The 144,179-nt window shown below is 41.0% G+C and overlaps 5 protein-coding genes across 10 annotated transcripts; 3 read left to right on the forward strand and 2 right to left on the reverse strand.

Moving 5' to 3' along the window:
* The first annotated feature begins 18,000 nt into the window (after positions 1-18,000).
* rhoq.S (ras homolog family member Q S homeolog) lies at positions 18,001-35,704 on the forward strand. The gene is made up of 5 exons (XM_018265038.2): positions 18,001-18,850; positions 23,556-23,614; positions 30,724-30,888; positions 31,588-31,683; positions 34,698-35,704. The coding sequence occupies exons 1-5, from the start codon at positions 18,709-18,711 to the stop codon at positions 34,851-34,853; spliced, it is 618 nt and encodes a 205-aa protein (XP_018120527.1). The 5' UTR covers positions 18,001-18,708; the 3' UTR covers positions 34,854-35,704.
* Positions 34,926-59,823, reverse strand: pigf.S (phosphatidylinositol glycan anchor biosynthesis class F S homeolog). Of its 4 annotated transcripts, none has more exons than XM_041564051.1 (7): positions 59,800-59,823; positions 58,054-58,124; positions 56,914-57,161; positions 55,692-55,783; positions 54,360-54,476; positions 47,397-47,505; positions 34,926-35,269 (listed from the first exon to the last, which is right to left on the reverse strand). In XM_041564051.1, the coding sequence occupies exons 3-7, from the start codon at positions 57,139-57,141 to the stop codon at positions 35,156-35,158; spliced, it is 660 nt and encodes a 219-aa protein (XP_041419985.1). In that variant the 5' UTR covers positions 57,142-57,161; positions 58,054-58,124; positions 59,800-59,823; the 3' UTR covers positions 34,926-35,155.
* A 142-nt stretch (positions 59,824-59,965) lies between these two features.
* Positions 59,966-65,609, forward strand: cript.S (CXXC repeat containing interactor of PDZ3 domain S homeolog). The gene is given in 5 exon segments (NM_001091268.1): positions 59,966-60,004; positions 60,405-60,470; positions 62,459-62,513; positions 64,044-64,147; positions 65,260-65,609. Coding segments are annotated over 5 exon segments (306 nt in total). The 5' UTR covers positions 59,966-59,988; the 3' UTR covers positions 65,325-65,609.
* A 1,262-nt stretch (positions 65,610-66,871) lies between these two features.
* Positions 66,872-74,999, reverse strand: LOC108717536 (GTP cyclohydrolase 1). The gene is made up of 6 exons (XM_018264766.2): positions 74,560-74,999; positions 73,918-74,027; positions 72,680-72,735; positions 72,539-72,570; positions 69,590-69,674; positions 66,872-67,139 (listed from the first exon to the last, which is right to left on the reverse strand). The coding sequence occupies exons 1-6, from the start codon at positions 74,843-74,845 to the stop codon at positions 67,013-67,015; spliced, it is 696 nt and encodes a 231-aa protein (XP_018120255.1). The 5' UTR covers positions 74,846-74,999; the 3' UTR covers positions 66,872-67,012.
* A 39,223-nt stretch (positions 75,000-114,222) lies between these two features.
* On the forward strand, positions 114,223-132,385 carry socs5.S (suppressor of cytokine signaling 5 S homeolog). Of its 3 annotated transcripts, XM_018265040.2 has the most exons (4): positions 114,223-114,558; positions 123,838-124,072; positions 128,473-128,702; positions 129,389-132,385. In XM_018265040.2, exon 4 carries the CDS (start codon positions 129,401-129,403, stop codon positions 131,012-131,014), a length of 1,614 nt encoding a protein of 537 aa, XP_018120529.1. In that variant the 5' UTR covers positions 114,223-114,558; positions 123,838-124,072; positions 128,473-128,702; positions 129,389-129,400; the 3' UTR covers positions 131,015-132,385. The 3 variants fall into 3 exon arrangements, with proteins under 3 accessions (XP_018120529.1, XP_018120528.1, XP_041420218.1); XM_018265039.2 differs by lacking the exon at positions 128,473-128,702 and having other exon boundaries at positions 114,225-114,558; XM_041564284.1 differs by lacking the exons at positions 114,223-114,558; positions 128,473-128,702 and adding an exon at positions 119,148-119,239.
* Positions 132,386-144,179: the final 11,794 nt, after the last annotated feature.

Raw genomic sequence — 144,179 nt, forward strand, 5'->3', positions numbered from 1 at the left:
TGGGATGATATGGTGGTGGAATTGGTCCATGAGATGAGATGAGCTTTATACACGGCTGGTTCTAGAGATGATATACTAATACACCCAGTTCCTGGAATGTAAATGTAATGCACCCAGTTCCTGGCACAAGTTAATACATTCCTAGTTCTGTGATGATAAGGTAATGCACCTGGCTCACGAGCAGGGCCAGAAGTAGGGACAGGCAAAAAAGGCAGCAGCCTAGAATGCAACAAGGAGGGGGACAAATCAGGCAGGGTGCCATTGAGCAACTGATCAGTATGGGATGAGGTAAGCCAGAGATTGGTGGTGGTGTCAAAAAGGTGTGCAAGTGAACTATGACTTGGTTCATGGGATGATCAGGTAACCCTCCCAGTTTCTGAGATGATTTAGTAATACCACCTGAGAAAGGATAGTTAGGAATTTGGTTCTTGAGATGGGATGGTTAGACATTTGACTGGTGGGAAGATATAGACACTACTGGATAGACACTTGGTTCCTGAGATGATATGGATAAACACTTGGCTCCTGAGTAGTGATGGGCGAATCTATGCCATTTCGCTTCGCTGAAAAATGTACAAAATTCATGAAACAGCGAAAAATTTGCAAAACGCAATGGGTGTCAAAATTAATTTGTTGTGCAACAATTTTGACATGAGCGACAGTTTTTCGACACGTGACTCTTTTGTCCAAATGCATTAAAGTCAATGGGCGTCCGAACAATTTTGACGCATGTCCATTTTTATGCGCGTGGCAATTTTTACACGTGCGACTCTTTTGTTCAAATGCATTAAAGTCCATGGGCGTCTGAATAATTTTGACGTGCAACAATTTAGACAAGCCACAATTTTTTTTGTTGTAGCAAATTTTTGCGGCAGTTTAGCGAAAACATTTGCGAAATCTGAGAGAAAAAAAGTACAAAAGGAGTCAGTAGGCAGGGCTGCTTTACTAAATTGGTAATAGGGACTTTTACTCAGAGGTGGGGGCACCACTACACGCTACTGTTTGCATATAGCTCTAAGCAGGGAAAAATCACAAGACATTCCTTTTCTCAGAAAATTAATTTTCTGCTGACTTTAGCTACAGGCAGCTGACATGACCAACAGATGGGACTATTGTTCCGAATTCATTATATTAACCATTTAAAAATGGCTAATATCCTAAAAAAAAAAAAAATAAGAAAAAGAAATATTGTAAATTCAAAAAGTGCAGAGAGGAGCACTCTGAGCAATTTTACATACTTTGGGCACCACAAATACAGCAGAAGAACTGGCTCCTGAGATGCTGTGGCTCTCTTATCTCTGAAACGGCTCAGGGTTGATGTTGGAAGCACCAATAGCCCTCTGGCACCAAAAAGCCATGCATCCAAACTTGTCCCATAAAAGTCCATATTTCAGGGATTATTGAGAGGGGGACACAGTAATAAGGGCAAGGTTTGCTCAAGGTGAATAAAGGTCAGCACTTGTCCATGATGCACCAAATCCTTAGTAGAACATTGTGAAACAGTGATTATAATCAGGGTCGTAACTGCAGACCCTCGGGCTGCGAGGGGATCTCAGGAGGTATAGGGGGCCCCATGAGGCCTTAATTAATGAGCAATGTAACATTGCCTCTGTATATGTGTGTGTGGCCCTAAAATTAATTTGTTGTGGGGCTTAGTTACCCCAGTGATTATAATGATAATCTTTAATAGTCTGGGCATTTGTCATTCCATTCCTTGCATTAAACTGTGTAACACTCTATTGCCATCTACTGGCAGCCGCACGTCAGCACATCTGTCACTAAAATATTAAAGGGCATGTAAAGTCTAAAATAGAATAAGGCTAGAACTGCTGTATTTTGTATACTAAATATAAACATGAACTTACTGCACCACAAGCCTAATCAAACAAATAATTTATGCTTTCAAAGTTGGCTACAGGGGGTCACCATCTTGTAACTTTGTTAAACATCTTTGCAAGACTAAGACTGTGCACATGCTCAGTGTGGTCTGGGCTGCTTAGGGATCGTCATAAACAAAGCTGCTTGAGTTTTGCATGGCTGGGAAGTAAGGCGGGGGCTCCCCCTGCTGTTCATAAGTATGATTGTTTCCCTGCTCTGCAGTTAGCGACCATCTGACAATTCCTATCCACAGCAGTAAATAAAGGGGGAATTTCACTGCATACAGTCAGGTTTCTTATAAAAATGGTACACATTTTTTAATTAAAGTATATTGGAGATAGGTTTCTTTTTCATTAAAAAAAGTATAAATGGTATTTTATTTTTTTGCCTTTACATGCCCTTTAATTGAATTTAGTTGCTGCCAATGAAATGCAATCGTCCCTGCATCTTTCCCAGGGCCGCCATTAGAAATCACAGGGCCCCATTATGGTTACCAACTTTTCATTTTTACCAACCACGCTGGTAAAATACCAGTCAGGTGGCAACCCTAAGCCCCATACAACAAAATTTTTGCCCACCATAGACCCCAAGCCCCACCCCAGATCCCACACCAAAGTTAATAGACCATACAGACATCAGCACTAAAAACGTTAAACCCCCGCCCCCACAAGATATAAATGCCATTGATGGTCAGGGCCCCCTTATAAGTTAAAAAAAAAATGTGGTGCCAGGGCTCCAATAAAAGTTTTTTTAAACATTTTTCAAGAATTGTTGGTCAGGGCCAGGGTTAATGCCAGGGCCCCCCATAAAAAAACAAAACATTGGGCCAGGGCCCCCCTTACAAGGCCCCGGAGAATATTTTTTTTAAAAAAACATTGGTGGCAGGAGCCCATAGAGTTTTAATAATACATTGGTGGCCAGGGGTTTAATAAAATAAAAAAAATACACATTGGTGTTCAATAGAACTTAACTCGTGGCTTCAAGACTTCAAGTTCAGCTCCTTTCATGACTTTGGGTCTTTTCGTGGCTTCGGGACTTCACGTTCGGCTGCTTTCATGACTTTGGGTCTTTTCGTGGCTTCGGGACTTCAAGTTCGGCTCCTTTCATGACTTCGGGTCTTTTTGTGGCTTCGGGACTTCAAATTCGGGACTACGGCTCTTCGGGACTACGGCAGATACAGCAGATGCGGCATGGCTTTGACGATGTCAGGGGCCAGGCTGTTTCAAAAAGTGCAGCACAGCTGGGCCCCCCTTTAGGCCCTGGGCCCAGTGCAGCAGTACCCCCGCCTGATGGCGGCCCTGATCTTTCCACAGGAAGAAGAGTGGGGCACTGTTAGAGCAGCGTTTAAAATAAGGACCTGAGTTCAGTCAAGTGATCCTGACTCTATAGGCCAGCCTGTTATCTCATAGCAACAGGATGCCCCCTAGTGCAACAATCACAAGTGCCACTTTCACCAATTATATGACGTTACATCCAACCTGCAAACCTCTTCAGCGCCAGTGTTGTAGTTTCCCACTGGGGCTGACAAGAGAGAGTGGGTGGGCAGCAAAAAAATCCCAAGCTTTCATATTATGTTCCCAAATAATTCAATTTCTATTAACCCACTAGATGGAGCATGTTTACCAGAAATGGACAGTGCACTGAATACATCTCTTCATTAGAAACAGACTCTCTATATATCAGTATCAATACATGTCAGTTAATTCAGCATCAGACTGCCACTCTGCAAACCCCCAGGAAACCTTCATCTGAGGGTCCTTATTCTCTATTTACCCTTCCACGCTGCATGCTGGGACATTTTAGGGAACGACTAGGGCAGTAATGTTCCTATAAAAAAATACATATATATATATATTTACACATATGCCAGGCCATTTAGATACAGTGCCCAAAAACCGAAATAATATAATGTGGGCACAGTTGGCAGGTTGGTTTATAAGTACAAGCACCATGTTACCTTCCTTATAGGATTAGTAAACCTTTCAAATAAGTGAATGTAAAGTTGATGAGAGTGCTATGCTAAGAACTTTTGCAATTTACATTCATTATTTATTTTCTTTTTTCCCAAGATATTAAGGGATACATGTACTGTTAATATGAATTAATTTTGTTACAACAGCACCACCTGCTGGTCAGTTTCCCACCAGTCTGACCACCAAGTAGTCAAGGAAGTTGTCAGGAGAAAGAAAGAGGCTGCTCTGATGTTCTTCTGCTTAGGAAAGATTTGAGAACGGTTTCTAATTTTTTCCTAAGCAGAAGAAAATCATATCAGCCTCTTTCTTTCTCCTGACAACTTCCTTGACTACTTGGTGGTCAGACTGGTGGGAAACTGACCAGCAGGTGGTGCTGTTGTAACAAAATTCATTCATATTATCAGTACATATTTCCCTTAATATCTTGGGAAAAAAGAAATAAATAATGAATGTAAATTACAAAAGTTCTTAGAACAGCACTCTCATCAATTTCACATTCACTTATTTTAAAGGTTTACTTATCCTATTAATGTAAATTAAGATAAAGGGAATCAACTAAAACTAAAACTCTATTTTATTTATGTATTAATTGCATGTGAGAAATCACAGAATATCCTGGGTCTAACAAGCTGATTCCATATCTGAAATATATGAATGTTAAACAGAACTGAGCAATGGGGGTCATTTGTGCAACAGAATTACAGGACATTCACTGTTGCCTGGCTCTATGTTTATAGCTAAAACATCTAGATATTATTATTATTATTATTATTATTATGTCCATAATGCAACACCCTGTTTCCCCTTGCTGTAGGACAACTGTGCGGCACATACAACAAAACAAAGTACAGACTAATATACATTGAAAATAGAAAAATAGAAGAAAGTCATCACCAAGGGAGTGAGAGGAGAGCCAGTGGCAGCAAGAAATCTCGGACTACGGGTAGGCAGAAGACTTTTCAAGTGATACCTGCCCAGTGCCCCCAGTCATTGTGCCCTAGGCAGGTGCCTCTTCTGCATGCCGCTAGTTCCAGCACATCACGTATAGGCGTGCGTGCTCAGAGTCCGGCATACCTCCCAACTGTCCCGTTTTTTGCAAGACAGTCTCGATTTTGACAGCTCAGCCCACAGTCCCGGATTGGTATTAAAACGTCGCGACTTTCTCTTTGTTCTCCTGCACTGAACAGCCAGAAAAAGATAACAATGTTTCTAAAACTTAATTGGCTTTTGGCAGAGAGCCCAGAATACGTGGCAGGTACTTTTGTAACAATTTAAGATAAGCAAAGAAACCATTATAACAATTTAAGATAAGCAGGTCTCTTAGGGAAACTGCGACTTGCAACTTAAAGGGCATGCACTTCATTCCCTGTGAGTTCAAAGCACATTAAAAACAACACGGTGGCCTAAGATTTCATTGTTGTTGATTGCTTTTTTTCATAAATAAAGGAGAAATAAACCCTAAAAATTAACATGGCTAAAAATGGCTTATTTTATATACTGAACTTATTGCACCAGCCTAAAGTTTCAGCTTGTCAATAGCAACAATGATCCAGGACTTCAAACTTGTCACAGGGGGTCACCATCTTGGAAAGTGTCTGTCACATGCTCAGTGGGCTCTGAGCAGCTGTTGAGAAGCTAAGCTTAGGGGTCGTCACTAATTATCCAGCAGAAAATTAGGTTGGTCTGTAATATAAGCTGATGCTACAGGGCTGATTATTAAATTCTGATGCTAATTGCATTGGTTTCTGAGCTGCCATGTAGTAATTATCTGTATTAATTACTAATCAGCCTTATATTGTGACATTTGTATTCTATGTGTACTGTATATTGTGAGTGGGTCCCTAAGCTCAGTAAGTGACAGCAGCACAGAGCATGTGCAGTGAATCAGCAGAAAAGAAGATGGGGAGCTACTGGGGCATCTTTGGAGACACAGATCGTTGGTGGAAATGCAAGCTTGAAAGAAGATTACAAGTTAATAATGATAATACTGCTATCTGCAGGTGCAGAAGGGCACACTTCTCCTTTAATTCAGTCTCCCATTCAGAAGCTATTCGCAGAGATAAATAATGGATTCATCTAATGGGCCGGGACCAAGAGGCTGGAAATTTTTTTTTAAGCCAAGTCTTTGATTAAGGTTCATTATTTTTTAATTTGTTGAAAGCATTTTCTCATGTGCATGAATAAGACATTGGCTCTATGACTGTGCCGGCACATCAAGGAAAGTAGAACATGTGAGAACACGTAGAATATGAGTTTATTTTATCTATGCGCCCCAGCCTGGAACTATCCTAGAACCCCTAAAACTGTGCAAGGCCACCCCAAGAAAGGGAAGCTCCAAGCACCTTTATAGGCCTAAAAATTCACTAACTGCTGCACCTTCTGGGTTGTAGGGTGCACCCTGGCCTCTAGGTGCTCCACATTTCTACCCTAATTCATTTCCAGACTTTGATTACCCTTTAAGCCTTAAATCCAGGGCCCCGTCTGAAAAATGTATTTGGGGAAAATAAGGGGTGTATTTGGGAGCAAGAGGGTGAGGTCAGGGTGTAGCTACGCTGGTGCATGGAGGCATCCTTGGCAATGACAGCAAATATTAACAATTCTTTTATACCAATAGGTTTCCGGATAGATTGTTAATTGTTATTGTCATCACATAAGAAACATCTCTGGTTTGTTTTACTTAGGGGTGTATCATCCCGCCTTGTTATGAAGTTATTTATCTGCAGGGTAAACAGAGCCTACTTGCCACCACCACAAATATGGAGGCTCCTTCATGTTCATAGAGAAGAAAAGAAGAAGGAAAACAACAATGGATGCCCAAGACCTCAAGATAGAGTCCTGCGCGGGTCCATTTTTTTGGAACCCGTACCCGACCCGTACCCGCATTCTTACCCGCTTGGACCCGACCCACAAGTACCTTATCCGCAACCCGGACCCGCTGACCATCAAGAATCGGGAGGTGCTTTGTAAACAGAAATCATTGTAAACCGGAAGTGACATCATCGGAAGTAGGCGTGATCAGGGGGGAAAGGAGTAAAACAGGAAGGGCTGTTGTTGTTAACCGGAAGTGACATCACCGGAAGTAGGTGTGCTCAGAAACAATTAGTAAAAATTGGTATGAAGAAGACCCACGACCCGCAAACCCGAAGAACCGCCGACCCGCGTCTATACCCGCACCCGGAACTTCTACCCGCAGGTTTTTTGCGGGTAACCCGCTGGGTACCCACGAGTACCCAACCCGCTGCAGGACTCTACCTCAAGACCTTTTGTTTACAAAGTAGGGATGCACCGAATCCACTTTTTGGGATTCGGCCAAATCCCAGAATCCTTGTGAAAGATTCGACTGAATATGGAACCGAATCCTAATTTGCATAAGCAAATTAGGTGCGGGAAAGGAAAAGGGGGGGAATGTGTTTTACTTCCTTGTTTTGTGACAAAAAGTCACGTGATTTCCCTTCCCATACCTAATTTACATATGCAAATTCAGATTCGGTTCAAACATGCACAAGGATTCAACCGAATCTGAATCCTGCTGAAAAAGGCAGAATCCTGGCCGAATCCCAAACTTAGCATTAGCATTGTAAGGGCTGTGCTTTAAGCCAGTGGATTTAGGACTTTGCCATTCAAAAACCCCTTAGGTCAAACCTTAGATCAAGTTGTCCTGATAACAAGGTTACATTCAATATCTTGGAGAGCATGTAAATGATCATCACAAACCTCATTCTAAGTGACCATTAGCCAGGGATTCTTGGAATATTTAGGAGAAGCATTCTCCCCATAGATGACCCAAACTGGGCCCCTACCAAGTCATAGATTCTCCTTCCCATCAAGTTTACACACTGTCAAGTGAACCCTGTTATATTAAAGTGCAAGGTGAGGATAGAGGACACGTATAATCTAAGAGTATTTATTAGGGAGATTATATTATAATATATTACAGGTATAAGACCTGTTATCCAGAATGCTCGGGACGTGGGGCTTTCTGGATAGCGGATCTTTCCATAATTTGGATAATTCATACATTGTCTACTAGAAAATCAAGTAAACATTAAATATACCCAAGTAGGCTGGTTCTGATTACAATAAGGATTAATTATATCTTAGTTTGGGTCATGAACAAGGTACTGTTTTAATATTATACAGCAAAAGGAAATAGTTTTTAAAAATTTGGATTATTTGGATAAAATGGAGTCATTGTTTGATGGCCATTCAGTAATTTGGAGCTTTCTGGATAACAGGTTTCCAGACAACGGATCCCATACCTGTAGCTATACCCCATGTCCAGGATCTGGGCTTTGCTGACTTTTGGTGTTTTTGTGGGATTCCGGTCGATGTGTTGTGCTGAACCAAATGTATACCCTTGAAGTCACATGACATTAAAGCAACGGACAATTGTAAGGAATTATTTTTACTTTTATTTACACTTTAATGCTTGGGAAATTATGACAGTTTCTTATTTTAAGAACAAGAAATGTTCAGAGTTAAGAAAATGAGCAAAGAGACAGGAATACCCCAGAGATCGGCCCCTGCTGATGCCAATATATATGAAATGAGGATGTTTCTGCCTTAGAAATAATTCTATGGAAATTCTGCTCGAGAAGGAGGCAGTTGACTTGCAAATGAAGCAGGTACATCAGAGCCGTATCAGTGGGACGCAGACAAATATGTAAAAATGTGATCTCTCACATTACATTATCTTATAGCAGATTAACATGGAAGTTGCTGGGAGAATAAACAGCAGTCATGGTTTATTTATAAGGCAGGTGGAGGGGAGCTTGGCTAGAACAACTGGGCAGTCCTTCCACTGATATAGATTTAACTGAAAGACACTCCTAACTGTTTCTCCATAAAGAATGAAGGACAGAAGAATGATATTTTCATGTAACAGGCCAGTTATTCATATCCGCTACTTGTCACTTGCAGACCTGTTAGATAATACTTATTCATGGGCAAAATCTCAGCAATAGCAAAGCAAATATGTAAGTATCCAGAGCTCCTCCCTGCAGGAGATTACACTGCACGTACAGGTACGGAATCCGTTATCTGGAACCCATTATCCAGAAAGCTCCGAATTACCGAAAGGCCATAAACTCTTCATTTTATCCAAATATTTAAAAATGATAACCTTTTTCTCTGTAGTAATAAAACAGTAGCTTGTACTTGATCCCAACTAAGTTATAATTAATCCTTATTGGAGACAAACCCAGCCTATTGGGTTTATTTCATGTTTACATGACTTTATAGAAGACTTAAGGTATGAGGATCCAAGTTATGGAAAGATCCATCATCCAGAATACCCCAGGTCCAAAGCATTCTGGATAACAGGTCCCATACCTGTATTATGTATAGTAAGAATCTCCAAACACTTCGGGTATGACTTGTTGACTCAAAGTTTGGATGAACCTGTTGAGAGCAGTTACCCCAGAGAGAGATGTGATGAAGGGGGTTGTTCACCTCTGAGTTAACTGTTAGTATGATGTAGAGATTGATATTCAGAGACAATCTGCAACTGGTTTTAATTTTTTATTATTTGTGGTTAGGGATACACCGAATCCAGGATTTGGTTCAGGATTCGGCCGAATCCTTCTGCCCGGTCAAATGGAATCCGAATCCAAATTTGTATATGTTAATTGGGGTGGGAGGGAAATTTCGTGACTTTTTTGTCACAAAACAAGGAAAGAATAAATGTGTTCCCCTTCCCACCACTAATTTGCATATGCAAATTAGGATTTGGTTCGGTATTCGGCCAAATCTTTCGCAGAGGATTCGGGAGTTCAGCTGAATCCAAAATAGTGGATTCGGTGCATCCCTATTTGTGGTGTTATTTAGCTTTTTATTCAACAGCTCTCCAGTTTGCACGTTCAGCCATCTGGTTGCTATAGTCCAAATTACCTTAACAACCATGAATTGATTTGAATAAAGACTGGAATATGAATAGCAGAGGGACTAAATAGAAAGATGAGTAAGAAAAAGTAACAATAACAATACATTTGTAGCCTTACAGAGCATTTATTTTTAGAAGCAGGGTCATTGGCCCCCCATTTGAAAGTCAGAAGAAAAAGGCAAATAATTTAAAAAAAACTATAACATATAAATAATAAAGAGAAATTGAAAAGTTGCTTAGAATTGTCCATTTTATAACAAATTAAAAGTTAACTCAACCCATTATCAATATATTTAAGACATTGAGACATTTTGTGCCTTAAGCTACTAAAAAATTGTCTTACCCAGAGATTGTTTGTCCATACATCGCAATATATTTAAGCTGGCCAACTATGTCAAAGTCATCCCTGGGCTGGCCAGTCCTACACTTAGGGGCATATTTATCAAGGGTCAAATTTCGAATTAAAAAAACTTCGAAATTCAAATTCAAAAAGACCAACTTGACAATTAAGTCAAAGTTTTTTTTTTTTTGGTTGAATAGGTCTGTTTTCCATCGAATAGGTCAGTAATAGATCCATAATCGTACAAATCGAAGAAATAGCGCATTCAAACGAACTCCAAACTCCAAATAGGTTCTAGGAGGTCCCTCATAGGCTAAAACAGGCGAATGGTCGAAGTCGAATTTTTAAGGGGTACATGATAGATTTCAAATTATGGACGATTCCCTAGTCGAAGTACACAAAAAATAGCTCAAAATTCGATTTTTTTTTTTCATTCGAAAATTCATCTCGACCTTTGATAAATCTGCCCCCTTTTTTGGAAAAAAATACTGGCCTTCCTATATATTTGGATTTTTCCCTATTAATAACATTGAGGTCAAGCATCATTTTAACCGGTCAGGTCAGTAAAATACTGGCCAGGTGGCAACCCTACCTACACTCAACTTTCATCCGATTCATAAAGAATTCTATTGCTTCATTATACATTTTACACAGAGACTAAGTTTTACTTGCAACTTACTTGCTGCTTTCAAAGTAAAACTCCCGAACTTGGCTGCCCTTTAATTAGCCACCAGTGGGATCACCTGACTATAGCTGGGTAGGGTGGGAGCTACAACATGGAGCTGGTCACTGCTCCTGTATAACTATAACACACAAGGGAAAGCATCACTAATTTTTAAAACCATTAAGAGCCGGAACAGGCTGGAATGGCAGTTGGTATATGTTATAGGTATTCCATGGGCTGGTGAGTGTGGACCTTCCTTGGCCAAGGCTCCAATCATGGGGACAAGAGCCCTCCCCAAACTGTTGTTACAAAGTAGGGGGCACACAATTAGTCAAAAATGTCAGTGTATGATGAAGCCTTAAGGTTTGCTTCCACTGGACCCCAGGGCCCTAGCCCAAATCATCATTCCACTGCCATTACAGTTGGAATTACACTACAGTTGGAATTATGTATTAAGGCAGGTAGAGTTCTCCTGGCCTAGACCTCTCCATCATACTGGCAGATGTGCCAGTTATCCCTCGTACATTGACACTGATACAGAAACATGACAGTTGTCACTTAATATTATCCGTCAAGGGGTTAATGTTATTTTTATTTTAATGGTTCTTCACTTCCGGGCTCTAATGGCCAGGGAGACATGATGTCATAACAGGCAGATAAGGCGAATAGCTGTGCTTTTTTATTGTTGGTGAATTATTTAGTGGTTATTCTATCAGCTCTCGCTGATCAGTTTATGACAGTCCGACATTAAGTGGAATTTGAATGATCACATAATAGTCTAATAATAACATTGCAATGACAATTTTTTTTATTATTTGTCTTTAAAGTAACAGTGGGAAACGTATGCACCAAGTCAGGGTTGGGTTCATTGTAACCTCTTCCCAAGCAAATAAATGCCCAGAAAGAACATGACTTCTCCGCCACTGTCTCTTTAAAAGAGAAGAGCGTCTGTGTCATCCCTTCAGTCTCTCCATTCACGGATCTGCATCCATGATCTCATTCTCCCCTGTGACAGTACAAAAGGGCCCTGCATTCCTACTTGGGAAGGGCCCATAACGGCAGGAGTTTAACATAAAGCATATTGAGCTTTGCGGGGTTTATTTACACATGGCTCTGCTGCTTTAGTATGATCAAAGCTTTGTTGTGTTCTATATATTTGTGCATAGAGCCATGAATGGCATTGCTAGAATTCAATGGGGGTAACATGATAACCTTTATCTGGTCTAGTAACCCATAGCAACGAATCAGCTATTTGCTTTCAAACAGGTGACCAATAAATGGTACCTGCTAGGAGTCCCTATGAACACCAGGCCCTCTGAATATTTTTTTCTGCAGGGGGGCCGAGCGCACAGTTGTTAAACTGGCCATAGACACACAGATCCTATCGATCGAATCGAGGATTTGTACGATTTTCAGATCGTGTGTGGGGAGTGCCGACATCTTTCGTTCGGCGGAGATCAGTCGTTTGGTCGATCGGTCAGGTTTGATTTTGACCCGACCGATCCCGCCGGAGCCCATTGCACATCGTAATCGGATCGTTCAGATTACCCCCGATATAGCTATGCTTGTTAATGGCATATCGGGGAAAGCGTCTATGGCCACCTTTACTCCCCTGATTACATTACCCATATCTGTTTTCTCCCTATAGCCCTATTAATCCTAGAATTGCTCCCCCCCCCTGCTGGTACTATACTGAACTTTCTAAGGACAAAGGCACACGGGATGCATTGCTTTGCTTCAAGCACCATGTTTTTCAGTAGCCTGAACCTGCAGTGCTAAAAATGTGCTTGAAGTTGTCCAGTGTATCATTAACGTGAAGCAAATATATAGGTTTTACATCATGTCTAAATTAACTAAAAGTCTTTCTGTTTTCTGGTGTTACTGCCCCTTTAACTCAGTTACACCTATATGACTATACATGGCCCAGCCTCCTACAGGATCTAAACAGAGGCCATTTATTGAACTTCTTATCCTTTTAAGCTATGCCACTCGGCCCCTCAGCTTTGGATCAGTCTGGGCATCAATGGATTCCTGATGTATCACGACCCCCCCAGTTCTCACCTGTACATGCAATCTCTGGCCATTAAAGGAGAATTCAACCCTGAACTTAAAAAACCCCTACCCTACATAGACCCCCCTTCCTCCTCCCCCAGCCTAAATGTTACCCCGGGCAAATGCCCCTAACGTTTTACTTCCCCCTTGGTGCAGATTTAGGCATCAGCGTTCACGGGGTGAGTTTCTGCGCAAGTGAAAATTGGGCATGTGCCGACATGCCGGTCTCATTCCAAAGATTTCTAAAGAGAATAAAATGGCGCCCATGAACTCCGATGCCTGAATCTGCACTGAGGGTTAAGTAAAATGTTAGGGGCATTTGCTCAGGGAACACTTAGGCTGGGGGGAGTAGGGGGGCTCTATGGGTAGGGGGGTAGGGGTTTTTAAGTTTACGGTTGAATTCTCCTTTAAAAGGCATGTAAAGTCTAAAATAGAATAAGGCTAGAAATGCTGTATTTTGTATACTAAATATAAACATGAACTTACTGCACCACAAGCCTAATCAAACAAATAATTTATGCTTTCAAAGTTGGCTACATATTTGCAAGACTAAGACTGTGCACATGCTCAGTGTGGTCTGGGCTGCTTAGGGATCATCATAAACAAAGTTGCTTGAATTCTGCATGGCTGGGAAGTAAGGCAGGGGCTCCCCCTGCTGTTCATAAGTATGATTGTTTCCCTGCTCTGCAGTTAGGGACCATCTGACAATTCCTATCCACAGCAGTAAATGAAGGGAGAATTCCACTGCATACAGTCAGGTTTCTTATAAAAATGGTACACATTTTTTTAATTAAAGTGCATTGGAGATAGGTTTCTTTTTCATTAAAGAAAGTAACATTTTTTTTGCCTTTACATGCCCTTTAAGTGGCCATTAAAATGCTGCTCTGCATTCCACTCCTTTACAGCAGTGCTGCTTCCATTGTTTGGCTACTCCAATAAAGCTCCCACACACACTGTCCTTATACTTACTTTTTCCATGGTCGACGTAGGAAGGGTGTTGGGGGGACCAACAGAGGAGGGCAGATGTGGATCAGGCCTTGGCCAGCAAGACCCACAAGGGTCAGGGTCACCGGGCCTAGTCTCACCCTGTTTCTGGGCAGCCAATGTAAAGTAACAAGGTGAGGTATGTAACCAGGGCACACTAAGGCCTATATAAGATATGTAAGATATATATATATTTGCCTTGAATACAGTCAAATCAATTTGGAAGTGCCAGAATCCAAAATAAAATACTTGGTTAAAGGAGCCAACCCGGTGTATTAAAGGGGTTGTTCACCTTTAAAGGAGAAGCAAACTCAAAAGTTAAAAAACCCTTTCCCCCCTACCCTACATAGACCCCCTCCCTCCTCGCCCAGCCTTAGTTTTACCCCGGGCAAAAAGCCTTTACTTACCCCTCCGTGCAGATTCTGTCCAGCGAATCTGGCGCCATCTTCTTCTCTTTGGTAATCTTCGAAATGAGACTGGCGTGGCAGTGCATGTATAGTTGGAGCAATTTTTTGATCCATGACAACTGCGCATGCGCCAAAACTCATGAAAATTGCGAAGCGCTGGTCCAATTCAGAAGATTACCAAAGCAGCTGAACATGGTGCCCGTGAACTCCGATGCCTGAATCTGCAACGAGGGGTAAGTAAAAAGTTAGGGCCATTTGCCTGGGGTAACACTTAGGCTGGGGGGAGGAGGGGCTATGTAGGGTAGGGGTAGGGTTTTTTAACTTTTAGGTTTGCTTCTCCTTTGAGTTAACTTGTAGTATGACGTAGAGAGGGATATTCTGAGACTATTTGCAATTGTTTTTCATTATTTATTATTTGTGGTTTCGGAGTTATTTAGCTTTTTATTCAGAAGCTCTCCAGTTTGCAATATCAGCCAAATTCCCCTAGCAACCATGCACTGATTTGAATAAGAGACTGGAATATGAATAGGAGAGGCCTAAAGAGAAAGACAAGTAATAAAAAGTTACAATAACAATATATTTGTAGCCTTACAGAGCATTTGTTTTTAGGTGGGGTCAGTGACCCCCATTTGAAAGCTGGAAAGAGTCAGAAGAAGAAGAAGGCAAATAGCTCAAAAGCTATAAAAAAGAAATAATAGGGATGCACCAAATCCACTATTTGGGATTCAGCCAAGTCCCTGAATCCTTGGTGAAAAATCCAGCCGAATACCAAACCGAATCCGAATCCTAATTTGCATATGTAAATTAGGGGAAGTAAAGAAAAAGTGGAAAAAAATTCTTCTTTTGTGATGAAAAGTCACGTGATTTCCCTACCCACCCCTAATTTACAAATTAGGATTCGGTTCGGCCAGGCACAAGGATTCGGGTGAATCCAAATCCTGGCTGAATCCCAAACCGAATGCTGGATTCGGTGCATCCCTAATACATAATGAAGACCAATGGAAAAACTGCTTAGAATTGGCCATTCTATAACATACTAAAGTTAACTTAAAGGTTAACCACCCCTTTAATGCACTGGAGGTGCAACCAACTGGATTTGTGCCAAAGCTGCTAAGTTAGACTGAGTTGCCAGTGAAATAAATACCCACTAGTGACCTTGCCAAGTACATTCCTGCCCATCGCCCTGCGTAGGGACTGATTAACTCTCTGCCTCCTGCAGTGTCTCCTCTTCCTCCCCCAGAAATAGCAGATCTGACCATATACGCAGGTGGGAAATCCAAAAAGTCCTAATCAGAAGTAATTAAAGGCAATATAAACCCCAAAATAACCTTGTACCTAATGAAAGAGATTGTTATTCTAAGCAACTTTCCAATATACATTTGAGGCAAAACTTTCATTTTGGGTTTTTAATTCTCATTTAACCGCTGCTAGAGCGCCACCTAGAGATCACTAGGAAACCATGAACCATAAGCACAATAATAATTCATGCGTGGCAATATCTGCCCGTTGGACACCCTATTAATCTCTGATTGTGACCTTTATCTCTGCGCAATGTAATTACATCTAACGACCATGTTAAACTGTTTAAATACACCATCCACTGCATGCATTTTTAATGGCAAGTAGTTATCGGCCCTCTATAAATAATACATAGAATTCGTTTTTCAATGTATTCTTCAGTTTCCCCTGCCAATGTGGCTTTTCCAATCGACGTCAGTGAGAGCCTCCCATCCTAAATTTTACAGTTGGCAAAAAATATGGATTTCTTTTGTGAGCCGGTGATTTGTTTCATGCCTTGATTTAGTGCTGCCACGCTGGTTCCACAGGACGGGCTGATTATAAGATAAACCACATATTTGTTGGCTGAGTATAATAAAATGATGATATCATACAGACACATGGTTGGAACCCTAGAGCAGGATGGGAGCCAGGGGCGTAACTACAGAGAAAGACCCACAAAATTACCAAAATAATGAGTAATTTTAACATCGATTGGTAGAACAGGACAACCTCTGGATATGTATGGGGCCCTAAAATGAATTTGCTGTGGGACCCAGTAACATCTAGTTACGCCACTGATGGAAGCCATCAAGCTCAATAGTGGGGTCAGCATGAGGGGTAAGCGTAAAAATTAATTAAAGGGATACTGTCATGGGAAATTTTTTTCCAAAATTAATCAGTTAATAGTGCTGCTCCAGCAGAATTCTGCACTGAAATTCATTTCTCAAAAGAGCAAACAGATTTTTTTATATTCAATTTTGAAATCTGACATGGGGCTAGACATTTTGTCAATTTCCCAGCTGCCCTTGGTCATGTGACTTGTGCCTGCACTTTAGGAGAGAAATGCTTTTTGGTAGGCTGCTGTTTTTCCTTCTCAATGTAACTGAATGTGTCTCAGTGGGACATGGGTTTTTACTATTGAGTGCTGTTCTTAGATCTACCAGGCAGCTTTTATCTTGTGTTAGGGAGCTGCTATCTGGTTACCTTCCCATTGTTCTTTTGTTTGGCTGCTAGGGGGAAAAAGTGAGGGGGTGATATCACTCTAACTTGCAGTACAGCAGTAAAGAGTGATTGAAGTTCATCAGAGCACAAGTCACATGACTTGGGGCAGCTGGGAAATTGACAATATGTCTAGCCCCATGTCAGATTTCAAAATTGAATATAAAAAAATCTGTTTGCCCTTTTGAGAGAAGAATTCAGTGCAGAATTCTGCTGGAGCAGCACTATTAACTGATTCATTTTGAAAAAATGTTTTTTTCCCATGACAGTATCCCTTTAAGCATGTCCAACTTTCAGCCCTCCAGCTGTCATTGCAACTACTTAGAGGCCAGTTAGTGTGGGCATCCCTGATAAATGTGCTCAACTGGACTATATATAGAGGGCGCTAGAGAACCTGACATTAAAGGGGTTGTCCACCACTTTTAGTACGATGTGGAGAGTGATATTCTGAGATAATTTGCAATTGGTTTTCATTTCTCACAATTTGTGGTTTTTGAGTTATTCGGCTTTATATTCAGCAGTTTGTAATGTCAGCAATCTGGCCATAATTACCCTTGCAGCCATTTATTGATTTGAATAAGAGACTGGAATATGAATAGGAGAGGGACTAAATAAAAATTGCTACATAAAAATATATGAAATAAGATAACAGTAAATGTGTAGCCTTACAGAGCATTGTGTTTTTTTTAGATCGGGTCAGTGACCCCTCTCCCCCCCATTTGAAAGCTGGAAAGAGTCAGAAGAAAACAAATAATTCAAAAAACATAAAAAAGAAAAACTGAAGGCCAATTGAAAAGTTGCTTAGAATTAGCCAAGCTAAATGTTAATGTTAAACACACTGGGTGGTTCGGGGAGATTTAGTCGCCTGGTGACTAATCGTCTCGTCTTTTCGGCGACCAATCTCCCAGAAAGCCTTCCCTCTGTCTTGCGCCGGCTATAATGAAAATTCGCCTGCGCTAAAGCACATGTGGCGCTTCGTATTCCGAAGTTGCCCGAAGTTTCCTCCCCAAATTGCCCAGTGAGCCCTTACCCTAAGGTCCCCCTCACACAGCAACTAGTTTCACATAGAAAGTATTAGATGATATAGATGATTCATTTTTAATGTAAATATTTATTTTTCATTGCAGCCACTGTGTTTTCTCTGCCTTAGTAGAAAGAGGTTCTGTGCTGAGTGCAAGGGAGGTGACAGGCAAGGTTCTTATAAGACGGTTCCTTGTGTTTATCAGCCGGCTCTTTGGAGACGCTCCCTTAGCAGCTCCATCATTAGCAGCCTCTCTCATCCCTACCCCCCATGCCAAGCTAGGCTGAGGCTGCAGAGCCGGAAAGTGGTGTGCCCTCTGAAGTTGGGGGGAGGGCAGAACTTCACAGTTTTCAAATCTGTACATTTTTAAGAGGAAATCAGATGTCATTGCGGCCATCAGCAGCTTCCCTGGAATAGTGACTGGCAGTCAGCAGGGCTGTAACCGCCAGCTTCCTCTTTCCACTTCCATGAAACATTGTATCACTGCTGGAGCAGCTACTTTGCTACATTGTATCACTGCTGGAGGGATCTCTTCCATAGTACTAGTGCTGGAGGGGTCTCTTCTGTAGCATCACCCCTCCTCCAGGAGTCACTACATTGTATCACTGCTGAAGTGGTCTCTTCTGTAGCATCACTGCTGGAGCGGTCTCTTCTGTAGCATCACTGCTGGAGCGGTCTCTTCTGTAGCATCACTGCTGGAGGGGTCTCTTCTGTAGCATCACTGCTGGAGGAGTCGAGTATATTGTATCACTGCGCTACTTTGATACATTGTATCACTGTTGGGGGAAGTCCCTTGGAGACGTTGCATCACTGCCGGAGGAGTCACTTTGTTACATTGTATCACTTGCAGCCTCAGAGGACTCAGACAGATCGTATCCCTCCCAGGCTCGGCCGAGTCACTCGCTCACTGACTGTGGGAGAAGGAGGGGGAGATGCACCGCGGTGGTGCCAAGGCCCCCCCATCAGTCTGCCGCCCACAGCGTGCCAGGAAGATGAGCCTCCTGTTATCATGGCGAATGGGACGGGGAATAGCATGCTGAAATGTGTGGTGGTGGGAGACGGGGCAGTGGGGAAAACTTGCCTCCTGATGAGCTATGCCAATGATGCCTTCCCAGAGGAGTATGTGCCCACTGTGTTTGACCACTATGCAGGTAAGTTACACTTTCTTATGTACAATGGAGCATATTCACATCACTGTGGTGATTACATAGAGTTAAAGCAACCCAGCTGCTGCTGCACCTCTTTGTGCTGACGTCTTCCCAGCAGCAGTCACCTTCTTGATTGCACCTGTCTCTGTGTTGGAGAAGTGACCTCAAGGCTGCCTGCGGAGGAGGGGTGCATGCCCCTAGATGACTGACAAGTTCCTTATTGCCATGGTTTCGGTGCCAGGGAACTGTGTGGTTGGTTTCCTAGCAATGAGCAGCTGACACTACTATCCCCTGTCGGTGCCACTCACATCCACTGGGACAATATATCCGTTGTCTTCCCATGAGCAGCACCACATTCCCTGAAAAGCTAATCCTAGGCACACTATTAACCCCTTAGCCATTGCCATTGGTTTCTGTAGAGACAGAAGGTGAAGACTGTGCCCTGCCCTGGGTGCAGTTGGTGCCAGGTCACTAATTGTTCATTATGAATGTAGGTTGGTTGTACCAAGTCCTGCTCTAATAGAAAGGCATGAAGCTAAATATAGGTCAGAGTAAGCAGCTGCTATGGGATAGTTGCACAAGTGCATGAAACTCTGCCAGCACCCACTTTTCACTGGGGGCTCATCTGGACACCTTAAGGGCTGAGAATCACTATTTTACTTAAGGTTTTAAAGTTATATAATATATAAGTTATATTTTTCTTGCATGGGGAGAATGGGCTTAGAGGACAGTTGTTAGGTCTGCCTCATGCATAAGTCATAGGGGTGCTCCCAATCAGAGCAGAATAGCACCTCCACCTGCACTTCCATGCATCAAAGGGGGCCACATGAGTCAGTGCTGGGGCTACAGTCATACCCCCAGCCTTACTATACTTTCTATCCCACACTTACAGCCACTAGCACCACATTCCCCTATTATACACACTAAGCTACAGTTAGAGCTCTTCCCAGCAAAGGCCAGGTACTTGCCAGCCTGCAAGTCTGACCTACATGTGTAACCTTACAGAGCCTTTGCTATGGATATGAGAAGGGGAACATTGAGCCCTAGTGACCGAATGAAATCAATCCTTATACACATATAAATCTTATATTTATTTCTCTAATCCAGACTAAACAGTGCAAGCTGTGCATGAATCTAATTCCCAGCTGGGGAAGCAGTGCCTGATACCCATTGGGCAGAAAAACCTCATTTGTACCAACATTAATTGATAATGTACCAAAATTAATAGATGGGTTTTTTTGGGGGCAGGGAGAAGAGCAGAGATAGTAAGTAGTACTAAGGACTTAATTTCCTATATATTCATTAGTGATGTTTAGCCCACCCAACCCAACTGATGCTGAACTGCATGTCTCCAACTAGAGGCCTGCAGGCCAGATGTGGCCCTACAAAAGAATTTTTATGGTCTCCACTGCTACTTCAATAGACTTTTCTGGTATGACATAATCTGTTTATATAATTGGATAATCGTTTCATTATTTGGAAACTGGCTTGACCTTGCTGCTGTCACTATTTACCATCTCTGAAAACAGATATCAGTCCTACAGATGCTTTCTAAACTGAAGCAACTTCTCAAATGGTTTGCTGTCCACTGAAATCTACTTGTAATCGACTTCCCATTTAGTTTATGGACATTTTCTATTATTTTATATGTTCACTTTTCAGAAAATGATGTGCCAAGCTCAGGCAAGAGTGACAAGAATGAGTTTGCTTTGCCTTGACTAGCCGTAATTTGGCCAATTTTGTCCACCACCAGCACAGCCAACCCTGACTGTGTTGATGGCTTCAACCTCTTTATGGAGCCAAAACTACAGTCTCTCCCAAATGATCTAAACGGGAAGGCTGAAAAATACCTTTGGGTCAGTTCAGCCCATCCAGATCAAACTGGTATTTTTTGACCTCTATATGGGCCTCCCCAACCCACATCTATCTGTAAACTGGCCAGACATCAATAGATCATGTTAGAAAATCCTATAGATAAGGGCCAAACTATTGGATTATAATTCAGGCATGCAGGTGCAGGACTATGACAAAAGGCACTGACCATTTTCAAACATGCCCCATTGACTAGATCGGCCCAATTTGGTAGGATCTTTAACTTTACACCAATGTTAATCTCCTACTATGATGCTTGGACCAAAGATTGAATCCATTCAATTTGTCCTACCACTTGGGTACTTGTTCTTGCTTAGGGCCCCATCAATTCTAAAGGACCCCCAGAGTTAGGAGACCAAATTACAGCAGCATAAAAAGCTTACTCCTGCAGTACTGGGGGTGCAGCTCCCACAAAACAACCAAAGGCAGTTGGAGGATTCTGGAAGTTGTCCAAAAACAGCTGAAGGACATCCATGAATTGCCCACTTATTTTTTATGGTAACTGAAACTCCCTGCACTCCCACAACAGCTAAAGGTAAAATTTACCCTACTGATAATGGCCCTTTAAGATCCACTCCAGAACTTCCCCTTCAAAGAAGTCACAAAAATCAAAAAATACTTGTTAAAAACACACCCACCGCAGTTAAAGCCACAAAGCCCAACCAAAAGCTAAATCCATCCTTTGCTAGGAAACTCCCATCTGCTTCTAAGAGTTTTCACTTTCATTCTCCTATAACAGGTCAATATATTAAATCAGACAATAATACAATTATAATACAGGTATGGGATCTGTTATCCGGAAATCTGTTATCCAGAAAGCTCAGAATTATGGAAAGGCCATCTCCCATAGACTCCATTATAATTAAATAGTTCACATTTTTAGAAATGATTACCTTTTTCTCTGTAATAATAAAACAGTAGCTTGTACTTGATCCCAACTAAGATATAATTAATCCTTAATGGAAGCAAAGCCAATCTATTGTGTTTATTTAATGTTTATATAATTTTCAGTAGACTTCAGGTATGAAGATCCTAATTATTGAAAAACATTAGCCAGAAAAACACAGGTCCTGAGCATTTTGGATAACAGGTCAAATACCTGTACAATACAAATATCAATTTTCATGTTGATTTGACCACAAGAGGCCACTGTTTCATTGGTAAAATGAGTACCATCGATGAGTACATTATGGCAGCACCCCATCATCTGAATAAACAAGAAAATGTAGAAGAGACTGAGGCAAACATAATAACAGAACTGTTATAGGAGAATGAAAGTGAAAACTCTTAGAAGCAGATGGGAGTTTCCTAGCAAAGGATGGATTTAGCTTTTGGTTGGGCTTTGTGGCTTTAACTGCGGTGGGTGTGTTTTTAACAAGTATTTTTTGATTTTTGTGACTTCTTTGAAGGGGAAGTTCTGGAGTGGATCTTAAAGGGCCATTATCATCCCCCTTCATTTATTTATGTACTGTCTGGAAACCAGATTTATTGTAATAAAATGAGCAAAGTTTGCCCAGGTTTAGTAACCCATAACAACCAATTAGAATTTCCCTTTCAAACAGCAGACCAGTAAAATATACGGGTATGGGATCTGTTATCCAGAATGCTCTGGACCTGGGGTTTTCCAGATAAGTAATCTTTCTGTAATGTGGATCAACATACCTTAGATCTACTAAAAAATTATTTAAACATGAATTTAACCCATTAGGCTGGTTTTTCTTCCAATGAGGATTAATTATATCTTAGTTGGGATCAAGTACAAGCAACTTTTTTATTATTACAAAGAAAAAGGAACTCGTTTTTAAAAATTTGGATTATTAGATTAAAATGGAGTCTAGGGACATGGCCTGCACTTAATTCGGAGCTTTCTGGATAATGGATCGCATACCTGTACCAGCTCATTGGTTGCTATTGGTCACTAGACCTGTACAAAACATTGCCCCTTTTTATACTCCCTTATGTAATAAAAAACACAATGTTAGTGACCAATACAACGCCTGTGATTGGTTGTTGATAAGACCGGTACCAAACTTTGCACCATTGATTCCATGAGTCTAAAAAGTAATTTCCATGTTCTCCAGAAATGTGCAAAGGAAGGATTTCCATTTAAAGAGACAAAAGCAGGGATGGGCGAATTTTTTCGCCTTGTTTAGTCGAAAAAACAACGCCCATAGACTTGTATGGCGTTGTGCATCAAAATAAAAAGACATGCATCAAAAAAATTTCGCCGTGCGCCAAAATTTTTTAGACACCCATAGACTTTAATGGGCGTCTGCGACATTTCGCCGGCGGCGAATTTTTGGCGAAACATAACGGGTCAAATTCGCCCATCAATAGACACAAGGTGGGGCCTTGAAACTGAATGCAACTCAATCTCCATCAATCTCAGGCAGGGGTGTAACTACAGAGAAAGCAGACCCTGCAGCTGCAGGGGGGCCCAGGCAGGCCCGGACTGGCAATCTGTGGGTTCTGGCAGATGCCAGAAGGGCTGCTATAAGGTCCCATAGAAAGTCAGTATTTAGTGGACTGGTGGGGGCTGATTGGGCCTCTGTGTAACTGAAATGCCAGGGCCTATTTTAATTTTCAGTCCGGACCTGGGCCCAGGAGCTGTAGGGGGGCCCATGAGGCCCAAATAAAGAGCAATTTTAACATATACTGGTAAAACAGGACAATGTCTGTATATGTTGGAAGCCCTAAAGTTAATTTGCTGTGGGGCCATCTAATATCTAGTTATGGGTAGGCAGGAGTCCTGCAGTACGGAGTGGAGCTAGTGATGTAGTTGTACTGGATGATGGGGGTGTGTGTAGCTTAATGTGCTCCTGTTTTCTCCTCTCAGTCAGTGTTACGGTCGGCGGCAAGCAGTACCTTCTGGGACTATATGATACTGCTGGACAGGTGAGTAATCTGTGTCTTATACCCCCTTTACCTGTGTCTTATACCCCCTTTATGTGTGTCTTATACCTCCTTTATGTTTGTCTTATACCCCCTTTACCTGTGTCTTATACCCCCTTTATCTGTTTCTTATACCCCCTTTACCTGTGTATTATACCCCCTTTATCTGCTAATAATGGACCCGTCACACCCTGACTCCCCTACTCCTTAGGCAGGGCTGGGCCAAGCCATTTGGGCACGCTAGGTAACCCGGACGGCCACCTCTCTTCACTCGACCACAGACATGCATAAGCCTTAGCAGAGGGGAGAGTGAGAGAGGGCAGAAAACACAGACTAGGGGTAGGCAGAAGACACTTTAACAGGTACCTGCCCAGCACCCCCTATTGTTGCACCCTGGGAAGGTGCCTCTTCTGCCTCCCCCTGGTTCCAGCCCTGACCCCCAGGTTACATAATATTCTTAGTGACATTGCTGTGAGATCCGTCACACAGCAACAAAGCAGAAAGTTTGTAATTTCAGTAATCTGGTTGCTAGGGTCCAAATTACCCCAGCAACCATGCATTGATTTCAATAAGAGACTGGAAGCTGGAAAGAGTCAAAAGGAAAAGGCAAATAGCTCAAATAATGAAAGCCAGTTGAAAAGCTGCTTAGAATTAGCTATTCTATAACATACTAAAAATTATCTTAATAAAGGGAAACTTGAAGGGAATCTGACATGGGGCTAGACATATTGTCAGTTTCCAGCTGCCCCCAGTCATGTGACTTGTGCTCTGATAAACTTCAGTCACTTTTACTGCTGTACTGCAAGTTGGAATGATATCACCCCCCCCTCCAGCAGCCTAACAACAGAACAATGAGAAGGTAACCAGATAGCAGCTCCCTAACACAAGATAACAGCTGCCTGGTAGTCCCACTGAGACTGATTCAGTTACATTAAAGGGATACTGTCGCGGGAAAACATGTTTTTTTTACAAAATGCATCAGTTAATAGTGCTACTCCAGCAGAATCCTGCATTGAAATACGTTTTTCAAAAGAGCAAACTGATTTTTTTATATTTAATTTTGAAATTTGCTATGGGGCTAGACATTTTGACATTTTCCCAGCAGCCCCAAGTCATGTGACTTGTGCTCTGATAAACTTCAGGCACAGAAAGTAATTCCATCCTAAAGTGCAGGCACAAGTCACATGACCAGGGGAAGCTGGAAATTGACAAAATGTCTAGCCCCATGTCAGATTTCAAAATTGAATATATAAAAATCTGTTTGCTCTTTTGAAAAATGGATTTCAGTGCAGAATTCTGCTGGAGCAGCACTATTAACTGATTCATTTTGAAAAAAACATGTTTTCCCATGATAATATCCCTTTAAAGGTGAACCACGCCTTTAAGTAAATGCTTCTTTCGATAGCAATTGTTTTTACTAATAACTTTCAAAGGACTGATTTTTTTCTTTAAATGTGTAGTGGATAGTTGCTTAGAATTAGGTTTTCTTTTATTAGGCACGTTTTTATTTTGGAGTTGACTTGCCCTTTAAATAGGCAGTTGAGGGTTAACCAGCATCTGCATGTCTGTGCCGTTGTAGCGCTATAATTAATATACCGGAAACAATTGTCCTTGATAGCCAGGTAAACAAATATAACATAAACCATCTGATGTCAGACATAAAGTAAAACGGGACAGACACCGTCTCCATAGTGCCATATTGTTGCAGACAAGCGTCGGTGCCGGTTATTAGGCAGACAGAGTGTGTTTCTCTGTGTCACTTTATTCTGTCTGTAGAATAAGCTCAACAGCATTAGGGGGGTCTTCTCTGGTCCTTCCTCTAGGGGCAATGGCACCCAAAGCTCAGTTGCCCCCCTGTACACTTGACCTAGAATCTCCAGAAGGCAATATACCTGCAATCAGCATGGCAGCTCCCCCTTTAATTACAAGGCATGAAAACAGCTATCCAGCCTGGGTGAATCAGTAACTCTGGACGAAAGCTGCATTTCCATATCACTAATAAGATATAGATCTTGCAGGGATTCAGCCAGATACTAATAGAATGCTGCCGCCGTTTATTGGAGTCAGCAGCCCCCCCCCCCCCGGAAGCGCAGGCAACAGGCATGTCGATATTATAAGGGCAGATGAGATTAGCTCTTCCTATTCTCCTCAATTAACTGGCGCAGACAAAGAGCAGATGGGATGGCACATACCCGCAGCTATATGGTTCTCTCTGTAGCTGTTCTGTGTTATATCAGTGTGTGGCAAGTGCATTGTTATAAGAGATGTGGGGAAAGATGAAATTTGTTTAGGTGCAGTGGATACGGGTGGATACAAGGATACAGGCAGCAGTGATTAGATCAACCGGCATTGAGAAAAATCAGGAAAGTCCAACCTGAATCCCTCCTGCAGTTGCTGAACTGGAAGGCGGCAGGATGAACATCACTGCAGGATATAAGTAACGAGTTAAGGTGGCCATACACAATAAGATCCGCTCATTTGGTGAGGTTGCCAAACAGGAGCATCTTAACCAGACATGGCCACCAAAGGCAGGAACGATATCGGGTTAATCCGATCGTTCGGCCCCAGGGCCAAATGATCAGATTATAACGAAGGAAATGGGCGCAGACCGGTCGCAGGACCACATTAACTAGCCAATGTGGTCCTCGATCGCAGGAAAAATCTGCCCAATTGATATCTGGCTGATTTCTGGCCTGACATCGATTGGAGAGACTCATCGGAAGCACTCACACATGGCAGATAAGATGCCGAATTGGTCTAAAAGACCAATATTGACAGCTTTAATCTGCCCATGTATAGCCACTTATAATGCAATGTACTGTAATTCACCCTTTTTGCTTTTATAGGCATATCTCCCCACATAAAGGGCCCCATGCCTCATAAACTATGAAATTGAAAAGTTAGGATCAGTTCGACCACTCTCCCAAAGGCCACCCACTTTCTGCTGAACACCATACCTTTTGGGGATTGACCCACCTAAAACATTCTCTACCCAAATAGAATGGGGCTCCATATATACATATAAACATGATCACACCCTCAATCCACCCAGACCATGCCCCATGCACTCCATGACCCACAACACCTTTCCTCTGCACACCCTATCCCATTTTTTGGCCCACAAATGAAACCTTTGCTTCTGTCCAGGCCCCCTCTTGCCACGCCCACCTATTTCTCACTTTGGTGGGCTCCTTTCTAAACAATCGCCCCCTTCTGTTTATGGAGATGCCACTGAACCAGTATCTGCTCCTTTCTTGGTTGTTGCCATGGCAATGCCAGCATTTAAACTTTGCAACCCACACGCTTCTGATCAGAAAGAAGGGCTGTATGAGATCAGTGTGTGCCTCTCTCCCTTACATTACCCATGCACATGGAATTATGAAGTGAGAAGCAATAGTAACACTCACGGCTGACACCTTGGGAGTAAATATATCTATAGTGCTACAGTACTGCAATTGTGTGGCTGCCATTCTCTACTACTCTCCTTTTTCTATGCAAGAACCACATACATTTTAGTCCGTACATTCATGGGGCAATTAACTGCTATTTGATATGTTTATTTATATGCAAAGTCCCCTCGCTCCTGGCCCTCCCACTGATCACCCCCTTGATCCAACCCAATGAACTCAGCCCACTTCCACTCAAGCTTCTAGGGTCTGAGCTGATCCCCACCATCCCTTTTTATCACCATCCTAAACCTTTTATGTCCTGGAGAGCAAACCTACACTCACACTAGTCCCTGCCCCAGTAGAGCTTACAATCTATGGTCCCTCTCACATTCACAGAAGACGCTGGGCTATCTGGAGCAGAGTATCCCTTTTTAAGGTCTCTACACATTAAAGGACACTTCTATTAAAAAGATAGCTAAGGTCTTCTCCTTGAAGCTAAACTGCTATTTTGAGAAAGGATGGACTTTGCTTCCCTATTTTCCAAAATGTAAGTAAATATTTGATCATCGTCAATCTCCATGGAACCAAATTTTGGTGATTTTTGGCCATGTGGTTGGCACCCCAATAATGCCTTCTTAATTACTAACCACACCCCTTGCTCCTTTGCTGGTCTTGGTGTAAATACGGAGGACTCCCTAAATTTTCTACCTACAAAACTGTAGCAGGTACTGGATTAGCAGGGAGTCCATAGTCCGTAGCGGGCACTGGGTTAGCAGGGAGTCCATAGTCAGTTAGCAGGGAGTCCATAGTCAGTGGCAGGCACCATGCATCTGCAGAGAACACTAAAACCTCTAATTTCCCTTGTCAGTGCTGGAACAGATCAGCATTTCTAGTGAAGTCATTGCATTGTATTGTTTCAGGCAACAGTTAGCAAGTGCGTGTCATTTTGTGGCTGTAGAAGGAATATTGCAGTGTTTTTAATGTTTTCAATTTCCTGCAAGGCTGGAGTGAGAGAACAGGGGGTCCTTGGCACCATAGAATCCATGGGCCCAGTCATTGGCTGTCTGTAGGATGCCGGGAGTTCAGAAAAATCTGGAAGGCCACAGAGGATATTTGCATTTGCTGGCTATTATAAAATGCAATAATATGTCATTTACACAGTTTTCCATGGTCTTTTAAAATAGACTCTTTGGGGGCACAGAGGCAATGCCCATTTTTTTTATACAAACCCATCCTTATTCTCTAAAGATGGCCATAGACTCTGCTGATTTAGTGATGCCCAGTGCATGGGGGGTAAATCAGGTTGTTCCAGTCATTGGGCAAATATTTAATGATGGCTCATAAGCTGTTGCCTATCTCCGAATGGGTTGTCAGGCTGTGTATGGCCAATTTAGCCCTCCTGCTGACCCCCTATATATCCTGCTAAATACTCCCCATTTAATTGCATCCACCCGCTCCTTAATCCATTGTTCTTCTGCCTTTCCATATCAATCTTGGAATTTGTTCATTCCATTTCTGTCCCTGGTAACCAGAGAGGCAGAATATAAAAGGGAATGAATAACCACAAAGAAGGAAGAGCAACTTCTTCTTTAATGAATCAGACGGAATAAGAGCCCCAGGTCAGGCCCCGTGGCTGGGTAAGGCAGCTTGTACTGAAATAACCTTAATATAATACGGTCGGGTATCAGGCTGGTTACACACAATACAGGTCTTGCACTTTCAGCAACAGATCCAGTTGTCCTTTCATGGTCAAATATTGGATTTCTGCCCAGCGTTTATTTTTGGCTGCCATAGAGCCTGTCCTGGGGGGGGGGAGTATGTAGATGTGGATTTCTGCTTGACACCATGGCTGCACAGATGGTCATGGATTGAAAGATCCCAAATGAAGATCTGCCAGCTCGGCACTGCCTTTTGCTCCTCTCTTTAGCTGGGGCTCTGGGAGCATCATGGGGTGACAGTTGGGAGCACAGGGCAATACAAGTAACTCCCTTGAGGAACCTTTACAGAGACAGTGTGGGAGTTAAAAGGGGACCACTGACAATGAAGGGAGCTGAGGCTACATATGACTAGAGGGGCAAATAGATTTTTTTTACATCCCCCACCCTTTTTAAAAGAGACTGAAATGGAACCATGATAATCTGTGTGTTTTCTGGGACCAGTTTCTCAAACCCCTTAGGCTAGCAGTGTAACACAATGCCTTCCTCTCCTTGATGGATTATGGGATTTAAAGTTCCCCTGCTTTCTATACTTTTGAGGGTCTGTACCAGCCCAACATCCCCCCAGGCAGCTTTCACTTACCTGAACTTAAAGGGACACTGTCATGATTTTATGGTTTAGTTTTTATTTCTAAATTACACTGTTTACACTGCTAATAATTCACGCTACCATGTAAAATGTAATTCCTAACCCAACAAGTGTATTTTTTAGTTGTAATATTGGTGTGTAGGCGAATCTCAGGTCATTTTGCCTGGTCATGTGCTTTCAGAAAGAGCCAGTGCTGCACTATGGAACTGCTTTCTGGCAGGCTATTGTTTCTCCTACACAATGTAAACTGAATGTGTCACAGTGGGACCTGGATTGTTACTATTAAGTGCTGTTCTTATATCTACCAGGGAGCTGTTATCTGGTTACCTTCCCATTGTTCTGCTGATAGGCTGCTGGGGGGAGGGAGGGGTATATCCAGTGAAGCAGTAAAGAGTGACTTAAGTTCATCAGAGCACAAGTTTACTTAAATATATATATATCAGTTTGGTAAAATACTTTAATAGGTGACTTAATATGATATAAACTATCTGTTGCTTAAATATTCATTTTGGGGGTAAAGTTTTCCTTTAATTCCGAATGAAATTCTAAGTGGGTGTTTGCAATCCAACCATTGTGCCGTTGTGTTTCTTACCTGAGGATTTCCAAAAGAACTGCATGGCTGCGTGTGTGGCCCCTTAAACAATCAATTTGGCCAATGAAACGCTCATGTTATCAACAGATTTAAAAAAAATCCAGGATAATCCATGACCTGATATGACACATGAATTGGGTCTTCAGATGACCTAAAAATGCACATTCCATGCTTCCCTGCCCATCAGGCAAGTAAACAGAAGACCACATCGGTATAGGAGTAATGTAATAAAAGCTGTAACGTTTGTTCCAAGTCTAGTATCCCATAGCAACCAATCATAGATTTGCTTTAAACCTCAGACCAGCAAATGCTACCTGCTGATTGGGAGCTCTTTGTGACCAGATTATTTCCACTTGATATTATATTACCCTTATCTAGCACAATTAAGCAAAGAACTATTTCAGGGCTTGTCCTTGTGGGCGACGACTCCCTGCAAACGCCCTGCCCTGCTCCCATGAGTGGCACATGCAATATCCTCAGATGGGGTGGGCAGCACTTTGTACTATATGTGATCAGCACCAAAGTGAATGATAATCCATATAATAAACATTAAAAGCTTATTCAGGCAGACATGTAGCACAAATAAGTGAAGCCCCCAGCAACAAGAAGCAAATATTCTGATCTATATCAGTAGATACTGAAATCTCTCACAGGAAATTACTCAGAGCCATGCGGCCGCAGCCTCTTCATAAGTCACTTTTCATAGGTTTTTAATTTTACCACTGATTCAGTGACAGATAAAGTAGAAAGCAATCTCCCCAATCTGTACTGAAAGCCTGTTTATCATATCGTAATTCGGCCTTAATCATTCTTCTCCCTCATCTCAGGAGGATTACGATCGCTTGAGGCCATTGTCGTATCCCATGACTGATGTTTTCCTCATCTGTTTCTCCGTTGTGAACCCGGCTTCATTCCAAAATGTGAAAGAGGAATGGGTCCCGGAGCTGAAGGAATATGCCCCTAATGTGCCCTTTCTTTTAGTAGGGACACAGGTAGGTACCTACCATAGTACCTACATCAGCACCTAGTTTGGGTATACTGTAGATCTTATTCTTTATATAGTGCCAACAACATCACCAATGGAGCTTACAACTGAAGTCCCTATTACATTCTGCCAATTGGCGGTCTCTCAGTTGGAGTTTCTCCCTGAATAATCAAAATATAATAGCTATCTGTCCAATTGGGAGTTTGCATAACAAACTAGAAGAGGCCCCCAGTCATAGAACATACACCTCTGTGCATTTGAGTCTAGAAGCATACAGAATGCACCCACATTTAAGGGGCCGATTCACTAACTTCGAGTGAAGGATTCGAAGGTAAAAAACTTCGAATTTCGAAGTTTTTTTTGGGCTACTTCGACCATCGAATGGGCTACTTCGACCTTCGACTACGACTTTGAAAAAGTCCCCATAGGCTTGGCTAACTTTTTTTGATCGCAGGATATTCCTTCGATCGTTGGATTAAAATCCTTTGCATTGTTCTTTTATCGTTCGATCGAAGGAATAATCCTTCGATCGTTCGCTCGTACTATCTGCGCTAAATCCTTCGACTTCAATATTCGAAGTCAAAGGATTTTAATTTCTAGTCGAATATCGAGGGTTAATTAACCCTCGATATTCGACCCATAGTGAATCGGCCCCTAAATGTTGAACAACAAACCTACATCTGTGTAACTTTTATATGATTTGCAGATCGACCTAAGAGATGATCCCAAAACCCTAGCAAAGCTGAACGATGTCAAGGAAAAGCCCATCAATGTAGAGCAAGGGCACAAATTAGCCAAAGAGGTAAAAGTCTTATTTCAACCAACTGCTTTCCTTCTCTGATTCTTTTACTTTCTTGTTATTGGATTTATTCAGAATGAGTGGTAACCCCCAGTGCATCGACGTTTGGGTGGGGGACAGTCTAAATAAGGTTTTCCACCTCAATCTCACATCGGAATATGTTCAACTGCTCTGAGCAGTCAAACTGCATTACATGATATGGTGTTTTACAGTTCAGCAGCAGTGCTGAGCTCTAACACCTTATTGACTCTTCAGGTTCCAGAAATCAACAAGCATTGCAAGTCACACTAGGCTTAAATGTGCCCCAGATTTATACCTACAATGTCATAACTTTGTCTTTTGAGTTAAAGGGGACCCGTCACCCAAAAAAAAAATTCCAAATCCTATTTTATCACATTAGTCAAGCAAAATGAACTTCAATTACACTATATAAATTATTTAAATCTTGTTTCCTTTAGTCTGGGAATTCATAATTATAACAAGCAGGAAGCAGCCATTTTGTGGACAGTGTTATTAAGGCAAGCCTTGCATCATCTCAGAATCTTGTTTGTGCACCAGAATGGGGGACCTGATGCCCATTCCCATGCCCTGGCTACACAATTAAACGGTAAAGAGAACGGGGGAATGTGTGGAGAGCAGTGACATGAAGGAAGTGCTGAATGGAAAGTGAAAGTAATTGTCTGCCCCGCCTCTATGCCACATAGAGGAGGGGCAGACAATATTTGATTGACAGCTGAGATTTTTAAATGAGCTTACAACAGCTATGAATGCTTTAATAAAAAATAGAAATTGGATTTCATGTTTAATTTGAAAAGGACTTTTATTATACAGATTTTTGTGTCTGGATGACAGGTCCACTTTAAGGTGGCCAAAGACGTAACAATTTCTTTCCATGAAAGATCGTTCGTTTCAATACACAAATATACAGGTAGATATACAGGTAAAAACAATAGAATTCTACCTGTATCTGACGATTCAGCACTAACAATGGCCGATGTTTGGGTGCCTTCAAAGGCACCCAATCAAAATTTTCCGTCCAGCCCGATCAACGAGCCGACTGATATCCAAGTCTTCTGCCGATATCGTTTAGCTCGTTTCCCATCATTCACACACTGAATATCATACGAAAATTAGTTTAGTACAATATTATATGTGCGTCTATGGCCACCTTTAGTCTCTTTTTTTATACATGATTAAAGGAAATGTAAACCCCTAAGTAAAACGCTTCAAAGCATTTTTTTTTTTTTACATTAATTTTTTTTCTAGTTTTCAGGATATTGGTCCTTTTTACACTGGTAATATTATTACTTTGGAACAACAGCGCCACCTGCTGTATTTCAAACGATTGGCTGCAGTTGGGAAAAAATGCGGTTAGTGAGAAAAGGAAAGATGGTTTAGCATAATCAAGTTCTATAACAATGGGCAATCTAACTGGCCTCTACAGGCACATCAATAGTACAATGAGGCCTCAGTACTTCCAACTGGCCCATATTTAGCCAGAATTATTTAACATTTTTTCTTGTGCTGCCCAGGGGCTTTAGTTACCCTCACCCTACAGTATCTTATAAGTTTGATGCTTTTACACCTACATTTATATTTTCTGTTATGCAGAGCTGCCTTTTTTTATGAACTCTCCTCTTTTGGTTAAATAGAGGAGCCTTTCTTATCTCAAGGACAAAGTCTCCCTCGCAGGCTTTTCCAGACAATTTACGTTTTATAGTAATTCCTTTCTGCAGTCACAAACACCGCTTTGCCCTATCCATAGCCATTTTCTTGTTCTTCACATCATCTACACACAATTGCTTTTCCATTTTAGCGGCACAGCAATCGCTGCAGAATAGACAAATGAACTGGCATTCCCTTGAAACACAGCACAGACATGCCAGCAACTAATAATCTTTAAGTAATGTTCGGGCAAGGGGTACCATGCCCATTTGGGTATATATTTGGGTTTTTTAATACTCACCTGCAAGAAAAGGCAAGCAATTACATTTTCTGTGTGCATGCATATAATTAAGAAAATGTGTTTGTTTGGCCTGTAGTCTCAATCCCAATGGATCAGTCAGCTGAATGACTAATATACAGTACGTGCTTAATTGCCAAGTTTAAATCAGTTAGCAACTCATTTTGTTCAATCTACAATCAGGCTAGGGCCACACTAGCTGAAATACGCTGGCTGATTTCCGTCCTGACAGAGGCAGTAGCCTCCTCTCTTTTCTGCATATAGAAGCTTTGGCATGAACAGACTTTGGCAGATTTCGGCTCATAATGCAGAGACTTGTGGTCCGCCGAGCTGGTTCGCACTGAAGCACTACTGAATGGTGGAACATAGCACCTAATTTTCTGCAATACTAACGTGGTAACATCATCAGCTCTTGTAGGTTATGCTTTCCAACGGGCTTTCATTTATATTGGTCTGCAGAGCCAAAACTAGGGGTAGACAGCAGAGGCAAAAGGGTGCACTTTACAAGCACTAAACTTATGCAAACGGTGGTAGAGAAATAGAGAAGAAAGTGGTTGTGATGAAAACAGTGAGCAAGGGGCACTAGCACAAGTAACGTGGTCTTGGGAGCAACTATTGGCTCCAGCTCTAGAGTTCAGTTGTGCTACTCAGACCTACAGATACTGCCACTCTGCTGAGCCCCCTAACCAATAAAAATGATTCTTTTGGGCTCTCAGCAAAGAAGGTATAGTTGCAGATAAGTTTTCTTCAGTAGCTTCCAATAAGAAGTTCCTCTATGGTAAACAATCACCAGACATAAAACATGTTGGATCATTAAGGATCTGAAAATAATATTAAGCGCAGAGGACATCTGCCTTTGGCTTCCTAGTGGAAAAGCATAGACTAAATCACATTAGGACTATAGGGTACCCACTTCCAAAAAAAAGGGTGATCAAGAGGTCTGAATCCATTCATTGACACACCTGTGCTCAGGTAGAATAAAAGAAAAAAAGAGTAATTCTTGCAAAACTATGATCGTAAAATATCTCCTTCTTCCTTCTCCTCCTCCTAACAGATCGGGGCATGCTGTTATGTCGAATGTTCTGCTTTGACACAAAAGGGACTAAAAGTGGTTTTTGATGAGTCCATTATTGCCATTCTGACACCAAAGAAGACAGCCATGAAAAAAAGGCTGGGATCGAGGTGTATAAACTGCTGTCTGATCACGTGAAACAAAATCCTACTTGACCTAGTCAACTGTGAGAGCACATGGTAAATGGTCCATTGCATTATACGCTTGTAACACCACAACAAAAAGCTTTTTATTGACCTACTTTTCAAACACAATGGGTTCCAACGTGGAAGGGAATGCAGACCAGTCCTCTGGTGAAGAAAACTTACAATTTCTCAGGGTTAAGTCTATTGAAGCAGGAACTGTGCCAGCCAGTAACACCACATGGATAAGCTGTAACATAGAACGAAGACTCTGAACCCTGGCTCACAGTCCTTTAAATAGGATGTATTGAGTTCTTGCTATCTGCTTTTGTAGGTGAGCCGCTTTCTATTCCAGTAGATCCACAGAGGAGCTATGAGAAGACCAACCACATACCCAATGGTAGCACCAAGTGAGCAGGAGATGGGCCACACCTGGGGGAAAAAAGGAAATAAAATGGAAAAGGCCCGACTTGCACAGACTTAGCTTTAATCCAATCGTTTTTTTGTTGTTTTTTTGCTGTAGATACAAATCTAATATCAGTAACAGCAGAAGCAAAGCAGGAATAAAAAACACACAATTAATGGTTGGAGAGTGGGCACAGAGAACTGAATGAAACCTATCGCTGAGTTTGGATGGATGGAACGATGGTTCTCGGGTGCCAAAGAGACATTTGCTGTCTAGGAAAGTTATGTTTTTATTTAGCAAGAGGCTTCCTGGAATGTGCACATGCCTTCTCTTTTATTGTGTGCCAAGCAGACCAGCAACCTAACTGGCACATTCCCTCCCAGAGATGATTGGAGAGAAAGGTTACGTTCATTTTAATATTTATTCAGGCATTTATTATAAAAAAAAAAAGGTTAACATTCTATTTGTAATATATTTTTATGGTTCACTTCAGTGTTACCAGCAGTCCTTGATTGCCCGGAGCATGCTGGGAAGTTTGGGTTCCTAAATTGGACACAAATGGATCCAAATGGATAACCTCTGGCAGGGATCTCCGGCTAACTGCCGTTGAACAACAATTCACAGTAGAATGGTAGATGTGTAACCCCCGCTAGATTTGTGTTTTAACTGTCCTTTTGTCTGCAAACGATCATTTTTGCGCCGGCAGGTTCACGCGATCGCATTTAGATGTTTCAAATCGGAAAGCCATGGCAGTGGTACAATTATAGCTCTAACAAGTGCAGCTTAAACCTGGACACTGTAGCAATGCACCAAAAATGAAAGCTTGTGCTTTTCTGCTGCAAACGTTACACTTGTTTCAAATAGAAAGAAAAGCTTTAAATTCGAAGAGGCCCATTTAGCAAAGGTCGAATTTCGAATTGATGGGAATTTTTTTTTTTAATTCAAATATGCCCACCATTAGGGATGCACCAAATCCAGGATTCGGTTCGGGATTTGGCCTTTTTCAGCAGGATTCGGATTCGGCCGAATCCTTCTGCCCGGCCGAACCAAATCCTAATTTGCATATGCAAATTATGAGCGTAGAGGGAAATCGCGTGACTTTTTGTCACAAAACAAGGAAGTAAAAATTGTTTTCCCCTTCCCACCCCTAATTTGCATATGCAAATTAGGACTCGGTTCTTTATTCGGCCGAAGCCTTTGTGAAGGATTCTGGGGTTCGGCCAAATCCAAAATAGTGGATTCGGTGCATAAGATAAGATTAGAATGTCTAATATTCAATCTAATGAGTCCGACCCAAAAATTTGAATAGTATTCGATTCGTATGAATCAAATTTTTCACCCGAAAAAAAACTTGGATGTCAAGAAGGCTATTAACATCTCCAAGGGCTCAACGGACCTCCATTGACTTGTACATTAACTCGGCAGGTTTTAAGCGGAGAATATTCAAAGTAGGACGGTTTCCGTGGTCAAATTTAAATTCAAATAGAGAGATTAAAATTCAAATGTGTAAATTTTGAAACTCGAATTTACTATTCGACCCTTGATAAATCTGCCCCTAAATAATATGCAAACAAGTACACCTGCCTTTGAATTAGTGTACATTGGAACCAGGCAAGTATCAAATCAGTAAAAGCTCCAGTGTGGTTACTGCATGAGCCAAGCATGCAGCCCAGTGATATCCATGGTCCAGTGCCAGTAGGGTAGCGGACTGAGCAGCCAGTGCAACAAAATGCACAAGCAGCACAATGTCTCCATGCAGCAGTTGCATGTTCTCTCTTTAGTTGCTAATAATTGAGAGGATGCTTATAAATGACATTGGGTTATTATCATCCAACATTAAATCAAGGCAGGGAAACAGAATACTATACTGATAACAACTTTGGGGCCTATGGGCTACACTAAAGCCGCTGAGGTGGCAGAACCCAGCAGCTGAAACGCAGGCAAATGCTGAGACGTATCAAATATTGCTTAGCCCTTCCTTTAAAAAAAATATAATAATGAAAGGAAAAAAGTAAATAGGCCCAGAGAATGCTCTGACATATTATGCGATAGAAATGAAATGACGGGAAATACAACACAAAGCAAATGGAACAAATATTTGTAGGTGAGGGATAAGCTTAAACAGGTCATTTATTCCTGTTTTCAACAAGATGGGCAAACAGAAAGTTTTGCTCATGTCCCATTGGAAAAGGACCACATTAACAAGTGGCTGATTAATTTGTCTGATCAGCTTGGGATGGCCCCATACATTACCCAATAAGTTTCCAACAGTTTATTTTGGCCTGTGTATGGCTAAAATATTTTTTAATTAAGAAAGCTCCCTGTATAATGAATTCCTCCTTATCTGTAAACCTAAAACACAGGCACATAGGAGGGAGCTTAAAGGAAAACTAAACCATAAAAATTTATATGGCTAAAAATGCAATATTTTCTATCCTTAACTTATTGCACCAGCCTAAAGTTTCAGCTTGTCAATAGCAGCAATGATCCTGGACTTCAAACTGGTCACAGGGGGCCACCTAAGCTCAGTGACAGCAGCACAGAGCATGTGCAGTGAATCAGTAGAAAAGAAGATGGGGAGCTACTGGGGCATCTTTTGAGACACAGATCTTTACTGCTAAAGGGCTGCGGTTGCCTTGGGCTGGTACAGAAGCACAAAACATAATGTACAACATTTCTAGCTACTTCTTTAGTTAAGCTTTAGTTCTCCTTTAATAGCTCTATTTAAACAACCTTCCTCTATGATCTTGATAGTAATAAAATGTTTTATTAGAAAAATAGTTTTTATTTAAATGTGTATATTTCAATTTTAAGGCAGTCATACAAGGGCCTGCTAGTATCTAATCCCACAGCCTGTTGAATAATTGGAGATTGTCTGATTTTACCATCTGTTTGGAAGGCTAAATAACATGGATCTGTATGTTTGGATGTAGCCTGAACCACCTTGTAGGAATGGAAATGAGAAAAATGAGAAAGCCCAATCCACCCTACAGAATGAGACGATGGAAGCCCAAATTGCCTGACCAAATCTGGGCAGTCATAGGCAGCTTAAGATCCAATAAGATAAAGTGGCCAGACAATGTGGTACATACACACGTTTTATCAAGGAGATGGCTTGGTGGGGCCCACTGGATGGCTGACCATGTACACGAGTGCTGGATCAAATCCTGCTGCTTATGTGCCGACTCTCGCTTCTATATTTAGTATAATTGCTATTTTCATATCTTTACACTATGCTTTAGAGCTTTTTATAATGCAACAGTTTTAAATAACACGAACAAGGAAGGGGGGGCTCGGGAAACTACCAGTTCTTCAGATGTGAAGTACAACTCCCAACATATGCCAACTAGATATATACTAAGGGCTCTTACAGATGAGCGGTTTTACCTGCGCTCGGGTTTCATGCGTTCAGCCGCAGGGGAGCGCAGGAGTAGATGAACTGATTCTTTTCAATGTGGCTGTACTCACACCGACACATGTAAGCGCCGAACGCAGGTTGGGACGCAGCATGTTGCATTTTACCTGCGTTCGGCGCGTACATGCGTCTGTGTGAGTACAGCCACATTGAAAAGAATCAGTGAATCTACTCCTGCGCTCCCATACGGCGGAACACAGGTTAAAAACGCTCATCTGTAAGAGCCTAAGGGTGTCTATCCTGCACCCATTCTCACCCACCTGGGCCTGATTTAGAGGAGAGGAACCCTGGAAACACGGAGGTTCTCATCTCAGGTGAGATACATAAAGCAAAGAGGCCCAGCCTGCAATTCCACCAGCTGCTGTGGTTTATTGGGTGAACGTCTCCTTTAAACCCTGTATGCTAGTGTCTATATTTAACATTTTCACATGTGTTAATGCCAACATGAAGAAGCCACTGAGCTGTGTTGGTTATATCTTGCAAGTTCCAGCTGGTTTGTAAGTCAGTTCAGCGAATGTAAGGTAAAAGGTACAGCTCCCCCATGGGAACAGATCTATAGTGTAGACTGGAGAATGTTACATTTATATGGAATTTCTTTATATATATATATATATATATATATATATATATATATATATATATATATATATATATATATATATATATATATATATATATATATATATATATATATATATGCATAGAATGGACCAGCACACCGTTTTCTTCAATCAAACGTGTTTATTCAATACACACTGTGCATCCTTGATTGAATAAACACGTTTGATTGAAGAAAACGGTGTGCTGGTCCATTCTATGCATGTATAAAGACTTTGACCGAGCACTCGGCCTGGAGAAAAAAGTGGACAGAGTGCAGGTGTTTGTACTATAATATATATATATATATATATATATATATATATATATATATATATATATATATATATATATATATATATATATATATATATATATATATATATATATTATATATATATATATATATATATATATATATATATATATATATATATATACCTTCCCCCAACTGGCTTTTTTTGCATTTTCGCACGCCTGCATGTTCTCACTATTACTAGGTTTTCCAAGTAGACAGAGGAAGAACGTAGCTTGTGCTCAAACGACTTTAAAAAACATTATTGCATTTTTAAAATTGCTTTTTGGGGTTCTTTTTTTTTTAGAGGGTGCTCTCTAACATATCTCAGTGTCAACACTTGTGAAAGAGTGAACCATGTTGGTTCATCATGTAAACACAATAATTCTGCTCAGCAGATTAGCAGGAGATGCCATAGAGCTTGTCCTGTAAATTCACATCTAGCTCTGCTTATAAAGGCAAACAGGAATACTATGTGGTGTATAGAAGCAGAGAAGCAATGTTCAGAGCACTCCAGAAGCTAAATTCCCCCTAGAAAATGGGATCTAAATGCTCTACAGAGCACTTTAACTTAAAAGGGAAGTTTTATATAAGCTTCAACATACTGAAATAATACGTTTTCTAAATATAATCAATTAAAAATTGTGTAACGTTTGTGAAATAAACAAGTTCTCTTCATGCAGGAGTTGGGTGTCAGATAGTCACTGACAGTTAGATCCAATATATCTTATAGGGGGGCTCCTTTTGCCTGGAAAATGTATTAGAGCTCACTCTATTCAAATCACCAGACATCATGTCTCTCTACATGCAGAATTTGTGAAAAAGGCAGTTATTTTGTTAGATTTTGTTTATACTGGAATCAGTTATTTAAATGAGCTCTAATACATCTGCAAGGAAAGGGAGCCCCCCCCCTTTAAGATATTGGATCTAATTGTCAATGAATATGACTCCCAACTCCTGCATGAAGAGAGAATGAAGAGAGGGATAGTGAAGATAAACTTGATTATTTCAGAAACAGTGCAGAACATTTAATTGATTGTATTTAGTAAGTTTCTTATTTCAGTATGATGAAGCTTATATTACATTTTAATTTTCCCTGATATTTCCCCTTTAAAGAAAAATGCCTTTTCCGTTCATGTACCTAGAACTGGGAAGGGTTAAACCTCTTCCTTTCAGCATAGAACATATTAACCGACCTAAGCCTGCTCTCCTGCTGTCAGTTATCTGACATGACCCCGTTCTTTCCCTAGATTTCACAATCAATCCATAGTACAAGGGGAAAAGTAGGTCATGTCATACCACAAAGTGCACAATTCCAGGGGTGCCTGACTGGGTTTGTTCCATAACATGCCTAAATAAGCCTTGCTAGCAGAGTAAAGGGTTTTAATAAAGATTGGCAATTAAAAATATAAGTCACTTGTTTTAACAGACGAGGGCCACACATGGCACCTGCCTAGTAGCAGCACATTAAGGGGCAGGTTTATTAAGGGTACAATTGAAAATTCGAATTTTCTAATTTTTTATGGTCAAAACTCTCAAATTCGACTAGGGAATTATCCAAACTCGAATTGACTTTTTTTTTTTTTTTTTTTAAAAAAAACTCTAATTTGATTTTCTAGATTTATCATACTCTGAGAAGAATTCAATTTGACTACCAGTATTTGCCAAATTACTGTATATGTCAATGGGAGAGGTCCAGGGATCAATTTGGAGTTGTTTGTAGCCTTTCTGAGAAAAAAATTGTATCGAGTTTTTGATTCCAGTTTTCAAGTCAGTAAAATTTTCTGAGTTTTACATATTCGATCTTAAAGGGGGAACCAAAATTTGATAAAGAGGCCCCACATAACACAGAAACTCCTAATATACCAGTCACAGTTACATGTTTCTTCCAAAAGCATTAATAAATGCCATTTTCTATGCTGAAATCCAGCTGTTTAACAGTTCTTCTCTTTCTACATCATTTGAAATCCTGGCAGGGAAGGAGGGACTAAAACACTGATGTTACAAATTGTAACAACTTCTCCACAGCTTACAGACAGCATGCAGGAACTACATAGCCCACAATGCATTGCACTGTGATGTTCCATTCCTTATTGAAATCACATGTGCAGGGAATTGTGGGGTTTGGAGGAAGCAGGCTGACAGATGGCTGCTGATACAAAGTAACAGTAGTCAGTCAGCTCAGCAAAGTAGTCAGACAGATCAGCAGGAGAGCAGGGGGCAAGGCTTAGGGAACTGTTCCAAAGCATTAAAAATCATGAAAAGTCTGCATATTTTTTAATTGATGTATACTGCAAAGTTGCTTGAAATTATGTTTACTTTTTAAGTTATGTTTTTGTGGAGTTTCCCTTTAATAATAACTAGTCGAATATTCTAATTTCGAGTCAAATCCAATTCACGCGAGTTAAAAAAAATCTCACATGAATTTGAAATTCGACCCTTGAAAAATGTGGCTTTAAGAATGCCACAGCCCTGGCGTGTGTTTCACCAGTTTTGCACCGGAGAGATGTTTGTGGAATGAGGTTATTTGGGCAAGGTTACAGCTTTTCCCTTAGCCCGTATCAATGCTTTAATTAATGTATTCATGTTTTGTGCTGACTCTTCAACCTTGGGCAGTGCCTCTGCACAACACTTATCATGCCAATGTGCCTCAAACTTTTTCTGGAGTGGCTGCATCTTATAATGGGCATTTATTTGCGATGCCTCATAAATCTGTTGTGTTGCTCTTGCCCTTTGGAATGTCCTCTGGAATGCTGAACACCAGTCATTAAAAATATTGCCAGATGCCATAAGCGCATCGCCAGAAGTCAAAATTTGCTGTGTCTTTTCTTTATCAATCTTCTTCCGCACTTCAAGGGGACAAGTCTAATCAGGTTATTACAGTTGGACATACACACAGGCTACTAAAAGCTGCTCTCTCGGCCCCTCCATACCAAGGCAACAGCTTATTAGCCCTTGTATGAGCTCCGGGCTGCTCAACCATTATCTATTGTGCAGGTTTAAAATTGCATTGGGTTTAAGATTGATTGTAATGTTGATGTGGTCCTCATTAGAATCTGATAGGTCCAAGCAGGATTAACAATAGAAGTGTGGGTCGACTAGTGTCTAGCAGTAAACTGTGGAGATTTTTTTTAATGTGTTATATGGACACTCAAGGGACTCCTTAAAGTGACCTTAGACATGGGTCTTTAGGTACCTATACGGAAATGAGGTTCATGTCTACCGCCACCTTTAGATTTCTTTCAAATGACATAAAAATGGTGCAAAAATAACATTTTAAACACCACTTTCCCCCAACATTTTAAAAATGGAGAAAAGCTCAGTATAACTATCTAATTTAAGTAATCCTAAAACAACTGGACTTTCACTACTCATCCGAGCAGCTTCTTCAGTTCAACTCTTCCCCACTCATCCGAGTAGCTTCTTCAGTTCAACTCTTCCCCATGCTCAGTATAAAGCTCCCCATAGACGCAACGATTTTTCTTGCCGAACGACCGATTTTAGGGAAGCCCCGACCGATCCTTCGAAATTATCGTGCGGTTAGTGGGATTCGCAACGATCGTACATCTTACGAATTTTTCGGCCGACATCTGTCAGGAAATTGATCGGCCAGGTCGAAAAATCTTTGTCGGTCCCAGTGCAATCTATCTATGTTTGCAGGGCCAAGCAGGCAGCTCCCCTTTGTTTACCTGGCAAATTGGTCTTTTTAGTTGATGGTAAATTCGTACGATCGTTCTGAGAAGATCGTGGTCTCACCATCAGGATCTGATCTTTTAAAAATCTCAACATCTATGGCCATTTTAACTCTTCCCGATGTGTCGGAACAATTCTGAAATAATCTGTTTTGCTTTGGTTCACTCAATCTTCATTTCACACCTCCTGTAGGTGTCCCATTGGTTATAAATTAGCATATCAATAGGGATTAGCATCTAATAGTCAAGGCGCAAGTTTCTGTCTAACCCTATAGGCGTAAAGGCCTCATTAACAAAAAAGTCAGCAATATAAAGTCCAACAATAAACAAAATATCTTATTTCAGCCTTAGCCATCAGTAACCCACCAGTAACCCACAAGATTAACCAGGCTTGGTCTCTGGGGAAAAAAAAACACCGGCAATTTATCCAACTGGTTATCAGGCCCCCAGGTCTCTATAAATTCAGCTGGTGAAACAATACAGGGCAGCTCTCCTGTGCAGCTAGGGTTGCCACCTGGCCTGTATTTCACCGGCCTGGCCGGTAAATTTGATGTTTGATGCCAATGTTATTAATAGAAAAAACAAAAGAATATAGGAAGGCCGGTATTTTTTTTTCCAGAAAAAGTGGCAACCTAATGTGCAGCTCCTACTCACTCTCTGCACACTTGCTGCTCAGTCCCTTGGCTGCCCAGCCCACACCTCTGGCTGGTTAACCCTCTGGTGTTTCTTAAAGGGATCACTCTTCACTGGACGACTCAGAACCTAAAGACAGGGAGCACATATCTGCCATACACGATATATCCCCTCCGGCTTGTACAGCCCTTATATCTTGTTACAGAAGTGGAATAACACAAACATGTAGGTAGATTTAGAAAGCCCAGGAAAAATTATATATAATTTTCCTATGTAAAATAACCCCTTCCCCCTGAAATTCCAATTTGATATCGGACGGACAGGTTTAGTAAGCGTTAAAGACAAATTCAGAAGAAATGTCTTTAAAATGTTGTGTGAAAGACAAAATCTGAAAACGGTCTGTTTAAAAGATAAGTTCACAAAAGTGGAGATAGAGGTTTGTGAATTTGGTGGGAAATCCAACATTTCTATGAATTCCCCCCAATATGGCTTTCTAAGCGTTTCCTTTTCTGTATGCCCCTCTTGTCCTATATCCACCCACTGCTCCTTCCCTAAATTCTGCACCCTCTCTACTTCTTCCTTGCTTAACAAAAAGGGCAGTTATTGCTAGCTTACAGGAAGAACTAGGTTACTAGTGATGGGTGCAGCAGAAAATGTTCAATCTCCACTTTCTTGCTTGCCAAGCTCAATAATTCCCCAAAGTTTTTCTCCATGATATTACCTTTTAATTTAATTGCAACATACTGTAAACAGTGATGGTTTATTTAAATACTGGAAATAATCTTGTTCCTTTTCTCTTATCCTGCACCCAGATCTACCCAATGTGAGCGTGCACTCTCTCTCTCTCATAGATAGAAGGATATAAATCTTGTTTATCTTTTGCTGTTGCTACAACAGTGACATTTTTTTTTATTCATGCAAATAAGAGAAAAGGGAAGCAAAACTGTTGCTCTGAAATACAGAAGGGATGACAAACCTTGACTATTTGTAGAGTTTCTATTTAATTTAATACAGTAAAGCATGGATTGCATATCAAATTCCTATACATCTAATTTGGAACTACCATGGTGCCGGTAGCAGTATCTATTTGTGGCAGTTACAGATATGCTTCCAATTTCAATATAAATTAAAGGAATGCTCTGTGCATATACAAAGATTCACCCTTTACACTTACAACTGGGACTACTAATTTGAGGATGGTAAACAAGCTGGAACGGTTAGTTTACCTCTTGATAAACTTTCAGTATGCTAAGCAGTTTTCTTAGCAACTTTTCAATTGGTCTTAATAGTTTTTGCCACATTTTGGATTTCCCATGTGCCATTGGGTTGACATGAGCACGAAAAAAAACAAAACATGTAGTTTTCGTTTCCACGCCAAAAGTGTGACATGTCGCTAGAAGTAAAGGTGGCCATAGACGTTAAGACTTTTCTCTCCTTAACGACCGATTTTAGTGCAATCTGACAAATCAGTCAAATTATCATGAGTGGGCACCGAACGATCAGTCAGAAAATCGATTGGTCAGGTTAGAAGATTTTCATTGTTCACAGTGAAATGTATCCATTGACCAATTGTCAATGTTTTCCTTGCTTCAACTAGACAATATCGCTTGAAATAGTCTTTTTTGTTGATGGACAAATCGTACAATTAAAACGATCGTTTTAAGATAAGCTTGGTTACCATAACAAAAAGATCTTTTAAAAATGTTAAGCTCCCCATAGGCGCGACGATTCTTCTTGCCGAACAACCGATTTTAGAGAAGCCCGACCAATCCTTCGAAATTATCGTGCGGTTAGTGGTATTCAAACGATCGTACATCTTACGATTTTTCGGCCGACATCTGTCCAGAAATTGATCGGCCAGGTCAAAAAATCTTTGTCGGTGCAATCTATCTATGTTTGCAGGGCCAAGCAGGCAGCTTTCCTGGCAAATTGGTCTTTTTATTTGATGGTAAATTCGTACGATCGTTCTGAGAAGATCGTGGTCTCACGATCAGGATCTGATCTTTTAAAAATCTCAACATCTATGGCCAGCTTTAAGGTCTATGGCCACCTTAAGACAACCACCATAATCCAATTACAATGGTTCCATAGAAGTGTTTCAGGCGGGTGTTACTGAGCAAGGTTAGTTGCTTTAGTTTAGACGCATCACTACTATAGATCATGAGCTCGATGAATAAAAACCTTCACTGACAACAAGCATTTTATAGAGAGGAAGTTAAAAAACAGTGTTCAGTAGAGTGTCCTCTCTTTGTATTCTGTGTAAGTACAACTGTTCCATAAAAAGCATACACCTACAAAATATGTCAGTGCAAAAGAACAGCATGTTCTACTTACTGCATTTACTGAGCTACCTTTCTCTGTTCCCTGTTGGCATCTTAATATAAGTCCATAGTGGTGAATAAAACCTATTTTCAGCACAGCCATGAACCGAAGGTTAAAATAAATCAAGGGGTTGTAGCAGAATAAGACTACCCAGAAACACTTAAGTAGTAAATGTGTTCTTAGCAATATCCATACTAGTTAATTACACCTGAGATCTGTCCAACCTGCTACTCAGTAACTGCTGGAGGATAGTACAGTATAAGAGGTATAAAAACATCCTTTTTACCCAGATTATGGGTAAATAAGAAGCAGGCCACACACATAGCACTGTGATTGGCCAATTCTATTGTTTTCTACAAACCTTAAAATGTGAGTTGACCAGTCATTTTAAACAATCAATATCAGTTGCATTCAATAAAGGGAAAATTAGCTGGCCAGTGATCCCAGTCTGTGAGAATTCATTAATTAAAAACCAATTTGAAATCGGCCAATCAATTTGGGTGATTTTACTTACTTTATGTGTAAGTAAAATGCTAGCAGTGTGGTCAAGTCTGCAAATAATTATATTGCTTAACAATTGGCCTGTGTCTGGGGGCAGCTGTTTAAGTTTTGTGTGGATCAACCTTTCACGCATTACCTGATTTGTCATGAAGATAAGCAGATATCACAGTCATTTAAGGTTAAAGGCAGAGACGAACGGTCAGATTCGGGGAGATTAGTCGGCCAGCGACAAAACTCTTTTTCGGGGCTACTAATCTCCCCGAACTGCCTTCCCGCCGGCTAGAATGAAAATCTCTGGCGGGAGGGCAATTTGGGCGCTTCGTTTTCTGAAGTCGCCCAAAATTGCCTCACGAGGAAACTTTGGAAAATTAAGTGCTCCCAGTGCCATGGCAGGTTCTATGTTCATTCCAGAGTATTGGAACAAGCAGAAAACAATTGTTTGTGTGGTGTGTGTGAATCCTTTCCCCAAAGGGCAGAGATTAGATTTGGAGGAGGAGATTTGTTGCTGGCCGACTAATCTCCCCGAATCTCACCGCGTGTCTCTGCCCTTACAGCGGGGAAAGGATTCACACACACCACACAAACAATTGTTTTCTGCTTGTTCCATGTGTTACTATGTGCTGATCTGTTCGAATACTCTGGAATGAACATAGAACCTGCCAGCTAGTCTGGTAGAGAACAGACTTCATTGAACTAACCTGCCATGGCCTGTCCCAGTCTAACGGTATAGGGAATGCACCAAGCCAAGCGCCCACCACACTGCATACAGTAGTTATTTGGAGGCTGTGATCCCACACAGAAAATGCCCTGTAAAGAAAAAGAAAAACAGTTGTTTACCATATTAAAGCAACAACTTAGTTCCTAAAATTCTTCCAAACTTTATTTTTAATGAATAATGGATTCAACTCCAGTAGAAGACTAAGGAATACAGAATAAAGTACAATCTGATGACAGCATAGTAAATCAGTTGTGATAAAATCTGCTGCAACTGTAGCGGCCATTCATCTTCAGAATTCTTTTTATATCAAGAGACCACTGCAAATGCTTGCAGAGTTTAGAAGACAATTAGAGAGATGCAGCTTGAATATGAGACAGATGAAGCTGAACATGCTGTTTATTTTCAGTTTGTCAAGGGTTCCCTAGAGCTTGGCTGGATAATGCCTCCTGCAGTGGCTACAGGAACAGCTAAAGAAAATATAAAAGAAACAATCTTTATGTATTTCCTTTCTGTCCAATAACAGCTATTTTGTTTTGCCTTATGGCAGGGATTATGATCTCACAAGATACTTTGTAGGATCATATTCTCTCTCTTTTTAAAAGGCTAAGGGTAAGGACACACTGGACGATTTGTCGCCAACGTTTTTAAAAAGCAAATCGTGGCGACATATCGCTCGTTTTGTCTCTGAACAAAACCAAATGAAAGACGCCAGCTCCTGTGCCCACAGCGCGTTTGTGAATCGCCTGTAGCTCCAAAACGCACTGAGACCCTTTTCCGAGCGATTTATCAGAAATAGCATGTACTTAGAAAAGCACTGAAATCTCCTAGACACGCACACACATACAGATAAGTAGCAGCAATAGTATTCAAATTACAATGCGAACGCAATGACGCAAGCACGTAAAGACGCCAGGTTACAGCGGGAAGCACAAACCGTTTCCGGTTTGGGTGGAGCACGTACCGCACAGAGTAATGGGATACAAATCGCTCTGTGCCAATAGTCGCTGTGAATCGTCTGTTCAAAAAAGACGATCGTCTTGTCGCTACGATTTACTTTTTTAAAACTAGGCGACAAATCGTTCAGTGTGTCCTTACCCTAAAGCTGGCCATAGATGTTGAAATGTTTAAAAGATCCGATCGTCATTGTGAGACCACGATTATCTCGGAACGATCGTACGATCATACGAATTGTCCATCAACTAAAAAGACCAATTTGCCAGGAAAACAAAGGGGAGCTGCCTGCTTGGCCCTGCAAACATAAATAGATTGCACTGGGACCGACAAAGATTTTTTAACCTGGCAGATTAATTTCCTGACCGATCTCAGCCGAAAAATCGTAAGATGTTCGATCGTTCGAATCCCACTAACCGCACGATAATTTCAGATTGGTCGGACTTTGCTAAAAATCGGTCGTTCGGCAAGAGAAATCTTTGCGTCTATGGGGACCTTTACAATGTGCATGCAAAATTCCTTTGTGCCAAATTCACTATAAAAAGGAGAACTAAAGCGTAACTAAAGAAGTAGCTAGAAATGTATTACATTAGGTTTTGTGCTTCTGTACCAGCCCAAGGCAACCACAGCCCTTTCACGCAGAGACACGCGCTCAGATTCAGAGAGATTTAGTTACCCGGCGATAAATCGGCTCTTCTTTGGGGCGACTAATCTCCCGAACTGCCTCCCGCCGGCTAGAATATAAATCGCAGACGGTATGACTCTCAGATCGCTTTGTTTTCCGAAGTCGCCCGAAGTTTCCTCATGAGGCAGCTTCGGAAAACAAAGGGCACTGATTGCCATCCCGCCGGCAATTTACATTCTAGCCAACGTCACCCGAAGAAGAGAAGATTTGTCTCAACTAATCTCCCCAAATCTGAGCATGTGTCTCTGCCCTTAGTCGCCCGGTGATAAATCGCCTCTTCTTCTTCCCTGAACTGCCTCCCGCCGACTAGAAACTAAATCACCGGTGGGATGGCACTCGGATTGCTACGTTTTCCGAAGTAGCCCGAAGTTTCTTTATGAGTCAACGTCGTAAAAACAAAGTGTACCGATTGCCATCCCACTGCCGATTTACATTCTATCGGGTTCTAGCGGGTTGGAGGCAGTTTGGGGAGATTAGTAGCTCCGAAGAAGAGGAGGATGGGTGACTAATCTCCCTGAATCTGAGTGTGTGTCTCTGCCCTTAGCAGGGAAGATCTGTGTCTCCAAAGATGCCCCAGTAGCTCCCCATCTTTCTTTTCTGCTGATTCACTGCACATGCTCTGTGCTGCTGTCACTTACTGAGCTTAGGGACCCATTCACAATATACAGTACACATAGAATAGAAATGTCACAGTATAAGCCTGATTAGTAATTAAAACAGATAATTACCCAGGGCAGAACAGAAACCAGTGCAATTAGCATCAGAATTTAATAATCAGCCCTGTAGCATCAGCTTATATTACAGGCCAACCTCATTTTCTGCTTGATAATTAGTGAAGACCCCTAAGCTTAGCTTCTCAACAGCTCTTCAGAGCCAACTGAGCATGTGAGTATCACAGACACTTTCCAAGATGGTGACCCCCTGTGACAAGTTTAAAGTCCTGGATCATTGCTGCTATTGACAAGCTGAAACTTTAGGCTGGTGCAATAAGTTCAGTATATAAAATATGACATTTTTAGCCAAATTCATTATTAGAGTTTAGTTCTCCTTTAAATTTAGTTTGAGCTGTAGAATACATTTATACGGACTAGTCCCCGGCCCCTGGCAATCATATAAAGGTTTAAATATCAAGCACAAGGTCTGCAGAACATGAATAATAAACATAAATAATTCAAGAACCACAATAAATACAAAATGAAGACCAGCTTTGAATTCTGTGGACTATACCACACTAAATGATCATTTTAGAGGTAAACATCCCCTTTAATATATGCTGCAAATTTGTACCAGGTCTAGTAACATACAGCAACCAACGAGATGCCTTCTTAATGTGGCTATAGACGCAGTGATAATCATAGGAAACTCATTTTCATACAATATTCAGTGAGTGAATGGTGGGAGATAAGCTGCCAATATTGGCAGGAGACTTGCATATCGGTCAGCTCGTAGATCGGTAGGTAGGGTTGCCACCTCACCCCTTTAAAACCGAACACATATGGAATCCACAGCCTGCATGGGTAATTAGCAATTCATTTATATGCATGTTGCAGACTGAACTGATTTATGTACAACCATGCATCATGCATGTAAATGAATTGCTAATTAGCCCTGCAGGCTGTGGATTCCATATGTGTTCGGTTTTAAAGGGGTGAGGTGGCTACCCTATGGATTGGGCTGGACGGAAAATTTTGATCATCGCCCATTGTTAGTGCTGAATCGCCAGATACAGGTAAAATTCTATTGATTCTACCTGTAAATCAGCTCTGCACATGTATTGAAATGAACGATCTTTCCTGGAAACATCTTTTCCAAGAAAGATTGCAATTGTTACGTCTATGGCCACTTTAAAAAAACAGTAACATCAAATCTTTTTTTTTTTTTTAAATTCGTTAGTATACAACGAAAAAAAAAAAATGACAAATCAAACTTTGAAATCGCTAAGTCTTTATTAAGAAATAACTTGCCGAATCTCCGCTTGTGCTCCTCTTCAGAAAAGGCGACAGGGCGACAATCCATTGTTTGGCGCTCAATCCTCCCTGGCTATCTCCTATAAGGAAGGCAGGGAGGAGAAATCGAGCGGCACACGATGGATCACTGGATCACCTTTTCTGAAGAGGAGTGCAAGCGAAGTTTCGGCAAGTTATTTCTTAATAAAGATTTAGCGATTTCAAAGTTTGATTTGTCATTGTGTTTTTTTTCCATTGTATACTAATGAATTGATGTTACTGGTCCTTTAAAAAGCAGGCAACCAGTAAGTGTTACTTGCTAATCTAAAATGGCCCTTTCCTGTTTTCACGCAGCTGTTATTATTGACTATAGAGTTAGACATGAAATATTTATAGACTGTCACCTGCTGGTAGAAAGGGATACTGAAGCAGATGATAGTTTGGTTTATTTTTGCCATTTTTCTGTCTGCTGTTTGTAGGGACAAAACTTTTTCAATGATGATATTTGATCAATTCTACCCAGAAGTGAGGAATATATGCGTTTACATATTTTGACTTGTTCAATGCCTTTCTATGGGATTTTTAAGAATATTTATCAATGGGTGAAAGTTCACAATTTGATAAATAAGCCTTTTTAAAATCCCATAGAAATGAATGGAGAGTGTCAGAATTTCACTCTAGCAGACTGTGGCCATCTCTAACTTTACTCTTTGATAAATATACTCCAAGGAGAGACTAATAGCAGCTACTTGTCACGGCTACAAAAAACAGATAATGCTGATAATTTACTGAGAACGGTCTCTACCTGTGTTTGTTGGTAATTTGCTTACCAGAACCTTATTATTAAACAAGACTCCAAGACAAGATTTAAAAGTTTTATTAGACAAAACATTGGAATCTTGGGAAGTTCTCAGTGTCATACTTGCTAAGTGTGACATTGTAAAAAGCTTCCCAAGATTCCAATGGTTTGTCTAATAAACTCTTAGCAGAGGCAATTCTCAGCATTGTCTATGGTAGGGTATTTTCTGGCATTTTGGAACAGTGACAAGTAGCTGCTACTAGTAGCTCTGTGTATCCTCACCCAAACAGGCAAAGTTAATAGGGTGATATAAGTCTGTGAGAAACCCTCCCAGCTGCTTGGCCAAGGACCGTATCAGTATGTTGACAAAGTCCTCTGGCTAAGGGTCAACCCAGCCCCCATTATGATAGATTGTTCCCCTGGGGCCAAATCATAAGATCATCCAAATTTGGCCTAGCATGTTGGTAGTCAAACTGGCTAAAGATCTGCTTGTACAGAGGCCTCGTCAAACAAATGTAGTCTTAAAGGGACACTTTTAGGGGAAAGTTTCTGTTAATAGTGCTGCTCCAGCAGAAATGTGTACTGAAATTAAGGATGCACGAATCCCCTTTTTTGGATTCGGCCGAACCCCCGAATCCTTTGTAATGCATATGCAAATTAGGGGTGGGAAGGGGAAAACTTTTTTGTGGGGGAAAAAAAACATGTGATTTCCATCCCGGACCCTAATTTACATTTGCAAATTAGGATTTGGTTCGGCCGAATCAGAATCCTGCTTAAAAAGACCAAATCCCGAACCCAATCTTGGATTCGGCGCATCCCTAACTGAAATCCATTTCTCAAAAGAGCAAACAGATTTTTTTTATATTTAATTTTGAAATTGGACATGGGGCTAGACATATTGTCAGTTTCCGAGGTGCCCCTAGTCATGTGATTTGTGCTCTGATAAACTTCAGTCACTCTTTACTGCTGCACTGCAAGTTGGAGTGATATCACCCCCCAGCAGCTCATCAGCAGAACAATGGGAGTGCCTTTATTCACCACCACGACATGTTTCAAGCTGCAAGGCTCTTTTTCAAGTGTAACCTTGCAGCTCAAAACATGTCGTAATGGTGAATAAAGGCACTTTTGCAGCAGTTTCCAGCGCCTTATGGTATCAAAACCTTCACACATTTTCTTCTGATTATATTCTCTGGATGGGAGCAAGGGACAATACCGGATTGTTGATTTACCAAAGGGCTTCATTACACCAGTTAAGACATTGTTTATTACAAGGTAACCAGATAATAGCTCCCTGGTGGATACAAGAACAGCACTCAATAGTAAAATCCAGGTCCCACTGTGACACATTCAGTTACATTGAATAGGAGAAACAACAGCCTGCCAGAAAGCAGTTCCATCTTAAAGTGCTGACTCTTTCTGAAAGCACATGACCAGACAAAATGACCTGAGATGGCTGCCTACACATAAATTACAACTAAAAAAAATATATACTTGCTGCTTAAGTAATACAATTTAACATGGTAGAGTGAATTATCTGCAGAGTAAACAGTGTAATTTAGAAATAAAAACTACACCATAAAAATCATGACAGAATCCCTTTAAAGTGTATGTCCAGCATTAGTCAAAGGGATAAAAGCAAGCAGAATTTGCAAGGGTAACTTTTTGACCCTGTCAGCTGTTAAGGGTGAACCACAGGGCCTACAAATACACACCCTGAAGTTACATAGTTAAATCGGGTTGAAAAAAGACAAAGTCTATCAAGTTCAACCCCTCCAAATGAAAACCCAGCATCCATACACACACCCCTCCCTACTTTTACATAAATTCTATATACCCATACCTATACTAACTATAGAGCTTAGTATCACAATAGCCTTTGATATTATGTCTGTCCAAGAAATCATCCAAGCCATTCTTAAAGGCATTAACAGAATCAGCATCACAACATCACCCGGCAGTGCATTCCACAACCTCACTGTCCGGACTGTGAAGAACCCCCTACGTTGCTTCAAATGAAAGTTCTTTTCTTCTAGTCTGAAGGGGTGGCCTCTGGTACGGTGATCCTCTTCATGGGTAAAAAGGTCCCCTGCTATTTATCTATAATGTCCTCTAATGTACTTGTAAAGTGTAATCATGTCCCCTCGCAAGCACCTTTTTTTCAGAGAAAACAACCCCAACCTTGACAGTCTACCCTCATAATTTAACTATTCCATCCCTCTAACCAATTTAGTTGCACTTAGTCTCTGCACTCTCTCCAGCTCATTTATATCCCTCTTAAGGACTGGAGTCCAAAACTGCACTGCATACTTCAGATGAGGCCTCACCAGGGACCTATAAAGAGGCAGAATTATGTTTTCATCCCTTGAGTTAATGCCCTTTTTTATGCAAGACAGAACTTTATTTGCTTTAGTAGCCACTGAAACTGCCCAGAAAAAGTAGACCTGCAGACAGTATACCAAAATCCTGTGTAAGCATACTTGTCAATGTTTTCCTTACAAAAATAATTCTTGCTCATTATGGGAAAGGATACTAAAGGAAACAACACAAATAGTTGTTACATACCCATCTTTACTGAAAACTCGGACCCAGGCAGGAAAGTTTGGTCCTAGTAGACACAGGCAACGTGAAGTAGTGAAAGATGATAAGAGAACAGCAAACAGAAAGGTCTCTGCCACACTCCTACAAAGGAAATATTTAAAATGAATATGGTTATAAATGATGCCAACATTCTGCAAGCAAAATGTTTGTGGTATTGGAAGCGCCTTGTAAGATCAAAACAAAAAAGTTTTCACATTCTACCACTGAAATGGGATGTAAAACCAAATATAACTTTATGAAAAAAAACTGTAATCTTGAGCAACTTCCCATTACACATAAAACTTACATTCCCTGTGCTTTTAAAGTCATTTGTAAATCTGTAAATTGGTATTGAAGGCAGTATTTTTTATTCTGCCCTGGTGATTGTGACTACTGAAACAATGTAGCACAACCATAAACCAGCAGACCTGTGAAAAAATGTGCAAGGATGCATTCTACTACATTGCTCTAACCAACAGATCCCAGCAGTGCAGCAAAGGACAGACTAAAGAGCAGTGCTTGCACTGTATAGATTACTTAGAATAAAAGGGGTGGTTCACTTTTAAAGTGATACTGAAACTATTAAAATATTAATCTACATTAAAAGTTACTTATAGGTCATGTTGACCGTTTTTTACTGATAGTTCTGCTTTTGTAAGTAATTGTTTTTTGAAGTTCCTAAACCTGACTATTATTCCAACCTGACAGTCCCTTCTTAACCGGTCAGTTAGAGTTTTTAATGCTAATATTAGCTAATGCTAACAGACTACTGCTGCACAAATATGGCAGCCCCCTCATAGAGGAACATACTATACTAGACATTAAGCCCGTTAAATTAACGGGCGCTAGGTCGGCGAACGGTAACGTATTTACGTTTTTCAGACTATCACCCACAATGGTAAAACACGCCACAGCGTAAGGGTGCGAAGTTGCGCATCTATCTACTTCGCTAGCGTAAATTCGCCAGAGACGGTCCGTGGGGCACATGCGCAGTAGCACAATCCCACGGACACAGGGACTGGAGGCAGAGACACTTCAACTTTATTATATAGGATATAGGATACAGAAATATATATAGCATTCAAAGTCAATGTTATGATAGATATAAAAAATGTTATTTTCTGGTGTCAGTATCTCTTTAAAGGAGAAACAAACCCTTAATAAAAAAAATGCCCCTATCTCTTTACTTACCCCTCCGTGCAGATTCTGTCCAGCAGAGTTCACGGGTGATGTGCTCATCAGTGCTAACAGTACAGCCTCAAACCACAACAGACAATAAAGTGTAAGAGCAGGTTATTTAGGGGTCTCGGTACTCACTCAACAAGTGGCGCTCCATACAAGACTATAATTCCATGAAAGAGGAAGCAGGAAATCAGAAAGTAGATGCAGGACTTTGTAAGCTTGTTGAACTATAAAACAAGAAAAAAATAACAACGTGTTAAAAACTCTTCCACCAACAGCAATAACACTATAGCCCTTGACACACACAACTCCCAGTAAATAAATCAACACATTCACAAACAAATTTGTAATGTCAGTGGTTTAAAAAAGATATATTGGGTTTATATATATATATATATATATATATATATATATATATATATATATATATATATATATATATATATATACACACAAATACACATATATACAAGCCATACACAACAGTCTCTCACAGAATCATAAAAGGCCTATATTTCAGCCCATATGCAACCCTTCCGAGGCTATCTGCAAAAGGTAACCAATTACTTTGCAACAGCTCAGGTCCCATTTGTTGGCAAGACACATATTCACAGGATGGGCCGCACCAGTGTATGGGCCGCAAGCAGCAGTGTATGACCGCACCAGTGTATGGACACAGAATGGATACAAATGATACAGTCAGAGAGGATAACTAACAACCTTTAAAGAAGTATTTTGGAATGATTAGATTCGGCAATTCATTTTCCATCGCTGACAGCTGAATGTTTAAAGGAACAGTTCAGTGTAAAAATAAAAACTGGGTAAATAATAGGTTGTGCAAAATAAAAAAAAATTATAATATAGTTAGCTATCCAAAAATGTTATGTATAAAGGCCGGAGTGACTGGATGTGTAACATAATAGCCAGAACACTACTTCCTGCTTTTCAGCTCTCTAACTCTGAATTAGTCAGCAACTTGAAGGGGGACTACATGGGACATGATTGTTCAGTGAGTTTGCAATTGATCCTCAGCATTCAGCTCAGATTCAAAAGCAAGATTCAAAAGCAACAGATATGACCCATGTGCCCCCCTTAAGTCACCGATTGGTTACTGCCTGGTAACCAATCAGTGGAAAACAAGAAAACTGCAAAGCAGGAAGCAGTGTTTTGGCTATTATGTTAGACATCCAGTCACTCCAGCCTTTATACATTACATTTTTGGCCAACTATATTAGAAACGTTTTTTATTTTGCACAGCCTATCTACTTACCTAGTTTTTATATATACACTGAACAATTCCTTTAAGGAAATAAAGGGTGTATTACTTTTATAGCACTTTAGTTTTAGCATTACTAACCTTGTTTGCAAGGGAACTCTTTTTGGAGGAAGCATTTGGTTTCAGTGTTAGAAGAAAGAGGATATGGACTATTATGACACACAAGGAACAGATACACAGCCAGCTGAGATGTGTTCCCAGGAAGGAAAAGTCATCCAAAAACAGAGTTGGAATATAAATGGACAGAACTACAGCAATCACACAGAAGACATGTCCAGTAGACATTCTTCTCAGCTCTGTCTCATCCATGGTTCCCCCTTCAGAAGGTCCTGGTGAAAACAATAAATACAGAAAATGGGGATAAAGCTGCAGGCATTACAATTATCCAAAAAACTATCTGAGCCTTTGGTTATTGAACTACACGTCCCAGTACCCCAATAGCAGCAAGTTGCCCATTCTTGATATATACCATCCATTTTATTATATTAAAGGAGAACTAAAGCTCAACTAAAGAAGTAGCTAGAAATGACGTGCATTATGTTTTGTGATTCTGTACCAGCCCAAGGCAACCACAGCACTTTAGCAGGGAAGATCTGTGTCTCCAAAGATGCCCCAGTAGCTCCCCATCTTATTTTCTGCTGATTCACTGCACATGCTCTGTGCTGCTGTCACTTACTGAGCTTAGGGACCCACTCACAATATACAGTACACATAGAATAGAAATGTCACAGTATAAGGCTGATTCGTAATTAATACAATTACTACATGGCAGCACAGAAACCAGTGCAATTAGCATCAGAATTGAATAATCAGCCATGTAGCATCAGCTTATATTACAAACCTTATTTTCTGATGGATAATTTGCAACAACCCCTAAGCTTAGCTTCTCCACAGCTGCTCCGAGCCCACTGAGCATGTGAGTGACTTTCCAAGATGGTGACCCCCTGTGACAAGTGTAAAGTCCTGGATTATTGCTGCTATTGAAAAGCTGAAACTTTAGGCTGGTGCAATAAGTTCAGTATATAAAATATGGCCTTTTTAGCCATATTCAGGGTTTAGTTCTCCTTTAAACAATGTGAAATAAACAAGGTGGTGTTAATACATCCATCATTAAGCAGTTCTACATTGCTGTGATTAGACAAAACCCTGCTTTTAAGCATGTCTCTTTGGATTTGAAACAATACCTGCAATGAAAGGAACATTTATGTCACGTATACTTACAGGAGAGCAATAAAGATGCGGTTACTGGTGTGCGCTGAACAGTTCTTCTTTCTTCCCGTTGCTCCTGGCACCTGTAATATAGAAAAGTAAATGGCAGTCTTATTATTAAGCCAAATAATATATTGTACAGGGAATATTATAAAGGTAGGACCAACTGCATTAGAAGGAGTATAATGATTTATAAGGAGGCTTGGAAACAAAGTTAATGTACGGCCTGTCTCAAGCGAGATGGCAGAAGATGGGGCAACAGGGAAATTTTTTTTTTAATGCGTGACCTGCCCTATTGTAGGGATTTGTATAGACAACAGGTTCTGAGATTGGTGTAAAACCCAAGTTGCCGTATGCAGAGAGACTAGAGCAGATAATGAGAGGAGTCTGGAATCACAGAATTTGCAGATTTAGGAGAGAAGTTTATGCTTGCGAGTGAGAGTGAATGCACGTGAGTGAATGTGCATTCGAGAGAGTGTGAGAGTGAATGTGAGAGTAAGTGAATGTGCATGAGTGTGCACATTCAAGTGAAAGAGAGAGAATCACTCAATAAAACATAACATTTAATAATTCATTTAAAATCAAAAGAGGGAATTAATGAAATATAAAAACACTTTGATACATTATGATGTATCCCGATCTGGTTTCACAGTTGGAAGGATTGCAGTGTATCTGAGTAATGAAAATACTGGTCCCACCTAGATCATTACATCAGCCTATATGCCATCTAATAGTAGTATGAGTTGGGGTGGGGAGCAGGAGGGTGTCTATAGTAAAAGAAATTAGGTGGCTCCCATTGTAGGAAAAACAACGGATAAACCAACACCTTGTACGCTGGACCTTGAAGTATCGCACAAGTGTTAATTCCAAAATGGAAGTAAACTGACACTTTGTCCTCTCAGAGGCACCTAAGTAGTTATGGCCCATTCCCTATGTCTTGTGTTAAAGCAACACCAAAAGTTTAGACATGACCACAATAGGTTAAATAACCAAAGGTAGTGCATACAAACAGAGGACAGACCCAGTGTGCTGTACCTTCCAGTATTATACAGATATATATGTTTCCAATACGTGTCCAAAATAGCACCAGTTACTCTATGCACACCGTATTGGAAATTTTTTAAGGCAATAATTATTCCTTTCATGGTTTCCACGTTACACACACAATCTAATTATTTGTGCGACCTCGTTAGCTCTTCTTTGCAGTTCCTTTCTTTTTGGTACAAATTCATGTTAATTTTTAAGAGCCGTCGGCACGTCTAAGATTAAAGGACTTCTAGACAGTGGTGATCTGATGGGTGGTTAGAAGGTGCAGAAAAAACAAGAAACCCAAATTATATTGGCAGTAAATTCCAAAGCCACCTCATATATCGCCCCAACGGATCTCCGAGCTGGCCTCTATTTAGGGGAGCAAATGGTCAGTGTCCCCAAACTTTCCCTGAAGCTGAAACTCTCTGTTTGGTAACCACAAGCCTTATCTGAACTACAACTCCCATCACCCCCCTAGAGCACCACGGCACCAAAACACGGCCCTACCTGTCAGTGCAGGACGTATGGGGTTAAGTTCTCCTCTCTGGAGGCAGGACAAACAATGATTAAATCTTTAGACTCCTCCTCTTCCTGTGTCTCCACTAGCCCCAGTTTTTTTGTTTGTCCTGCTCGGAGGTGGACAACCCCTCAGTGTTCCATCACTCACCTGTGCTGACCCTGGACCACTCCCCCCTTCCTATTCCGTCACCTCCCTTCCTATTCCCTCACCTGAAAGGGAACTGAGGCTTAACTTTGAAAGACAGCCATTCGAGCCAATCAGCGATCGGCTAACTACCGACATTTCCTGGGTTTGTGCCATTGGTTGAGGCGTTATCCGGAAGTGACGTTGCTAAAGGAACTCTGTTGACAAGAGCTTCCTTGTTGTTGTGCGTAGAGTTGACGGAGTGAGTGAGGGACATGGTGTGCGATAAGTGTAAGTAATAAGCTACAGCCTCGATTTGGGGCTTCACCGGGACCCTGGAGGCCGCTGTACAGCCGTGTATATAGTTTAAATTGTCAGCGGGCACATTGGCACCCAGTCGCAGCTCGGCTTGAGTTCTGCAGCAGATTAATTTATACCCCAGTCCCTGTTCAGTACCTTATTGACACATTAGCTTCTAAATAACTTCTGTGGGAAAAGAGAAGTAAAAACTCCAGCAAACTGAAGCTGCCCCGATACATAAAGCGTCTGCTTGATAAAGTCACTGTAAATGGGGCCAATGGGCCACAGATGATCCATCAATGACATAGGAATGTATTTGTGTGTTTGACTCACTTGATATAGAAGCGGCCTTGTGAGGAATCTATAACCAATTGCTTGTGTTTAATGGCAGGTGAGAAGAAACTGGGAACCGTTATCACTCCAGACACATGGAAGTCTGGCGCCAGGAATACTACTGGTGAGTCTTGTATTGTTACACCAAGGGTGACCCGCATGTCCTGGTTATAAGCAATTTCTATCCATGAATGTGATCCTTTATAGGAGAACCAAATCTCCCCAGTAACAAAAGCCCCCCTTTAACTGCCTGCCATCGCCCCCTTTAACTGCCTGCCATCGCCCCCCCCCTTAACCGCCTGCCATCGCCCCCTTTAACTGCCTGCCATCGCCCCCCCCTTAACCGCCTGCCATCGCCCCCCCTTTAACTGCCTGCCATCGCCCCCCCTTTAACTGCCTGCCATCGCCCCCCCTTTAACTGCCTGCCATCGCCCCCCCTTTAACTGCCTGCCATCGCCCCCCTTTAACTGCCTGCCATCGCCCCCCTTTAACTGCCTGCCATCGCCCCCCTTTAACTGCCTGCCATCGCCCCCCCCCTTAACCGCCTGCCATCGCCCCCCCCCCCTTAACCGCCTGCCATCGCCCCCCCCCACTTAGCCGCCTGCCATCGCCCCCTTTAACCGCCTGCCATCGCCCCCCCCTTAACCGCCTGCCATGGCCCCCCCCCCTTTAACTGCCTGCCATCGACTCCTCTCCCTCCCTGCACTGTGTATTTTTTAAAAAGCACCTGACCCTCACTAGGGTTGCCAAGCATTCTCTCACTACACTTCAGGTCCTTGTTGTTGTGATCTCACAATAGGACAGTAGAAGGCAGTTTGGATCTGGTTAGCGTGATCCTAGAAACAAGGACCTGAAGTGGCACAAGACCATGTTGCCAACACTGCGGCACTACTTTACTTTTTATACCATGTACAGCAACGGGGGTGTAGTGGGGGGTCCCTGGTGATGGAATTCAGGAGGGAGCTTTTGTTCTTCTTTAAAAAAAAAAAAAAAGACGCCATATTGTAATGATGCTTAGAGTGACGCCAGCTGCTCGACATGCAAACAGTCAAAGGCGCTCTGAGTTCTGCACAGTGGGAAATAATCATTTGTGTGTGATTCTTGCTCGAAGCTTGAGACAGAGAAGCATAATGCTGTACTGCTGTCTGATAATCAGAGCTCCTGTGATTGTTTGTCAATATCTGCCAGTACAGTCATACGAGCAGTGATCCAAGTCATATGGGAGAGGAGTAAATGGAGATAACGTGTATTAAAGTATATTTGACAAAGGCTTATTTTCATCTGGGGAAACGGAACTGTCCCCTTAAAAGGGGTTGTTCACATTTGAGTTAACTGTTTTTATGTTGTAAAGAGTGATATTCTGAGACAATTTGCAATTGGTTTTAATTTTTTATTATTTGTGGTTTTTGAGTTATTTAGCTTTTTATTCAGCAGCCCTCCAGTTTGCAGTTTAAGCTATCTGGTTGCTAGGGTCCACATTACCCTAGCAACCATGCATTGATTTTAATGAGACGCTGGAAAATGAATAGGAGAGGTCTGCATAGAAAGATGAGTAATTAAAAGGAGCAATAACAATACATGTGTAGCCTTACAGAGCGTTTGTTTTTCAGATGGGGTCACTGACCCCCATTTGAAAGCTGGAAAGAGTCAGAAGGAAAAGGCAAACCGCTCATAAGCTATAAAAAATGAAGGCCAATTGAAAAGATGCTTAGCATAGCCATTCTACAACATACTAAAAGTTAACTTAAAGGTAAACCACCCCTATGTCTGTCTGTCTGTGTCTCTCTCTCTCTCTCTCTCTCTCTCTCTCTCTCTCTCTCTCTCTCTCTCTCTCTCTCTCTCTCTCTCTCTCTCTCTCTCTCTCTCTCTCTCTCTCTCTCTCTCTCTCTCTCTCTCTCTCTCTCTCTCTCTCTCTCTCTCTCTCTCTCTCTCTCTTATTAGACAATATGTTTTCTCTTTCCTTGTTTGATCACAGCAGTTCCTCTCAAAATATTTGTTTGTAAATTGGAGCTATATGGTATTTTTTCTAGCTTTTTATTAACAAAACATATCAGGCTTCTGGTGGAAAGGTACAGTTACAAATGTTCTCATTGTACGTCTCTCTTTACACAGAAAGTGGAGGCAGAAAATTGAATGAGAACAAGGCACTGACATCAAAAACTGCAAGGTGAGTGCTATTCACACAGTGTCTCTTAAAGGGGCAGAATACATAATTTTCCACGTGAGTTCAGAAAACAGGGGTTTGGGCTGAGCAAACTTTTTATCTAGTGTTTCAATTACACAAAAAAAATCAATGGTTTTTGTATTTTTTGGACTAAACTGAAGTTACTCCATGTTTGGTGCTTACAAGGTAGACAATAAGAATACCAGAGTTTAACTAATCAGCCTTCACAATGGTCATCTGTTTAGCTGCACTTGTATTATAATTGTCTTCCTCACAAAGGACCAAACATGCAGTAGCTTAAGTTTCCCTGCTTTGCTCCAGAAATAACTGGTTTCAATATGTGTATGTACTGTAAGTATATGTTCTTATTCTGAATTATTCACATAGGAATCCATGCAGTAGGCATCATAGTTAATTCATAATCATCCTTGCATTATCAGCTGCTGTAACTCACTTTCTACCAGTATTTTGATGATTTGTGACAATCCTGCAAACTAAAGGGTAACTAAAGAAGTAGCTAGAAATGTTGTACATGATATTTTGTGCTTCTGTACCAGCCCAAGGCAACCACAGCCCTTTAGCAGTAAAGATCTGTGTCTCAAAGATGCCCCAGTAGCTCCTCATCTTCTTTTCTGCTGATTCACTGCACATGCTCTGTGCTGCTGTCACTTACTGAGTTTAGGGACCCACTCACAATATACAGTACACATAGAATAGAAATGTCACAATATAAGGCTGATTAGTAATTAATACAGATAATTACTACATGGCAGCACAGAAACCAGTGCAATTAGCATCATAATTTAATAATCAGACCTGTAGCATCAGCTTATATTACTGACCAACCTAATTTTCTGCTTGAAAATTAGTGACGACCCCTAAGCTTAGCTTCTCAACAGCTGCTCAGAGCCCACTGAGCATGTGAGTGTCACAGACACTTTCCAAGATGGTGACCCCCTGTGACAAGTTTGAAGTCCTGGATCATTGCTGCTATTGACAAGCTGAAACTTTAAGCTGGTGCAATAAGTTCAGTATATAAAAGATGGCATTTTTAGCCACATTCATTTTTAGGGTTTAGTTTTCCTTTAAGCTGAACTGCAGCTCAGAGCACACTAAGCGTATACAGTGTCACCGACACCAGAAACATTGCCGAACAAGATCAGAATGTCGGCAGCTGTTGTGCAAAGCTTCCCCATCACTGTGCTAGGGCTGCAAATCTCTGTGCTGATACAGAAAGTTCAATACAAAAAGACAGCATTTCTAGCCTTAGTCAGGATTTAGTTCCCATTGAAGTGTATATAAAAAATAGTTCTTTATTCTATAAATGTATTTTATAGTTGCGAATATTTAGTGAATGTACATGGTATGAATACATTCCATTTTGTAGGCCTCCAGCTGCATTTACTGGCCATATACTGTGCCGAGAAATACTTTCACTTATATTGACCTTACATGTATTTGAAACTTTCATACAGGTTTCAAAAATATGTCTATCATTTTATATTTCCACTATTTCTTTTTATTTGGTTCTAGATTTAACCCTTACGGGAAAAACAAGTTTGCAATATGTCGTATCTGTAAAAGCTCCGTTCATCAGCCTGGTTCTCACTACTGTCAAGGCTGTGCCTATAAGAAGGGTAAGAGGTTTCATGCATTTCTTATATTAATGTATTGGGGCAGTGACTGATTACTGAAATGTAAATGTTGCCATTATTACTGGGTTATTCAGGCTAGTGGGTTACTTTGCTGAAAGATTGCTTCTGTGTAATTTGTGCTGTTTGCAGGTAAAATCAGCCACAGATTCAGATATTTTGAAGCGAGATAGATAGATGGAGAGAGAGATAGATATATTAGAGAGAGAGAGATATAGTGAATAAAGTACCCCCTCTTGTAAAATATAAGGATATTATAATTTACCGAGGAGTTTCATGACCATATAAAAACACGAGGCCGAAGGCCGAGTGTTTTTATACAGGTCATGGAACTCCGAGGTACCTTCTAATATCCTTATATTTTACAACTGGGGGTACTTTATTTATTATAATACACAAATTTAAGTGAGTCATGTGACAGAAATGACATCAGAACTCACCGTTTATAACTGATGACATCAGAACTCACCGTTTATAAGGATATAATTTACAAGATATTCATGGCTTTTGTGTATTATAGAGAGATATTGGATAGAGATAGATATATTGGATAGAGAGAGAGATAGATATATTGGATAGAGAGATAGATGGAGAGAGAGAGAGCGATAGAGAGAGATAAAGCGATAGATAGAGGGAGAGAGAGAGAGAGAGAGCGATAGATATATTGGATAGAGAGAGAGAGATAGATATTGGATAGAGAGATATATAGATATATTGGATAGAGAAACAGAGAGAGAGAAGGATATATTGTATATATATTGGATAGAGAGAAGAGAGAGAGATAGACAGATAATTTGATAGATAGATGACAGACAGATAAAGAGATGACAGAATGAGAAATACATGGAGAGATGGATGGATGGATAGATACAGTATTAGATAGATAGATAGATAGATAGATACATAGATAGATAGATACATAGATAGATAGATACATAGATAGATAGATAGATAGATACATAGATAGATAGATACATAGATAGATAGATACATAGATAGATAGATAGATAGATACATAGATAGATAGATACATAGATAGATAGATACATAGATAGATACATAGATAGATATAATATAAATATCCTTTTATTTTCCAGGTATCTGTGCCATGTGTGGAAAGAAGGTTCTGGAGACAAAGAATTACAAGCAAACATCAGTTTAGCCGCACAGAATTCCTGTAAAAAATATCATCACTATGTCCGTATGATGCGCCTGAGTGTGTGGACCGTTTGGAGTATTTGAGTTCTGAAATCGTATGAAAGTTCATTGTTTGGATGAAGAAAAAAATGTAAATAAATGTATTGCAGTGTTTTTAATTGTGTTTTATTTTCATGCTGAAGTATCGACTAGTCACAATGCCCGATGTCTGAGTACAGTTACCACAAACTTTTGTCAAACACAGTGAAACGGTTGTAGCTGATTGCCTAATAAAGATTTTCTCACTCTATTACATACTTTAATAGTCTTATTTATATAGTCTCTCCCCCACTATACATTATCTCCTCTAATGATACTGTCTGATTTTAATCCGCCAACCCTTTCATTTTACTCTTATCTATAATTAGTACATACTAAGCTCAGAACTAGTTTAAGGTTGGCATAATCCATGGCAGGGCTATCGTTAAAGGTGGTGTTTGCCTTTAAATGAGCTTTTAGTATGATGTAGAGAGCGATATTCTGAGATATTTTGCTATTGTTTTCTATTGTTTTATTGTTTGTGTAAGTTATTTAGCTTTTTATTCAGCAGCTCTCCAGTTTGCAGTTTTAGCATTCTGGTTGCAAGGGTCCAAATCCCCCTAGCAACCATGCATTGATTTGAATAAGGGATTGGAATATGAATAGGAAAGGCCTGGATAGAAAGATGAGGAATAAAAAGTAGCAATAACAATAATTTGTAGCCTTACAGAGCATTTGTTTTTTAAGATGGGGTCACTGACCCCCATTTTGAAATCTGGAAAGAGTCAGAAGAAGACCAGTTTGAAATAACTAATGAAAAAATGAAGGCCAATTGAAAAGTTTCTTAGAATTAGCCACTCTATAACATACTAAGGGGATTATTGCTAAACTCGGAATGCAAAAATCATGAAAAATTTGTGATTTTTTTTTTTTATATATATATATATAAAATCGGACTTTTTTAAAAAAAAAAAAAAAATTACAAATTTTTCGGAATTTATTAAACCCAGAGGATGGAAAAGTCTGAATCTGAAAATCCGGAATCTCAGACCTGTCGAGGTTGCATATAAGTCAATGGGAGAAGTCCCAATGATTTTTGATGTGCGCTTTCTGGTGAAAATTCTGAAAAAGTCATGAAAATCGGATGAAAAAATCGTGAAAATCTGTTTTGTTTTTTTTTTGTTGGTTTTTTTACGTAAAGCAAATTTTCAGGAAAATGTAATAATAAATAAGCCTAAAAAACCTGAGCAGATTTGATCGGAGATTGTAGCAGAAAATAGTGAGATAAATTCGGACTTTGATAAATAACCCCCTAAAAGTTAACTTAAAGGTGAACCACCCCTTTAGTTTGAGGGGCCCCATTGTACAGCATCTGTGCTGCTTTTCCACTTCTAAATTCTATTTTAATTTCTAAACCCGGCACTGGATGTTTAATAACCCTTTAGAGGCAACTTGAAGAACATGGGCCTGCGCTGGTGAGGAACACAGATGTTCTTGTACGACTAGAGAAACACACTCATGTGTATTCAGCAATGTTTTCCAAAAAAACCTTTTAATGGTTTCCTTTATAATCATGTACATTGAAACACGTGATGATTGTCAGCACCAATATGTGAAACGATTTAACCCTGCAGGATCATTGAAATAAATGGCAAATCCCGAGCTAGTTCTGTGTTACTTCTTAATGAGAGAGAGGAATTCTTCCCTGGTCTTGGGATCTTCCAGGAATACTCCATGCATCGTGCTGGTTATGGTGCGGCTGTTTATCTTCTGCACTCCTCTCATAACCATGCACATGTGTCTGGAGAACAAACATATATCTCTAATTAGATGGTTAAAATAAATATGATGTCAAAGTTGCCAAGCTCCCTTTTCATTAAAGTGAGAGCAGCCAATGAGGCTTTGGGCAATTTATTTTAATAATAATAATAATAATAATAATAATGACCTTGATAAGCTGATGCCAAAAGAGACAAAACCTATATGGCTTTATAGAACCTTTATTTTGGGCAACTTGTTTATTAACGTAGGCATGCAAAACATGCAGGTGAAAACCCATACACTTAGGGGCATATTTATCAAGGGTCGAATTTAAAAAACTTTGAAATTCGAATTCAAAAAGACCAACCGCAATTAAGTCAAAGGTTTTTTTTTGTGCGACTAGGTCCCTATTCGGCCACATTCGAATCGTACAATAGAGTCCCTTGCGGGTCTGTTTATTGGAACCCGTACCCGCAAATACCTTATCCGCAACCCGGACCCGCTGACCATCAAGAATCAGGAAGTGCAGTCATTTTAAACCGGAAGTGACATCATCGGAAGTAGGCGTGATCACAAAAAAAATCACTATTGAGAAGACCCGCGGCCCGACCCGCAGAACCGCCTACCAGCGTCTATACCCACACCCCGATCTTCTACCTGCAACCCGCAGGGTACCACAGGTTTTTGCAGGTAACCCGTGGGTACACGACCCGCTGCAGGACTCTTATCGTACGAATCAAAGTAATAGCACATTCGATCAATTCGAATCAAAGTTTTTCCCAAAAATATTTTCGAAGTCCACCAATTTACTCCAACTGAGTTCTAGGAGTCCCCCCCCATAGGCTAAAACAGCAATTTGGCAGGTTTTAGATGGCAAATGGTTGAAGTCGAATTTTTAAAGAGCCCGTACATGATAAATTTCTGTATTTGAATTTTTTTCAAACCCGAATAGAATTTGGACTATTGCCTAGTCAAATTACACAAAAAATAGCTTGAAATTCAAATTTTTTGAATTCGAAAATTCACCTCGACCTTTGATAAATCTGCCCCTTCGTGATTCTATGTCTAACACAGGGGAGGCCCATTTATCAAAGGTCGAATTTCGAATTCATGTGAATTTTTTTTTTTAATTCGAATATACTCACAATTCGACTGGGAGATTATTTAAGAAAAAATTAGAATAGCTAATATTCGTTCGAATGGTTCCGACCCGAAAATTCAAACCATATTTGATTTGTACGAATCTAGTTTTTCTCAAAAAATTGAACATCTCCAAATGGCTTAGCAGACTTCTGCCATTGACTTGTACATTAACTCGGCAGGTTTTAGTTGGACAATATTTGAAGTAGGACTGTTTCCATAGTCAAATTTACATTTGAATAGGGGGATTGTGTTAATTTTCAAAACTCAAAAATTTGAATTCGAATTTACTATTTGACCCGTGATAAATCTGCCCTGAAATTGCATAAAGTGAGCCTTGAGGAAGCCTTTGTATGGTGCCACCCAACAGGCTTGTCCAACCTATATCTGCCTGAAAATGGGACAGGTATCGATTGGGTAGGTTTTAGTTTTGCATAAGATTGAAGACTACATATTTGTGTTTATGCACATCCTGATGGTCTGCGTGGGCATATGTCAGGCTCTGCTTGAATTCAAGCTAGGGACCTTTGGGTTTCTGACTCTGTGCCTTAACCTTTGGGCCAGGTGAGCAGCAACAGCCTGATTAGTGGGTTGGGGTCAGCCAATCAGGGCTGACCCTGCCCTATATAAGGCCAGCCCTCCTCACCCTCAATGCCTGAGCATTGGCCTTCCTTAGCACTGTGGCATTGTCCCTAGCTTGGTTCCTACTCTAACCTTTACCATGCCTTGTTCCTTGCCTTGTCTTCCTTACCTTGTACATTTCCTGGCCCTGTTTGACCCTTGCCCTGTACCTCGTTCCCATCCTTGACTTGTCCTGAGCCATCCATCCTTGCCTTGCCAGATCTTGTTCCTGCTCCAGTCCTTGATCCTGCTCCAGTCCTTGTTCCTGTTTCAGTCCTTGATCCTGTTCTATGCCTGCTCTGTCCTGTCGGTTCCTGCTACGCCCTCTCTGTTCTGTTCTGACTTATCGCCCTCTTCACCCTGTTACTGCCCTTTTTGTTCCCGTATGCACATACAGCTCCTGACTCATGGACTCACCCTTCCCTCATTTGCATCCACAGCACCCCCTAACCTCACCCGTGACAGCATATTGGTGAACAATCCTCTTGTTTGGGGGTCACTGACAGATACAGGGCTCCATTTGTGTAATATAGAACTATATTACTCCCATTCTGTTGCAAGTGCAGCCGAGTGCATTTTACTAACCACTGCAAAATGTGCCCATTGAAGGCTCTTCTTCACTACATTGTTATTCCCTTTTGCTGCCGAGGGATAGTGATCGCTACTGCTGTGTGTGTGTGTCTGTAGCAATAGAATTTACAAGCTGAGCGGCTTAAAAAGAACACTTACGAAGCTTCCATGACAACAGCTACTCCCACGGGCTGCAGAGCCTCAATAATAGCGAAGGCAATCTGTTTAGTGAGCCTCTCCTGAACTGCAAATATACAACATTCAGTCTGATTCAATAGACATATGATTAGGGTTACCACCAGGAGCAGTAACAATAAAAACTAGGGGCAGCCATTCAAGGTGATACCATTGCAAATAACAGATAAACCCTGTTCTTTGACAAGGAGTCAAATGCCATTATTTGCTCTTATATCTCATATCTTAGAATTTGTTTTACCTATTGCAGCTGGAATGTGAATAGTCAAACACTGTGATAATAGGACCTCTAAAGTCCCCCCCCCCAAGTTAAAAGGGGAACAATCACGAAAATGTAATATAAGCTTCATCATACTGAAATAAGAAGTTTTTCTAAATATAATCAATGAAATATTCTGCATCGTTTCTGAAATAATCAAGTTTATATTCACTATTCCTCTCTCAGCATCTGTTTCTCTTCATTCTCTCTTCATGCAGCAGTTGGGTGTCAGATATTTATTGACAGTTACATCCAATATATCTTATAGGGGGGCTCCTTTTGCCTAGAAGATCTCACTCTATTAAAATCACCCGAAATCGTGTCTCTCTACATGCAGGCAGTTATTATGTTAGATATTTTTTGTACTGGAATCAGTTATTTGAGTGAGTTCTAATTCATTGCTAGGAAAGGAAGCCCCCCCCCCTATAAGATATATTGGATCATTCATCTGACACCCAACTGCTGCATGAAGACAGAATGAAGAGAGGGATAGTGAATATAAACTTGATTATTTCAGAAACTTTTCAGAATATTTAATTGATTGTATTTAGAAAGTTTCTTACTTCAGTATGATGAAGCTTATATTAAATTTTCATTTTCCCCAGTAGTTCCCCTTTAATAACAACAGGCACTATTTATAATGTACACAGTAGAACTGTGAGTGGGGGCCACATGCCCTGATCCACACAGCAAGCACCCCAGATCTTTGGGGGGAGTCAGTAATGTATGTGCACTTATATACAGCACAGTAAAATAAATCAAAATATAATTGCAGCTCCATTTCTGTATTAACAGTTATTGTTCAGTAGTTTTGAGTGCTACAGATTCTACTCCCTTACATCAATGCAAGTTACAGCTGAGGCTGCAAGTGATGTCACAATTGACTGCTATCAATGCCTGGTTTGGCAGCCACCTTCTTTCCAAAGGCAAATATTTAAAAAAAATGGGAAGTTTGAGGCACTGCTTTCAATATGTATTTACCATATACTTGTATACAGGTATGGGACCTGTTATCCAGAATGCTCAGGACCTGGTGTTTTCCAGATAACAGATCTTTCCGTAATTTGGATCTTCATACCTTAAGTCTACTAGAAAATCATGTAAACATGAAATAAACCCAATAGGCTGGTTTTGCTTCCAATAAGGATTAATGATAACTTAGTTGGGATCAAGTACAATCTACTGTTTTATTATTACAGAGAAAAAAGTAAATCATTTTTAAAAATTTGGATAAAATTGAGTCTATGGGAGACGGCCTTTTCGTAATTCAGGGATTTCTGGATAATGGTTTTCCAGATAACGGGTCCCATACCTGTGTATCTTCTTATTTATAATTGCCTCCTTGTAGATGTCTAATGGACATATTAATACATGAATTTATAATGGTTTACTCTTCCCATGAAAAGGGTCCTGGCTTTCTGGATAGTGTGTTTCCGGATCTTTCTTCATAATGGGTTTCTGGATAACTGATCCTGGTCCTGTATATATATATATATATATATATATATATATATATATATATATATATATATATATATATATATATATATATAATACACAAAAGCCATGAATATCCTGTAAATTATATCCTTATAAACGGTGAGTAGTGATGTCATCAGTTATAAACGGTGAGTAGTGATGTAATTTCTGTCACATGACTCACTAAAATTTGTGTATTATAATAAATAAAGTACCCCCAGTTGTAAAATATGAGGATATTAGAAGTTACCTCGGAGTTCCATGACCTGTATAAAAACACTCGGCCTTCGGCCTCGTGTTTTTATATGGTCATGAAACTCCTCGGTAACTAATAATATCCTTATATTTTACAAGAGGGGGTACTTTATTCACTATATATATATATATACACATACATATACATACATACATATACATACATACATATACATACATATATCTATATATATATATATGTCCAAAAGTACCTGCACTCTGTCCACTCTGATATCTTTGTGGGTGCTTGGTCAAAAGGGTGTTATACAACAGTCGAAGATGGACCAGCACTCCAATTTAATCAAACATCACTGTGCATCCAGGCCCCAATGTGGGCCAAAACGTTGGATGCACAGTTTGAATGTTTGAATAAAAACACTATTGTAAATTGGAGTGCTGGTCCATCTTCGACTGTTATATATATATATATACATTTATACAGGTCATGGAACTCCGAGGTATCTTCTAATATCCTCATATTTTGCAACTGGGGTACTTTATTTATTATAATACACACGTTTCAGTGAGTCATGTGACAGAAATGACATCAGAACTCACTTTTTATAACTGATGACATCAGAACTCATCGTTTATAAGGATATCATTTACAAGATACTCATGGCTTTTGTGTATTTTGTGTATTTTATATATATATATATATACAGTATACATATATATATACAGTATACATATACATACAAATGCAAATGCAAGAGGTCCTCTGCACTCAACCATATATATATATATATATATATATATCTTTATTACTGCATTTCTCTGACATCAGAGAGGAATGATAACATGGACAGTGTGCAATAGAGATAAAAGTATAATATATGGTAACTTTTGTATGAATGACTTGATATGATCCCAAATGACACAAGCAATTTGCTAAGTTAAATCAAATGATCGTTACGCACCTTGTAGCCGCCGGCTGTAAATTTCAACAATCCTAAAAGAAACATGAAGATAAAGACATATCATTGACAAGGACTTTTCCCTAGTAAGCTTGAAAGCTGTATTTTGTACATTGACTGGTTTTGTGCATAATTTGTACTCACCTTGCCAGTTTGCTCAGTCCAACGACCTTCTTGTTTGGTATGTAGCCAATGTGCACCTACAAAGCAATTAAATAATATCCAGTGGTGAGAGGTTGGAATAGTCTCATGAAGGGAATCATCTACCCATAAGCTTCACCCTCACCAATACCCCTGAGTTGATTTTATAATGCTATGGTAAAAGAGCATTGAATTGATGAAGGACTCCAAAGCCAAGTAGCCAGTTATGATCTAGATTAGAGATTCCCAACCTTTTTTTTACCAGTGAGCCACTGTAAAATTTTTAAAAAGAATCGTAGGAGCATAACAAGCATGAAAAAAGTTCCTGTAATAACAAATAAGGACTGTGATTGGCTATTGTGTAGCCCCTATGTGGATTGGCAACCTAAAGTAAGCCCTGAACATCTTCTTTTATGCAACCAAAACTTGGCTACTAGTCAGGAATTCAAAAGTGCCATTGGGAGCAAAATTCAAGGGGCTGGTGAGCAACATGTTGGCTGGTTGGGGATCAATAAACAAAATTCCTGGGTGTATTTGATCATTTTGTTAAAGTGAAATCAGAATAGGAGCCTAAAGACCTATGGTGACCTTTCAAGAGAGGACCACATCTATGGGTGAAACCTACATGAAAGAATCTTGCCGAAGCTGGCCAAACATTGGCCAATATAAACTGCCAACTTGGTCCTTCCAGATAAGACTACATATTATTGTCCTTTTTATGGAGCCCACAAACTGGTCTGCCTACCAGTATCTGACTAAAAGTCATTCACATATCTACTGAGCAGATTTGATAATCAGCCATGGACTACGTGGGCATATTGATGTAGCTATTGTCTCCACAGGTCTCATTGTATGATCCAACTGTTGACCCCTAAGCTAACAATCAGATCAGCCAAATCTGGCCCAGAAAATGAATGGCAAAATCAGGCCAAATAAACAAGTCAAGTGTATGGCCAATAAACTACAGAGTGGGGTGAGTCTTAAGATAAGATTGACCTGTGTAGGAGTGCAAACCTTTGGCTTGCCTGACCCATATACGTATTACTAAATAACAGCAAACTATGATCTATCTATTGGGCAGCTTTGAAGGTCATTTGGCCCATTGATGCCGTTCTCTTCCTATAGGTCTGTATTGGCCCTTACAGTGATCAAATTATTTGGCAATTATTTGTACCACACCAGCCTTTAGCAGCATTTATACATCAACTTTACATGACATCAACACTTTGATCTTTACATACTTTGCCAAAAAATGGAACCAGGTGATGTTCACATAGTGAGAAAATGTCAATGTCCTTCACAATCACAATCTCATCATGGTCCTCATCAAACACTGCATTGTTCATTACATCTGAAAAGACAAGATAACATTTTTCATTAATATGTTTCTATGCAAAAACTCAGATGCTATTTGTGATGGGATCTCATACTCGGGGTTGTTATATCAGGGCACCTAGGTGTTGCTCTAGTTACCCATTGGAGAAAAGGAACTTGCGATTCTGGTGAGGTTCAAGAAGGCTCCTCTCTCTCCATAGAAGGCTCCTGACTCAACCAGGATGATAAGACCCAGAGTAGATTTTATATCTAGTAGTAAATATATAGTAGTAGGAATTCCAGTGTAGAGTAAAAAAGTAGAAGAAGAAACACAGAGACAAGAAACATACTAGTAGAAGAATGGGAAATAAAGGCCAGGAATTGAGATGAAAAACACAAACATGGCCAGATTCTAAGAATACAATGAGCACTGTCACAGCTGAAGGGGTCATTTAATGACATCCAAGATTTCTTTCTCAGTGGCCAGTGCATGCTGGGTACTGATGAAAACTATATGATTCACTGTCACAATAGGGAATTTATAACAAAGGATCAGACTAGAAACTCACCATAAATCGTTTCCTTGTATCCCTTAGTGAAGAACTGCATTGCTTTGGCCGCCCTGCTGGGAGTCAGGAGAAGACCTTCCCTCTCTGGATTCTCTCCCAGTTCCCTGAGGATGGTACTGTAGGCTTTCTCTAAGGCATTTGCTTTTTCTTGCTCATGTATGTCCCTGTTGGATTGGTTTGCCTTGTCCAGTTTCAATCCCTTTTTTATGTCGGTCGCTACAGAGTTGCAGGTGCTAGTGTAGCTGCCGTTGGCGTCCCCATTCATATAGTTATTCATGACTTCCATTCAAGGGCAGCACCAACCAAACAACAGGAACACTGACAGAGAAGCACCAACTGATGTGAAACATACTGTGGTTCCACCAGAACATCTTTATTTGTAGTGGATCACCTCCTCATGACCAATGTGAGATGACGTTGAACCTGCTGAATGAGGCACATTTAGGCATTTTTTTTTGTCTGTAAAACCGTAACTCCTGTTCCCTCAGGCAACAGTGCAACTGATTTACAAATAAATGTCAGAGAAGCAGGAGACAAATGGGTTAGACATGCTGTGCTTCCAGGCAAACCTGACCAGTTGCAGTCAGCCCCATTCATACAATATATCACAGCTTCTGCGAGTAATGTGAGGTTAATGTGATTGCTGCAAAACCAGAACGCTTGCAAGATCTCCCACTCTCACTGAGTCACTAAGTGCTGCTCACGCACATCAAAGTGATATGGGCCACAGGGGGACAGCTTTAAGGTTACGTTTGTTTGTCCCTTTAAGTGTTTGTTAACTGAGTATTAATTCTTAAATAAAAAGGTAAGACTGATGCAATGGCAAGCACCCCTTTACCATTTCTTACCTTCCCAGACGTCAGGTTTTTAAGTCAGTAACTGCTGATTTGAGATAGGGATCACTAACCAAGTCTTTAGGCTTCTTGTACACTGATTTTGACTTTAGGCTCATGACAAACTTACGGCTTTAGGCTCATGGCACGCTGATTTGGTCTTTAGGATCATGGCACACTGATTTTTGACGTTAGGCCCATAGCACACTTATGGCTTTAGGCTCATGGCACACTGAATTTGTTTTTATGCTCATTGCACACTGATTATAGCTTTAGGCTCATGGCACACCAATTATGGCTTTTGGCTCATGGCACACTGATTTTTACTTTAGGCTCATAGCACACTTATGGCTTTAGGCTCATGGCAAACTTACGGCTTTAGGCTCATGGCACGCTGATTTGGTCTTTAGGATCATGGCACACTGATTTTTGACTTTAGGCTCATAGCACACTTATGGCTTTAGGCTCATGGCACACTGATTTTGTTTTTAGGCTCATTGCACACTGATTATAGCTTTAGGCTTATGGCACACTGATTATGTCTTTAGGCTCATGGCACGCTGATTTATGGCTTTAAGCTCAAGGAACACTTATTTTGATTTTAGCCTCATGACACACTTATGGCTTTAGGCTCATGGTACACTGATTATGGCTTTCGGCTCATGGCACACCAATTATGGCTTTAGGCTCAAGGCACACTTATTATGGCTTTAGGCTCACAGCACCCTGATTTTTGTCTTTAGGATCATATCACACTTATGGCTTTAGGCTCATGACACACTAATTATGGCTTTAGGCTCATGGTACACTGATTATGGCTTTAGGCTCATGGCACACCAATTATGGCTTTTGGCTCACGAAACACTGATTTTTACTTTAGGCTCATAGCACACTTATGGCTTGAGGCTCATGGCACATTGATTTTATTTTTAGGCTCATGGTACACTGATTATGGCTTTAGGCTCATGGCACATTGATTATGGCTTTTGGCTCATGGACACTGATATTTGTATTTAGGATCATAGCACACTTTTGGTTTTAGGCTCACGGCACACTGATTTTATCTTTAGGCTTATGACACACTGTTTATGGCTTTAGGCTCATGACACACTGATTTTGTCTGTAGGCTCATGGCACACTTATGGCTTTAAGCTCATGGCACTTTGATTTTATCTTTAGGCTTATGACACACTGATTATCGCTTTAGGTTCATGGCACACTGATTATGGCTTTAGGCTCATGGCACACGGATTATGGCTTCAGGCTCATGGCACACGAATTATGGCTTTAGGCTCATGGCACACTGATTTTGACTTTAGGATCATGGCACAATGATTATGGCTTTAGGCTCATGGTACGCTGATTATGGCTTTAGGCTCATGGCACACTGATTTTTGACTTTAGGATCATAGCACACTTATGGCGTTAGGCTCAAGGCACACTGATTTTGTCTTTAGGCTTATGGCACACTAATGACTTTAGGCTCATGCCACACTGATTTTGTCTTTAGACTCATGGCACACTTATGGCTTTAGGCTCATGGTACACTGATTTTGTCTTTAGGCTCATGGCACACTGATTTTGTCTTTAGGCTCATGGCACACTGATTTTATCATTAGGCTTATGGCACACTGATTATGGCTTTAGGCTCATGACACACCGATTATGGTTTTTAGGCTCATGGCACACTGATTTTGACTTTAGGCTCATAGCACAATTATGGCTTCAGGCTCCTAGCATGCTGATTTTGACTTTAGGTTCATGGCACACTGATTTTGACTTTAGGCTTATGGCACTTTGATTATGGCTGTGGGCTTGTGGCACAGTAAGGGGATTTTTTATGAACTGTTGAGTTGAGTTCTGCCATTATTCCCAGTCTGTTGATGTACAAGTGTGTCTCTTTAAGCTGAAAGGCACTACTTCCAGTGCTGTCAGCAGTTTACCATTCAAAGGAATTGAAAACAGAAGTGGTGGGTTTGATTTCTCCATTGGCTGAAGATTGCTTGCAGACAATACGCCTGTTGACAATAGACCAAGAACCTGTCATGCTACTGAGATGCTTGGAATATAAAAACCTGTCACATTTAGTGCATGACAGTGTCTTATCGCATCCACCAGCTACTTGGGGACCCTCTGTAGGGAGATATTTCACTGTTCAGGCACATCACGTACTGCTACTTTTTTTCTGACAAGATGTTATCTGGTTCCCAATTCTTTCCTGGAAACCTAGGGCTGCAATACAGACAACTTTTTTGTGTGTCCATAGCACCCTACTACTCTACTACTACTACCTAATCACATTATTGGGAAGGCACAGCATTGTGAGGATCACAGGTTCATATAGATTGAAATTAGATACAATTTGTACTTTCTCTATGTTTTCCCCCATAGGTCCCCATTTGAAGCATGGGGGGGGGCTATAACAAATATCCTGCTTTACCTTTAAACCATCCCTGTGCATTTTGAAAAATATTTTTAAAAAATTTATGTGGTCAGCAAACTGTCAGAAGGAATTACATGCTCAGAAAGGGCTAATTTACTTTTACATCACATGGATATCAGCTGAATTCACTTGATATACTTGGAATCTTAGCACTAACACAGCATGGTATCCAGCAACCTCTTGCACTGGTCTCACAGCTATTGCTGTTAATGTTGTATACAGAGTTGTAAGCTGTGCCAAGAAGCTGACTCTTTATTACTCAAGCTTCCAAGCGCATGTATTAAGTCGTGTCAAAAACAGTTACCAATTCGAATTCTTGCAACTTCGTAACCCATATTTGAAGCTACAGTATCCTTATATTATAATATGAACATTAGGAAGTCCAGCGAGCCCAAAATTTCTTTCTTCAGAATTTATCTTTAGTTGAAATCTGTAATGGGTTTTAGCATTTTGGAAAAAACCTTAATGAATTTTCTATACAAATTGGCAAATCCAATTAATCTTTTCACATTCTTTTTTATCAAAGAGCCAAGGCAAATTAAGGATAGCTATTATGTTCTTGGAATTCATTTGAAATCCTTGAGCAGAGATAGTAAAGCTCAGCAATTTGATGCTGACTTTAGCACAGAGCGAGCATAAGAAGCTTGTTTATAAAGGCCTCTTCCATATGAAGAACATGTTCCTCCAAAGGTGACAAAAAGTCAAGAGAGGTCATTTGCTACGACCCATGCAAGTGTTGGAGCAAATGTTACTTCCTTGGGTGTAGTCAACTACAAGAGGTCCTCTGCACTCAACCCATTATCAATATATTTAAGACAGAGACATTTTGTGCATACTGCTACTAAAAAATGCCTTACCCTTTAAACAACACAGGGATTGTTTGTCCATATATTGCAATATATTTAAGCTGGCCAACTACGTCAAAGTCATCCCATATCTGGCCAGTCCTACGCTTAATTTTCATCTGATTCATTAAGAATTCAATTGCTTAATTATACATTTTACAAAGGGACTAAGTTTTACCTGCAACTTACTAGCTGCTTTCAAAGTAAAACTCCCAAACTTGGCTGCCCTTTTATTAGACACCAGTGGGATCACCTGACCCTCATTGCACCCCCGCCTAATGGTTTTAAAAAATAGTGGTGAGCACAACTTTCCCTTGTTTGTTATAGTTTATACAGGAGAAGTGACCAGCTCCATGTTGTAGCTCCCACCCCTCCCAGCTATAGTCAGGTGATCCCACTGGTGTCTAATAAAAGGGCAGCCAAGTTTGGGAGTTTTACTTTGAAAGCAGCTAGTAAGTTGCAGGTAAAACTTAGTCCCTTTGTAAAATGTATAATTAAGCAATTGAATTCTTAATGAATCAGATGAAAATTAAGCATAGGATTGGCCAGATATGGGATGACTTTGACGTAGTTGGCCAGCTTAAATATATTGCAATATATGGACAAACAATCCCTGTGTTGTTTAAAGGGTAAGGCATTTTCAGTAGCAGTATGCACAAAATGTCTCTGTCTTAAATATATTGATAATGGGTTGAGTGCAGAGGACTCTTGTAGTTGACTATATGTATTTTGTGGTCACACCCTCATTGCACCCCCGCCTAATGGTTTTAAAAAATAGTGGTGAGCACAACTTTCCCTTGTTTGTTATAGTTCCTTGGGTGTGGCAGCAACCTCTTGCCCAAAAGGTTTTTAAAAATGTGTTCGGCATGGCTCGGCTCCTACTTCAGCGCAACTCAGCTCAGTTCAAGGGGGGCCCGGCTAATCCAGGAAATGCAGCACGGCCGGGCCCCCTTAAGGGGCCCCGGCCGTGCTGCACTCAACACCTAGCCATAGATTAAAAATCTAAGTACTAGGAGTAGGGAGCTGTTTCTGATGTAGGAGTTGTAGGAGAGACCCTTTAGATCAGTAATGCCCAACCAGTGGCTCTGGTACAACATGTTGCTCTCAGACCCCTTGGGTGTTGCTCTCAGGGGCCTCAAAGCAGCTGCTTATTTTTCAATTCCAGGCTTGGAGGCAAGTTTTGGTTACATAAAAACCAGCTGTATTGCAAAACAGAGTCTCCTGCAGTCTGCCATTACACATAGGGGCTACCAAATGGCCAATCATAGCCCTTATTTGGCAACCCCAGGAAGTTTTTCATGCTTGTTTTGCTCCCCAGCTCTTTTTACAGTTGAATGTGTACAGTTGGGTGCCCCTGCTCTAGATTCTGTGGACTGACACTAGGTGCAGGGTGCAGCAGTAGAGAACTCAAGGCAGGCTTGCCTAGGGCTATGTTTGTACCTGGGCATAATCTGCTCTCCACTGTGATTCCAACTCAGGCTGCTCTGCATTCATGAAGGGAACAAATGTCTCTGTGCTGTATTCTTTAACAGAAGAGTTCAGGGCAGGGTGAGCACTAATCATGAAATCATGCCCAATAAAAATCATGCCCAGTTTTGTCTGCCCCTGCCTTGCACTTATTAAATTACCCCTTAGGAATTGTCTAGGAAAATAAAAAAAACAATTGGTCAAGCAGATCTCAAGAAATATAATTTACAAAATGCACCCAACTGTATCTTGTGCTTTTGTGGGCTCCCTAGTGCGCCTGGTTCGCAATCTTGGGTGTGAATGTCCAAGGTGAAGTCTATGTACCACCCCAACTGGCCCTTCATGAATAAAGTGCTGTTGACCCCAGGCCGCTCTGTGTTAATGGGAGAAGTTCACTAAGGTGTGGAAAAGCGTGCCCCTTAGTGCTCATCCATGGCTCACGTCTAGTTGGAGCAATGGCTGCATTGTGCACCTTGAACTGGATAACAAATGTGATGTGAGGGGCACGGCACAGTGGCAATGGGACAGCCCTGTCCTTACCGCCTGCCATAGGCCACAAACTTACTAGACCAACTTTAGTTATGGCTTCTAATGGCCAACCAAACAACTGGAAATGTAACTCCATGTTAAATTAGCTAATGAGTAGCATTAATAAGACAGTATATTAAATGATAACTGGAGAATTTACTCGATCAATTCACCCCTAGTCACAGAGCTGGCACTTGTGCCGGGTCTAGGTTGAGGGGAGATGGAAAAGAACTGAAGATGAAGGAGGCACATCTGCTCTAACACAACAGGAAAATTAAGTTGATGGGTGAAACTTTTTACATATAATAAGTGAACGTCACATATCTCTTGCACTACACACACACACATATAAATTTCTTTTGCCAGCTCCTTGCTTCCTCTTCATTCAATTTTAATGGATGAGAATCAATCAGTGGTCATAGGACACTGACTTTGCCTTGTGACCATTGAGCATGAAATGTCAGGGAATCACAGTGATTGGTTCCAGTTGTAGGCAAGGAATCTCTATGTCTATTTCGCCCACACTGTGTGTGTGCTATTTCTGTCCATGGCCAGCTGACAAACCTTTCTTCTACAGTTTGTAGGAATTAGTTCTTGTGTTTTGCTGGGTTTTTTTTATTCTGAAGGATCCTTAATTTTCAATCCAAAGTGCTCTATACTCTGCCAATCTGCTGCCTGCTCTGACTCCTGCCTGGTTTTCTGCACTGTGCTTTCTCTTGCCTGCCCTGAAACTGGCCTAAATGTTCCTTCAGGTCCTGATCCACAGCTTTGAATGACCATGAGAATTCTTCTACTCTTCCATCTAGCACAGAGTGAAGTTCTGTCCAACATTTCCAAACCAGCGACAGACCATCAGCTGGTCCAATAGTCCCATACATGTCCCTGCAACTCTACAGCAGGTTAGATAGATCCTGCAATGTCTATCTTAAAGGGCATGTAAAGTCTAAAATAGAATAAGGCTAGAAATGCTGTATTTTGTATACTAAATATAAACATGAACTAACTGCACCACAAGCCTAATCAAACAAATAATTAATGCTTTCAAAGTTGGCTCTTGTAACTTTGTTAAACATCTTTGCAAGACTAAGACTGTGCACATGCTCAGTGTGGTCTGGGCTGCTTAGGGATCGTCATAAACAAAACTGCTTGAGTTCTGCATGGCTGGGAAGTAAGGCGGGGGCTCCCCCTGCTGTTCATAAGTATGATTGTTTCCCTGCTCTGCAGTTAGGGACCATCTGACAATTCCTATCCACAGCAGTAAATGAAGGGAGAATTTCACTGCATACAGTCAGGTTTCTTATAAAAATGGTACAAATTTTTTAATTAATTGGAGATAGGTTTCTTTTTCATTAAAGAAAGTATAAATGGGATTTTATTTTTTTGCCTTTACATGTCCTTTAAGAACACATTTCTGTACTAATATGATGTAAAGGGACCTGGCACCAGATCTTCAAGCATAGACAAATTCCCAGTTCAACGGGTATAAATCCATGAATTGACCCTCATAGCAGTAAATGCTCTTGGATATTTGTGAGCAGGAAAGGTCTGCATTTATTTGGAAACATCTGTAGAAAAGCTCTTTGAAGATGGAGTCATGATGAGAAAAGTGTTCTGTATGGTTGTAGTGACAAAATGTCAAAAATGTCTGTACAATTATACAAAGAAAATTATATTCTGCACTTTGTATTTGTATAAAAGAAATAGGGAAAGCACAGTTTAGGACATTTGCAAATGTACAGCAAAAGGCCCCATGAATTTGGAAGCCATGTTAATATTGGCAAATGCAAAGTCATATATTCCTGTAAGAAAGGTACAACCTATTTCCCAGAGTCAGAAAGAGGCATGGGCTCTTCTTGATTGATTGGCACCCTATAAACCAGTAATTCACAACCACTGGCTCGCGAACAACATGTTGCTCACCAACCCCTTGGATGTTGCTCCCAGTAGCCTCAAAGCAGGTGCTTATTTTTGAATTCCAGGTTTTAGTTGCCTAAAACCATAGTTCACTGCCAAACAGAGCCTCCTGTAGGCTGCCAGTCCACATAGGGGCTACCAAACAGCCAATCACAGCCCTTATTTGGCACCCCAAGAACATTTTGTATGCTGAACATTTGAATGTGGCTCATTAAGGTAGACCCTTAATGTAATACAAAAATTACTATGGAACTTGTGACCTCCAGTGGTGGAAGACTACCAGGGGTGTAGGGGGTGCAACTGCACAAGAGTCCGCACCTCCATCGGGGCCTGCCGGCAGAAACTGACTTGAAAATCGGCTTGGGGGGGCTGTGCTGCACCCAGGCCCCAAAGGGTATAGTTATGTTACTGGTGACCTCCAAGCTAGATACCACCTCTGTGGCACAACTAGTGTTGCCTCCTTTTCTGTAAAACTACAAACCTTCTTATATTTCTATCACTTTGCTATTTATCATATCAGTATCAGTCATCATTTTTACTGGTAAATTACCGGCCCTGGGCACAACTTGGACACACACTATGAGACAAAGACAATTAACAAAGAGGTGAAATATTAGCTGAATGATGAGCAAGTTTGGAAACAAATAGGGGCAGGAGGAGATTATACCTATGTGTATTTCCTTGATTTTTTCTGGGGGGGTTCTATTGTATCTCTTAAACTCCTGACATACCCCCACGTGTGACACTACTTATAGTACTGTATATTTATCAGTCAAAATGTAGCATGCTGGGAAACATCCCTGGGTGTAGTGCATGTGGCCCCAGAGCTCCTCATTCAATCCCCATTTCCAGCCATGCAATACTGAAGCATTTTAACTTTCTGTATTGTGCTACTCAGCTTTCTGGTGCAATATAATTTAACTGATCTTTTGTTCACAAAATAATTTAAAGGAGAACTAAATCCTAAAAATGAATGTGGCTAAAAATGGCATATTTTATATACTGAACTTATTGCACCAGCCTAAAGTTTCAGCTTGTCAATAGCAGCAATGATCCAGGACTTCATACTTGTCACAGGGGGTCACCATCTTGGAAAATGTCTGTGACACTCACATGCTCAGTGGGCTCTGAGCAGCTGTTGAGAAGCTAAGCTTAGGGCTCGTCACTAATTATCAAGCAGAAAATGAGATTTACTACAGGACTGATTATTAAATTCTGATGCTAGTTGCATTGGTTTCTGTGCTGCCATGTAGAAATTATCTGTATTAATTACTAATCAGCCTTTTATTGTATCATTGCTATTCTATGTGTACTGTATATTGTGAGTGGGTCCCTAAGCTCAGTAATTGACAGCAGCACAGAGCATGTGCAGTGAATCAGCAGAAAAGAAGATGGGGAGCTACTGGGGCATCTTTGGAGACTCAGATCTTCCCTGCTAAAGGGCTGTGGTTGCCTTGGGCTGGTACAGAAGCCCAAAACATAATGTAAAATATTTCTAGCTACTTCTTTAGTTAGGCTTTAGTTCTCCTTTAAAGAAGACAAAGAAGAAATGTGAGGCTGTGATTGTATTGCCCCACTTTGTGTTTGCTTTTGGAATACTAAAAAGTGGAATTGGAAATTAACAATTAGCAAAGAATAAATATGTGTCTTTATAGTTATGGATATACAAGTATGGGATCCATTGTACAGAAATCAGTTATCAAGAAAGCTCCAAATTACAGAAAGGCCATCTTCCATAGACTCCAATTTATCCAAATAATCCAAATGTTTAAAAATTATTTCCTTTTTCTCTCTATTAATAAAACAGTAGCTTGTACTTGATCCCACTAAGATATAATTAATCCTTAAGGCAAAACCAGCCTATTGGGATTATTAATGTTTACATGATTTTCATGATTTGCTAGTATGGCAATCCAAATTACAGAAAGATCTGTTATCTGGAAAACTCCAGGTCCTGAGTATTCTGGATAGCAGTTCCCACACCTGTATTTAGTAATTGCATTTGTATATTGCCTAGAACAATCAATCAATGTATAAATGTGACTAATGTGTTTAAGAATTCTAGAGAAACAAGTAAAGTCCTGGGTTAAGTCAGTAGGTGGCAGGCAAAGCCTTAGTTTAACTGCGGCCAGAGTCTTCTGCTGGAGCGACACAGGGTAGAGATGATTTCTTCTCTTCATTCTGGCTTTTAGTTTAGAATTTAGCTTAGATTAATTTTTGCTTAGATTCTCAGCATATTTAGGTTTCGCAAGTGCTTTGTGATAAGGGGGCTGGTTGTAAGAAGGGTTGTAAATTTGTTTTTGTAGTTGGCAATGGGGACATTGCTACGTTAAACAGATGGGAAGTGTAAGGGTGTTGTTTATCAAAGGCCAAATTTTAATGTGAAATTAAACTCTAATAAATTCCATTTTATTCACAATTGGATGGTATGTTATTTATGAAAAAATGTGAAAATCTAAACTTCAAATTTTTGATTTGAATAGTCCTGACCAGAAAACTCGAATCGGATTTGAATCCGATTTTTTCCTCTGAAAAAAAAACCATGACTTTTGCGCATTAAATGTTTTTTAAATTTTGCGTGACATTTTTTTTGGGTCTATGGGGGCATCATTTTCGATTAAAAATTTGTCTTATCTCTACTATTAACATCTTCAAATAGTTCAAGGGACCTCTGACACTTCTACATGAACTGGGCAGGTTTAAGATGGAGAATAGTTGAATTACAACTTTTTCCAGGGTTGAGGTGTGAAAAAACTGACTTCAAATTAGAGTTGGTGGTAGAGTTTACCATTCCAACCTTAGTAAATCTGCCCCTAAGTGTATTGGAGTATTCTTAGTACAATGTTCACTCACTAGATGGCAACATGGGGCAGGGAATCCCCATTAGCAAGTTGTAGAAGAAGGCAGTGCCTCAATCAGGAGGGAAGAGGATTGACTTGGGGAATCTTTATAAGGCAGGGTGTAGTGTGCCCAAGAGCGCCTCGACTGCCAATCTCTGGTTTCTGGAAAATGCCAGAGGGGCTGCTATAAGATGATAAGCAGCAGAAGAATCTAAGCACCCTGTGAACTGCTGTGGTCCTAAGCCATTAATAGTACCGGGTGACTGTGTGAACTACTGAGAGCAACTGGAGGGGCTGTACTGGTTACTAAAAACAATAACATGTGGACCTCCAGCTTATTCCAGTGTTCGGCTACATGTCTCCCAATTCCTAATGGTGGTGGGAGCTATAAATAGTTAAAAAGGTATTTTATATTGGTTTGATGTTGTTATGCAGTATATTTTAGTCACTAGATGTTTTCCTCAGTGTCAGTCAAGAATTGATGACCATTATCTCAGAGACATGCCTAGGTTAGAGTCTTCATCAAATGAATAGGGCAACTAGAGGTACGGCAGCTTCTGTTGAGCAACCCTTAGTTGGTGAGAGATAGGAGTAGGCCAGCAAGTTGAGCAGCTGAGGCTCCACCGAGAAGGAATGAGCTAAAACCGCAGCAACACTTCAGGTTCTACAGTGATCCCCAACCAGTAGCTCGTGAGCAACATGTTGCTCTTCAGTCCCTTGGATGTTGCTCCCGGTGGCCTAAAAACAGGAGCTTATTTTTGAATTCCAGGCTTGGAGGCAAGTTTTGGTTGTATAAAAACCAGGTGAACTGCCAAACAGAACCTCAATGTAGGTTGACAATCCACATAGTGGCTACCAAATAGCCAATCACAGCACTTATTTGGCACCCCAAGAACATTTTTCATGCTAGTGTTGCTCCCCATCTCCTTTCACTTCTGAATGGTGCTCACGGGTTCAAAAGGTTGGGGATCCCATATAGGTTATAGATTTTTTATTCTGTATAGGAAGAACCTTTTGAGGTGTGCTGCAGGCACTTGTGTTCCAGGAGGACCTCCTGAGTAAAGGAAAGACTTGGGCAGATGGTCATAGGGAGATGTAAGACATGTTGTGCCTCTCTGGGCTGTTCATCTGTATAACATTTACTGTGAATCACTGAAGGACTGGTGTGAATTGGTATTGGTGGCTGTAAAATCTGTTCCTGGGTTTATCTGCAAGATCTGTGTGGCTGCCCAGGTCTAAAGTGTTTAGCCAAAAAGTCTCCTTTGTAACTGTAGTGTAAGCTAAAGGGTTAATTTGCCCCCCACCCCCATACAGCAGGTTTCATACTCCTTTTCAGCCGAACTTATTGCAGCCCATATGGTGCATGAGTGCAGCAAGTCTCCAGACATAAGTGCTTCTTGAATGAGCTTTTTGTGCCCCTAAATGTTCTAGCACTTGCATCAGAGGTCACTGTAAATGAACCCTGCAGTCTTAAAGAAATACTGTAATAAGAAATCTCTGTAAAGATATTATGGCTACAACCTGTTTAATCAATCAGTCTGGGTTGAGGATATAAAAGTTTCTCTGATAAAAACTGTAGCATGTGCTTCTCCCTGGTGGGCCCTGGTCTGGGTGGGCCCTTCTTCCTTTCTGGAGGAGAGGATCACGTCATTACGTTCTTTTTCTGCTTGTGTTTTCCAAATCCAATTCATGAAAGAAACCATGAAAGATGGGAAAAGGGAGAAGCTGTTAACTAGATAGGGCTGAAGGGCGATGCAGTTAACTATATAGGGCTGGCAGGGTTCTCAGAAAGAATTTGAACAGTATAAATAGAAGATAAAGAGCTCTCTATGGTGGGCCTTGGATATCAGTTTCTCTAGTGGGCCCTGGGTGGCCCAATACAAGTAGAAGGTAGCCTCTATCCTGGGTCCAATGATATTTGTGCATTAAGCCCAGATTGAAGATATTTAAAAGATCTTTTTAGGTTGGGTATGGAATCCTCGCTGTAACAGTATTCCCCATGAGCGTGTAACAATGGCAGGGCTACTGTGTGTATTAAGTTCAGCAGATACATGTCACAAAAATGCTTCACTTCTCACTTTTGTCACAACTTAAACTTACCCATAAATAACAGATGAAGATGTTAATTATTAACGGTTTGGTTTTGTGCCTAGTAATTGCATGGTAATGTGTGTCTCACACTCCAAGACAGGAGCCCTGATGCCCCCGATTGTTGTACCAGGGGTGTAACTACCGGGGGTACAAGGGATGTGATTGCACCCGGGTCCGCACCCCCTTGAGGCCCTCCTGACACCCGGGCCGATGCAAAAGAGCCCAAAAAACTGCATCTGGAGGGGGGTGGGGCCGACCCTCATTAGTTACGTTACTGTGTTGTATTGACCAAGTGTCTTGGGTCTGTATCTGCAGATTTGATTTGTGGTTTCAGAAAGATCCTTCTCTTTGGCACCCATGGAGGCCCTGCAAAGGTTTCCCTGAGCCATATCAATAGCCCTGGAGGTGCAGATATTACCAGACAACATTTGGATATTAATTGACTGAAGAATTGAAGAGTAGTTCTTGATACTTGTTCTTTGTTCATATTGCTCAGGGACAAACAGAGGAAGAACAGAATTTGTGCTCGAAACATTGGAACTTCTGTGTAACATATTTGCATAATAGTGCAAGTATTATTCTTATAAGTCTATATACATATAAATACCTTGGGGCCTTGTCCAGAGCTGGAAAATAGTAGGCCACCAATGGATCATGAGAGCAGGAGCATAACAAAAGCACACCCGGCCCCCGGCAGAAAAGTTTTGGAGGGCCTGGCACCCATACCTGCTCCGAGTCACACCAGTCCACAACACCCACAGGTGTGAGCATGCCAATTTAAAGAAGAAGAAGAGCAACGGGGAGGGGGATTTGAATGTTATAGAGGAAGGTGACCCCACACCTACAGGTAACTGATCAGAGCAGACCCAAGGAAGGAGTTCGGAATGGAAAGTAGCATGTATAGGCAGTCTCAGTAGCTTAAGTAGCTTGTGTCCATTTTAGCATCTTTCACTTTATAAAAGAGGGGATTGATTTATGGTGGGTACATGGAAATCTTAATTTGCTTCTGTCTATTTTAGTTTTTTAAGACTAACTGTCTAAATTCTGGCCAACAAAATGAACTCTGAGCTTAAAATGGGGGGCAGTGTTATACTGGGGTTGGCTTAAGCCTCTTTGTTACTCCACAGCGTCAATGCTGAAATTATATGTACAGATAGCTCTCAAAGGCAAATTTTTTATCTATTTATTTTAAGGATGCACCAAACAACTCACCTGCACTGGGTTGGGTACCTGTGAAATACCCACAAAGCAGTTGGGATTTGGGCAGAAAGTTCCTGATTCCCTCTCCGTTCTGGCAATCCACAGGAAAAAACTGCAGAGGTATGCAGCTAAAGTGCAGGAGTGATCCCCTTCACCCTCCCCTGATACATGGCTAATTTTTCCCGGTTGACCAGTGCTCTACAGTGACTATTGTAGACTATTATATACGTTAACTATTGTAGGGTCAGCGGGTCCATGTTGAGCACACATCTGCCCGACAGAACCTGAAGGTACATGGTTCAGCACAGTTCACTTTAAACTTACTCTATGCATATTCCAGCCTATTTTCTATGTGGATCTGGCAGCAATTAGATGGGGAGATGATGTCAAAGTTCTTATTATAGTTTAACCAATTACTGCAGGTCTTAAGCATAGAAGGTGGGAAGAACAAGCACAGATGCAATTAGGGGGTACAACTGTATGAGGGGTGATTGGAGGAGAGGGATGAGACCACAGAGCAGCATGTAGAAGCAAGCAGTTGGGGTAGTTTCTGACCAGGGAGCGTGATGACTACTTGACTGGTCCAAAAGTCCTTGTACTAAGAATTAGTATAGAAAGTTTGGGCCAAACCCCACTGGGATGGTCCCCAGTATCTTGGCAGTCCGATGCTTTTCCTTTTGCTGCTCAAAATCTTCTTTTACTGGCCATTTTTTTTACTGATAAAATAAGCTGTGACTAGCTAGCCTGACTTAATGGCAACCTGGGCCAAAGTTACACTTTTATAGACGTTAGGGGAAACCAAACCAATATCATAATTTCCATAATTTACTTCATTATATTTCCTTGAGAGAAATACATAAAAAAACAAGACATTGGCTCTTTAACGCTCTGCAATGTATTGCTTGTAACAAATGTATAATTATCAGTAAGTGTCTTGGGTGGAGGAGGCATTAACATTCTTTTGGCAGGGCTGTTTTGCAGAACACTATTACAAATATCAGCAAATAACAGTGTTGACCTAAGTCCAAATAAAATTTACACAGGGGATTAGCAGTTGAATTCCTTCCCATCTAACGCTTAGGTATTAATTATACATGAGAACATGCATAAATCACTATTTGTTTGTGTGTGCGGTGAGTAAGTTGTCATTTCACCAGATACCTGACACCCAAAGGTGGAAGGCTCTGGAGAGTCATTACAAATAATGCATGGCCCTATATGTTATTACAGAGTCTTTGGGAATCAAATGTTTCTTCTGAAGTTGTGGGAGGAGGATTAACGTTGACATCCGGCTCATTATACGGGACTGTAAAGATATTCATGTCTAAGACTCAACTCTAGCTGGAAAGCTTTGCAGACAGTTGAGTGGTAACCATTAGGACCCCATGACCAATGCGAGTTTTCAGTCATTTACAGCATAGTTTTTGTTTATGTCAAATTGAAGGCACATCTTTAGCCAGGTAATTTGTGAAATAGTACAAACAATGTCGGGAAAAATTAAAGATGAGGAGGTGTGGAAATGGGGAGAAGGCACACAAATCAGACGAGGAAATGGATTCTACCAATTTGTAGAGGAGCCTCTGTCCTATTAATATTTCTTCAGCCTCCTACACATAACTATTTATAGATCTCAGCAGTCCCATAAGTACATGTTTTTGCTGATGCTTTCCCTTTAAGCCAAAACCATTGTTTCCATGGGTGCTGCTTTATCAAAATACATTTGCACGTGGGATTCCGGATCTCCACGTTTCGTAACTGCCTCCAGAATGTACTCTTGTTGGTAGTTGAACCTGTAGGACCAGATTACATCTACACGTGCTTCTGATCATTTCTCCTTTAGGCCATCCATCTCGTTGCATTACATAAATGTGAGTTATATTGTCTTGCTATAAAAAGCAGCAGAGCCGGTGAGAATCTTTAATCCGTTAAGGATGTGGCGAGCCTTATGTTTCTTTGTTGCTAGATGAAGAGCAAGAACTATCATAGAGAGCGATATATAGACAGCAGCATTTTAAGACAATTTGAAAGATGTCTTAAATATCTGTGCATAATATATACGTTCTTTTGCTGTGCAATTCTCAATACTGGAATTTCAACTGCTATGTGGTTTCAATGGCTTAATTAGGAGGCCGTTTGGAAGACAGAAGTTAAGATCAATAGGAGAGGGCCAGAAGAGTATAAACCATTAAGACATGATGTGACTGGCCCACCGGGATACTAAAAATATGTCAGTGGGTCCAGGTCCCACTGAACCTTTGCTCCCAGTCTTGTCCCAATAATCACCCACTGCCTGCCACCAATTCTTCAACCATCTTTGGTGGTAGCAGGAACGGAGCCTAGAGTTCTGGTTCTCTGATTGGACCCAAATCCTAGTCTATGGATAAGTTAAGACTAATGAAAAAACTGAACAGTTGATTTTTTTTTTGGGTTGCCAGGGTCATCTTCAAAAATTGCCCATTTGATGTATGTGCAGAAACAAACAAGTACATTCAAAAAACATTCAAAAATCAGAATATCCCTAACTGCTCTCTCAAACAGAAGACTGCCGTTTTTACAGAGGGGCACCATTCATTTGGCTATAAAGAACCATGGAACCAAACTGGATCCTTGAATATTATCGTCCAGACTTGAAAACTGGAAGGGGGGTAAAATAAATAAATGGCAAGTGGAACACAGCCCAAGTAATGTTAAGGTTTCTATTTTCATTGCCCCTGTAAACTGATCTCCAGAATAAAAATAAAACATTTTCCTGGTTTGCCCAGTGGGCCGTAATGGCGTCTGATCATGGATCAAAGGCACCTTCAGTATTTACAGCGCCTGTTACCTGTACAGACATTTCCTTGCTTTGATGTTGGGCTCGCTGACAAGCTCTGCTCTTGTAAAACAGACCACACAGAGGCCTCATTGCCTTACATTGTAGGAAAGCTCCCTTGCCATCATGCCTTTGGCATTCTGGAGCCAATGAGCTTTGAAGCGTTTATGCGCCCTAGTGCAATTTTAATGGTTTCGTTTTTTCTAAATAAAATTCTCTCCACATCAAATAGTGGTGAGTGATTTTTTAATGTCTGATACAGTTTTGCAATACATTTCTGTGCTAAAGTTTTGTCATATATTTTGCTTTTGCCCGAAAAAAAAGCATTTTTCACCCAAAAACAGTATGGAAAAAAATGACCATTGCCTCTAATGTATTGGCATAGCACTGCGTATCTTGACAGCGCTATATAAATAAATGATGATGATGATTGGCAACATTTTTGCATTTTTCCATGTTTTTTTGGCAAAGGGAAGTTTGGGAAGGGCCTCTGAAATATGGCATGACGCTCATCAACAATTTCGGCCACCTGTCACCCCGGTGATTTTTTTATTTGATCCAACTTCAAAAATGAATAAACTACAGAAGATAACACCATTTTATTTCATTTCCTCAGAATTCTTTTCTCATTAGTGATGCACTTTATCCACTATTCTGGGATTCAGCTGAATCCAGAATCCTTTGTGAAAGCCAAATACCAAACCGAATCCCAACCCTAATTTACATATTAAAATCAGGGATAGGAAGGATTTAAAAGCTTTTTACTTCCTTGATTTTGCGATGAAAAGTGACATGATTTTAAGGATTCTGATTCAGTTTGTCCAGGAACTTCGGCTGAATCCAAATTCTGCTAAAAAAGGCTGAATCTCAAATCAAATCTTGGATTCGGACCAAAGAAAGGGGACGAAAATGAAGAATGGAAATGAGCCTGAAAAAGATTCCTATATTCAGGGACTGACTGGGCCCGCCCAGACCCCCTCCCATGATCTGCCGGGCCCTCCAAAAAGGCAGAAGGGGTAGCTCAGCCATAACCTGCCCGACGGTTTGGAGCTTGCTGAAAATCATATATACATATGGATATCTTTACTACCAAGAGTTTCTCTAGCCCAGCTAACACCCAGAATGAATTTTCTTACAACAGCGCCACCTGCTGGTCAGTTTCCCACCAGTCTGACTACCAAGTAGTCAAGGAAGTTGTCAGAAGAAAGAAAGAGACTGCTCTGATGTTCTTCTGCTTGGGAAAAAAAATAGAAACCTTTCTCAAATCTTTCCTAAGCAGAAGAACATCAGAGCAGCCTCTTTCTTTCTCCTGACAACTTCCTTGACTACTTGGTGGTCAGACTGGTGGGAAACTGACCAGCAGGTGGCGCTGTTGTAACTAACTTTGTTTGTATTATCAGTACATGTATCCCGTAATATCTTGGGGAAAAAAAGAAAATAAATAATGAATGTAAATTGCAAAAGTTCTTAGAAAAGCACTCTCATCAATTTTACATTCACTAAATTTAAAGGTTTACTTTTTACTAAAGATGATAAAACTAAAGGCAGGTTTTCTGCCAAGAGCTTCATTCTATGTATTCTAAGTACTCTGTAGTTACACTGTAGCGGTGTGTTGCAGACAATATTATAATGATGCATCCCATTGGTGCCTGCTGCTGCTGCTGTAGAAATATGGCATTAATGATATTATCTTGCCTGGTGACATGTCATACACTATCAACTGATAATCACTGTCAGACCTCAACGGCCGAGCGAAAAACTGCTTCGTACAAAGAACCATTAATTGGATTCTATATATAGTGGAATTTTTAATACCTAAAGCGATGCGAGAACCATCTGAAATGAAAAGATCAAAGCAATAAGAAAAACACCTCCGAAATCATTTCATTTCCACATATTAACGTTTGATGTTTCTGCCACTTTGATCAAGCAGATTGTGTTATAAACACACACATATATGTATATATATATATATATATATATATATATATATATATCTTTATATATATCTATATATGTATCCATTTCATTATTTTTATATTTTACATAGTCAGTACAGATCTATTAGTTTATCTGATATAAAGGATATTTTTTAATACACTTAGGGGGGGTATTTGTCAAAATCCGAATTTCTCTGATTTTATAAAAAGTTCAACCAAACTAGAATCCACGATTTACCCTTATTTATCAAGAAAAAGACACAATAAAAACACATATCGACAAAAAAAAATGCAACTTTTTCCGCAAAAAATCTAATTTTTTGGGGATTTGACGCCCAGAAAGTCAGTATTTTTGGTGAAATCGCCAGAAAAGTCCGAAATGTTTGGATTATCATATGAAACCCAATACAGACAATAATATCTTCAAATTGCAAATAGGACCTCAGCCATTGACTTTTACAGGACCTCGACAGGTTGAAGATGAAGGATTTTCGGATTCAGACGTTTTACAGCCTCGGGTATCATAAATCTCAAAAAATTCTATATTTTTTTCCCACTAAAAATTTGGTTCTTATAGTAAAAAAGTTGGAGGTTTTTAAGCATTCAAACATTAATAATAACCCCCTTTATATTTAATAGTTAGCTAAGTGAAAACAGGTTGTAGCTATGGGTCATTTACATCCACAAGTTCAATGGACTTATTACAATTTAGAGACCTATTGCCATATTTCTTACCCACATTGCAGTGTTTTCCCCCATGATTCCAGTGTAGTTGTGGGTTTTCAGGGACACTTTCCTGCTATATGTCTTGTGTGAAGCTTCGGCACCAGCCAACCTGTATATGGGATCATAGCAAGTGCCATCATTTCTTTTACAGCCGGAAACTGTTTTCGTCTGATTCTTGATTGGTGGGCCTTGTATGTATAAGTAATTTAAAGGGGACCGGTCACCCAAAAAAAGAATTCCAAATCATATTTTATCAAGTAAGTCAAGCAAAATTAACTTTAATTACACTGTAAAAATTATTTGAATCTTGTTTCCTTCAGTCTGGGAATTCATAATTATAGTAAGCAGGCATGAACCATTTTGTGGACACTGTTATTAAGACAAGCCTTGTATCATCTCAGAATCTTGTTTGTGCACCAGAATGGGGGACCTGATGTCCATCCCCATGCCCTGGTTACACAATTAAATGGTGAAGAGAACGGGGGAATGTGGGGAGAGCAGTGACATGTAGGAAGTGCTGAATGGAAAGTGAAAGTAATTGCTTGCCCCGCCTCTATGCCTAAGGCATAGAGAAGGGGCAGGCAATATTTGATTAACAACTGAAATTTTTAAACAAGTTTACAACAGCTTTGAATGCTTGAATAAAAAAATTATTTGGGTTTCATGTTCAATTTGAAAATACATTTATTATACAGCTTTTTAGGTCTGGGTGACAGGTTCACTTTAATTGCTACAATTGACAAGTATAGAGAACACCATAGGTAAGTATTTTTCTATGGAAAATGTTATAGTAAAAATAGGTTCTTTCTCTAACCATCTCTTTCTCATGCGAGGCATAAGAATCAAAATGTGTGGCAATGGCTTTTTATAGATCTAACAAAAAAGGGGGCTTTTGTTTCACTTAAATCTAAAACAATATTCGAATATTAAGTAGTTGAGAATTGCTTCGAGCCCCTTTAAGTGCTCTGCCTACTGATGCCATTTTGTTTTTCAGTTGGCCTTGAAAGAGCCTCCAGGTCCTGGTCCTTAACAGTGCCGGGCCTACTCGGTCGGGCGCCCTAGGCAACCCGGCCAAGTCCTTTGCCCCCCGCAGCTCGCGCATGCGGCAAGGAAGCGCGAGTGCGCATGCGCAGAATCCGCGTGATTGCGCGTGCGCAGAGGACCATACACGACGTAGAACTTCAGCCACAGTCTGAACATAGCGGTCAGAGCTAGGGGAAGGCGTCAGAAGAGGTACGTGCCTGGCGCCCCTGTGCCTTTGCGCCCTAGGCAAGTGCCTCTTCTGCCTACCCCTAGTTCCGGCCCTGGTCCTTAATGTTCTTTTGGCAAAGTAGGCATCTGCGGGAAACTATAGATGTGTTCAAGTCTGTAAATATATATATATATATATATATGTATATATATATATATATATATATGTATATATGTAGATACATTACTGTAACCATATCATCTCCGTGGAACAGCCTTCAAGATTTGTCCCTTAGAAAACTGAAAATCCCTCACCTTCAAGAGAAAAGTGCAGAATTGACATTATACATGCAGCCAGATAAGGATCTTGGAGGAAAACAAAGAGGATGAGCCTGCAAATGCAGAAGTAAACAATGAAGATCAGTTTACGGTTGTAGAAATGGCAAGAGAAGAGGCAGAGAGTGAACAGGATCTTGCATGCAGTGCCTGTTTGAGAACCTGGCCACATTCAGGTCCAAGGGTTCTGTATTATTTAACAATATTTATTCAGTATTTTATGGAGAAGGGGATAGGATACAGAAGAGAATGCCATGGGGAAGGTTTTGGAAACCTCTGTCTACTGATGCCTTCATGAGGAACTTTTGGTTACACATCTATCATAGGGAGGCGTCATCACAGTGGAAATTATATAATTTCCCGCAGATACCTACCTTGTCGGAACAGTGAGGATCAGGACCTTTGAAGGTTCTTTGTAGTTTTTATTTCTAAATGACACTGTTTACACTGCAAATAATTCACTCTACCATGTAAAATTTAATTCCCAATACAAGTGTATTTTTTTAGTTGTAATATTGGTGTGTAGGTGCATCTCAGGTCATTTTGCCTGGTCATGTGCTTTCAGAAAGAGCCAGTGCTGCATTATGGAACTGCTTTGTGACAGGCTATTGTTTCCGAAGGAAACTTCGGGCGACTTTGGAAAACGAAGCCTGGCCCCCAGGCGATTTACATTTTAGCCGGCGGAAGGCAGGGGAAGCAGATCAGGAGATTAGTCATTGCGAAGAAGAGGATATTTGCCGTATGGCGACTAATCTCCCCGAATCTGCCCGTGTGGCCAGACCCTAAAGGGCAATTCACTTTCATTAGCAAAACTGTAATAGCACATAAAAACCACAGAAATGTGTTCAAACTTTCATAACTTGCCAAATTTTCTAAAATGGACATGGTAATTAGGGGATGTGGTCACAAAATGGGCGTGGTCAAAAAATGTTCACCTCGCTTCGCGCAGCAAATCTTTTTGTCCCTCTTTCTGTTTCCAAAATGTTGGGAGGTATGTTTCATGTAAATAAACCATTTTCATAATAATATACTTTTTTAGTAGTATGTGCCATTGGTTAATCATAAATAGAAAACTGCCATTTTAAAAAATAAGGGCCGCCCCCTGGGATCGTATAATTCATTGTGCACACAAACAAACTATACTCGTTAGGTCACATGAGCCAATTAACAGACAGAGTTCTGTCTTTTGCTTCAACACTTCTTCCACATGTGCATGTGTCCAACATTGTGATAAACAGAGACAAGATAATTGCTTGCGTGTTTTCTAAACTGTCAGTGTTACAATTTGCACAGTCACAATGGCAAGTCCAGACACGCCGCTCATCCATTGGTAACAACAGAAGAGCATTCAGCATTTTCAACAAATAATTCTGTCTTTGCTTCTTCCCCATAAATATATTGCATCACGTGCTACAGCCCCTCACAGTCACAGTTATGTTGGCATTGTGGAGAAAAACCCCCTCTGTATTCTGGGTAAAGAACATGGGGAATGGTGTCCAAAATTGCACGCTGCACTTTTAGATTATTTATTCAATCACATCCTGGGGCTGTCAATATCTGTTGCTGTCCTCCTTTCCCGATTAAAACATCAGCATCGAAGCGGGTCAATAGGGGGCCACATCTCTAGTGCAATGGCGCTCTCTGCACTAACGGAGCTGAATTTCAGGGTTGTACCCCAGAAATTTGGCTTTTGCCTTCCCTCGCAAGTGGCAGCTCACTGACTCCTGAGACAAGGTTCTCACCTTACCTTATGGCAGGAGCAGCCCTGCAAGTCACACAAAGTTCCTGCCAATCAAGTAGTATTGTAAAGGTGCCTTTATCCAAAATTGATGGAAATAAAGAGGAACAGTACTACTGCCAGTTGGGTGGGGAAAATCTATCCATCTCTCTGTCTGTCTGTCTATCTCTCTGCCTGCCTGCTTATCACTTACTCTCTCTTGTCTGTCTGTCTATCTATCTGTCTACTTATTTATCTATCTCTATCTGTCTATCTATCTATCTCTCTGTCTCTGTCTCTCTCTGTCTCTCTCTCTCTCTCTCACTCTCTCTCTCTCTCTATATATATCCCTCTATCTATCTATCTATCTATCTATCTATCTATCTATCTATCTATCTATCTATCTATCTATCTCTCTATCTCTCTATATCTCTCAGTCTATCTATCTATTGCTCTCTATCTCTGTCAATCTATCTCTCTGTCTATATCGCTCTCTTTCTATCTATCGCTCTGTTTGTCTATCTCTCTATCACTATCTCTTTATCATTATTAATCTATCACTATCTCTCTCTCTCTCTCTCTCTTCTATCTATCAAGCTATCTCCTTCTCTCTCTCTCTCTCTCTCTCTCTCTCTCATCTCTCTATCATCTGTCTATTAAGCTTCAGTCCTTAATTCAGCAGAAAAAGAAATTCAAACTGCTGAAAGTAATGGAGAAAAGTGTGTGTGAAGCATAATCCCTGGAAAAACACTATGTTATACTATATGGCAGAAAAAAATATCTTACATGCCATGAAATACTCTTTATACAGTATCATCCCTATCTGAGTTAGAGATTTATAAACTATAGTATAGGAAACCTTGATTGAGCATTGCGGGCTTCATTAACTGCTTAGAAGATAAATAAGTACCTTGTCAAATACCAAATATTAAATGATGGCATTTAATATATATATATATATATACCTACACCCACACACCCTCTCTGGACTATGTAGAAGGTATTTGTGTAGTGTGTGCCAGATGTTTTAAGTTAAAACCCTATGAACAGTGTCATTATAAGTGAGTATTAGTTGTAACAGGAAATACCATACAGTATAAAGTACGTGATTTGCCTCTTAGTCATTCAGTTTCCTAGTACAGAACCTCTGCAGGAGTGAGGGAAATCCTAGCATGGACTGACTGAAAAAAAATCAAAAATGCAGGCAATGTTTTCATTGGTTCTACAAGATATTATTGAAACAGATACCTGATAAGCAAGAATTGGCTGTCACTTTTTATGACTAGGATTTATCTCATTAGATATATGTGTTCAGTAAAAAAATAGGATTCTGCAAATATTTGCTGTGAAATAATCCACTTTATAATGTTCTTCTCGAACATTTTTACAGTAGAACAAATCATTTTCTCCAGCATAAAAATGTGCCCCCCCCAGCAAGAGAATTGGGGGGGGCACATTTTTATGCTGGAGAAAATGATTTGTTCTAGCATACCTGTCTACTGAGCCTATGGTGCGAAATACTTACCCATTTCCTATTGGCTGTCACTTTCCTTAGGAGACAAGAGTACTGCTGGTCCTCTAGCAAGATGACTGGTAAATGCAAGATAATCACACTCTTGACTACACTGAGCTTTGACTGGGAACCACCCTACATATTATCTATTGACCTTAATGTGTGCCCATGGAGACTCAGTGAAGCTAAAGGCAAATGTTTTCTTGGTATTACCTACCAATAACATTCAAACATAGCTATTACTCAAATATACATATGGACAAAGGTCCTACATGTCCAACAATTCATTCCCAAACCAAGGGTATTAATATTATGTTGGTTTTCCTGTTGCTACCAATTACCCCTCTAGGCAGGATTTCCACTACAATTGTTGGTGGGATTTGCTTGCAGTCAGCCACTCAAGCATAAGTGAGGTTGGGCACTGATGTTGGGGATCAGGTCTGAGTTGGAAAACAACCCCACCTCATTATTCCTCCTCCATCATACTTTACCATGAGCATTATGCTTCAGGAAGGTAAGGTTCTCCTGGTATCCAACAAACTAAGACTCTTCTGTCAAATGGCAAACCAATTTATCACCCCAGAAGATGTTTTTTCCACTGCTCAATGCAGTGTCGGACTAGGACAACAGTGGCCCACCCAAAAGCCTTAGATTAGGGGCCCATCAAAAAACCTTAGACCAGAGGCCCACTCTCAGTACTATTATTCTTCCTCTGCTCACTCAACCTCTATTCTCCTAGTCTCTTTTCTTTACATACTATAATCTATTATTCCATTCCATTATTCCATTTAGCCTCTTTGTTCTCATAGAAATAGGGAATGACCATGAAATAGGCCAAATGTTTAGCAGCAAGAGGGCCCACTGACACCTGGTTTTCCTGGTATCCCTGTGGGCCAGTCCAACACTGGCTCAATGACAATAAACTCTACACCACTCCTTCCAACTCTTGGCATTGTACCTGGTGATGTCAAATGTGTTTGCCTGTGATTACCCATAAAGCTGACATTGCATCTGGCGACAGATTGGACCTGAGTAGTGGGTGTTTCATCTAAGGACATTATTTTAGATGGTGGGTCCAGATACTTTTGGATAAAAATGTTAAGGACAATTTTGGCCATATAGTTTATATGGTTAGCAACTACTTTGGAGAGAGAGAGAAATAGAGATACATTATATAGCTTTAAGAAGGGGTTGTGTGACTTTTTAGCAAGTGAGGGAATACAGGGTTATAGAAGATAGCTCAAGTTGGAGTACAAGTTGATCCAGGGACTGGTCCCATTGCATCTTAGAGTCAGGGGGGATTTTTTTCCCCCTCTGAGGCAAATTGGAGAGGCTTCAAATAGAGTTTTTTGCCTTCCTCTGGATCACCTAGCAGTTAGGCAGGTTATATTTAGGTTTAACTTGATGGACTAAACTTACCTAGTTACTATGTTAGATATAAGGGGTAATTTATGACCTCCAAGTCCGGGAACTCTGTTGCCAGCCCTTCCTCCATCAATCCACCTGGGTACTCAGTCTGCACTAATATTCCAACAATCATTTCTTGGGCAAAATGTTGAATATAAATAGAATACATTGGATATTTGTGCTTCTGAAAAGTAATTAAATAAATAAATAAAAATACAAAGAACAGCTGAGTGGGAACAGTGTGAGCAAAATAAAAGATGAATGTCCTCCACTCAGCTCCAAGTGTTTACAATTACAGCACAATGACACTTAGAGCTAACCATCAATTAACTGACAAGCCCATCTGTAAGCAATACAAGTAGCAACACAGGAATGATAGGTGAGTGTTTTTTACGCCTGCCATCAGCCGACTTGCAATTCCAACTGTCTAGCTGAAAAACAGCTTGTCGCACACTGCAGCCTAGAGCACACTGCCCAATGCCATCAGCTTAATACTTTTATTGGGATTTATTTATTTTTTAATACACTTACTGCTAACAATCTACATATTATAATGAATATTGTAACAAATTGACCCCCTTTATACATCAATGCCTGATCATCATTGCTTCTTTGGACAGTTCGATACATTTTCTTGCAATCCTACCAGATGATAGTCTTTCCAGATCAGTGCTGTGGATTTTTATCCATGGGATGAGATGATTATTTCCAAAACTGTATGTTAAGGGCCTAAATTGATGTCATACAAAGAAGTTGGGTCTCGTGAGCACACAAGGAGCCATAAGAATCCCATCAAAGTCCATCTCACGTGCCTCCAGTAGGACAGCCATAATCCAGTTGATTAATCTTTTCTTGGCGTGTAAAAGGCATGATCTGGAAGGGCTCCCTTTCACACCTGTTTAGATCCAAGCACTGGATCATAGGCTAAATGAGCACAACAGTGCAGCGTGCAGATAATTAGTTCAGGAGAACTAAAACCTAAAAATTAATGTGGCTAAAAATGCCATAATTCATACACTGAACTGATTGCACCAGCCTAAAGTTTCAGCTTCTCAACAACAGCAATGATCCAGGACTTCAAACTTGTCACAGGGGATCACCATTTTGGAAAGGACTATGGTTGCCTTGGGCTGGTACAGAAGCACAAAACATAATGCACAACATTTCTAGCTACTTCTTTGTTTCTCTTTTAAAGAGATAAAAATTGAGATTTAAAGGTCTGGGTTTAGGATGGGTGTGGGATTAGACTTGCACAGGTTTCTAACCTGATCTTCTTTTACACCATATCTCATGGCCATGTCTATAAGCCGTTATTTTGTTAGGGCGCCTGTTTCCCGTTAGTGACTCTAACCTGTTCTAAAACTTCTAAACTTCTAATTTCTAAACTTCAAGACCACAGTTCCTTAATGGGGTTGAAAAGAGAGTGATAGCTGGAACATGATCATTCTCATTCTGCCTAGATTTGATGTGGGGGCTATTCCTGGTGCTTTGGAATGATGCAGATCTCTTCAAGGATCATAGAAAGGTCTATTGAAATAACTTAGCTTGTTTCTAAGTTGAGGCACTACTATACTAGAGGTAATAAAATGAACCCAACTTGGACATAAGCTGTGAGAGTTCTAGGCTCATGAGACACACCTCAACTGTGAAAATGTTGCAGATCTTGTCAAAGTGAGGGGTCAATGTTGGTGTTTAGTCTAACAAGGTGATGGCACAGCCTGGCACTTCTTATAACCAAATTTTAAAAACCCTTTCGAAAAAGAAGAATTTAAAGAAAGGTCATTAATATCCAAGGTGCCCCACTCATTCTCATAGCTATCTAGCTCCTAAACAGAGTTGGTTACCATACCTCCAAACTGTTTTTAGAGGGAGAGCCCCTCTTGTAACAGCTCAACCTGCAGTCCCTCATTTGTACTTGAAAGTCCCGTTTTTCTCTACACTGAACAGCCAGAAAAAGAAACAATGTTTCTAACTTAATTAGCTTTTGGCAGAGAGCCCAAACAGCCACAGCAGAAGATAAGATACATTTGTAACAATTCAAATGTATCTAGATAAACAAATAAGTAATTGTAACAATATAAGATAACAAGTCCCTTAGGAAAAGTTAGACTCAGAGCTTAAGGGTTGGGGCAGACGGGCAGATTCGGGGAGATTTAGTCGCCTAGTGACTAATCGCCTCTTCTGCGGGGCGACAATCTCCCTGAACTGCCTTCCGTCTACCTTCCACCTGCTTGAATGAAGAATCACATGCGCTAATGCACTCGCAGCACTTCGATTTCCAAAGTCGCCCGTAGTTTACTCGTGAGGCAACTTCGGGCGACTTCAGAAATCGAAGCACCGCGAGCGCATTAGCGCAGGTGATTCTTCATTCAAGCAGGCGGAAGGCAGACGGAAGGCAGACCGTCGCTAGCGGTCATTCGCACTCTATCGCCAGGCCACTTTTCGCTCTGGCGAGCAGACGTTACTACGCAAATTCACTAAAATGCGTATTTTACTGAACGTTAGCTCCTTCGCCACCTCAGACCAAGTAAAGTGCTATAAAGCAGCTAGATCTTCCTCAATCTTTTGCCACTTACATCATATCCTGTGAGCTGAAAATGCATTAAAGTTCAAAAAACGCTGGCGACTTTTCCTTTTTTTAATTGGAATTGGCTGCAAAAGTCCTAACTTACTTTTTTGGGTTAGCGGTTTTCTCTACACATTTTATTACATATGGAACATTTTACATAATTTAACATAAATGGAACATTTTATATAATTTTACAGTGGGCTCATGTATAGGACCTTATATTAACGCTCTTGTCTTTATTAAGGTTCCCTGGACATGTGTTACATATAAATTGGTAACTTAAACCATTGGTAGCAACATTTATAATAAAGACGACCATACAACTTTAAATTTCCCGCCATATGCAAATTGACCTAAGCGCAAGATCACTAGCGAAGTTTCGCTAGGCTCAAATGAATGCTAGCGCATCTTTGCTATGAAATGCTCGCACAGCCAAAGTAATGCTAGCAAAAGTCGACAGCGATCGACGCCCAGGACGAAACTTCGCATTTTAGTGAATTAGCGTATTTGTGCCTGGCGAAGTGCTGCAATGGGTGGAAAACTGACGCTGGTGAAAATTTGCTCGTTATTGAAACTGCTCATATGGGAGACGGGCATTCCATAATTCTGAGCTTTCTGGATAACTGGTTTCCGGATAACAGATCCCATACTTGTACTATTGATTATTGTTCCCTGCAAATAAACAGAATCACATTCACTGATCCTAATCCATTCTGTTCTTTTCAAGCTCACACTGCCAATTTGAAGTCAGAATTTTGCCAGACTGTAGAGTTCAAGCAACATTGATATGACATATTACTTGAATGTTCTTCAGTTGAACTGAAGAAGCTGCTCGGAAGAGTACTGAAAAATCTTCAATACTCAGCAAAACCAGTTGTTTTAGAATTACTTATATTAGATATACCATGACCTGGATGAATGGAAATCTTCATAGTCATTACTTGAATGGTTTACAAAAACAGTTACATTTACAATTGAAACTAGACTTAGGTGTTGATGATACAACAAGTGATGTATTAGAAGTAACATTTTTACTCCATTCGAAGTCTATCTCTTTCTTTTTGGAGGAGCTTGGTAAATAATATTGACAAAAAACATTGTTAGCAAGAGACTGTCCCCAAAATGTTTATGGTTGTGTGGGGCCCCTGGTTAGCTTTTTATGAAGCACCCGTAGCACCTACTGTACAACTCTAAATGCTGCACGACATATGGGCTCCAGTGATTACTCCTTTCTTTACTCTATCTTCCTTTCTCTTTGTTCTTTTCCTTCCTTTCTGTTGTTAAAATGCATAAATGAAAACTTGCCAAATAAAATGGAAAAATGGGAGAAAAAAAATGACCTTATCATGATTTCCTAATTTGCTGTAGCACAAAGGGCCATCATTAGGAGTGCAGAGGTGTCACCGTGATAAGTTTGCAAAACAGAAAAAAAAGAGCGGAACCTGCATTGGGCACAACAATAGGGGTGCTGGGCAGGTACCTATTAAAGTGTCTTCTGCCTACCCCTAGACCGAGTTTGCTGCCCTCTCTTTTTCCCCCCCACTCTTGCCGTTCACCCTTCCCTCCCCTCAGCATCCAGTTGGCTCGGCCCTGTCTTACACATAAAACCACGTTTACGATTTGATGACAAAGTTTGTTTAGCATCTTTCAGATCACTCTCTGAGCCCTTGTTTGTTAGGGTAGGGACACACTGGGCGATTTGGGGAGATTTAGTCGCCTGGCGACTAATCGCAGCGACTTTTCTCCCTGAATGCCTCTCCTCACTCTGCGCCTGGATAAAATGAAAAGTCGCCGGCGCTAATCACACACGGCGATTCGTTTTCCGAAATCGCCCGAAGTTGCCTCACGAGGAAACTTCGGGCGACTTCGGAAAACGAATCGCCGCGTGTGATTAGCGCAGGCGATTTTTCATTTTAGCCAGGCGCAGAGCGAGGGGAGGCATTCAGGGAAGATTGGTCGTGGAAAGTCGCGGCGATTAGTCTCCCCAAATCGCCCAGTGTGTCCCTACCCTTAGGACAAAGACACACTAGCAGCTACTTGTCACAGCTACACAAATAGACAATGCTGATAATTTACTGATAACTGGCTGTGTGTCTTTTAGCAGAGGCAATGCTCAGACTTGTCGTTGGAAGGGTAATATCTGTTTTTTTGTAGCCATGAAAAGTAGTGATGGGCGAATTTGCTCCGTTTTGCTTCGCCAAAAAATTCGTGAATTTCCCGTGAAATTCGTGAAACGGCGAAAAAATTGCGAAACGGCGCTGGCGTCTCGTTTTTGACGCTGGCGTCCGTTTTTTCAACACCGGCAAATTTTCGCGGGCGTTTCGTGAATTTATTCGCTGATGGCGAATAATGCAAATTTGCCACGAATTTGCATCTGGTGAATAAATTCGCCCATCACTAATGACAAGTAGCTGCTACTAAATAGCTTCTACTTAGTAGCTCTGTGTGTCTTCACCCTTATGGTAAGGGCACACCTGGAGATTCGCCTAGCGACTAATCAACTCTTCATTGGAACGACTAATCTCCCCGTGTCTTCCGGCTGCTTCAATGAAAAACACCTGCGCCAATGCACTCGCGCCGCTTCGATTTCCGAAGTTTCCTCACGGAAATCGAAGCACCACGAGTGCATTGGCGCAGGAGCTTTTTCATTGAAGCAGATGGAAGACACGGGGAAGCAGTTCGGGGAGATTAGTCGCCTCAAAGAAGAGGCGATTAGTTGCCGGGCAACTAAATCTCCCCGAATTTAATACCAGTGTGAATATACCATGGCATATGCATGTTTGTAATACAGTAGAAACCTGATTTTACGTTCTTCAGGGGACCAGAAGAAAATGGTGTAAAATCCAGGAAAATGTAAATCAGGGCATTGCATTATGTATAATATATAAGTGGGAATCACAAAAAAAAACAATATAAAATGAGGGCAAACTTAAAAACAGGTGATGTAAAATTGAGGTTTCACCGTATATAGCATATTTGTTGGAAGTATGATTCTACGTGTGTAAAGGCCCAGGCGATGGGGCTTTAATTGGGTCCTCCATCCAAAACACTTTCTTTCTGCACAGCCAACAATAATATAATTCTAAGCCACGTTCCAATATAAATAATTAAATATTTTCCGCGATTTTTAAATGATCTGTGAATGTAATTGCTGCTACTAGGAGCACCTGCTCGGGGTATCAGGTAAGTGATAACAGATAACATTTGGCACCCCCCCCCCAGTGATTAACACTTTCCTTTTCCTTTAAAACCAACCCACTGTTGTTCTGACTATTTACATTTTCTGCCCTCCTGAACCAATAAAACACATAAAGGAACGCCCTGCAAAATAAAGAGAAAGATTACTGAAATAGGAAAGAGAAACGGTGATGGACAATCTGTCCTGTTTTGCTGAAAAACAGCAAAAATTTATTAAACACAATGGGCATTTTTTTTGCAGCAACTTTTTTTTTAATTCCCATTATTGTCACTACACACATGGGACTGGTGCAAGTAGAATGGGTTTTTTTTTCTACCACCTGCGAAGAAAATGCCATTAGCCTAGGGGTAATGCCCCTGAGCAATTCGGCACATTTTGACACCTATGTGTATTACCTGCACCCTGGGAGCACCTGCTGGTCAGGCAATTATCACTCAAAAAACACTGGCTTCACTGGCTCTTATACACGGGCGTTTGTGCGCTGCGTTTTGATTTTTTCTGTTCAGCCGCAGGGGAGCACAGGAGTAGACGCACTGAATTATTGAACGGGGCTGTACTCACACAGGTGCATGTAAGCAACATGTTGCATTTTACCTGTGTTCGGTGCATACATGCGTCTGTGTGAGTACAGCCCCAAGGCCCCCAACTCCTGCGCTCCCCTGCAGCTGAACGGAAAAAATCACAACTCAGCGCACAAACACCATGGGGCAGATTCACTAAGGGGCGTAGTAACTAACGCTGGCGCAAATTCGCCAGCGTGTCGTCATTTTGTTACTTTGCCAATTTACTAACGGGCGCTGGTGTAAATTCGCTAGCGAAGTGGACCTACTCTAGCTCTACTTCGCACCGTTACGCCAGGCGAAGTTGCGCTATGGCGAAGGGATGTAACTACACTAATTCACTAACTTGCGGATTTTCATGAACATTAACTCTTGCGCCAGACTTGCCTTCGCCAACTGACATTTTTTCTAAGTCCCAAAAAACGCTGGCGTCTTTTCCTTTTTTAAGGGTGATAGGCTGAAAAAGATCGTACATTTTTTTGGGGGTACCCTCCTTCCCCCCTACATTTCCTAACATATGGCACCTAAACTATACAGTGGGCACATGTGTAGGGCAAAATAACAACTCTATTTTATTTTATGAAGCTTTCCCAGGCTTGTGTAGTGTATTTGTTGCTACATAAACGTCCATTGTACTTTAATTTGGCGCCGTATGCATATTAGGCATCGCTAGCGTAACTTCGCTTTGCTTGACGAATTAACACAAATTCGCTACTGTTCGCCTCCCTGAGCGCAACTTCGGATTTTTCCGCATTTTTCGCTGCTTAGTGACTTTGCCCCCATGTGTAAGAGCCCTAATGCATTTTTGAGCAATAATCCAACCACATTTATTATGATATAACAAACACTTGGAATATTTTTAGATTTGTTTGATTCATCATCTGCCCTGCGTTTCCATGTAGCGACCTGTGTATCTAGCATCCTGTTATCTCTTAAAGCAGACCAAATAAGGAAGCAAAGTTTGCCCAGGTTCCAGTGAATCATAGCAACACCCTATTGCTTTGCCCCCAATCCATCATGAACTTTATGTAACGCATTGACAAAATGTCAGTTGAGTTTAGAGAATGTTGTCAAACAAACCGGTTGCCATAAAAGCCAATTTGGCTTATCAGTAGAGACCATTCAGCTGTGTATACCAAACTGCTTTTGGCTACACTTGCGGAACCTGAAAAATGACATTCCAGTCATTCTCTGTGAGACTCAGTGATGTGATAAGCAGTCTGTCAGTTTAATTCTAAACACAACTGGCTGAATAAGGTGCGTACAATGTACACACAGCTGACAGCAGCCGGTTGTATCCCTTTGCAAACCGGCCAGTGGGTGATAGGGTGGCACAATCCTGTTCACCTTCCTGCATTCGGATGAAGCATCTCGAAAAATAACGTAATCACAATTTTTTTCCACAATGAAGTTGACAAAAAATCTTGAATTCAAAAATGAATACATTTGCCTCCCCGTCTACTGAAAAGCATTTAACCATGAAATAAACCCAACAGGATTGTTTTGTCACCAATATGGATTCATGCAGCTTAGTTCCCATCCAGTACAGGCTACTGTTTTATCATTACAGATATTGGATCTGTTATCTAGAAACCCATTATCCAGAAAGTTCCAAATTACTGAAGGGACGTCTCTAGGGTTGCTACCTTTTCTGGAAAAAAAACACTGGCCTTCCTATATATTTATCTTTTTCCCTATTAGTAACATTGGGATCAGCCATCATTTGGTTGATCCAAATGCCAGGTGGCAACCCTAGACGTTTCCCATAGTCTCCATTTTTATCCAAATTTTTAAAAATGATTTCCTTTTTCTCTGTAATAATAAAACTACTATTATTACAGGTACAGAATCCTTTATCTATAAACCCATTACTCAGAAAGCTGCAAATTACAAAAGGTAAGTCGCACATAGACTCCATTTTATCCAAATAATTCAAATATTTAAAAATGATTTCCTTTTTCTCTGTAATAATAAAACAGTAGCTTGTACTTGATCCCAACTAAGATATAATGAATCCTTATTGGAAGCAGAACCGGCCTATTGGATTTATCTGGATAACAGGTCCCATACCTGTATGATATCCCAAGACAATTTGCCCTTGGTTTTCATTTTTGATATTAGTGTTGAGTTATTTAGCTTTTTATTCAGCAGATCTACAGTTTGCAATTTCAGCAACCTGGTTGCTAGGGTCAAAATGACCCTAGCAACCGTGCATTGATTTGAATAAGAACTGGAATATGAATGGGAGAGGCCTGAATAGCAAGATGAGTAATAAAAAGTAGCAATAACATTAAATTAAATAATGAAGACCAATTAAAAAGTTGCTTAGTTGGCCATTCTATAACATACAAAAAGTTAACTGAAAGGTAAACCACCCCATTAAAGTTTACTAAATCTGTTCAGCTAAACACTACGGAGCTGTCAGCTGAATTTTGCCGTAAAACTGTGTAAAATACTGTGTCAAATAAATGGCGATTTAGTCAAGGTTTGTTTCATTTTACGCCATGCGAACGCCAGATTTACTGCCATTATTTGACACTGTTTCGGACTTTTTGTAAGTATGTTCTGGCGGACGTTACTCAAAGAAAAAGCATGTTAAAAAATTACATAATTTTTATGTCGTTTTTTAAATGCCGATGCCTGCTGATGTGTGGCAAATTATCTCGCCTTTTTTTTTCTGGCATCCAATTTACGTTGCAATTGCATGCCATTTAGGGTAGGACTACATTCAGGGCGATCCGACACGCTGCAACAAAACGCCAGCATCAAATCGCATGCGACGGAAATAAGGTAAATGAAAGCATTGTCGGATGGTCTCGCAGCGTTGATCTGACGCGGCACGACTGTCAGATGCAGATGCTGCGTCTGCATCCAACAGTCGTGTCGCATCGGATCAGCGCTGCGACTTAAGGTGGCCATACATGGATAGGTCCGCTCGTTTGGCGATGTCGCCAAACGAGCGGATCTCCCTCCGATATGCCCACCTTGAGGTGGGCAATATCGGGCAGATCCGATCGTGGGCCCTAGGGCCCAACGATCGGATCCTAGCATTCGGTAAACGAGCGGTCGGATCGCGGGACCGCATCAACAAACAGATGCGGCCGCGATCCGACGGGATTTTCTGTCCCATCCGATCGAGATCTGGCCGACTTTCGGCCAGATCTCGATCGGGGAAGCCCGTCGGGGGCCCCCATACACGGGCCAATAAGCTGCCGACACAGTCTGTCGGCAGCTTTTATCGGCCCGTGTATGGCCACCTTTATTTCTATTACTTATCTTATTCCCGTTGCATGCGATTTGACGCCGGCGTTTGTGTCGGATCGCACCGAAAACGTCAATGTAGTCCTACCCTTAATAAATTATTTTAAATGCATATAGTTATTTCAGTTCTTTCTACCAAAAATAAGAGAGCTGGTGGGGAGGAAATGTGCAGGGGGAATAGGACAAGGGAGTAAAGAATTACACACCATCAGTAAACGTTCAAGGGAAGGGGGATAAACCCAGTGGAACTTTCCAGCTGAACAGATGGCTTATTTGTTTAACCAATTTCTTATGACAAGTGAATGGAATGAATTGCTTTGCGCAACATAATTCTGCCGCAATGGAGCTGGCGGGGGTTGGGGGTTACATAAATGTCTGTGTGCAGCCTGTGAATCTGCCCCAGTAAGTCTGTGCTGAAATACAAGAGATTCTTATGTAATCCCAAGAACAGGTGAAATAAAGAGTCTGGCAGTACAATTTAATGCTGGCCCTGCATAAATACAAGTGTCTCGCTGGATGTCATATATTATTCAGGAAAGCAGGCTCATTTGCTTACTTATTTAACAGTTCCAAGTTTGAATAGTCTATATATAACCTCATAAATTGCTTTCCAAAGCTGCGCTCATTTCATCATTCTTACTCCCTTCACTTTCTATATGTGACTCTAATAGCATCCCCTTCCTTAAAACTATTCCACGTCCCTCGATGTACGGATTTTTGTTTATACGCGCGTAGATTTAACTTTTTTTTTGGAAGAGGAAAACGATGAATATTTGTTGTATTGGCTGGTTTAGCTGATGGTTTAGCCAGCTGCTATTCTTCACACTTGAAATGTTGCCTTTGTTACTTCTCCAAATAGGAAAGTTAAATAAAATATTTCAATATAATTAGAATGAAAAGGTATGTATAACGTATGGGAAATTCCACTTCATCTTTAAGGGCTTCTTATCAAACAACTGTTTTTGGTGAACCCCTTTAATGGGAAACAGCTGAAAATCTACTAATAGGGCTGAACTACATGCAGGGGTGTATTATTTATATACACATATATTTATAAAATCCCTCCACCCATCCGAAATCCAGTGACGGAGCTGGGGGGGGGGGTGAGGGGTCAGAGGAATTGCGCGGAAGTGACATCACGTGCACGACACGCTGACGTTACTTCAACAGAGTGATGTCAAGCGCACAGGGTGATGACATCACTTTCGCAGTGTGATGTCACAAGCACGATGCGCTGACATCACACGCACAATGCAAGGGTCGTGTTTAGTCTGATGCCTAGGGCGGCATCAGACCCAAATACACGGTGAGCCTTCCTCAGATCGCACGTGGGGAGGAAGGACATGCGATAAGATGGATGCGCCAAATATAATGTAAGAGTAATAGAAATGTTGCACCTACAAACTGCGTGCATCTGACATGACACGACTGTCAGATTAAGATGCAACGTGCAGCGTTCGCATCCGACAGTTGTGTAGTATGCATGCATTGTAGGTGTGACATTTCTATTACTTACATTATATTCGGCGGATCCGTCTTGCCGCGTGCGCTTCTTCTCAGCACATTGGATCTGAAGAAGGCGCACCGTGTAGTTCAGCCCATAATCTGATTTATACAGAGTCCTGACCCAAAAAGGACGGGCAGATGAGGGAGGGAGTGTTCGTCTATAAATGGGAGTGGTTGGGCAGATAGGAGGCTGCTTCTACATATATTTTACTAGTTATAAGGGTTTCAAGGGTTTTGTCTCTCACCTTGCCTCTTAGTGGCAACGAATAACCAAGTCTGGTAACTTTAAAAGAGCTCCAAACACTTCACAGTTCAGATGTTTTCAGATTGTTCACCAGAAATAAAGATTTTTTTTTTTTATTGCTTTTCGTGAAGCGGAGCTCCCGGTCGCCATCTTCTTTGTATTGTCTTTGGGTCTATTCGCTGACACAAAGCCTGCCGGATCATGTGCAGTTGGGCCACGTCTGGAATTGTCTTGAACTACGCATGCACAAATCGACGTTAAAGGAGAATTCAACCTGTAAAAAAACAACCACCCCCTCCCCTGGGTATACCCCCCTCCCCCCGGGGAAAAGCCCCTAATTTTTTATTCATGGCAGCCATCTTCTTCTTATCTGGTAAATTAAACTTAAAACTTCAATATTAGAAAAACAATCACAGAAAATAGAAAGTAATTAAAGTAAAAAAATCTTTATTTCTGATGAAGTATCTGAAAAATCCCTTAATTTCCATTTAAGCACAATTACACTTTTAACAATAGCAATCCGGCCCCACCTTGCCCAGTCGGAGCACAGAAAGGTGTCAGGGAGGCTTGCTGTGGGCAGATTTAATTTGGCGAAGTATTGAAATCTTTTTTTTTAAAGAGACTTCTTGGACTATCGAATGGTCGAATATTCGAACTATTTTACTTCGAAACGAATTCGAAGTCATAGTATCCAAAATATTACTTCGAAAATCCCCTCAAATTCACTTCGACCCTTGATAAACTTGCCCCTAAAAGTCGAATAGGAACACCGGCCCGGGGTTTCAGGTAAGTAAATGCGATCACTTGGTTAGGCACCCCCGAGTAAAAAGACCTTTGCTTCTCCTTTAAAAAGGTATAAAAGCAATGCACTTAGGGCTGAACTCCACGCGCGCCAATGTCTGATTCGTCACCATGCGATGACAGAAGCAGAAGATAATGGAACTGAACATAAAATCGCAGGTCGGATAAAGAAGCAGCTTGCGGCGTTCACATCCGAAAGTCGGATACATATAGTTTGTACCTGCGATTTCATGTTCAGTTCCATTATCCTCTGGACATCTGACATGTCGCATGCGTGTCATCGCAGGAAGATGAATCGGACATCGACGTACCATGGAGTTCAGCCCTTACAATTGTGCTTAAAACCATCGCTTCACAGTTAGATGCTGGCCACTGAGTAGGGTTTGCGACCTGGCCAGGGGCGTAACTACAGAGGAAGCAGACCCTGCGGCTGCAGGGGGGCCCAGGAGGTATAGGGGCCCCATGAGGCCCTAATTAATGAGCAATTTCAATATAGATTGGTTAAAAAAGGGCAACGTGGTTATGTTGGGGGCCATAAAATGAATTTGCTGTGGGGCCCAGTAACATCTAGTTACGCCACTGCACCTGGCCGGTATTTTACAGGCCTGGCCAGTAAAAATGATGGCTGATCCCATTGTTATTAATAAAGAAAAAAGATAAATATATACAGGGGCGATCCTGGTCATTTTGCCGCCTGAGGCGACCTTCTGTTGCCGCCCCCACCCCTCCCCACGGCACTCACCACTTCAGTGCCGGGCGGGTCGGGGGCGGTACAGGGCGCGCTCAAGGGGTCAGGGGCGGTCCATGTCGCTAGTGCAGAGAGCGCAATTGTACTCTTTGCACTAGCAGAGCTGAATTTCCGGGTTTAAAAATGGAAATTCGGCTCTTAGTTACCAGGAGTGGCATTTGTACCGCCCCTGACAACCATATATAATATATATATGAAGGCCGGTATTTTTTTCCAGGAAAGATAGCAACCCTAGCAGTAAGATGTCCCGTTTGTGGTGATTGAGTAGTCGGAAATCCCCTCACTCGGATTCCTGCTCCAGCTGCTCCCGGAAGTGACGTTCTCGTCTGACGCGTTTTGCTGTCAGTCAGAGGCGATTCCACTCATGTCGGTGCCACCTGTTTGCTGTGGTGTGGCCGGAACCTGGTTTGAGAACCAGAAAATGTTGTCGTACTGGACCCCATGATTACTAATGGCGGTCCTGTGTGATGGTACATGGCAATGACATCAAGGGGACGGGATCACGCTATTGGCTGGTATTTTCCCACTACAGCAGTGAGGAAACTCTATGAGAAAAGTGACTTTTGATTTTGAGTCAGAAGCAGAGGAAAGAACAAGCAGCTCCAGCCCTGTATCGCCTTTGCATCTGGAAATCGCCTTTAAACCATGGCAAGTGATTAAATCAATGAACAACTCTTTCGTTTTGGGTCCCCCTTTAACAGCCAAAACTGTTTTTATCTGATAACTGCAAATTGTATCCGCTGCATTTATCATTTCCCCCCTAAAAAAGTAAGAACAGTCACAGTGTGACAAGCCAAGTCCTGTCAGGCCTTCCCGACTGACTGATAACCCTCAGCCGGGCTCTAATACTACCGGGTTAAAGCTCCGCCTTCTCCACCAAGCTTAGTGCACGCTCCGCCCCCTCTGCGCAGGGTTGACAGCCAACAGGAAAGCGATTGGTTGATGCAGCTGTCGGAGCCACGCTGACTTTACATTCTCTCGTTCTGATTGGCGGAGGCCGCCGAACCATCTTTCCATTGGGTGTCATTCGCTGCCAGTCGGAGGTGGGATATTTTCTGTCGCTGTCGGGCTCGGGATGCAGCGCCTCCTCCATAGTGCCTGCAGTAGAGCCCACCCCGCCGCCACCGAGCGCTCCAGCCCACGGCAGCCGCTGGCGGAAATCAGTAAAGGGGGTGGCTGGAAACGGGCGGAACTTGCCGTGGCCGCTTTGGGACAATCGGTTTTTATCGTCTGAAATCGGCCGGAGAGGGCGAAAGCAGGGCCGGAAGGTTCCGAGCCGCTTCGGTGGGGATATTTCTGCGATTTACGGTCAGTGTCGTTTCGAGAGATTAGATTCACTTACTTTCTTGTGCCATGTACCTGAGTTACATATAAATATATATATATACACACACCGGCCTTCTCTCCATGGCCCCCCTATTATATACAGACCTGTTCTACAAATACTTGGGCCTGGGGTTTCCGTATAAGGGGTCTTTCTCTAGTCTGTGTGTCCAAATGGATCTCCTTCCTATTTACAATTAATTTAAACATTAAATAAACCCAATAGGCTGGTTTTGCTTCCAATAAGGATTAATTAAATCTTAGTTGGGATCGAATACAAGCTACTGTTTTATTATTACAGAGAAAAGGAAATCATATTTTAATATCTGGATTATTTGCCTAAAGTGGAGTCTATGGGAGATGTACTTCCTGTAATTCAGAGCTTTCTGGATAAAGGGTTTCCGGATAACCGATCCTATACTGCTACTGGCATTCTGTCCTAGGGACCCGAATTTTATATACTGGCATTGCATCCAAGGAAACCGTGTTATAGGTCACATTCCGTATACATAGGTTGCTACTGAATGTAGATATATAATATAGCAGTGGTGTAACTAGAGTTTGTGGGGCCCCTCTGCAGAGGTACTTTCAGGGGCCCCTCTGCATATGAACTTTCAGGGGTCCCGATGAAGAACGTGGGCATGGGACACAATTGGTCCAGCATAGTAAAGGGGTGGTTCTCCTTTAAGTTAACTTTTAGTTATGCTTTAGAAAGGCTAATTCTAAACAACTTTTAAATTGGTCTTCTTTATTTATTTTTTATAGCTTTTTTTAATTATTTGCCTTCTTCTGACACTTTCCAGTTTTCAAATGGGGGTCACTGACAAATGCTCTATAAGCCTACACATTTATTATTATTATTATTGCTTCTTTTTATTACTCCTCTTTCTATTCAGGCCCTCCCCTGTTTATAATGAAATCTCTTATTCATATCCGTGCATGGTTGCTAGGGTAATTTGGACCCTAGCAACCAGATTGCTGAAATTGTAACCTGGAGAGCTGGTGAATAAACTGCTAAATAACTCAAAAACGACAAATAATAAAACACGAAAACCACTGCAAATTGTCTCAGAATATCCCTCTCTACATTATACTAAAAGTTAACTCAAAGCTGACCAACCCCTTTATAACTCCAGCTGCGCAGAGCTGTCAACTTCAAGGTGGGAGAGATTAGGAGAAACAAAAATAGTGACATGGGGAGACCCAAAAGTGACATGGGGAGAAACATAAGAGCATCAGAAGCCGCTGACTACTCACCATTCATTAGCACGTAGCTCAGATGACGTCACGGAGTGTTTTTGAGCATGCGCACATCCAATTTCTGCTTCACAAAACTGGGGAATTCCTATTAGACTGGGGGAGGGCAAAATCAGGTAACTCCTGGGAAAATGGGGGTTGTGACAGGTATGGCTGTGCCACTTGTAGAGTCCTGCGCGGGTCCATTTTTGAAACCCGTACCCAACCTGCAATCCACAACCCGGACCCGTATTCTTACCCGATTGGGACCACTACTGGACCCGACTCGCAAGTACCTTATCCGCAACCAGGAAATGCGACGCGCTGACCATCAAGAATCAGGAAGTGCTGTTATTGTAAACCGGAAGTGACATCTTCGGAAGTAGACACGGTCAGAAAAAAAGGAGTAAAAATTGCTAATGAGAACCCGCAGCCCAAAGCTCTCTACCTGCCTGCTCCCTAGGATGCAAACCACGCCCTTTTTGGTGGCCACACTCCCTAATTACCATATTCATTTTACAAAATTTGGCATGTTATAAAACTTTCAACATATTTCTGGGTTTTTTTTTTCAGTTGTTAGTTTTGCTAATGAATGTGAATTGCCCTTTAAGCTGTGAGTCTAACTTCTCCCAAGGGACCTGTTATCTTATATTGTTACAATTACTTATTTGCTTATCTCGAAATTGTTACAAACATATCTTATCTGCAGCTGTGGCTCTCTGCCAAAAGCCAATTAAGTTAGAAACATTGTTTCTTTTTCTGAGTGTTTCAGTGCAGAGAAAATCTGGACTTTCCAGTACAAACGAGGGACTGCAGGTTGAGCTGTCAAAAAAGGGACTGTCCCTCTGAAATTGGGACAGTTGGGAGGTATGGCAATAACTGATATTCAGGCTATATGTCTGTATATAGCAGCCTGTCGAGCTGACCTGTAAATAAAGGCATGTGTGCTATGGGCCTGTTTTAGGGACCAGTAATAACCAGCATTGAGGCTTTATGTCTGTAAGAGGGAACTGAATGTACCTGCACCCAACAGCCCAATCATAGCACCCAGTGTATGCACCATCATAGCACCCAATGTATGCATGTGTCTGTGTGCTGGGGCATTTGGGTTACATCTCTGTCATAGTGGCTGCTTTATACCAGCGTCTGGGCCTTTAGCTTGTGATCAGTAGATCTCAGGACACTGTCAACAAACCGCTTTTCGAAATGACCGCCCGCTTTCATGCTTTTCATTCAGATATTTATTACGTTATGGTTACATAAGAAATAGTTGTTTGTTAAATATAGCAATATACATTTTCCCATAAATCTATATTTAAGTAATATTTTCCATGGAACAGAATGCTTAACAATGCTTTTATGGATGTAGATCATAATGGGACAACATCACTAAAAGTAGAACTTGCATTAGTAAAGTGTGGGCATTCCTGCCTTAAGTCTACTGGAAAATCATGGAAACATGAAATAAACCCAATAGGCTGGTTTTGCCTCCAATACGGATTAATTATATCTTAGTTGGGATCAAGTACAAGCTACTGTTTTATAATTACAGAGACAAAGGAAATAATTTTTAAAAATAATTGAACCCCTTTCCTGTACCTTGTGTTTGATCCACGTGTCTGTTCAGCTGTGCCAAGCCATGGTTCCTGGCATCTTTAATGTATACCTTGCTATAGCAAGTTCAGTAGAAGCCTGTGCATTGAGCATAGCTAAGACAAAGAAACAGAGAATAATAAAGGGCACCTTATCTCTATGGCAGGGATGTCCAAACTTTCTGCAAGGAGGGCCAGATTTGGTGAGGTGAAAATGTGTGGGGGCCGACCATTCAGCGTGATATTCTTTGAACCATATTCGGTGCTCACAACCAAAATCATAAACTCACACATGCCACTGTGGAAAGCCTGAAACTACTACCAAATTTAAGAGTGGTGGTAGCAGCTCCAGGGTTCCTCAGGGTCAGTAGGAGAACATTGACCACAATTTGAAAGTGGATGCAGGAGGTAAGGAGCAGTTTTAGATGCCATTATTTTTACACTGGTATTTTTCAGGGAAATGACTGCACCGTCCTAAATCCACACAGGGTACAAGTGCAATGTCGAATGTTACTGTTACCTTGACCTCACTCACTCACTGGCTTAAGTAAATGGGAACTTTCAGTCAAGGAAGGTGGTGTCTCCCATACACGCCAAGCCCTGTACAAAACCGTAGCCGACAGTTTGGCTGTTGGTGTGCTGCAGCGGGAGGTTGACTTTTGGTTTAGTCACTCAGTGACGTTATGACGTCACAAGAAGCTCTGCTCATCTCTGCTCGGGGTGCGGGCCAGTCTGTATTTGAAAACGGGCCGCAATTGGCCCATGGGCCGCAGTTTGGACATGCCTGCTCTATGGGTATATGCTCTATACACTTCATTCATTATATATGACCCAATCCAAACCCTAATTTGCCCTTTAATATGGGCAAAATCTGTAAAAAATCAATCACCTCTGCATAAGTCAATCTCCGCCGTCCAGTGTAAAAGTCACGTCGCTTTTGGGATCCGGATTCAGTTTTTGTAGAGCAATGAGATCTGTCTGAAGCTTTTATCGGGCTATCTATGGCCACCTTAAAGGGATACTGTCATGGGAAAACATGTTTTTTTTTTTTTCCCAAAATGTATCAGTTAATAGCGCTGCTCCAGCAGAATTCTGCACTGAAATCAGTTTCTCAAAAGAGCAAGCTTATTTTTTTATTTTTAATTTTGAAATCTGACATGGGGCTAGACGTATTGTCAGTTTCCCAGCTGCCCCCAATCATGTGACTAGTGCTCTGATAAACTTCAGTGACTCTTTACTGCTGTACTGCAAGTTGAAGGGATATCACCCCTCCCTTTCCCCCCCAGCAGCCTAACAACAGAACAATGGGAAGGTAACCAGATAGAAGCTCCCTAGCACAAGATAACAGCTCCGTGGTAGATCTAAGAACAGCACTCAATAGTAAAAATCCAGGTCCTACTGGGGGACATTTGCTGGTTCAGGAATGACAGTTTATATTGAATTATTTGCAGTGTTAACCGTGTAATTTAGAAATAAAAAATACACCATAAAATCATGACTGAATCCCTTTATATCTGTTCTATTATATGCATCAACGGCAAGTCCGCTAACTTAAAATTAAATGCCTTGCCGTCGGTGGACCTGGGCAGTTTCAGCACATTTCTTTTTGCAAATGGTCCAAAATTCAGATAAACTTCTCGTGAGGGTAATTTCTTGATACCCTGTGAAATCCCGACAATGGAAGCGGTCGCTGCCCCTGCATGCAGATTGCTTTGCGCGTTGTAGCAGAGTGATTACTTTCCCTTTGTTCCCAATGCTGAAGGCTCTGCCGTACACTCCCCTTTTTAGAAAAGCTTTGCAGCACTGAAGCTCCTGCCACTTCTCTGCGTTTCTTAACGGTAGGAGATTCGCTTCTTCTTTTATCAGTGTGTGTGTGTCTTGCGGGTGCCAATTGTAACGCTGAATGTTAAAGTGATTATACAGAAGCATCTGCACTCCTTTTGTCTGTTTCTTGGGGTACGGGGGGGCGTATCGTACATTGTAACATTGTTTCAGAAATGTAAAATTTTGACGTTTTAGAATCTGTTCTTTCGTTGTGTCATACAGGGAAATCTACCCGCGTTGCCCAAGAAATTCCTGGAGTGCTCAGTGCCAGCCATTAGCATGTGCCTCCTCTTTGTGTGCCTGGTGCCCTGCTCACACCCCCTTTTTTGTTCATTGTTTTCATTAAACATACAGTATATATATATATATATATATATATATATATATATATATATATATATATATATATATATATATATATATATATATATATATATATATATATATATATATATATATATATATATATATATATAAATATGTGTAGAACCGTGCAAAGCCTTTGTTTTTACAGATTAATAATTCATTGAAAGAAATCTCGTGTGTTACCTTGGCATTGTTTATTGACACATCATACCTGGATGCTTTGGAGCAAAAATACATATACTTAGATATATAGTGATTTTTCCTGAATCACTATTCTATCAATATATTCATTTGAAGATAGTTGAGAAGAGCTGAGCGGTGCCAAATTCTCCCTCACAAAGGACCATGCAGTTATTGTCATTTTTTTAAAACCCTTTTCATGTTTCCTGCAAAGTGTATCAGTTTTTTTTTTTTTGGTAATATTTGGGATATTCCTGCTGCAAATGTAAGCAGCTATAAATCCCCCAGGACATGCCTTGTGTTGCATAAGCAGGAAGAGATGACGGCATTGCTTGGCATAGTTATATATAGGGATGGTCGTGTTTAAAGTGCATCCGAGTAGTTGCAGAAATACCGACAGGTAGTGCTCTAGGTTTTATTCATGTGTAAAGGAAGCCATACTTGGACTTATAGTCAGGCTGTCTAACTGACCTGCTCATTGGCTGATGGTTAGATGTTAACAGTTTTGGAAGACCAAAGGGCATAGCTCCACGTGTTTGCTTGATGACCTGGATGTTAATGGTACAACTCCCCAAGGTACCAATAGGTGCACCCTGTTTTTTTACCTTATCTTGCATTATTGCAGTGGCTCTCAAATTTGGGGCGACCCTACCCATGGGGTTGCTAAGAGCAGTGAGTGAGGGGCCTGACAGAAGGCCAGTTAGGGTCAGATTTGGGGTGAATGCTTGTTGCTCCTAGAAGCTTAAAGGGGTAGTTCACCTTTGAATAACTAGTTGTTTTCAGAATTACTTTCTATTTCCTATGTGTCATTCTTTTTCTAATATAAGTGTAAAGTGTAATTTTTCACCTTGTAAAGCAGCTCTGGGAGGGAGGGGGGGTTTCTTGGGAACAATCTGAAAACACCTGAACTGAAAAAAGTGTTTGGAAGGTGAACAACCCCTTTAAGGTGGCCATACACAGGCTGCTAACAGTTTCAGTTGTCAAGTGTATGGGGCCCTCCAATGAGCATTTCCAACCAGCAGGTTTAAAAATCCCGTTGGATAGAGGACTGCATCGGCTTGTTGATATGATCTTCGCTCCAACTGCCTGCATTCACCATGTTGTGATCTTATCATTGGGCCCTGGGGCCCACAATCGGATTGGCCCGATATTCCCGATATTTAAATTGGGTTTATCGGGGCAAGAGCCAGTCATTTGAAGAGGTCGCCAAACCTGTCCCTGGATGGCCTCCTTTAGGGTAAGGCCAGACGAGGAGATTCGGGGAGATTTTGTCGCCTAGCGACTTATCGCCACATCTTTTGCGCGACTATATCCCCGAACTGCCTCAGCGTCTTTTCCCCACTGAGGCAACTTTGGGCGACTATTGAAAACTCATCGCCGCGTTTGCATTAGCGCAGGCGATTTTGCGCTGTAGCCTATGGGGAAAAGACGCTGAGGCAGTTCGGGGAGATAGTCACGCAAAAGACGTGGCGATAAGTCGCAGCCAACAAAATCTCCCCGAATCTCCTCGTCTGGCTTTACCCTTAAAGTTTAATTATGGTAAGATCTGGGATGCACGTTTGTTTTCTGCCAGAAAGACTTCTGGAGGAAATAACGAACTCTGGATAGATTTTTCACCTTGATAGCCAGGATGGGTGCCCTTGGATTTCAAAGCGGCTGCTTGGACTGAAAGGAAAAATTGACTAGTATTCAGCGACATTGCATAGCTGTCTCATTTTTATTGACTATACTCATTGCAGTTTTATGGGATTGCGGGTCAGCTTGTCTAAAGCCCAAAGGTGGTAGCAGTGTGCATGGTGGACACATTCAGAAAAGTAAGAAAGAAGTTGCCATCTGAAGCTGTTGCCCATTTATGTGGTTGAAGATTTAGATCAGGATTCTATAATGTGAAACCCAGGCAGCACACTGCACTGTAACCCAGACTACAAATGAGAGAGATTTTTGGGAGGAATCTTAGTTCTGTTGAATTCTGTTTTGCATGCTCAGATATTCCATTACTATTAGTTCAGTTTCCTCAAATTTTATTTTTCTTTTGAATTGTAACATTGCAATATACCCATGCTTTAGAACTGTAAAGTTATTACCATTCTTTATTGTGCTACTGGGAAAAGCAGGGGCCAATAAGAAGAGTTCCATATTGCCATTTACTTAGTATTGGAAAGAAGGCAATGCAGACAAAGCATCAAAGTAATAGATGGAAATGACATTACTGTAGCTGAGCAGAAAGATGAAGCAAGATGCCTCCAGGCTCTTTTTTTCTGCACTGACACCGGTACCTGAACCCGACTGTCATAAGCGCTGGTCATAACTGGAACGCATCGCATTTTACCCACGGTGCAGAAGTCATGGTTTACTTACCCTTTGGGGCTCATCATTTGTCATGGTTTTAACTCGTATCTATAACTGACACTATGGATTGTGCATGAGGCTCGATGTTCGGAAATTAAGTCAATTTTTGTTAAAGAACGGCCGAGCTAAAAATGATTGCGGGTTTGGTTTTTCCTAGAGTAGAATGTGAAGTGGTGAGCTGAAACTGGTAGAGGCAGCAAATGCCCCAGGTGGTGGCGCAGGAAGGGTTTGTCGGCTGGTCGTGTCAATATTTTTAATAAACAGCTGAAATCTGGGTCTGTTTAAAAAAAAAAAAAAATAAGTCAGTATTTGAGCCTTTATAGGACGTTGATTTGGGCACTTTTTCACATAACGGCAGTAGATCACTTGGTGGCCCTGCTCGGTAGTTCTGTAGTCTGTTTGGAGATGCATGCTACTGCTTGGCAATGCTACTAGTGGCAGCACAGTGCACATTAGTTTTTCTTTATAGTTTTTGGGTTACTTCCCTTCCTCTTCTGACTGTTTTCAGCTTTCAGATGTCTTTCTGTATAGGCCCTCTCCTATTCTCCGGTCTGTCTTTCAAACCAATGCCTAGTTGCTTGGCTAAATGGACCCTAGCAACCAGATGGGGTCAGTGACCCATATTGGAAAGCTGGAAAGAGTCAGAAGAAGAAATCAAATAATTGAAAAACTAGAAAAAACAATGAGCAATTGAAGACTTACTTATAAATAGCCATTTATATTTTATTAAAAGTTAATGTAAAGGTGAACCACCCATTTAAAGCCATCCTAACCTTGGGACTCCATTTAAATCAAATGATTATTTATTTTTAAAGGAGACATTTCATATAACCTTCATATTCAGATAATATTGCTCATCCTTTCTCAAAACATGTAATGATGCAGAAATAAAAACGTTTTGAAAGCATTTCACCTCCAAACTAAGATATGCAGTAATTAATCCTTATTGAAAGCAAAACCAGCCTATTGGGTTTATTTCATGTTTAATTTAGTTTAAAGTAAATGTATGGAGATCCAGATTACATAAAGATCCCTTATCTGGAAAAACCCCAGTCCCAAGCATTCCGGATAATAGGTCCCATACCTGTGTTTTAATTGTGTTACCTGTGTTTAATCCCTACAGTGACAGCTGTTCTCTCTCTCTCTCTCTCTCTCTCTCTCTCTCTCTCTCTCTCTCTCTCTCTCTCTCTCTCTCTCTCTCTCTCTCTCTCTCTCTCTCTCTCTCTCTCTCTCCCCCTCTCTCTCTCTCCCCCTCTCTCTCTCTCTCTCTCTCTCTCTCTCTCTCTCTCCCTCTCCCTTTCAAAAAATAGAGTGCAAAGCCCAGAGAACCAGAGCATATCATATAATATTTACAAAATTATTTAATATTTCATTTAGGGATGTGCCAAATCCTGGATTTGCCCAGGTTTCAGCATTTGGGAATATCCAAGTGTCTGGCGTAACCAAACGCGAATCCTTAAAATCATGTGACTTTTCGTCACACAAACAAATTCGATTTGGTATTCTTAAGAATCTTAAACAAGAGATTCAAGATTCGGCTGAATCCCAGAACAGTGGATTCGGATTAGATCCCTAATTTAATTGCTGAGCGAGTTAGTCCAGGGTGTTAGATGGGTCTTAGAAAACCCAGTCCAACCCCGACCCTGTTGACATGAATTCATTCTCGTGCACTTCTTAAGCCTCAGCATCTCAACTGCTTTTATTTCTTCCCTTTCAGGACTGTAGCGCTCTGAGCAGCGCGGCCAATTTATGTCGGAATCGGAGGTATTTCATCTTTTCGGTGACTCAGTCTGGTGATCCTGTTGCCTTGGAACCCGAACGTTTGCATCGCTTCCAGGCTTCCCTGCACTGAAGGAGGACGAGCAAATATGCTTTAATTTCCATGTTTCTTAAAGCCGGTACTTTTTCATATTCCACAATGGAGAATGGGGCTCAGAGATATCATCATTAAGGTAATTTTGTTGCTGCATTTTTTTAATTTTTTTTGCCATTTTGCTGTAAAACTGGAATGTTGCCTTGTTTGATTTTGCTTTTTTTTCCCGTCTGCCTGCTCTTAATCAGAGTGGAGAGACTTAAAGGGGAAGGAAACCTAGTCGGCGTAAAAACCCTCCCCCCCCTCCCGTGTGTTGCCCACCCTCCCCCCTGGCCTACCTGTCCCGCTGGGCAAATGCCCCTAACTTGTTACTTACCCTTCTGCGCAGGTCCAGTCCAGGGAGTTCACAGACGACATCTTCTTCCACGCGATCTTCTTCCTGCTTTGAATGGCGTTTTGGCGCATGCGCAGTAGGAGCATTTCACCGGTACGCATCTACTGCGCATGCTCCTACTGCGCATGCGCCGTTCAAAGCAGGAAGAAGATCGTGTGGAAGAAGATGTCGTCTGTGAACTCCCTGGACTGGACCTGCGCAGAAGGGTAAGTAACAAGTTAGGAGCATTTGCCCAGCGGGACGGGTAGGCCAGGGGGGGAGGAGGGAGGGTGGGCAACACACAGGAGGGGGGGAGGGTTTTTGCGCCGACTAGGTTTCCTTCCCCTTTAAAGCATGCTCAGACAGAAAAAACAGATTATACCCTCATGCCCATCAAATAGATGAATGAATAATATTTATATGTCCTGCTGCTACAGAAGCGAAATTAGTCCCTGGATTCCCCCCTAACAGCTGCTCTGAGGTGGGAAAGTGACCCACTTAGCTGCCAGCAACCGACATGATCTGGGCTTTATATAAGTATTTCCTCCTGCTGCTACCACTGGCTTGCACTCTACTATCTATTTTTCTTAACTACCAGGGAGCTGTTAACTGGCTACCTTCCCATTGTTCTGCTGGGGGGTTTCCCCTGGGGAGGAGGGTGAGATCACTCCAACTTGTAGTGCAGCAGTTAAAGAGTGACTGAATATTATCAGAGCACAAGTCACATGACTGGGGGCACTTGGGAAAATACCAATATGTCTAGCCCCATGTAAGATTTCTAAATTAAATCTAAAAAAATTAATTTTCTCTTTTGAAAAACTGATTTTAGTGCTGGAGCACCACTATTAACTATTAAAAAAACATGTTTTCCCATGACCATATCTCTTTAATAATATTAATAGTATTCAAAGCTGAAAAAGGATAAAAGGCACAGGATACACGGCAGATAACAGATAATCTCTGAAGTATAAAATGGGATTCTAAAGATTGTATCTGTTATCTACTGTGTATCCTGTGCTTGATTGGCTGCCCCCATGGCTACACAGTAGCTTGTTTATATAAACTATAGTAGTACTTATCTGTTATCTACTGTGTATCCTGTGCTTGAATGGCTGCCCCCATGGCTACACAGCAGCTTGTTTATATAAACTATAGTAGTACTTATCTGTTATCTACTGTGTATCCTGTAAAAACAATATATAGCTTACAGATGCAGCCAATTAAACAATGTCAGTCTCTTAGATTATTTCTTGCCGACCCCTTCACAGTCTCTCAACTGTATATAAGTCCAAAATCAAGCGTATATATACTCCCGAAAGGGGTATGTATAAGGAGATCAGCGCCTGTGGCAACAGAAATTAAAAACAAGCATAGCGTAATACGTTCATAATATGAGATATCACCCCGTGCATACACTGGATGTTACATAGGTGTATTCTCCCCTTTTCCTTCAGGTGACTATTAATGGGGGTGTAAGTTAGCGATAGAAGTGAAGAAAAGATAATGCCTTTCCTGTGAAGTGAAATATATTCCAGAGGTGGAGCACCTCCACCTTCTATGTAAAATGCCTACTTACAAACCACTGCTGTGGTGTTATACATATAACAAGAAGCCCTTTCTGATCCCTCCTTCAGGGTTCGCCGCTCCTTTCAGGTCCCAGGCCAGGAATAAAACCAGTGATAGTGTAATACCGTTTTTTATTTAAAAACTAATTAAAATCATTTAAAAATTTACACTCACATTTACCCTGACGGGTTTTGCGCATTGAGTCCAATAAAAAGTTTGTATGGGGTTCCCAGGGGTGGTCCTGTCAGCTCACTCCAGACTCCCTCGTGTTGCTTGCTTCTGGGTTGTTGTGTCCCCCAAACTGTGCCTAACGCGTTTCGCTGTGTGTTTTCAGCTTCCTCAGAGGTGTGTATCCTGTGCTTGAATGGCTGCCCCCATGGCTACACAGCAGCTTGTTTATATAAACTATAGTAGTACTTATCTGTTATCTACTGTGTATCCTGTGCTTGAATGGCTGCCCCCATGGCTACACAACAGTTTGTTTATATATTAAACTATAGTAGTATTTATCTGTTATCTACTGTGTATCCTGTGCTTGAATTGCTGCCCCCATGGCTACACAGCAGCTTGTTTATATAAACTATAGTAGTACTGATCTGTTATCTACTGTGTATCCTGTGCTTGAATGGCTGCCCCCATGGCTACACAGCAGCTTGTTTATATAAACTATAGTAGAGTTTCTGAAGCAAACAGATCAGTTTAACCAGTACAGGACACCAATACAATATATTTAAATACTTTACAACATTTTTAATTTTGTTGTTTTACTGTCCCTTAACACTGCATTGACACTGTAACCTAAGCCTGCCCATAGAGGGATACTGTTATCATCAGTCCTAAAAGATGACGAAAACCCAGTTAAACAAATGAAACAAAAAATTGTTATATTTGGTCATATTTTGAAGAAGAAAAAAAAAAATATATACATGTATATATGTTTAGGTATAGAAAAGCAGGCTGGTGATGTCCTTAAAAGTTTTTCAATAATGGACCAGTAGCACCAAAAAGACAATGGTTGTTTATATGTTTGGCACCAAACTAAATAAAGAACGTAGTAAGCGGTTGGTTCTAGGGCAGTGCCAGGGTTATGCATATTCCTTTTAATGTATAGGGAATAATATGCCTCCTATTATTAAATGCATGGATTTTAGAAGTTATAGAGGAGTTCCATGACCAAATAAAGGCACAGGTTATACAGGTCAGGAAACTGAGTATCACACTGAGTATAATGTACCCTCTACTGTAAATGATAAGGATATTGGAAGTCACTGTGTGGTTCTGTGACCATATAAAGGCACAAGGCTGCAGGCTGCGTTATACAGGGAACTCGGAGTATCACTTGTGTATTATAAGGGATCATGTACCCCCTACTGTAATTGATAAGGATATTAGAAGTCACTGGGGGGTTGTTTGACCATATAAAGGCACAAGGCTGTAGGCTGAGTTACATAGGGAACTCCTTATCACCTTTTTATTATAAGGGATCATATACCCCCTACTGTAAAAAAGGATTTTAGAAGTCACTGAGGGGTTCTATGACCATATAAAGGCACAAGACTGCAGGCTGAGTTATACAAAGAACTTGGTATCTCTTGTGAATTATAAGGGATCATGTACCCTATACTGTAATTACTAAGGATATTCAAAGTCACTGAGGTGTTCTGTGACTATATAAAGTCGCAAGGCTGCAGGCTGAGTTCCCTTATACAAGTTGTGAAACTCCGGGATGACTTGTGTTACGATCAATTTTTCCAGAAGGAATTCCATTATTTGTCAAGCCATTGATTGTAAATTGTGGCACCGTAATTGCTGGTGCTGTAAATTCTACTTCTCTGGGTTGCGCTTTGATCTGCACTGTACCGCGTTTGCCAACAAATGGTACAACATGATTAAAGAGAACTGGCAGGCAATGGATTAAAATACCCCGGCTATGTTTTCCTGCTTGGAGAGGTATCGCTGAATTCAGAAGCTCGGTCCGACTATAGAAACCAGATGTTGCCCATTTGTCTCGCTTATGTACAGGGGAACAAGGAGCTGTGACTTGTCACACAGACATCATTTAACACAAACTCACTTAAATAGTCTCTGTGCCCTTAAAATGAATTAACCTGGCCTATTTAGGGAATAATTTATAAAGTGCCAACCCAAACCTGGGGAAATAGCGCACTGATTTTAGCTCTGCGGTGTCTCTTCTTGGGTTGCCTGGGTCGATATTTTTCTTTTCATACAAATTCACGTTTCCAAGTGTATAAAAGTAGAGAAGTGTAAAGGCCACTCTTGCGGGGCCAGATATGATGTAAATGCTCAGGCTGGAAAATAAAATACATGGATTTAGCCAAGAGGAAGTGGAACACTGATCCATTCACTTTCGAGCCTCGATGTTGCTTTTGGCGTGAGTTTGTGCCAAGACTTTCTCCAACTCAAGGAAAAATGCCTTTCAGCTACAGAGAACTTCTGCTAAAATGGTTGTTGGATGTATGATTTTGGTTTTCAGGAAATTTGATTTAATTTTTGTTTAGAAAAAAGTTAATTTCCATTTCATGCTGGAAGGTTTTATCACTTGTTCTCTAACCATTGTTTGTTTCTCAAACTATGGGCAGACTCCCTTGCTGGGCTAGTGAGGCCGCCGGTGAGCTAAAGTGGCCACTTCTACTGTATACGAGAATGATGGAGGGTAGTGATGTGCGGGTCCAGGGAAACTAGACCGGCACTCGACCCTAACCCGCCAGACCTGTGACGCCCCCTGACTTCCCCCATCCATTTATAGACCTGCACCGACCCGTGCCCGGCTATGATGTCCGGCTATGATGTTACAAAGTGGACTGGGCAGGTGCGTGTCTATAAACAGTCGGTCGCGGGCGGGGAGAGCAGCTTGTTTATATGAACTATAGTAGTGTTTCTGAAGCAAACACATCCGTTTTACCAGTGCAGGGCAATACTGATGATATTTTTATTACTTTCATTTTTTGGTGTTACTGTTGATTTAAGGGGTTGTTAACCTTTGAGTTAATTTTAGTAGGATGTAGAGATGGATATTTTGAGACAATTTGCAGTTGGTTTTCATTTTTTATTATTTGTATATTTTGAGTTATGTACTCTTAAAGGAGAAATAAACCCCTTATTAAAAAAAATCCCTACCCCACATAGAACCCCCTCCCTCCTCACCCCCAGCCTAGCTGCAACCCCGGGCAAATACCCCTAACTTTTTAGGGATCCGAGTTCACGGTAGCCATCTTCTGGCACTTCTGTAATTTCCATCCATTTCGGCACATGTGCAGTTGTCGCAAACCGGGAAATTGCTCCAACTGCGCATGTGCCATTCCGCCGGTCTCATTCTCAGATTACCAAATACCCGGAAGATGGCCGCCGTGATCTCCGATCCCACTTGGAAACACTCCTTATTTCAATGGCAATTTCCAAAACTAGTGGGTGCACTCACAGGTCAGGCAAATTGTCCTTTCATTTTTAATTTTCTATTTTATTTCTAGTTTTGTAAGTGTTTGTTCTTTCTTGCAGGTCAGTTGATCAATGGATAAAGTGGAAAAGATGTGGAACACTTTCAAGTACCGATGCCAGAATCTGTTCAGCCACGACGACGATGCAAATCAAAATGACGTTGTCGATGTCAATGCAAACCGATGTTTACGAGGGATCGATAAAATTGAAAATGCTTCTGGCCAGTCTGCCATGCTCTCTATTGGACCATTGCAACAGAACATTACCTCTGGGCTAAACCTGAGTCCCAGTGGTGGCTCAAGTAGGAGAAATCAGAACTGTGTTAGTGAAATGCCCCAACTTGTTGAGATTAGTGTAGAGAAAGATGCTGATTTGGGGCTGAGTGCAGGGACCCGGCTAGCTCGCAGGGACTCCTACACCCGTCATGCACCCTGGAGTGGAAAGAAAAAACATTCTTGCTCCACTAAAACTCAAAATTCTTTTGATACTGACAAAAAAATCTGCAGAACGAGAAGTGGCCTACAAAGGAGAGAAAGAAGGCACGGAGCGAGCTCTGTCCATGACATGGAGACTATCGGCAGCAGAGCTGTAGGAAGTCGCAGCTTAAGGCAGAGACTCAATGAGACTGTGGGCTTTTGTTTCCCAATCAGAACCTATAACAGACCATCAAAACCCCTCTTTACTAACAAGAGAAAAATTCAACTGTCTGAGCTCATGCTTGAGAAATGTCCTTTCCCCCCTGGATCGGACCTGGCACAAAAATGGCATCTAATAAAACAACATACAGCCCCTGTGAGCCCACATTCGAGTTTTTTGGAAACGTTTGACCAGTCGTTGATTTCTACAGAGGATGAAGAAGAACGGTTGCGTGAAAGGCGCCGGCTAAGTATCGAAGAAGGTGTAGATCCACCTCCCAATGCCCAAATCCACACCTTTGAGGCGACCGCACAAGTGAACCCAGTTTATAAGCTTGGACCAAAATTAGCACCTGGCATGGCTGACCTGTCTGGGGATGTGAATGCAGTGTGTCAAGGTGGTTGCGAGTCTGAAGAAGATACCACCACTCTCTGCCTGCAGTCCCGAAGGCAGAAGCAACGGCAGTTTTCTGGAGACAGCCATACCCAAATTAACAAACAAGGGGCCTGGAAAGTCCACACGCAGATTGACTACATTCACTGCCTTGTGCCGGACTTGATTGAGATTATAAGCAACCCGTGTTATTGGGGTGTCATGGATCGCTACGAGGCAGAGGCGCTTCTGGAAGGCAGGCCGGAAGGCACATTTTTGCTCAGGGACTCCGCACAAGAGGATTATCTGTTCTCTGTGAGCTTCCGCCGCTACAACCGATCTTTGCATGCTCGCATTGAGCAGTGGAACCATAACTTTAGTTTCGACGCTCACGACCCGTGTGTGTTTCACTCCTCCACCGTGACAGGGCTTTTAGAACATTATAAAGATCCTAGTTCTTGCATGTTTTTCGAACCTTTGCTTACTGTCCCCTTAAACAGAACTTTCCCGTTCAGTCTGCAGTATATCTGCCGGGCGGTTATCTGCAGGTCCACCACCTACGATGGAATTGATTTACTCCGACTACCATCAATGCTACAAGACTTCCTTAAGGAGTACCATTATAAACAGAAAGTCCGTGTGCGGTGGCTAGAAAGGGAACCCGTTAAAGCCAAATAAAGTGGCGCAGCTTTTGTGTTTCTCCAGTCCCCCCTACCTTCTGAAATAGCACCTCATAGACTTAGGATATGCTTAACGTGTATCAGTTTATAAAGCACATTTACCTGTATTTAGTTATGACAGTATCTCACTTCAAGCTTTAAATGTTTGAGTCAATGATATTCTTCCCGTAAGGAGATAGAAGTGCATTCTTTGGAACTATGAAGCAGAACACCGCACTGCATGTTCAATTGAATGCCGACACTAATAGATTATTGTACTAATGCTTGCTTCTCCTTCCAGGCTGTAGCTGGGAGCGAGCTATTTAGGAGGCTTTCTAATCGATATCTATCCACAAATGTGCAGAAACTTAAAGAACCATTTGAATGAACCCACTTAATTAAAATCCCTCATCCTCATTAAAATTAATCTTGACTTCCCCAGATTTCCTATAGATCAGTTGCTTAGCCCCCCCAACTTTTATTTTCATTTGAATTGTATGACGGAATTATCAGCAATATTGTGTTGAATATCAAGCAAAACAAGCTATTAAACTGGTGCTTAAAAACTCTGTTCAGTAAAAGGAAAACAAATAAGACTGAGTTAGGTGATTGGGATTATCTTGGATGATCTTACTGGTAGATTTCTGAGGCCCATCTTGCCTTTAGATCTGCAGTAAAATATAGTGTTGGCGCTGCCATAAGAATATAAGGATTTATATTTTAAGAGTTCTTCATTGGCAACAATTTCATCATTTCCCCATCTTTCCAATCCTTATTATGGGACTACACTCTCCAGATTCCTTGTGCCTGCTCATTGGGACTGGGGGTGCTGGATTTTGCCTCCTACACCTTGCTTATAGCCTATTGTAAGGGGTGAATTTTAACAAATGATTTATTAGTGAAAAATAAAATGTGTAGAAAATGTAATTTTTTTGAATCACAAATTTGCACTTAGTGGTTGAGCCACCTAAAAAAAACAAAAAACACTAAGGTGCTAATATGAATTAATACTGTCAGTCTGGGGCGTATTATCTGAAGCACAGCCGTTGGCGTTTGCTTTCAGTGTAGAAATGAGAAAAATTGCGCAGGGGTGCAAGAGAATAACAAGTGAAAGGGTACAACCATTTTTTTTGCTCAATTATTGGTGCATTTCAGGACTTTTCCATGGGAAACTTAACTGCTTTTTGTCGCCCGTGCGTAATTTACAGCTCTACAGACGGGCGACAAATCACTTGGGATTACCTATCATTCGTTCCTTTGTGAGTTTTGTGCAACTGCGGGTGCAGGCAGTTGCTTCGGTCCCCAATTTCATATCGTTATTCGAAGGCAGAGTAGTCGTGATTGAGACTGCACGTTTTCCCTACTGCAATAAATGAATTATGAACTTAAAACTACAGCTAAGCTTCATTTTGGGGAACCACATGGTTTTAATAAAATGCTACCACATCTCCAATGCCTTCATCTTCCCAGTCCAAATTGATACAAGCATTTGAAAATTTGGTTGTGACGTGTTTCTATCAATGGTACAATTTCTTAAGGTGCTCTGATTATATTATAACCATCATAAAGCACGATAAGGTACAAATACATATTTTGGTTATTGCTGTTCTTAAAGCAATGTGGATTCCTTGTTTAGTCCACGTTTGTGCCGTTTTTTTGGTTCCGTGACCCCCATGGCAGACAAGAAGCACCATTTCTTTAGTAATTAAGGTACTGTACATTCGTTGCAATTGTAAATACTTTTTAAGACTGCATTGGCACTTTAACATTGAACTCCTGAGCCTCTAGACAGGGTTCATAGTGTTCTCTGCTTCTTTCTCGGGGGGGTGGAACTGAAACGGTCATAAGTAGCACTGAACAGTATTGAATATGTTCTCGAGTGGGACATTCGGAAATGTTCGTGTTTTTATTCTTGTGTGTTTGTGTATGTCAGAGCATGGGTGCTCTCTTGTTGCTTAACTGCTACAAAAACATGTAAGATAATGTAACTTTTATGTGGATTTTAGTGAGCCGTTTACCTGCAGCTCTGAGATGGGACATTATATGCAAGCGTAATCCCTTTATAAGTCTATCTGTGCCTTGTATAGTTTTATGTTGAAATCCTTTCAGCGCTAGAGCCTTTTGTGTGTACTGCGTTTAAATTAATGGGGAAAGATGAACCTATTTTATAAGTAGAGGTTGGATTCCATTTTTTTCAAGTGTGAGAGTAGAGCTTTTGCATAAGAGAACAGTTGGACGCGTTCATGTCTAAATAAATGGGTTGGTTCAGGTTAAGGTGGACATAGATGTACAGATTTTGTTGGGCAACTCGTCTACCTGACCATCTGGGCACGGCCACCATATGGATTGTCCTCTCAGGTCACAGTAGGGGCATATGTATCTTGTAGGTGGCCAATGACCTGACCTTGAAAGGGGTTCCAAGAACTGGTGCTCGTGTCTCTAGACTCTCTTAGCATAAAAAGAGATGCTTTAACTCGGGTGTAAATACAACAGCTCGTTGCCATGGTTTAAGGTCTCAATTTGGCCTGAAGAAGCTGGTGGTGCTACTCTGTTCCAGGTAATGAAGTTTAATTAGAACAAGGCTGTTCAACTTTAGGCCTATGGCCAACTAAGAGATTTTGGTCCCCCAGTTTGTAGGTCAAACCCCAAATTGTAGGTCCTGCCCCTGGGCATTGGCATCGGGGGCTTAGCCTGTGGCACACTTCGGACACAAATTATTTTCTTATGTAGCCTTGTTATGAGTTAATGGCGGCCTTGTACAAAAATTGGTCATCCAAGGGGAGCATGAACCAAAAAAGTCAGACAACCACTGGCTTAAGGGCTCCATAGAATTGATCTAATCAGTTTTATACTTACTGTACAGCGCTGTAGCACTATAAAAATATACACACATACATAACTAGCCCTTGAATATGCAGAATGACCAATAATCATCTCAGTACATGTAGAATGTTGAATTGTAAAAGGGGAATGAGAAGAATACTTAAGGGATTGTTTTACTGATGCATGGAGCCATGCCTTATTCTTAGGATTTTAGCAGAATGTTTGCTCTGCTGTTAATTTTACTGCGTGCCCCCTTTAGGCAGAATGCACAGTCTATCCATGTACCGCTAGGGGACCTGTTATCCAGAATGCTTGGGACCTGGTGGGGGGGTTTCGGATATCTCTGGATCTCCATACCTTAAATCTAGTACAAAAAACACATTTAAACATTAAATAAACCAACAGGATTGTTTTACCTCCAATAAGTATTAATTACTTATATGTATTTTAACTGTATTAAAATGGAGTCTATGGGAAATGGTCAGCCCATGATTCGGAGCTTTCTGGATAGCAGGTTTCCGGATAATTGATTCCAAACCTGTATGTAGTTATGGATAATAAGAGGAGTATGAAATACCGAAATTATAATAGTAAATACTAAAAATCACTGACAAAAACTATAGTGTCCCAATATTTAAAGGCAAGTGATAGACCGGTGCCCACATGTCCAAATGCAACTGTGCCCACTAGGAATGTCCTTTTCACACTGAGCTCTGCTCCATATTTTCTTTTCTGGAAACAACTTGAAATCTATATGTAACCCTCTCTTATAAAGTGGTTATTTTTTCCCATCAGAGGAGCAGTTCACCTTTGCAAAACCGATCATTGTTTTATAATGTGACCGTTTGCTAAGCCAGATCATTCAAGGGGAAGTTCACCTTATAACTTTAAATAGGATGCAGTCCGTAGTATTTCAAGACAATTTGCAATTATTCCTTTTTTATATTTATAAAAAGCTCTTGGTATTGATATTCAATGGGTATTGGTATTTCTTTGCTAGGGATTCATTACCCTAGCAACAGGTAGTAGTTAGAATCGAAGGCCAGTAGGGAAGAGCTTGAAAATAATTAATTTGCAATTAAAAGTAGGATTTAATTTAATTATTGTTTTGCTTGCTGGGGTCAGTGACCATGACAACCAGAAACCAGTTTGACAATAATCAGAATAGAAACTCTTTGCGGGTTATTTATTTAAGTGTGAATGCCAAAAGGTGGAGTATTTATTACTCTAAAATCCGAATTTTTAGTGGAGAAAAAAAAATAAATTTTTTGTAATTTGTTAAACCCCGAGAGTGTTAAAAGTCTGAATAAAAAAAAAAAAGTACTCCAACTCAGACCTGCCGAGTTCATGTAGAAGTCAGCGGGAGAAGCCCTGAAGATATCCTGATCTGTGCTGGGTTTTGTGCAATAATCGGAAGATTTTCCAGGGAACAAAATGAAAAATATTTATGATTCAAATTTTTTCATGATTTTATAGTTTTTTTCACGCACAAGACATTTTCGGGAAAAAATGTAGTGATAAATAAGGGGAAATAATCCTGTGCAGATTTGATCAGACTATTTTAAGGAAAATTATCAGAAATTTTCAGATTTTGATAAATAATCCTTTTAAAGATTTAAAAAAAAAAACAAAAGTGAAGATTGATTGAAAATTAGAATTAAATGGTAACAGGTAGAGGCCTTATTTACACAGTTTGTAGGATTGAGGCACATAAAACTCAACTCAAAGATTTTATTAATTGAGGTTCTAATCTACAGGAAACAACAAAAGCTATTTTTACCTGCAAACAGTCTTTAGTTTAGGGGTACACCAAACCCTAGTTTTCTGGATTCGTGGGAATCCTGTATCCTTCGTGAATCCTGAACTGACTCCAAACCTAAAAATAGCCAATGTGGAGCTGAAGTGCGCTGCAAATTTTTCATGTTTTATAGGATTAATTTCAGGCAGGTTTTTGGATTGTGCCAAATCCTGTTTAAATGCTTCAGATTCACCCAAACTGAATGTAGGATTTGGTGCATCCCAATTCGTCATTCTTGTAGTGTAGCTCTAAGGGCTCTTACACACGACGGTTTTGCCTGCTCTCCACTGCGTTGCGCTTTCTTCTGTTCAGCCGCAGGGGAGCACAGGAGTAGACGCAGTCCATTATTTTGGACTGTACTCTGATGCATGTAAGCACCAAACCCAGGTTGGGACGCAGCATGTTGCATTTGACCTGTGTTCGGCGCATACATGCGTCTGTGTGAGTACAGCCCCCTTCAAAATAATTGACTGCGTCTACTCCTGAGCTCCCCTGCGGCTGAATGGAAGAAAGCACAGCGGAGCACAGGAAAAAACACACACACACACACTATGTTACATGATTTTTTAGTAGACTTAAGACATGCAGATCCAAATTGCGGAAAGACGCCTTATCCGGAATCCCCCATGTCCCGAGCATTCTGGAGAACAGATCCCATACGTGTGTGTGTGTGTGTATATATTATGTACACAATGAAATGCAAAATCTCCAAAGCTTCCCATTCTACTAAAGTCTAGTTTGTCCGTTCTACCAATATATTGAGTTTAGTGCTCAGGGCATTGCCTACTGCTTGGGCCTCTCGTGGATTATGTTACATTCTTGTATATACCAAAGCATTTTAGAATTACAAAGACGTTTTTATGCAAATGTGCTGGAAATAAAATATATTGAAGTGTGTACTTTAATTGCCTAAATTTGGCAGTATGGGTAATCATGGGCATAATTACAAATCAAAAATAGGAAGTTGCTTAAAAAAAAAAAAAAATACATATATATATATATCTCCACCTGTTTAATACGTATACCCCCTTTCTCTGCAGCAAAGACAATAACAGGAATGTTTCCACCAGGAAAGTGCGACTTGTTGCTCTCCTATTGTTTTATAATCTTTGTGGGTGTAGCCCATATAGATGACATGATTGGGGGCATGATCAGCCCAACTAAGCCATAAATGTTGGAGGAACCATAAGAACGTAGATGGTCTCCTTTGACAACTTAAGGGGAAACTGGGGTTCCAGTGGCTAATTTTAACGTTTCCCCTAAAACTTTAGCTCTCGAGGGGCTGAATAACTGGGGCGGCTGCAGGTTGTACTTTCCTGGTTTATGCTAATAAACTTCTAGACTATATAAAGGAGTATGCGACCATGTAAATACTTCTAACATTGATATAAACTTGTGTACGTGCGAGTAGCTTATGTGTGTGTTGTGCAGTTGTGAGTGTACAGTACATAGAGACCTTGCTGTTCAATACTCTAATATACAATATGTACTGTGAAATTGCACCTGCTCTGTATACGGAATAGATCTTTGCCTGGAAATGAATTCATTGGGCTCTGGCCCTTCTTAACATAGGAGTCATTAGATGCAAAGCCCCTTCCAAAATAGGGAGCAGCTCCTTCCTAGCCAGACGTGATCTCTAGTAACTGGTTCCATCCTAACTAATTACTAATGGCTGCCGGCTGAGAAGGATCACGTGTTTCCCAGTTGAACCTCATGAACCTTGGACTGGCTATATAGAAAGTCAGAGCTCTAAAAATCCCCTTCATTTCCCCCAAAAAAGTCATTAAAATGAACTGAACATCCATTCAATGCAGAACATGGTGTGCCATCTGAACCAAATGTCTAGGTTATGTCTAGGTTAAAGGGCATGTAAAGTCTAAAATAGAATAAGGCTAGAAATGCTGTATTTTGTATACTAAATATAAACATGAACTTACTGCACCACAAGCCTAACAATGCCGACCCCCTCCGACAACCACCCCGACCCCACCCCTGCCGACCCCTAACAACCTCCCTGGTCCTTGGGGAAAAAAAATTGGCTCTTTTTTGGTCCCCGGGCCAAAAAAGGTTGGGGACCCATGCTTTAATGCAGCATAATGAGCTGACAATTTATCTTTATTTCTGCTCTTGCCCATATTACAGTCTCTAATTCAAAGCAATAGCTGGTTGCTAGGGTAGATTGGACCCTAGTAACCAAATGGCTACTGGAATTCCAAAATGGGGAGCTGCTGAATAAAAAGCTATTTTTTTTTTTTTAAATTAACAATTGCAAATTGTCATACAGGTAAGGGACCTGTAGTTTTCCAGATAATGGATATTTCTGTAATTTGGATCTTCATACCTTAAGTCTACTAGAAAATCATATAAACATTAAATAAACCCAATAGGCTGGTTTTGCCTCCAATAAGAATTAAGTATATCTTAGTTGGGATCAAGTACAAGGTACTGTTTTATTATTACAGAGAAAAGGAAATGATTTTTAAAAATTTGGATAAAATGGAGTTTATGGGCGACAGTCTTTCTGTAATTTTTGGATAACAGATTTCCGGATAATGGATCCCATACCTGTACCAAAATTTAATTTAAAACTGAACTTTACCTTTTTAAATAATTTAACCTTGAAATAAACCAAATAGGATTGGTTTGATATGGATTCATACAGCTTGGTTCCCGTCAAGTACAAGCTACTGTTTTATTGTTACCGAGAAAAAGGAAATCATTTTCCTGATAAGGGATCCCATACATGTACATTCACACCTTTCAACTCCCCATTTAATTGTATTCATGACTACAGGATGGTTGTTCAGAACTAAATCTCATTTGCCAGTTGTTTAAAGGGGAAAATCGATATAGTCATTTAAAGTAATACATTTCTACAGCAATTTGGGTTCCAATCCTGGGTTATGCCGCTAGTTTAAAGGGGGCATATGCCGACCCATGTAACTTATTGTAAAATTGCCTTTCTGAGTACTTTTTGGTTTTCATGATATGGGCAGCTGGTTGCTACTAATATCATGCCTGTGTAACAGGAACACCTCCTGCTCAGTCAATGTGACAGGAATAATAGAACTGAGCAAAGAACTGTCAGGAGATGCTTCCTACATCAGTAAATGAAGCTTTTTGTAGGGTCAGGCACAAGTCCAGTCAGACAGACCAGTAATTGGACCCACACCCACCACCAAATACATCCCTCCTACCCAGAACTACTGGCCTGAAATTACTTTACTTACCTTCCGACCCAGGATCCACGAAACTGGAAGTGATGTCACCGTAGACCAGAAGTGGCATCAATTTGACAATGATACATCAGGGCAAGCGCAAAAAAATGTCCAAACTGCAGGGGGGATGGGAGGGCCCAGTAGTGCACCATAGCCAACTACCCAGGCACATTACCTATGCGTGGGCTGCCAGGGGGATTGGGGACTTTCTGCCCAATACCTGACCACTTTGCTGGTATTTCATGGATACCTGAACTGGTGCAGGATTTTACCAGATTGTTTGGCCCTGGATGGAACAACAGAGGGTGCTCCTGTTGCACACCTGTGATTTTAGAAAGTGAACAACTGCTGGATTGCTATTGAAATGTCCCGACTTTCTCTTTGATCTCCTGCACTGAACAGCCAGATAAAGATACAAGTTTCTTAAATGTAATTGGCTTTTGGCAAAGAGCCCTAAAATACGTGGCAAGGTGCACTTACGGTAGATACATTTGTAACAATTTAAGATAAGCAAAAAAAAAAAGCAGTTGTAACAATTTAAGATAAGCAAAGAAACAATTGTAATAATTTAAGATAAGCAAAGAAGCAATTGTAACAATTCAAGATAAGCAGGTCTCCTGGAGAAACTGTGACTTGCAACTTAAAGGGCAATGCACCTTCATTAGCAAAACTGTATTAACATAGAAAAACCACAGAAATGTGTTCAAACTTTCATAACCTGCCAAATTTTGGAAAATGAACACAGTAATTAGGGGATGTGGCAACAAAAAAGGCGTGGTCAAAAAAACTTTCTCCCCCTGTTTCTATTTCCAAAATGTGGGGAGGTATGATGGGTAATGACGCAGCCACTAATTGATTCCATAATGCTCTGCCTGTTTCTACTAATAAGTGTTCAGAGACACTGTTTTGCATTTGCGTTTCATTGTGTGTTTTTTGTTTGCGCTGCCTCACATTCAGAAGACAACACAATAGAGGGTTGCGTATGGAACTCACACAAATACATTGAGGTGCCTAGGAATAGGGAAGCACCGAATTAAATTATTTTGGGATCCGGCCAAGTCCTTCATGAAAGAGTTGACAAATCCAAATTTGCATATACAAACTAGTCTACGCAAGGGTTAAATAGAACCGCTCATGCGGCAGCTTAAAACAATTTTACTTCTGTGTTTGTTTCATACCCCCCGTCCTTCACTCCGTTCATTAAAGGAGAACTATTTTATATACTGAACTTATTGCACCAGCCAAAAGTTTCAGCTTGTCAATAGCAGCAATGATCAAGGACTTCAAACTTGTCACAGGGGGTCACCATCTTGGGAAGTGTCTGTGACACTCACATGCTCAGTGGGCTCTGAGCAGCTGTTAAGAAGCTAAGCTTAGGGGTCGTAACAAATTATCCAGCAGAAAATGAGGTTCCATTGTAATATAAACTGATGCTACAGGGCTGATTATTAAATTCTGGTGCAAGTTAAACTCCTCTGTGCCTTCTAATATCTTTACAATAGGGGGTACTTTATTATAATACACAAGTTTTAGTGAGTCATGTGACAAAATGACCTCACTAAGCCCTGTTTATAACTGATGACATCACTAAGAGCGGTTTATAAAGAGATAATTTTCCGGATTGTTTTTTTTTTTTTTGCAGCAAAATTAGGGATGCACGAAATCCACTATTTAGGATTCGACCGAATCCTTCATGAAATATTCGGCCGAATACAGAAACGAATCTGAATCCTAATTTGCATATTCAAATTAGGGATAAGACGTGAAATAGTGCATATGCAAATTAGGATTCAGGTTTGGCCAGGCACAAGAATTCTGCTGAAAAAGGCCAAATCTCGAACCAATTCCTGGATTCATCCCTAGGCAAAATACTTAACTCATCTCTACACAGTATCAAATTAAGGGCAGAAAGCTTGAGACCTGGGAAAACTGGGCACATTTATTTAACACCAGGGGAATTTGCACCTGGGCTGTGACCCATAGCTACCAATCAGCACTTAGATTTCTTTCAGCCAACTGCAGGTAGAACAGTGAAAAGAAAACATCTTTTTTTGGTTGCTATGGGTTACTGCCCAGGTGCAAATTTGCCCATTGTTAATAAATGAGGCTGGTATCTTTTTGGCTTTTGCAAGGAGATGGCGGGGCACTAACTAGCTCTGCTCCAGGGTACATCCCCCCATCTGTGGGCACCATAGGATGTTGTCTTGCAAACATGTATAGGATGCTTTATTAAATAATTATTATTGATGGCAGGAAGAGGAAATGAAACTGTCGCCCCCTAGAGGCTAAGACGGCAATTTTTAAAAGCATTTTTCGCATATGTCTCCCAGTGAAAGGTTGGTTTGGAACTGGGACACCCCCCAACTGATGTCCCCAGTGCCTTATACAGAACAATGGTGCAATTTCTCTCCCCGGCCAAGCAGATGTTAACCCTTTCCCTTCCAGAGATCGTTATATCCTGTCCTTTGGGAGCCCAGCGGTTCGTGTTCAGTATCTACTGCTGTGGAAATCTCAAAACTTTTGGAAGGTTTTTGTGTTTTAAAGGAATGTTCTCTATAACGAGCGGTTCTGTTCCCTGGTACAAGCTTCGCTCTTCTGTTCCGCCCCTTGCGTCGGTTAATCGTGCAGCCCGGTGACTGTCATTTAGCTCTCGTGTTAGAGGTCACTTTTATTTTACTCAAAAGCTGACATTCTTGGTGCTTGATTATTATCCTGTCTTAAACCTAAATAAACATCTCATATGTATATGTTTTATAGGAGTATTTATTTTAACGTTAAACTGGTTCCTAATGAAAGCACTGCACTGGAATTGTGGGAGTGCTTTTTTGGCCCTAGGGCCCATTGGTCAGGTACCTGGAAAGTCAGACCCTGTGTCACCAATGAACCATTTAAACACGTCTTATGTAGTTTGTGTTAGGTCTCCGTTACAGGTATGGGACCTGTTATCCAGAATGCTTGGCACCTGGGGTTTTCCGGATAATGGATCTTTCCCTAATTTGGATCTTCATACCGTAAGTCTACTATAAAATTATGGAAACATAAGGGGGTTATTTATGAAAGTCTGAATGGTAAAAACTCGAAAAACTTTTTTTTTCACTAGAAAACTAGATTCTTTTGAGGTTTATTGTACCCAGATGCTGAAAAAAAAACATGAATCCGAAAATCCGCCATCTCAGACCTGTCGAGGTCCTGTATAAATCAATGGGAGAGGCACCCATCTCAAATAGTTTTCCTGGTTTTCACCAGAAAAAACAACTGTATCTGGGTTTTCAGGCAAAAACATTCGACCGATTCTGGGAAAGCAATGCCTGAAAAATTTGAGCAATTCAGGAAATGCCAGAAGAAAATTGAGCAATCTGGGTTTTCGTTCGATTTTATCAACGATCCAATTTAAATTGAGTTATTTTATTAATAAATAAGCTAAAATCAGGCATGGGAGTTTGGTAGTGGTTTTTTAAAAATAAAATGTTATACATTTGGATTTTAGTAAATAACCCCCTAAATAAACCCAATAGGCTGGTTTTGCTTCTGATAAGGATTAATTATATCTTAGTTGGGATCAAGTACAAGTTACTGTTTTATTTTTACAGAGAAAAAAAAAATTGTATTGTTTGATTGTAATGGAGTCTACAGGTATGTGAGATGACCTTTCTGTAATTCAGAGATTTCTGGAAACAGGTTTCCATATAACGAATCCCGTTCCTATACAGTCCCTATATTTTTGCTATTATTTGTCGTACAAACTGACTTAAAGAGACCCCTTCAAATCAACTTTTATTTTGAAATAGACATTGATATTCTGAGTCAGTTTTTTCAATTTTTTTTTTTTTTTTTTTGCTAGGGTCTTTGTTATTCAAACCACTGCCTAGTTGCTAAGGTAAAAGAGACTGGAATATCAATAGGTGAGGGTCCGAATAGAAAGGTAAGGGATACAAAGTAACTATAATAATACAGTTGTAGGCTCACAGAGCAAGAATAGTTTGTTTGTTTTTTGGCTGCCGGGGTCAATGACCCCTATTTAAAAGCTGGAAAGATGTGGAAGAGAAAGGCAAATAATTCAAAAGCTATAAAAAAAAAAATGAAGACCAATTGCAACTACAAAATAAATACAGCGAATTCTTCAATTTTTGTTTTACTAAATTGCCCTAGAAAGCAGATGTTCATTTCAGTTTTAGGTCTACAATCGAAGTCCTCATCACATTCACACTCCATTATCAGGTTTAGCAGGAGTCCATAAAGCTGCCTGTATATACAGTATTTGTGTGTCGGAGGAACCAGGGGTACCACGAGGTAGAGTCATGCGTAGGTCCATTTTTTGGAACCCCGACCCGTACCTGCAACCCGCATTCTTACCTGCTACCCAACCCTACCCACCAGTACCTTAGCCGCATCCCGGACCCAGTGACCATCAAGAATCAGGAAGTACTGTCGTAAACCGGAAGTGACATCATCGGAAGTAGGCGTGACCAGAAAAAGGGGAGTAAAACCGGATGCGCTGTCATTGTAAACCAGAAGTGACATCATTGGAAGTAAGCGTGATCAGAAAAAAGGAGTAAAAATCGTTATTGAGAAGACATATGGCCCAACCCGCAGAACCGCAGACCCGTGTCTATACCCACACCCAGAACTTTTACCCGCAGGGTACCACAGGTTTTTGCGGGTAACAGGCAGGTACCCGACCCGCTGCAGGACTCTACCCTGAGGAGTCCAATGCAGACATGGGGAGAACATGCAAACTGGCCAGACCAGCGGTCCCCGACCTTTTTTGCCCCAGGGACCGGTGTAAAGCCCTAATATTTTGCAAGGACTGAGGTGGGTGTCAACTGCACGCGCCCCATTAAATTCGGGAGTGCCAGCGTAAAATTTTGTGCGCCTGTGTCAAATTCGGCTGTGACATCGTCAAATTTTGTGCGCCGCATCAAGGTCAGAGTTGGCTCGGCTGCCCAGTTCAAGTATGTCCGCTGCCCGGCAGTTGGGGACCCCTGACCTAGAATGTAAAACCATTGCCCCTAGTGGCAGTCTGTGGCATATCACCTTCATTTCAAACATATGCACATTTTTTCTATATTGGCGCCCCCTAGTGTTTGAACCTTTACTGCTTTTTTTTACTTGCTTGGGGGCAGTTAATGTGCGACAAATATTAAACAAGGCTTTGTGCCAGTGATAGAAGCTGAAATAGCTTGTTCCTTCTACAACAGTGATGTTGGTGTGACTGCCTGGCACCCCCAGCTGTATATATAGCGCCTGCAAGTCTGTGCCAACCCTAATCTGATGGGCAGCCAGGCGAATGTCATTATCAAGGGGCCCTTTGTTGCACTCTGATACTTATAAAATACGTTATCTCT

This window comes from Xenopus laevis, chromosome 5S (genome assembly GCF_017654675.1).
Source record: "Xenopus laevis strain J_2021 chromosome 5S, Xenopus_laevis_v10.1, whole genome shotgun sequence".
In the NCBI taxonomy this organism is placed as follows: domain Eukaryota; kingdom Metazoa; phylum Chordata; class Amphibia; order Anura; family Pipidae; genus Xenopus; species Xenopus laevis.

Excerpts from the sequence above, each read along its gene's own strand:
- socs5.S (XM_018265040.2), top strand. The coding sequence starts at position 129,401 with ATGGATAAAGTGGAAAAGATGTGGAACACTTTCAAGTACCGATGCCAG.
- rhoq.S (XM_018265038.2), top strand. The coding sequence starts at position 18,709 with ATGGCGAATGGGACGGGGAATAGCATGCTGAAATGTGTGGTGGTGGGA. Across the intron at positions 23,615-30,723 it reads TATATGATACTGCTGGACAG|GAGGATTACGATCGCTTGAG; the intron begins GTGAGTAATCTG and ends CCCTCATCTCAG. Across the intron at positions 31,684-34,697 it reads GGCACAAATTAGCCAAAGAG|ATCGGGGCATGCTGTTATGT; the intron begins GTAAAAGTCTTA and ends TCCTCCTAACAG.
- LOC108717536 (XM_018264766.2), bottom strand. The coding sequence starts at position 74,845 with ATGGAAGTCATGAATAACTATATGAATGGGGACGCCAACGGCAGCTAC. Across the intron at positions 74,028-74,559 it reads ATACAAGGAAACGATTTATG|ATGTAATGAACAATGCAGTG; the intron begins GTGAGTTTCTAG and ends TTGTCTTTTCAG. Across the intron at positions 72,736-73,917 it reads TGGTTCCATTTTTTGGCAAA|GTGCACATTGGCTACATACC; the intron begins GTATGTAAAGAT and ends ATTGCTTTGTAG.
- pigf.S (XM_041564051.1), bottom strand. The coding sequence starts at position 57,141 with ATGGATGAGACAGAGCTGAGAAGAATGTCTACTGGACATGTCTTCTGT. Across the intron at positions 55,784-56,913 it reads AGAGTTCCCTTGCAAACAAG|TTCAACAAGCTTACAAAGTC; the intron begins GTTAGTAATGCT and ends CTTGTTTTATAG. Across the intron at positions 54,477-55,691 it reads TATGGAGCGCCACTTGTTGA|GAGTGTGGCAGAGACCTTTC; the intron begins GTGAGTACCGAG and ends TTTCCTTTGTAG.